Source organism: Microcaecilia unicolor, chromosome 7, assembly GCF_901765095.1.
Source record: "Microcaecilia unicolor chromosome 7, aMicUni1.1, whole genome shotgun sequence".
Lineage (NCBI taxonomy): Eukaryota > Metazoa > Chordata > Amphibia > Gymnophiona > Siphonopidae > Microcaecilia > Microcaecilia unicolor.
In genome coordinates, this window is record NC_044037.1 from 107,238,487 (window position 1) to 107,382,665 (window position 144,179).

At 46.3% G+C, this 144,179-nt stretch overlaps 1 protein-coding gene across 1 annotated transcript; it reads left to right on the top strand.

Annotated features, from left to right (window-relative positions):
* The first annotated feature begins 21,977 nt into the window (after positions 1–21,977).
* Positions 21,978–102,748, top strand: LOC115474059 (serine/threonine-protein kinase NLK2-like). The gene is made up of 11 exons (XM_030209358.1): positions 21,978–22,771; positions 25,056–25,185; positions 51,599–51,654; positions 52,096–52,202; positions 52,532–52,617; positions 52,744–52,953; positions 53,795–53,896; positions 76,887–76,973; positions 99,494–99,692; positions 100,280–100,373; positions 100,635–102,748. Exons 1-11 carry the CDS (start codon positions 22,494–22,496, stop codon positions 100,681–100,683), a joined length of 1,398 nt encoding a protein of 465 aa, XP_030065218.1. The 5' UTR covers positions 21,978–22,493; the 3' UTR covers positions 100,684–102,748.
* Positions 102,749–144,179: the final 41,431 nt, after the last annotated feature.

A 144,179-nucleotide genomic window follows, 5' to 3' on the forward strand; every position in this document is an offset into this window, starting at 1 on the left:
AACATTTCTTCATCTGTCTGTTCGTTCTGTCTTGGCAGACGGTAGTACAGCCCTACCAGTATACTCCTTTCCTTCACACATGGAATTTCTATCCACAAGGATTCCATGCTGCTATGTGTTTCATGTATTTTGTTTGACTGAATTCCCTCTTTAACAGATAGCACAACCCCCCCCCCCCTCCAATTTGATCCACTCTATCATTTCAGGGGGAATTCTATAAAATCGGAGCTGGAAAAAAATCAGCGCTAAGCACTATTCTATAAAGGGTGTTCTGGATTGAGTGCCCTTTATAAAACAGAGCTTAGAGACGATTCCCGTGCCCAAAGTTGGACACAGGCATTTACACCAGCTGAAACCTAGTGTAAATACTTGCACCCAGCTCTTTAATCGATAAATCATATAGATCTGGACAGTATTGCTTAAGGCAGTGCGGGGATTAACATGACTCAATACCTTCAAACTTTTCCCAAGCACACATCAAATGTTATGATGTATATTAATGTGCTGTGAAGGGTCTTCAGAATTTATGCATCCTGACTGCTAAACTCACAGTATTCTGGCAGTCAGGTGCAAATCATCATTGATCCTTTGGTGCATGTTTGATTTAGTGTATGTTTTTTTAATCAATTTTGTACTTTTAGTGCTCTGTTCTTCAAAAGTCTCATATTTCATTTCACAACTCGTTTATTATTTGCCACAATACAGTGTTAGACGTATTCATATGCTTAACTGGCAGCAAAGTGCAAGACATCAGGAACCTCAACCGACTTGGCCATGTTTTGTGGCTTCATCAGGGCGGAGGTTCTCTGCAAACAACAGTAATCACATTAGATTGTAAGCTCCTTCAGCAGGGACTGTCCTTCTATGTTAAATTGTACAGCGCTGCTTAACCCTGGTAGTGCTTTAGAAATGTCAAGTAGTAGTAGTACTTACAGTTCGTACTGCGTGCATCTCTAAAAATGCTCTTATGTAAATTTCTTTACAGTAGTTTCCCTTCACAACATATTTTGTTTTGTTTTTATTTGTACCCTGTGCTTTCCCACTCATGGCAGTCTCAATGTGGCTTAGGTACTTATTTGTACCTGGGGCAATGGAGGGTTAAGTGACTTGCCCAGAGTCACAAGGAGCTGCCTGTGCCTGTAGTGGGAATTGAACCCAGTTCCCCAGGACCAAAGTCCACCACGCTAACCACTAGGCCACTCCTCTTCTCCACTCCACTTTCCTGCTACTGTCTTCTTATTACACAAAATGGCTGCAGCGTCTTGCCGATGCGCTAACCTTTAAATCTGCATTAGCTGATTGAAACCCAAGGATTCTGATAGGCGAATGGCATGGCTGGCTCTGACCAATTAGATCACGGACCACCAGTCCAGTTCAGTGTTCAGCCCCGCAGGGTACAATGTATTTAGAGTGAAAATCCATTTTTGCTCTTTATAATTAAGATAGTGTTCCAGCTCTTGGCACTTGGGTGTGGAAATGGCACTGTTCTATAAAACTGCACACAACATTTCAGAATGCTCCTGGCAGTGCCTTCTTTTGAATTCTACGCTAAGGATTTAAGTGTCTGGTCTTATAGAATATTGCACAGACAGATGCACACACAAATCCTAATTATTGCCAATTAACTGCAATAATTAACATCAATTAATTGCTAATTAAGGAGAAATTAGACCTTACCTGCTAATTTGCTTTCCTTTAGTCCCTCCGGACCGGCCCAGGAATGGACTGATGGGTTGTGCACGCCTACCAGCAGGTGAGACTGAGAAAAAATCTCTGACTCCAGAGAGCCAATAAGAACCCTGGTCATGTGACCTTAGCCTCAGTATTTGAATAACAAAGCAGGAAGGAAAGGAAAAGACCTATATTCTGTGTCATAAGGAATTCAAGCAGCCAGAAAGCACAATATAAACAGGCTTAACTACAGCATCGCCGTGACAGTGGGCTCACCAACAACTCGGAACAGAGCTGAGGTATGGCCAAATATGTACAACATTATGTATATACCTGTATGCAGTTGAGTAATTGCTCCAACTGTTTTTAATTCAATTGGGGTTTTTTTTTTTTTTAAACATCATAAACCCAACAAACTGTTTAAGCACTTAGCTTACAGAAGCTTCAAAATCTCCTTAAACTGTCTAACTTGCAGAACAGCTCTGTAGCAGACAGAAGAATATATATACACTGTAAAGCTGGAATATAGAACATGGGAGGGTCCTGGGCCGGTCCGGAGGGACTAAAGGAAAGCAAATTAGCAGGTAAGGTCTAATTTCTCCTTCCTTAGCGTCTCTCCGGACCGGCCCAGGAATGGACTGATGGGACGTAACAAAGCAGTAGTCCTAAGGGTGGGACCCCAGCAGACCCGCTGTGAGTACTCGTGAAGCAAAGATTGCCTCCTGACGACACTGGACATCCAGCCTGTAATGCTTAGAGAAAGAGTGAAGCGAAGACCAAGTCGCCGCCTTACAGATCTCTGCTGGAGGCACCAAAGAGCACTCCGCCCACGAGGCTGCCTGCCCTCTTGTAGAATGAGCTTTAAGCGCTTCCGGAACTGGTCTGCTTGCCAAAAGATAAGCAGACGCTATCATCTGTTTAATCCAGCGTGACAACGTGGGCTTAGAGGCTGCCAAACCCTTGCGATGACCCGCAAAAAGTAGAAAAAGATGATCAGAACGACGGACATCTTCCGTAACCGTGAGATATCGCTTAAGAACTCTCCTAACATCCAGAGTACACAACTTGCACTGTTCTGGTGTTCCCGAGGCCGATCCAAGAACTGGAAGAAAAACTGACTGGGCCATATGAAAACGAGATAGTACCTTAGGCAAAAAGGAAGGAACCGGCCGAAGGACCACTCGCTCTTTTGAAAATTCCAGAAATGGAGATCTGCAGGAAAAAGCTTGCAACTCCGAAACTCTTCTAGCTGATGCAATAGCCACAAGAAACACTGTTTTAAGCGTCAAATCTTTCAATGAACAGTCTTGTAATGGCTCAAAAGGAGATTTTGTTAGAGACGATAGAACCAGATTAAGATCCCAAGAGGGAAATACCGATCTAACCGGTGGACGAAGAAGGCTAACCCCCTTCAAGAAACGGGCTACCTCGGGAAGACTAGCCAAAGACTTCCCCCGTATCTTACCTCTGAAACAGGAAAGAGCTGCCGCCTGAACCTTCAGGGAAGAAAGAGACAGCCCTTTATCAAAACCTCGCTGGAGAAAATCCAAAATCTGAGCCACTGTCGCCCTAAAAGGCACCACCTCCGTATCTGCACACCAATCCTCAAAATTCTCCAAGTACGAATATAGTTTAGAGACGTGGAGCGCCGTCTAGACCGCAGCATAGTGGAAATCACTGGCCCCGAAAAACCTCGCTTAGCTAAACGGGCCCGTTCAAGAGCCATGCCGTAAGACAAAATCGAGCTGGGTCTGGATGTGCCACTGGTCCTTGAATCAACAAATCCTTGTGTACTGGAAGACGAAGAGGTGGCGCCAGTGCTAGACGTTGAAGATCCGCGTACCAAGGACGTCGAGGCCAATCTGGAGCCACCAAAATGACCGGCCCCTCGTGCTCCTCGATCCTCTGTAGAAGACGACCTATTAGTGGCCATGGAGGAAACGCGTAAAGAAGGTCGGAGGGCCACTGCTGCAACAGGGCGTCTACTCCTGCCGCTTTTACATCTCTTCGGCGACTGAAGAAGCGAGGAACTTTTGAGTTGAGCCCGGAGGCAAAAAGATCTATGGCTGGCGGACCCCACCGTTGTACTATCAATTGGAACGCCCAATCGCTGAGGGACCATTCCCTGGGATCGAGAGTGTGACGGCTGAGGAAGTCTGCTTGTACGTTGTCTACGCCTGCAACATGCGCGGCTGAGATGGCCGTGAGGTGAAGTTCCGCCCACGCGAAGAGACTCTCCGCTTCTCGAGACAGGAGACGGCACCTCGTTCCTCCCTGCCGATTGATGTAAGCCACCGCCGAGGCATTGTCCGAGAGAACTCGAACCGCTTTGCCCTCCAACAGAGGACTGAAGTGCAGCAGAGCTAACCGAATTGCCCTGGTCTCCAGAAAGTTGATGGATTGAACTGCTTCCGACGGAGACCAGAGTCCTTGCGTCCATTTGTCTAAACAATGAGCCCCCCATCCTCGGAGACTGGCATCCGTCGTTAATGGTATCCACCGAGGAGGTTCCAATGGCATCCCTGCCGTGAGGTTCTTCATTCGTAGCCACCAGAAAAGAGAGCTGCGTTCCCGGTTGCGCAGGGCCAACTTCATCAGCAGAGAATCTGATTGAGCCGACCATCGAGACAGAAGAGACCACTGAAGCGGTCTCATGTGGGCCCTGGCCCAGGGAACTACATCGATCGTGGCCGCCATGGAACCGAGAACCTGCAGATAATCCCGAGCACACGGTATCTTCTGATGCATCAAATTCCGCAGCTGAGACCGGAGCTTTAGGATCCTCTCCTGTGGTAGAAATACGTGACCCCTCGCAGTATCGAAGGTGACCCCCAAATACTCTAGAGACTGAGAGGGGACCAACCGGCTCTTGGCTATGTTTACCACCCAACCTAGGGACTGCAAGAACTTTACCACTCGCTCCGTTACTTGACAACTCTCTTGATACGACTTCGCCCTTATCAGCCAGTCATCTAGGTAAGGATGAACGAGAATCCCTTCTTTTCTGAGAGCTGCTGCCACTACGACCATAACCTTGGTAAACGTGCGAGGAGCCGTCGCGAGACCGAAAGGCAGGGCGCAAAACTGATAATGCTGGCCTAGAATCGCAAAACGTAAAAACTTGTGGTGAGCTGGATGGATAGGAATATGTAAATAAGCCTCTGTCAGATCTAGAGCTGTTAGGTACTCTCCCTTGCGAACTGCCACTATGACTGAACGAAGGGTCTCCATTCGAAAACTGGTAACTTTGAGAGCGTGATTGACCGGTTTGAGATCCAAAATAGGGCGAAAGGCGTCTTCCTTTTTGGGAACCACAAAATAGATGGAATACCGGCCTTGCCTGTACTCGGAAGGAGGAACTGGAGCAATAGCCTGCAGATCTAAGAGCCTCTGTAGAGTCTCCCGAACCGCCCGCACTTTGAGAGGAGAGCGTCAGGGAGACTCCAGAAAGGCGTCTGAAATAGGCCTTGCGAATTCTAAGGCATAACCGTCTCGAACAACTTCCAACACCCACTGATCTGAGGTAATGTGGGCCCACCTCCGATAGAACTGAGAAAGACGAGCTCCTACCGGAATCAGAGGTGAGGCCCTCGCACCTTCATTGTGAAGCACATGATGTGGAGCGGGCACCCCCACCTGAGAATCTTCCTGCTCTGCGGTAACCCCGAAAGGACTGAGTTCTGTTAAAAAATCGGGACTTCTGAGGATGAGGAGCTCTATCAGAATGAAAACTCCGGAAAGGTCTGGACCTACCCCGACCAAAGAAAGCCCCCCGCCTAGAGAAACGAGGCCTATCTTCCGGGAGACGAGGTACTTTAGAGTCTCCTAGAGAGTGGACCAACTTATCTAAATCCTCTCCAAACAAAAAAGAACCCCGAAAAGGAAACTTACTTAACTTAGACTTAGAGGCCGCATCCGCCGACCAACCCTTTAAACAAAGCGAGCGGCGAGCTGCAACCCCCAAAGCCAAAGACTTAGAGGACGCCCTCAACAGATCGTACAGAGCATCGGCGAGGAAGGCAGAGCCTGTCTCAATCTTTGCCACTTCCATATCTATAGAAGCAAGGTCATCAGACGATCTATCCAGGACTCTCTCCGACCAACGAAAACAGGCCCTGGCCACTAAGGAACCACAAATGGCCGCCTGCACTGCCAGAGAAGAGACCTCAAAACTATGCTTCAAAAGAGAATCTAAACGCCTGTCTTGAGCATCCCTAAGCGCCGTTCCTCCGTCCACGGGGACAGTGTTTCGCTTAGTAACCGCCGAAACCACAGCATCCACTACCGGAAGCTTAAGACGCTCTTTGTCCACCTCTGGAACAGGATAAAGACAATTCATAGATCTCGTTGGGCGAAAGGTAGCATCCGGGACCTGCCACTGAGCTTTAATGACATCCCAAATGTCCTCATGCATGGGAAAGGATTTAGTGGCAGCTCTAGAGCCCTTAATTAACAAGTCAACCTTACGAACTTGAGAAGGAGTAGGCTGATCATCAAAATGTAAAGTGGAGGAGACCATGGCAATAAGCTCCTGCAAGTCTTCCTTATGAAATATCCTAGCCACCGAGGGATCTTCCCCTTGGGTCCCTAGAATAGAGTCAGGGTCCAAAGGAGAAAGGTCCTCCTCACCTAGCTCAGCCAGCTGTTCCTCCTCCTCTAACAGAGGCAGTTCTAGAGCCTGCTCAGGAGATAGATCCGATGGCAACTCACCTACTCTAGCTCTTTTTGAGGGGGGAACAGAACTGACAGGAACCCCTGACATTCCCAGTCCTGAACCTTCTCGCTGCATCACAAAAGCCTGGTACATTTGAAGAACGAACTCAGGGGGAAACCCCCCTACCTGAGTGGTTTCTGAATGTACCAGAGCCTCCGCACCCGATTGTGCTAAAATCGCCGAACTGACAGGCCCCGATGTGCCTGCCGACGTAGAAGGAGCCGGAGGCAAAATGGCCGCCGTTCGTGCCTCTTTCGTTGCAGCCGCATCTTGAGCTTCCCGAGAGACCTCCGCACCAGTAACAAAAGAACGCGACGGCGAAACAGGCAGTAAAGCCGGCGGAGGAAGGGGACTTGCGGAAGCGTCAATCGCCGTACAAAACTTGCAAACACCGGAGGAGTTAACTCCCCTTCGCTGACAGACTCCACAACGTTTCAGTTTTTCTGCCATAGTGCACGCGCGTGCTAGCACCAACGCGGTTCGCGCCTTTTTTTATTTTTTTTTTTACAATCAAGCCGGCCGACGCTCTATAAAAGTCTAAGAAATATCCCAAGCAAATAATAGCGCTGACTTAGCAAGAGTTCCCTTTCTTTCTTCTTGTTTTTGTTTTGTTTTGTTTTTTTTTTTAAATAGCTGAGGAAGAAAAACAAAGCAGAGCTGCTTGCTCGTTAGGGCAGCGGGGAACAACACTTGCTAGCTTTCTTGCTTCTCTGTTTTGTTTTTTTTTTTGTTGTTTTTTTTTTTTAAACTACTGGCTGCCTCTCCCAAAGGCAATACACCTTCACTTAGAAAGGGTAGCCCTTCCCTTAATTATTAATCTTAGATTGAGAAGCATACAGAAGGGAGATGGGGAGGAATAAGGGGGGTAGGGACTCGGGGCACCCGAGTGTAACACCCCAGAGGCTGCTAAGCACAGCGTCTAATAACAGTAGTTTCAACAGAAAATTCCTTAGCACAGAATAAAGAATAAAGAATATAGACAAAAGCTATCCCACAAAGAGAGACTAATGGCTCACGTCCTACCTGCTGGGAGACTGAGAAAATACTGAGGCTAAGGTCACATGACCAGGGTTCTTATTGGCTCTCTGGAGTCAGAGTTTTTTTCTCAGTCTCACCTGCTGGTAGGCGTGCACAACCCATCAGTCCATTCCTGGGCCGGTCCGGAGGGACGCTAAGGAATAGCACATTAAACAATGTATTTGCGCCCACATCTTCGCTCCATGCTGAAATTTCAGCATCCAAATATGGGCGCCATATATACAATCCAGGGGTTAGTGATTTAAATAGCCCAATTTTATCCATATATTTGTGGGTCAACATATAACTCCATCTCAATATCAACACAAGCGTTTGCAGACTATTCAGAACTGGGCACTTCGCTTGATTTACTTTCTGAAAAAATCTGATAGAATATCTCAATTCTATATAAAGAGTCACTGGTTGCCGATCTTTGTAAAAGTACAATTAAAATTTTACTGTATCATTTATAAAGTTTTATATGGTGTAGCACCATTATATTTACTAGATCATTTTATTTTTATAAGAAAACTAAAATTACAAGATCATTAACCTTATTTAGTTTTCCTGTTCTTAAAAATATTGCAAAAGTAAAAGACTGATTTTGCATCGTAGCCAGTTTTGCAGCCCCAAGAGAAGGGAGCATTATGTATTTCTCAAGAGCATTTTACTGAATTTTTGCATTGTCCTATTCAGTGAATAAAATATTTTGAACAGTAGAGAAACATACAACCTCATACAGAGACAGATAGATCTGGGTGTGTGTGTGACCCAGCTTCTCATTCTCCAGCTGGCATTCACATTCCTTACAGGACCGACATATTTGCCACCTGTGCCTGACATATACTCTGGAGTGGAGATAAGATGAGAGAGACGTCACAGGGTGACATATTCCGGGGTGAGGCAGAGGGGTGGAGGTTGGCAAGGGGTGAGGAAGATATAGAAAACAAACAGACAGCCCAAGTTTGTATTTCTAATGTCATAGAGACATGCGGGAGGAGGGCAAAAGACCATGCTATGTTCCCAAGATAGCAAGCAGGACTGAAGAAGAGTCGAAAATGAAATAGATTACAATAAGTAAATAAACTGGACAAATTATAAACTTTAATACTTTATTAAAATGCTTATTATCATTAACTTAGTTGAAAATAACATGGACATTTCCATCTTAGTTCTTAGGGTTTTGTTTTGTTTTTACATCATCATGTTGTTTTAATTTTCCTATCCATTTCCCCCCTCTCTTCCCTCACTCCCCTATTGACTATTCCCCATTTCTGTCCTTTTCCCTCATCTTTCTTTTCCTCATTGTCCTATGCCAGTCATCCTCACTTCTCTGGCACTCTCCATCTCCCTCTCCCTCTCCCATCTCTCTATCCCCCTCTTCCTCTCCCATTTGTTTCTTTCTATCTTTCCCACATTGTTTCTTTTCCATCATTTTTCTTTCACCATCACTTAACCTCCAGTTCTCCTTGTCTCAATACTTCACCTCCCCACCTCTCCCTTCCATTATCCCTTCTCAGCCCTTCATCTCCTCCTTGCTTTATTATTCCCTATATGTAAAAGTTTCCTGTTCTATGGTTCCTTTCTTTCACAAAATCCACCCCCTCTGACTCTCTCATCTCTTCCCATGATCCCCACACAGACTCTCTCTACCTAAATTATGTACTTACTCTCACTTCACTCACCTGCTCTCACATTTTCTAAGCCTATCCAGTCTGATTCCATCACCCCACCATCCCTGCTCCAACTCACTCACTCCCAATTTTCCCATCTCATGCTCTCTCACTCCCCATCCACCTCATCTGATTCAACTCCTAATCATCAGATCCAATACTCTCTTCATCACTATCTGATTCATTCCCCCTCCCATTCATCCCTTTGCATATTCTGTCCTTATTCTCCTCTGAACCCTCTCTGCCTCTCTCTCATAACCCTATCCCACCAACCCTTCTCTCACCTACCCATATCCCATCACCCCTATGTGTCTTTCTCTCTCACTCTCAAATCTTCCTGGCCTCCAGCTCTCTCTCCATCACACCTTTGGCTTTCATTCCCCTCAATGACCACTTCTGACTTTGTTACCCTCTCTCCTCCACTTCACCACTCCTGAGTTTCTGTTACTCATTTCCCCCTCCTTTCACCACTTCTAGGCTTGACCAAGAAGAGGTTTTGTGAAGGAGAACAGAAGAAGTGGAAGAGAGCCGTGAGGGATCTGGGCTGAAAATACAGTCAATAGGAAATCCACAGAGAAGAAGAAATCATAGACTCAGCCAGTGGCGTAGCTACAGGGGGCCACTGCCCCCCAAATTGGCTCTAGGGCCCCCATTTTGGCTGGCGGAGGTCCGCAACCCCCGCCAGCTAAGGCGTTTGTCCCGCGCAGGTCTTACATTGCCTGGCGCCATGTCATGTTTTCAGCACCGTGCACACTCGTTTTAATGAAACTGAGCATGCTCAGTTTAATTAAAACGAGAATGCATGGCACTGAAAACAGGCCAGGGCACCAGGCAATGAGGGACCAGCGTGGGACAAACACTTTGTCTGGCAGGGGTTGGGGACCTCGACAGCCAAGGTACCTTCCAGCAACAGTGGGGGGGGGGGGGGGGGCAGCGGCGGCAGGCGGGAGACAGTAGCGGCAGGGGGCAGAAGTTGCAGGAGGGAAGCAGCAGGAAGGCAGGCACATGCCCCCACACCTTAGGCTCTGGCCCCCCCCCCTCCTGTTGAGATCTGGCTACGCCCCTGGACTCAGCACAGGAGTGCCAGTAGGACCTTCTACCCTAGGAGCTGGTTTTCCTTAGTAAGGTGAATGGGACTGAAAAGGTGCATCCCATCTTTACCTCTGAGTTGCAAGGGATGCATAGGAACAATCATCCTCCATGAATCCCAAACAGCCAAATAAGTGATGATTTTGATATTGGGATTTTGCTGGAAAGGAACTTCAAAATTTTCTATCGGGGGTGGGGGTGTGAATTTTTCTATTTTGTGTCTCTACCAGGAAATTCTTCTAAATGAAGCTTTGAGCTAAGTGTTTTGGGAGGCCAGGATGCTGGGATGCTGACAATATTTCATTTATAGATTGACCGAAACCAGGCTTTTCAGTTTCAGTAAAGCGAAATCTGCAGCCATAATTCACCATTCAGTTTTGGCCAAAACCAAAGCCAAAAATGAAACTGGCCAGACCCTGACCCTCCGAGAAAAATAGTACCCGCACCCCTCCTCCCCAGGCCTACCTTAAACCCTGGTGGTCTAGTGGCTTAACTGCGACAGGAGCGAATCCCAGTCACCTCTGCTCCTATCATCTGTGCTGTCACGACAGCCATTTTGAGATTAGAGCTGGCATAGATCATTAGACCACTAGCAGGCTCATTTTCGAAAGAGAAGGACGCCCATCTTTCGACACAAATCAGAAGATGGGCGTCCTTCTCACAGGGTCGTCCAAACTGGTATAATTGAAAGCCGATTTTCGATGTCCCCAACTGCTTTCCGTCACAGGGACGGCCAAAGTTCAAGGGGGCGTATTGGAGGCATAGCGAAGGCGGGACTTGGGCTTGCCTAACACATGGACGTCCTCGACCCATAATGTAAAAAAAAGGGCGTCCCTGACGAGCACTTGGATGACTCTACCTGGTCCTGTTTTTCTTACAACCAAGGCACAAAAAGGTGGCCGAAATGACCAGATGACCACTGGAGGAAATCAGGGATGACCTCCCCTTACTCCTTCAGTGGGCACGAACCCCCTCCCACCCTCAAAAAACATCTTTCAAGATATTTTTTGCCAGCCTCAGATGTCATACTCAGGTCCATGACAGCAGTATGCAGGTCCCTGGAGCAGATTTAGTGGGTGTAGTGCACTTAAGGCAGGCGGACCCAGGCCCATCCCCCTCCCTACCTGTTACGTTTGTGGAGAAAACAGCGAGCCCTCCAAAACCCACTGTACTCACATCTAGGTGCCCCCCTTCACCCGTAAGTGCTATGGTAGTGGTGTACAGTTATGGGTAGTGGGTTTTAGGGGGGGTTTGGGGGGATCAGCACACAAAGAAAAGGGAGCTATGTTCCTGGGAGCATTTTATGAAGTCCACTGCAGTGCCCCCTAGGGTGCCCTGTTGGTGTCCTGGCACGTCAGGGGGCCCAGTGCACTAGAAATGCTGGCTCCTCTCACGACCAAAGGGCTTGCATTTGGCCGTTTCTGAGATGGGCGTCCTTGGTTTCCATTATCGTCGAAAATCAGAAATGACCAAGTCTAGGGATGATCATCTCTAAGGATGACCTAAATTTCAAGAATTGGGTGTCCCCGACCATATTATTGAAACGAAAGATGGACGGGTTTCCCTGCCCCTCCATCGGGACATTTTGCGAGGACGTCCTCAACAAAACTTGGGCGTCCCTTTCGATTATGCCCCTCCAAGGCTCCTAAACTAGGGCTTAGTGTAGGTGGGAGAGTGGTGGTGGTTTTGATTGGGGGGGGGGGGGGGGCGGGCAACAAAGAATGGGTGGCAGTTTTGTTTGGAAAGGGAGGTAACTTTGGTTTCCACTGAAAATGCTACAGAAACATGGCCAAATCTGAATTTCGGGCTGGTTTTAACACTGAAACCGAAACTGAGAACAAAAATTTGGTCGGCCTCTAATTTAATTCAAGTGACGGGGAATTTTCGATATGACATCTAAGTCTGACTTTGGACGTTTTGCAAAAAACGTCCAAAATCCGAATAGGAAAGAAGGTAATTTTCAAAAAAGAAAAACGTCTATCTTTTGTTTTCGAAAATACTGTTTCGAACGTTTTGTGACTTCGACGTTTTGGTTTTTTGATCCATTTTTGAAAAAAAAAACGTCCATGTGCAAAAAGCACAAAATTAAGCCATTGGGATGTAGGAGGAGCCAGCATTTTTAGTAGACTGGTCCCCCTGACATCCCAAGACAGCAATAGGGCACCTTAGGGGGCACTGCAGTGGACTTCATAAATGCTCCCAGGTACAAATCTCACCATTGCTCCCTTACCTTGTGTGCTGAGCCCCCCAAAACCCACTACCCCCAATTGAACACCACTACTATAGCCCTTACGGGTGAAGGGGGCATCTATATGTGGCTACAGTGGATTTCTGATGAGTTTTGGAGGTCTCACAGTTTCCTCCACAAGTGTAACAGGTAGGGGAAGGTAGGAGCCTGGGTCCACATGTCTGCACTGTACTGCACCCACCACTAGAATACTCCAGGGACCTGCATGCTGTTCTATTGGACCTGAGTATAACATCTGAGGCTGGCATAGAGGTTGGCAAGTAATGTTTTTCATCACATTTTTTGGGGAGGTGGGAGGGGGTTAGTGACCACTGAGGGAATAATGGGAGGTCGTTCCTGATTCCCTCCAGTGGTAATCTGGTTATTTAGGGCACCTTTTGTGACTTATTCGTAATAAAAACAGGTCTAGCTTAAAACGTCTACGTTTTAGTCCTGGACAGTTTTGTTTTGTTCCATTATGGCTGAAAAACATCTAAGTCTTAGGAACACTCAAATTCCGCCCTGAACACGCCCCTGGAACTCCCCCTTGAGATTTGGGTGCACTTCTGGCGGACTTCAGGGAAAAATGTCTAAAAATAGGTTTTGAAAATGCTGATTTGGACGTTTTTGTGAGAAAAATGTCCAAATGCAGGCATGCCACTTTTTCGATGTTTTTCTCTTTTGAAAATGAGCCCAAAAGTCACCCCCAGAAAATAACATGATGGCAGAAGGAAAGGTCATGTAAATAATGAAAACCATTTAGCAGATGTAAATTCCAAAAATCAACATATTCAAATCATTAAACTGAAAATAATTTTTCTATCTTTATTGTCTGGCCATTTTATTTTTCTAAACATTTTCTGCTTTCCTCTGGGGGGCTCACTTTGAACAGTTCCATACTCAGGGGATATGGACCACTCAGGAGAGCAAACAGTCAGTCAATTTCCTGGAAATCAGAGCAATTCACCTTGCTTTTCAAGTGTTTTCAAAACATCTCAGCCAGCGCGTAGTCCATATTCGTATGGACAATCAGGTAGCAAAGTACTACATTAGCAAGCAAGGAGGAATTTCCTGTGCAAAGAAGTCCTGCAACTTTGTGGCCTGGTCCTTCATCACAAATAGCATCTAGTGACATATTATCTTCCAGGCAAGCAGAATGTGATAACGGACACAATGAGCTGACATTTTCAACCTCATGAATTGACCTCTTTGGAACCCCACAGAACACCAAGTGTGACAGATTCTGTTCAAGGTATCCGTTGTCAAGAAGAGAAAGAGAGGATGCTTTCCAACTGTCCTGGCACAATCATCTCCTTTATGAATTCCCTCCAATTCCCTTGATCTCAAAGACATTACAAAAGGCAAAAAGATAAGCAACAACAATGATCTTAATTGCACCTCACTGGCCACGTCAGCCATGGTTTCTCATATTAACCAGCATGGCTTCTCATTCACCAATACTTTTGCCTCAGCAGTCAGATCTGCTCAGTCAGAATCATGGCCAAATCCTCCATCCAAACTTGTGGCTGTTGAACCTAACAGCCTGGCTGATTAAGCCAGGAAGCAGATGTTTTCTCCCAATGAATGCTGAACATTTTATTTGCACCCAGAAAGGATTCCACTAAAAATTCATATAGTTCCAAATAGAGACCTTTTCAGCACTTGTGTCACCAAAAGCGTCTAGACTGGTGTCCTGTTCACTTTCTAGTCTTTTAGACTATCTTAGCCAATCAAGATTTTTATATGCTTCTGTAACAGAATATGTAGCGGTGTTGTGTGCCTTCCACAATGTCATAGACAACCTCACTACCTTTAAATATGCAATAGCAGGAGTGGACTGACCATACGGGCAACTGGGCAGTGCCAGAGGGCTCAGAGGGTCCCAGTGCATTCTCCCTCTCCCCCCAGCACACTACAGCCCCCCGAGCCTCATTGAGCCATCCCCGGGCCTACTTTGAAGGGCCCTGGTGGTCTAATGGCCTTTTCTGGAGCAGGAAAGAACCCCATTCTTTCCTGCCTGCTGTGTTGCTCTACCCGGTGCCACTACTTCTAGCACTCCCTGATGTAACATTTATCCAGTCAATATTGGGGTAATTTAAATCAATCAAAAGAAATTACTTCTACACCTATATCACTTGTATCTGGGGGTATGTCTTGTATCATTTAATGAAAAATTGTAGTGGAGAAAAAAAGACCTCAGTATGAATCAGAGACACCCCAAATTGAAGGATACACCTTCATAAAACAAGAGGGCTCCTTTTAATCATCAGTCTTCAAAAAACCTCCACTTTCAAATACACACAATTCATGAAACAAAAAACAAGACCACCTCTCCACAATAAAAAAATGAGAAGAGACTTGAATATATTGTAGATTCCTTCCTATGCTAGGCCTGTTACAAAAGCCTTTACATTGCTCTGTTTGGTTCTCACAAGTTAGCCTAATAAGTTAGCATCTTTGTAACATACAGTGCTTTCTCAGGAACTGAGGAATGACACTTCAAGGATGCACATTTGGCTGGAGCTGAGACCATGCCTTTCATATAAGGTGGATATAACCTTGGGAGGTGGTGAGAGACTGAGGATACAGTGAACCTAAGATGTCCAGAATGTTTCAGTTTTGGGGAGAGAGGACACAAGGGGATTGTAATATTGGCCATCGAGTGTGCATGTGCACATATATCAGGAGAGACTGATATAATACAGGAACATCCATATATGGCACAGGCTACTTTATGATTTTAGTTTAGGAGAAATCACATGATTTGGAAGAAAACGAAACTTACAAATGGTATATATGTGATGGCTAAGAAAGGTGTTAGTGAGCAGACTTTGTTATTCAGTCTTTGCATCTGGCTTGCTGTGTGACAACTTGCTCTAGAGAGAACAATTATTTTGTATGTGGCTTAGTGATATACCAATAAAGATTTTTACTGGTTGCGCCTACAACTAAGTCTAATTGTCTCTCTTATTTTTTTCAGCCCACAGGGCTGAAGTGTTTTCCCTCCCTAGGGACAAGGGACAGGAATTACACAATATTTATAACTGGTATTAGGTAGAATTATGTACTTATCTTGGATGAAACTGTCATTATTTCTGCAATTCTTTAAAGTAGTATTATCAAGATCCCAATAGTAGTAAATGTAAAACAAATTGGAGAAAATGTTTCTTCACTCAACAAGTAATTAAACTCTGGAATTTGTTGCCAGAGAATGTGGTAAAGGTGGATAGCTTAGCAGGGTTTAAAAAAGGTTTGGACGGCTTCCTAAAAGAAAAGTCCCTAGACCATTATTAAAATGGACTTGGGGAAAATCCACTGCTTATTGCTGGGATAAGCAGCATAAAATGTTTTGTACTTTCTTGGGATCTTGCCAGGTATTTGTGACCTGGATTGGCCACTGTTAGAAACAGGATGATGGGCTTTATGGACCTTTGGTCTGTCCCAGTATGGCAATACTTATGTCTGTCTCTTGTCTCAGCTCCTGCGAAACTGCAAGAGAGAAGTCGCCAGAGCAATGGTGAATTGGAGACAAGCAAGATGTTGCCAAGTTTAAGATCCAGAAATAAATAGATTTTTACATGCTTATAATGTTTTTAGTTTGAGTTAAATAGAGGTATCTACCAAAACCAGGTGGGGAATGTCTGCCCCCATGTTCATGGAGGCAGAGTATATTGTGATGTATATTTAATATGGGCATTGTCTGTACTTGATTTCATTGTTGTGTATAATTAGCACTATGTTTTACGGCTGCTTTTCCTATGGTTTGCAGTATCCTCTGATTGACTCCTTGTGAGCTTTCCCTATTGGCTGTTGGCTCTGGGCTAGAGCCAGCCCTCCCTCTCTCCCCCTGCTGGCATACGTGATCAGCAGCTGTTCTGGAGCTGATCGCTCCTTAATCTACTGTAATTCCATCAAGAATTTTCACCATTTCCCCAAATCATTCTCCATTTATTTTCACTGAGTTTCTCCCCCTTATTCTCCTTTGAGTGTTATAGCTTTTCCTCTCAGCTGTGCTGAGGTTCTGGCCATCTTCTTGCCTCTGGGATGGCTAGATACAGATTCTATATGCAAAAGGCAACAATTCTCTTCTAAGCAACTGAACTATAAGTTGGATTTTGTTTTATTATGAGTTCTACAATAAAGAAGATTTGCTTAAGAATTGAGAGTCTACTGATAAAGCTTCTACTTGAGGATGGTCTAGTTGGCTGTTTACCTACATTATGCTTTGCCTAGAACAGTACACCAGCCAAAAGCAGACCCTTGTAGACCAATATCAGAAAGCATTTGCAATAGAATATGATGATCCACAAGACTGAAAGCGGACAAAAGCTCTGGTGATATCAACAATAGAGCACTCCCGGTGTCTGAGTCTTAGGAGGGACATTATCAATGTGAGCTACCATTAATATGTGCTATTTTACTGTTAACTCATAAGAACATAGTAGCCAGAATGATGGCAAAAATCAAGCAGACCAAATGAGAAAGTCAAACCAGATGTTTATTAAAATAATATAAATTCAAACTGCCAGACACAGGCTGTGTTTTGCCCAGATCGGGGCTGCGTCAGGAGCTCTATGTGGTGGCTGCAAAAAATGTATCACCACAACGGTTTGGCAAAAATCTCCAGAAGATGGCAGCATCACCTCATTAAACCATCAAAAACTCCAAAGACAGCGTCTCCACAAGCAGCTTCACAAATAGCATTATAAGAATAGCCATACTGGGCCAGACCAGTGATCTATCTAGCCCAGTATCCTGCTTCCAATAGTGGCCAATCCAGGTCACAAATACCTGGTAGAAATCCAATTAATAGCAAACATTCCATGCTACAAATCTCAGTGCAAGCAGTGGCTTCCCTCATGTCCAACTCAATAACAGACTATGGACTTTTCCTCCGGGAATTTGTCCAAACCTTTTTTTAAACCAGATAAGCTAACCACTGTTACCACATCCTCCGGTAACGAGTTCCAGAGCTTAACTATACTTTGAGTGAAAAAATATTTCTTCCTATTTGTTTTAAAAGTATTTCCATGTAATTTCATTGAGTATGCCCTGGTCTTTATACTTTTTTAAAGCGTGAAAAACTGATTCACTTTTACTTGTTCTACTCCACTCAGGGTTTTGTAGTACTCAATCATATCCCCCCTCAGCTGTCTCTTTTCCAAGCTGAAGAGGCCTAACCTCTTTGGTCTTTCCTCATATGGTTGAAGTTCAATCCCCTTTATCATTTTGGTCGCTCTTCTTTGAACATTTTTTGACAAACATTAGACCAGAATTGAACACAATAGTCAGGGTAAGGTTGCAATATGGAGCAATACAGAGCCATTATAATATTCTTGATTTTATTTTGCTTCCCTTTCTTAATATTTCCTAAACTCCTGTTTGCTTTTTTGGTTGTCGCCGCACACTGGCCAGAATATTTCAGCATATTATCTACAATGACACCTAGATCTTTTTCTTTAGTGCTGACTGCTAAGGTGGACCCCAGCATCAAGTAACTATGATTTGGATTATTCTTTCTAATGTGCATCACTTTGCATTTGTCCACATTATATTTAATCTGCCATTTGGTTGCCCAGTTTTCCAGTTTCCTAAGGTCTTCCTGCAATGTTTCACAATTCGCATGCGTTTTGACAACTTTGAATAGTTTTGTGTCAGCTATAAATTTAATCACCTCATTCGTTGTTCTGATTTCCAGATAATTTATTAATATATTAAATAGCACCGTCCCAGTACAGATCCCTGCAGCACTCCACTATTCACTCTCCTCCATTGAGAAAAATGGCCATTTAACCCTACCCTCTGTTTTCTGTTCAATAACCAATTCCTAATCTACAACAGAAAATTGCCTCCTATCCCATGACTCTTTAATTTTCACAGGAGTCTCTCATGAGGAACTTTGTCTAAAGCTTTCCGAAAATTTAGATGCATTGCATCAATCAGCTCATCTTTATCCACATGTTTATTCACACCTTTAGGCAAGACTTCCCTTAGCTGAACCCATGCTGACTCTGTCCCATTAAACCATATTTATGTATGTGTTCCATAATTTTATTCTTCTTCTATTTTGCCCAGCACTTACATCAGTCTTACCAGTCTGTAATTTCCCTTTTTAAAAATCAGCGTTACATTGGCCACCCTCCAATCTTCGGTTACTATAGACAATTTTATTGACAGGAAACAGATTACTAACAGCAGATCAGCAATTTCATGTTTGCGTTCCTTCTGTACCCTGGGATGTATGCCATCCAGTCTAGGTAATTTATCACTTTTTGACTTGTTGATTTGGCTCAGTACATTTTCCAGGCTCACCAAGATTTCTTTCAGTTCCTCCCCATCTTCATCTCTACTCTGGCACTCCTGGTTTTTTACCCACTGCCTTGCTGTATAGTGTTTATCCGTGGGACTTCATTGAGTTCTCCAAGTCTGTGGATTCTCTTCTGACAGGTAGATCTCTTACATTTTATGCCTTGTCCTCCCTGAGTGCCCCTTTTGCTCTTTCATGATTTAACAGTGCCACGGATTCTCTCACAGGCTTTCTGCTTCTGATGTACCTAAGAAAAATGTTACTATGAGTTTTTGTCTCCGTGCCAAGTTTTTCTTCACATTCTCTTTTAGCTTTCTTTTTCAATGCTTTACATGTAGCTTGACAGTGCTTATGTTGCTTCTTATTTTCTAGTAGTAGTAGTATCTAGATGCCTAATAATCAAATCACCAACAGCTGTCCTAGCCCTTCCCTCCAGGGCAGACGCTCCTGGAGACACATCCTCAGTCCTTTGGGAAGCCTGGTGTTTTAAAGATGGAATAGACCAGTGGTGTAGCCACAGGTGGGCTTGGGTGGGCCAGGGCCCACCCATTTATGGCTCTGGCCCACCCAACAGTAGCACTTGTTTAGTGGTAACTGGTGGGAATTCCAAGCTCCGCCAGCTGAAGATTTCCCCCTGATGGTAACGAAAACACTACTCTCCACAACACCGGCACCTGCTCATGCTCAGTTTTCAGTGCATTCCTGCTGCCAAGATGGAAAGAAGCGTTTTCCCACCAGCTGAGATTTTTTTTTTGGGGGGGGGGGGAGGGGGGGAGAACACTTGGTGCCCACCCAATTCTTGCCTAGGCCCACCCAAAATCTGTTGTCTGGCTACGCCCCTGGAATAGACTGAAATTAAATGGAAGTAAAATTAAACTCTCCTTTTATTGGGGCACATGGAATCAAATCTTCATCTGTTTTGTAGAAGTTTACACTGTAGATACACAAATGAATTATTCTATTTTTTGAACATGTTTCAGGGACAAATGATTTTATAAGTCAAAATAAAAATAAATATTTTGTTTCAAGCAGATCTCTTTTGTTTAAACATAACTAAATGAGCTATAAACCCCTAACACAGTCCGTTGGTTTTCTTATATATAACACATGCTAAGATGCCCCTATAACCAGCCCCTCCAAATTACGATTTATAACAAATTGCTACAATAGCTATGAAAGTTATTTTGTGATTATACTTCCTCTGGTACATCCTATGCTGCACAAGCCAGTATGTTTAAAAATATAAGTGGGATCAAATAAAAATTCAGCAATAAAGAACGAAAACATGGATGCAGCAGTCAACTAGGTTTGCTTTTGTTTTGAGTGTACTGGGATGACAGCTGCATGAGGAGGTGGAAAGCGAGACAAACCTAATTGCCTTCAACTTTTTGACATCATCCCATCTCCTGTTTTCATCCATCTCCTTGCTCTCTAAGTGTGGTGTATTACTTTCATTGGCCACTATAAAAGGCTGAACCAAGGAGGTTTGATGAGAAACAGGGAGGGGTATGAGGCTATCTAGCCCATCATATGGGTTGAAGACAGTAGGCGGAGCTTGCTGGCAGTAGGTGGAGTCACTGGTTCACCCAAAAGAATAGCAAACGCTATTGAAGGCAATAAAGATAATTAGAAATAACGGACTGCCTATGCATGATCCATCTATAAAAAGTCAAAAGCTGTTCCAGTTGGATAGGCAGTGCCTTAAAAGGTGGAGGACAAAAGATTGTTTTAAACGTATCTGACAGCTTTTTAATTTATTTGAAAGGTTCCCATATGTAAATATCATTAAATCAAAACTGAATATCACAAAACAGCTTAAAAATTATTATAGCTGAGGCTGTATTTTGTGCTCATAACAAGGGTTGGATTATGGGTACATGTGAACCCTGCAAAATTTGTGTGATTTAAAAATGTATGTGGATGTTTATGTGTTGGGATATTAAAAAGTTTGTATATTTATAATTGGAGTGCATTTGGGGTATAGCTAAACAATACATGGCCAAATTTCAGTGAGGATATCCTGATGGGTTTTTCTTAACTGTTGTTGTAATCTGCCTTGGGAAGCCTGGTGTTATAAAGATTGGGGCACATGGAATCACATCTTCACCTCATCTCTTTTGTAAAAATGGGTTATTCTGTTTTGAGCATGTGGTTTTCATAAGTCAAAATAATAAAAATAAATATTTTCTTTCATGCAGATCTCTCATTTGTTTAAACATAACTAAATGGGCTATAAGCCCCTAATGCAGACCATTGGTTTTCTTATATTTTGTCCTTGTGATGACGTGTTACTGTGCCAAAACTGGAAGTACAGTGAGACAGAATAATAGAATTCAGTAACATCCAAAACTTATTAATTAACATTATAATTGTGTTCGCATTTGGGTAATAACTGAGAAAATGCTATTGAAAAATGAGTTGAAGAAGAAATAAGTATATATCACATAACTGAAAAATGTTGGCACATTATTTCGTATATTTCTTTTAAATAATAGTAATAAACAATATTAAGTGCATTTTTATAATATACTGCATTCCACAAAACAAAAGAAGCAAGTTCCCACAAACCATCTTTTGATCTAGGCAAAGGAAAAAAAGATTTTAAATGTTCCCAGGGTTCAACCTAATTCATGTTTGATGTGGGAAGTGGGATATAAATGTCATAAATAAGAACATAAATAAATTGATAGAAATTCTAATGTTGAATACCTGATTCTCATAACATGATGTCTGTTTTAGTGGTGCTTTACCAAGAGAAAAGAATGTCTTCACTCTGCACGAATCCAACACGTGCTAGGAGTTCTTATACCCAGCCCCTCCAAATGACACCTCTTCAATGTTGCTTTCGGCACCTAACCTTTATACCTTTCAGGAAATCTAGACTGGCCCTATTTGACTGACTGTACATACAACAAATTACTACTGTACCCATGAAAAGTTATTCCGTTATTATACTTCCTCTGTGTATATCCGTATGCTGCACAAGCTGTCATGTTTGAAAATATAAATGAGATTAAATAAAAATGCTTACCAACAATAAAGAACGACAACGTGGATGCAGCAGCTCATAGGTTTGCTTCTTTTTGAGTGTACAGAAAGACGGCTGATTGAAGAAGGGGAAACAGAGATTAAACTAAGTGGCTTCGACGTTTTGACGTCATCCCGACTCCTGTTCTCAATCAAACCTGCTTGGGCTGAAGACAATGTTCGCTCCCCTTTAAGCCACTCTCCCCTCCCCTTTAAGAATCCTCTTGCAGTGCATGCTGGGAACTGCTGCTGTATTGTTCCCCAGCTGATGCAGCAGCGTCTGGCGGACATTGCTGTATCGTTTTATTTGCATATATTCCTTTCCTCTTAGCTTCTCCAGTTCTTCTCTGCTACCTATTTAGCTACTAGTATCTCAGGCTCCTCGTATTCGGCCTTTTATATGCTTGGAAACACCTTTCCCCGGCTTGGCTTTTGCAAGATAACAAGAGCAATAATCATAGTAACCCCCAATGCTCCCTCTTCCCCCCTCCCCTGCAAACGCTGGGGGTTGGGGGGAAGGGCTGGAAATGCGGGTTTAAAGGGACACCCCTTCTTCTGCACTGCTCCCCCCTTTTCGTAGAGGTACAGTACTTTACATTTTGTTGGAACATTTTTATTCTCCCTTCTCCCCCCCACCCCAAAAAACTCCATTGTTTTAGCATTTTATTGTATTTATAGTAACAGAAATTAGCCTCTCTATACTTTTTAAACACCCCCCCTTCTACCCCTACTTCTCTCTTTCACCATTTCTCTCTTTGGGTTCTTCTCATGGCCTTTCCGGGCCCGAATCGGGCCCTTCAGAATCAGTTGTGTGGGACTGTCTTAGGAGGTCTTGGGGGTCTCATACAGCCTCCTCTTACTGCTGCTGGGTTGGGGCAGAAGTTTTACTGTCCCACTGGTGGGGCTGTGGCCTCATCCCCTCCCTCCCAGCAGCAGCCAGTGCCAGTCCAGAACCAGAGTGTGCCAGCCCGACCTGGAGAAACCAGCAGCACAGGAGAGCCAGAGCCGGACCGGCCCATTGGTTATGGAGCTTTTGGTGTTGTGTGGTAGGTGACTTTCATATTTGCTTATGTGAGTCTCTGCTATGTATGAATGCATGTAATGTGTGCATATGCTATGTACATTGTGGGTGGGGTGCACATGTAATAAGTTTACAGTATATATAATCTTGTATCTGTGTATGTAATGAATTTTATGGCTCAGGAATGTGTCTGATAGAAGAGTATGAGGCATATTTTCAAAGCACTTAGCCTTCCAAAGTTCCATAGGTTTCTATGGAACTTTGGAAGGCTAAGTGCTTTGAAAATATGCCTCTATGTGTTTCAAGTGCATATGTGCTTTATGTGAGTGCAGCATATAAGTACTAGTATGTGTATTGTGTGTGTGGACATGTGAAAGTGTATATATTAGGATTTACTCCTTTTTGAAGGAATTCACTCAAGGTGGTGTACATTAAGAATAAATCAAACATAAGCAATACACAATTACAGCAGTAAAAATATTGAAATAGCAATACAAAATATGGCATAGTATACTACTTACATTGTCAGCGCAATATATGCAATGTGTGCCACTTCATGCTTACATTGGGCTAACTTGTGTGTGGATACAGTATGCACATTGTGCATACTGTAACATACAGGAACACATACATTGTGAATATTTCAAACACATACGACAGCAAGCAGTCATGAATATGTAGCTTAAAGAACTTCACAAAGACTCCCACTTTTTATTCCTTTAAGGGTAATTCTAAAGCCACATTTGCACCCCGCTTGCACACATAAGTATATAAAATACCAGCACTCTTGGAGGTAAGTAGTGGCAGCAAACCCATTAGGGCATGCATAAGTGGCATAGCATCGAAGGGGGGATGTTGCATGGGTGGGCAATAGATGGTACTCCACTTACTGTGCAGTTTACAGAATAGTATGTTTTTTTGTTTGTTTGTTACATTTGTACCCCGCGCTTTCCCACTCATGGCAGGCTCAATGCGGCTTACATATACAGGTACTTATTTGTACCTGGGGCAATGAAGGGTTAAGTGACTTGCCCAGAGTCACAAGGAGCTGCCTGTGCCTGAAGTGGGAATTGAACTCAGTTCCCCAGTTCCCTAGGACCAGAGTCCACCACCCTAAGCACTAGGCCACTCCTCCACTCCAAGTTGAGCTCGCCCATGCAGCATTTATGTGACTGCAGTTATAACGGAGTGGAGGAGTAGCCTTATGGTTAGTGCAGCAAGCTTTGATCCTGGCGACCTGGGTTCGATTCCCATTGCAGCTCCTTGTGGTCTTGAGCAAGTCACTTAACCCTCCATTGCCGCAGGTACAAAACTTAGATTGTGAGCCCTCTAGGGACAGAGAGAAGTACCTGTATCCTGCATATAATGTGTACAGTAGTATCTATGGCTGGTGAAACAGTGTTAGATGCATCAATGCTAGGTTACAGAAGTATTCTATAAGGAATCTGGGTGCCTAGATGCTGTTCTAGAATAGGCTCCCACCACACTGCATCGAGTTACCTCTTCACCTTAAAAACCGACCCTCTGTGCACACATTTTAAAACCTGCACAAAACCGTCTTTTCTCTGAGCCCTTTGGTCACTCTCCAACTAATGCCTCCTTTACCATAAACCCAACCTTCCCTTCTCCCCATTCTGAATACCTCTCCCACTTCTGTTTCCTTTCCTTCTCTCTTTTTTTTTTTTTTATCATGATGTGAACAGCATAGATTGATTTTATGGACATTATATCCCACATTAGCACGAAAGGGATTCAGGTTCAATGTGGCTTACATGACAATTAGAAAAACAGTAACTATGTTCAAATAGGACATCTAACTAGGGGCCCCTTGCAGTATATCAAATGTAGCAAGTAAAAAAAAAAAACATTACTGAGATTCTGTTGATCAGTAGAAGATTTATCACAAATTACGTTTTTCTTTCTCACTTTCTTCCTCTCTACACACAAATATCACAGAAGGAGGCATATTTTTCAAAGCACTTGGACTTACAATGTGATAAAACACCACACCGTGTAATATAACTCTTTACAAGGTTGTGAGGGGAGTTAAATTCCTACTGTACCTGAAGATAAACTGCCTTCAATAGATTTTGGGCTTGCAGGTGGTTTATGAGAAAAAACTTATATAACTGCATGGAGTGGCAGGTACAACTCCAAATAAACAAGTTCATTGCAGGTACAATTCTAGCCATTTTACTGGGCAGACTAGATAGACCACACTGGTCTTTATCTGTCATACTTATGTTGTTACTAAGTTTAAAAAAAAAAAAGACCTAATTGAGCCAATGAAATGTTTCTTGCATTTGCAGGTCAGTGACAGATCCTCGGGATGGAAGACGCGTGGCCCTGAAGAAAATGCCCAATGTCTTCCAGAACCTGGTCTCCTGCAAGCGGGTCTTTCGGGAACTCAAGATGCTCTGCTACTTCAAACATGACAACGTGAGTAATGGTGGGCCACAGCCGATGGGAAGGGAACTCATGGGGTTTGGATGGCAAGTATATGAGTGTAGAATGTGACAATAAATGACATCTATCAAGGCCATGTTTCTCGTTAAGACAATTAGAGGTGCCTGACTGAAAATGGAGCCTCCATGCTGGGAAGTGTGACTCTAACTGTAGAGGCGTTCCTTCCCCACAGCTGGCCTGACACTCCTGCACAGCTAACTGGTTCAGCTCACCCAGGCTGTACCAAGAAATAGCATTAGGTTTCAACTCACCTGGTCTGTACCAGGAAACAGCATTAGGTTTCCTGGCTCCCTCCTTGTTGCAACTTGTTACCCCAAAACCTTACTAGAAACCTCCATTGGAAATTCAAGGCCTGTTTTTTTTCATTTAGCATTCAGGCCTTAGTGCTTCTGTTGATGGTGGGAGGGAGGACGGAGGCATGTGCAGGCACGTGCTATACATTCTTTTCTTTGTAGCCCCTAGTTGGTGTGTATTGTAAATTGCTCCTTTTTATGCTTGAAAAGCAGTACAGCAAATAGTCAAAAATATTCATAAAGCAAGACTGCAGAGCCCTAAATCCTCATCCCCAAGTCACCCCAAACCAGATAGCTGTGCTTGCAGCAGGAGCAGTGGGTGGGTCCTACCACTTCCAGCTGCTCTACCCCACTTGGGCTGTGGTAGCACTTCTTGCTTGCTAATCTCATGATTCAGAAAATGAGCCAGCCCATGAGTTTTGAATGTGCTCATCAGTGTTGTCGACCTCACTTTATTTCCCTGGAGTTTGGGGTTTTTCTGAATTCACTGGTAGCTTGTTTTGGGCTTGGTGGTGCTGGTAGCATATGTGAGCAGAATGACTTCTACGCTGCCAACAGCCGGAGCCTCAATTCTGGCATCTCAAGAATGGCTGAGCTGTGGTCTCCTGGGGCAGGACACCAGGCGCCAACAGTGCAGAGCCAGTGTGCAGAAGAGGGTCACAGTAAGCACTGGTTCCGGTTTCACTAATGCCCGGGTAGTTGGAAGGGAAGTAACTGGGTGAGTGTTTTAGCGTATAATTAAACTTCACAGTATGTTAAAAAAATTGGGCTTATTTTGGCGCTTGTTTTGAATAGATATCACTTGTTTTGGGCTTATTTTTTAGGGAAAAACAAGCTTGTTTTTCCACAACTACCTGGTAACACTAGTGCTCATAGTGCTGACACAGATGGGATAAAGCAGTCAGCAGTATGGGACCTCCTTTCACTGTTCAGCTAAGCTAACTGAGGAAGAAAGGAGGCAGTGGAGATGGATGCTGGGGAAGAGTGTGAAAGAGAGGAAAAGGGTGGGGATAAAAGGAAATTGGCTTCCTCCTGCTCCACCCTTCCACCTACACAGGTTCTGATCCTCCCCTCCCCCAGTATGGATGCCAGTTCATTGTTGGTTATGCACAATGGTGTGCTGGAGCTGGCTCGCGCCGGGTTGTTAATTTTTATGACATCTTGCGAGCCGGTTTGCAGCGCCTCCCCCCACCCCCCCCCCCCCCCCCCCCCCCGAGCTGCGGGTCCCAGCACATACCTAAAACTTTTTTTTTTTTATTATTATTATTATTATTTATTTAAACTTTTCACATTACAATCTCAAGAAATAACACTTGATCAGGAATAGCATCAATATTCCATTAGAAATTATAAAGAAAAATATTATAAATCTCATAAAGATACTCAAGTCCACATAGTAGTGGATTCCAAGATTACGAAGATGAGGAGATATCAACCAAAATTTTTTCAGGAAATTTATACGTAAACTAAGAACAGACTATTATTTATATTTGAGCAGTTACAACCCGTTTAGAGGCAACAAATGATGTCAGTTGTGAGGGCTCAAGGAATACATATTTAAGTGAATTGTATCGAATGATACATTTACAAGGGTATCTAAGATAAAATACACCCCCATCTGAAGAACAGCATACCTAAAACCTTTAAGGCAGCCACGCTGGTGGTCTAATGGATTCTTCGGGGCCGGGCAGGAAGGATCCCCAGTCTTTCCTGCCCGCTGCCGGCGCCGACCCTCCATTGCCTCATCTCTTTAAAAATGGCTGCCGAGACTTCAGGTCTCACGAGGCCTCCCTTGTAAGTCTTGGCAGCCATTTTAAAGACGATCTGTCATGAGCGGAGGGTCAGCGCCGGCAGCGGACAGGAAAGACTGGGGATTTTTCCTGCCCGGGCCCCGAAGAATAGATTAGACAACCAGGGTGGCTGCCTGCGTTTAGGTACGTGCTGGGACAGTGCGGCTCAGGGGATGGGGGTAGCGGGGGAGGAGGCCTGGAGTAGGTGGGGTGGGGAACGTAGGGAGAATTCTCAAAAAAAATATTTCAAACATGCCAGCTTGTGCATACGGATGTGTACAGAGGAAGTATAATGAATAAATTTTCACTGGGGGAGCGGGGAGGAGGTCTGGAAGAGGTGAGGACCGTGGACTGGATACTGTTAAAAAAAAAAAAATTCAAACATACCGGCTTGTGCGTACACGCACAGAAGAAGCGTAATAAGGGAATAACTATCATAGGTAGGGTAGTAATTTGTTATATATCGTAATCGGTTGTGTCATATGGAGGGACTGGTTATAGGGGACACCCTAACCCTGTTATTTTGGTGCAGAGATTTTTTTTTCTCCTGGTAAAGGGTTTATAAAACAGACATCATGTTATGAAACTCAGGTGCTCAATGTTAAGAGTTTCTATCTATTTATTTACTTATTATTTATGGCATTTTATCCCACATTAAAAATGAATTAGATTGGAACCCGGGAGCATTTCATTTTTTTTTCTTGGAGAGAGTAATGTATTGCCCCTCCCCCACCCAGGCTCTCTCCCAGGTATAGCCCTCTCTGCAATTTTTTTTGGAGGGGGGGCCGCAGAGGTGGACTGGGGAGAGAGCCTGTTAAAAATTTACCAGTACACCACTGGTTGTGCAGCTAGGGGCCCTCTTTGCTTATCCTTGCTTTCTTCAGTTTGGTTACTGTTTTTGCCTTCAAAACAATTACAAGTTTACTTCAGATAACATTTGAAGAAATTGGGACATATTACATTAAGTACAATTTGAATTACTCTAAGAGAAACTGCCTAAAAAGATAAGTCTTCAAACCTTTCCTAAATTGCCTATAATCCTTTACCTTCCTAATGGAAATAGGCATAGAACTCCAAATAAATGGGGCTTGATTAAATAGAGAGGACAGCCATTGCCTAAATATTCTGAAAGGCTATTCCCCTACATCCACTGCAATTTTCCATGAAGAAATATGTTCGTATTTTTAGCTGAGTCACCTGATACTGTGATGTCATGTTCTAGAAAGGTGGTAGTCACATCTGGTCCTCGAGGTCCACAGAAAGGTTTGAGTTTGGGGTATCCCTAGTGAATGTGCCTGTGAGCAAGCAGGAGTGGAAGTGTCCTAGTGCTCAGAGCAGTGGGCTGAGAAATTAGCCAGGTTCAAATCCTGTTTTCTGCCACCTGGGCATGTTCTCTCCTATTGCCTGAGATACCCACTTATTTTATAAGCTGTTTTGGATCGAGTCATCTTGTACCTAAATACTTATCACTACTAGACAGCATTGCACACTTTCAATAGCTTTGTAAAAATGAGTATTATGATACTATTATTATTTTGCAAATTATTGAAGACACATCTGTTTGTGAAAGCACGGGCTTGAAATTTTGTGTTACTGATTGATGTAAAATGAGTACTATTTGTGTATGTTTTTTATTGTGATCTACTTAGTAGATGAATAGAAATGTTGAAATTATTATAAGATAGCTTTGAATCCAATCTCATGCATATTCATTAATGATGTCTTGAAGTTTGTGGCGTTCAAGGACCGGAAATGACTATCTCTGTTCTAGAGGTTTCTTTCCACTTGTTTGTTTCATGTGCATTTAAGATTGAATTGGTGCCTAAATTTGGGCGTTCTGGGATTGGCACCTTTTTATACAACAGCGTAATATGCTCCTAAATTACGAGTGTAATCTATGCTCTGAAATAGCTTATGTTCGTAATTTAGGAGTGTAAATTTAGAAGGATAAACTTCATAGAGTAAGGCTCGTAGAGCTGATTCTCATGCCCACAATTTGGTGCTAGGACTTAGGTACACTGAAACAAGGCGTTATTCCTGGTGCCTAATTTGGGAGCACCTTCATCGTATTCTGTTAACATCACACACAGATTCCGTAATGCCCCTGACCTGTAACATGCTCCTCCATGGCCACGTTCCCTTTTGGATTGTGCACAGTGTATAGAATAGCACGTAGAAGCTGCGCATACAAATCCAGATTGGTGCCAATGAAGACCAATAATGTGGCGCCCAATTATTGATTAATTGGCTCACTACAATGCAGTATGCGTGCATATCTCAGGATTGTGCCCAATTTGACCGGCCTTTTTAGAATCTGGGGTTAGTGCCTCTAACACTATCTCACCCCCCCCCCCCCCCCCCCCCCCCCCCCCCCCCCCCCCCCCCCCCCCCCGCTAGAATACACATTTACGCCTCAAATGTCATTTCATAGTGCTTTTGGTGCAGATTAAACGCAGTTTTGATAGCTCTTCTCTGGACCACTTCTTGGTCTATTTCCTTTCCATAATACAGCTTCTAGAACTGGATACAGTACTCTTTTACAGTCATAGCATCATACACTGAATGAGGAGTTTGGATGACATCAGTATGAGTTTTTAATTAACACTTTCTAATAAGCAATACAATAGTTGGGCCGATGATGGAAACTGGGAGGGAGCGGGTTCTATTCCTATGTGCTACATGGTGTTTAGGAGTGAAAAAAACGCAGAAAAAACACTATTCTATAAGCTGAATTTAAAGTTAGGCGCGGTTTATAGAATAACATTTAAGCCTGGGATTCACGCCTACCATTTGCACTAGCTAAAATGTGGCACAAATGTACATGCCTACATTAGGCACGTATCCCCCCTCGTTCTATAACAACATGTGTGAATGTTAGGAACGCCCCCGTTCTGTCCATAACCCTCCCTTTTCCTTGCCTCCTTCAACTCACGCATAAAATTCAGGCAACACTATGCCAATTAAATGTAATCAGTGCCAATAATTGCTGGTTAAAAAGCCAATTATTGGTACTAATTAGCTCATTTAAATTGCACACGCAAATTGGGTGCATGCTCAATTTTTGGTGACTTTTATAGAAATAGGGGGTTTGTGTGCACTGTTAGTGCACCTTAGTGAAAGGACCCCTGAGTAAGGTACAGGATTAAATTATAGTAGCTTTGTTCTCTTCTGATAGTCCTAATATTTTTTGACATAGTTATGTTGATTTGTGATTTTGCATATGTGAGTTTTGATGGGTTTATGTTTTGATACCTGTTCGCATTTAGGTAGATATTAGTGTTTTATAAAGGCAACATAGATAGATGCCTTTGTGCCTTTTATAAAATAAGCTCTGTAGTGATGCCACATAAATCCTCTCACACAAATTTACACCTGCTCTAAAGAAGCTGTGAATGTGTTCATGTAATATCAGTGTGATATTTACATACGTACATTGCAACTCCACTCAAGCAACTTGTAGACCACACAAAACTGTTTGATCGTTTTCTATGTGTAAAACCTACTTTACACCCAGAAAATACTTTACAAAATTATCTGTGCTCTTTTTTGCATTGAAACTTTTAGGTTGCTCCTTATTGTGTCTGTTGTGATGCAGATCTTAGTGTCATCTACATCCAGGGGTGGACTGACCATTCCAGCAACCGGGCAGTTCCTGAGGGCCCAGAGGCTCCCCTGCCACCACCGCTGTGCACTACAGCCCCCTGAACCTCAGTGGTCCTCCCCGGTCCCACCTTGGACAACACTTTCCTGCCTGCTTCTGCTATTCTGCTCGGCACTGCGTTGCTGTGTTTTAAAAATGGCTGCCGAGACTCCCTGCGTCAGTCTCACAAGACTTCTGCTTGATGTCTCAGCACCCAGTTTGAAACATAGCAGCACCAGGCAGAATAGTAATAGTGGGCATGAAACAGTTTGGTTCTTTCCTGCCCCTGAAGAAGCCACTAAACCACCAGGCCCCTTCAGGAGAAGGCCGGGAAGGGCCCACTGTGGCTCAGGGGACTGTAATGTGTGAGAGAGGGGCAGCAGCTGTGGTGGTGGGGCTGTAGGGTGTGGGAGCAGTGGGAGTGCTGCGGCAACAGCTGGAGGAGCCCAATGACCTTTACTGCCCGGGGTCCCAGATCACTGTCAGTCCGCCCCTGTCTACATCAAAAGAATGTTCTTAGTAATCTTACTTCAAGTTGATTCAGAAAGATATTGAATAGAACTGACTCCAAGACAGATCCCTGAGGTACTCCGCTAATCACCTTTCTTTCCTCTGAGTGAATGCCATTTATCACTACTCAAGCTGTACACAGGCAAAACATTTTCAGCTTGTTTTAGGAAAATTTGACTCCCCCCCCCCCCAAATTTTATTTTTTACTTTTTTCACATATTTTTTAATAAAAACAATTTAACTCATATTAAATCAGTTTGCATGCGCTAAAGTTATGCTAACAAACTGAGGGGGGCCTTTTACTAAGCTTAGTAGTGTTTTTAGCTCATGCTAATCACATGCGCTAAACACTAGAGATGCCCATAGGACTATATAGCCGTCTCTATAGTTTAGTGCACACTTATATCGTATGCCAAAAACACTACTGCAGCTTGGTAAAAGGCCCACTGAATGCAGCCACTACCCTTCGTTGTCTCTCACACAACTAGTTTAGGACTTAACTCCTTGTCTGCTCATTTTATGGGGGTCTTTTAGGCAGCATGATATCACAGGGTTTGCTGAAATTCCAGTTTACTTTATCCACCACATTTTCCTGATCTATTTCTTTGGTCACATGGTCAAAGAAACTAATCAGAATTCATTTTGCAACAATCTTGCATTAGTATAATTCTGCTGCCTCATATTCTACAATCTGCTTGATTCAAGAGACTAGAGAGCTGCAAGGGAATGGGGATCGTGGGAATTCCAAGGAGCCTACAGGATTCTTGTGGGGATGGAAGAAGTTGCCACAGTATTCCTGCGGGGATGGAAGACGTTTCCATGGTATTCCTGCAGGAGTGTAGTCAAAATGTCTCTTGTGACATCAGAACGATGCTTGAAATGCACTGAGTGAGACAAGTGGAGCACAAGAGTGAGGCTTGGAAGGCTCAGAGAGGCGGCCGGAACACCAGATTGAGGCTTGAAACGCTTATTGGTTGAATAGTGAATATCATCCAAAAACCCATGGGAAGCTGTTGGGGTCAAGAGGAAATGGAGGGCTGCGAGCAGAAGTAATAGCATTGACTCCTGCTGGTATGGGGGGGATGGAGGAGATTAATTGTGAGGATGGGAGGGAATGGAACGGATCTTAGTGGGTTTGGGTTAGATTCCATTGGAGATGGGTGAAATTTCTTTACCACCTAAGCTATCATTTCTTTCACATCATGGTTTGTTTTCCCGACCCCTTCCCTGCCTATTCCAGCTCTTCTAGATCATAGTAACATAGTAAATGACGGTAGATAAAGACCTGTACGGTCCATCCAGTCTGCCCAACAAGATAAACTCATTTTACATGGTATGCGATACTTGAGTTAGATTTGTCCTTGCCATTCTCAGGGCACTGACCGTAGAAGTTTACCCAGCACTGTTCTTGTACTAAAAGTTCTGAAGCTAACATCAAAGCCCCTTAAAATTTACACTTCAGCCCATCCATATCTATTCAGTCATGATCGGCTGTAGAAGTCTGCCCAGCACTGGTTTTGCTTCCCAATTACCAGTGTTGCCATGAGGCGTGCCAATACCGGGTTACACTTGTATTCTATAATGGAATCCGGGCTTCTCTATCTTTTCTTTTCTGAGATTCATTGTATCTTTTGAGTTCAGATCTTTTTGCCTTTCCTTTTCTAGCCACCTCCTTTGTAAACCATTCTAGTCTTTTTTTTTTTTTTTTTTTTTTTTCCTCTAGCTTTTATTTTGGTTTGCCAACATAAGGTTTTGTTTACTATCAAGCGTCTTAATTTAGCCCACTGTTCTTCTACTTTGAGAAGATATCCCAACCCTTCTAGCACTGCTCTTAAGGTGGTCCCCCATTTTAATCATACCAGTTATCTTGAAGACCAGGATTTTATTCTGCATGTCCCCTTTCTGTGTTCTTAACATGTTGGATTTTCACTGTAACTTGGGGAGCTACCTACATAGACAATTGGGGGGGGGGGGGTTTACAAGTCTATAAGTGGCCACCACTTTTTAGGTGCCCTGATGCCATGTGATGAAAGGCTATTCTATAATGGCATCTGGAAGCCTGGATTCCATTATAGAATACAAGTGTGACCCGATATCGGCACACCTTACATATAAATGCTCACAGTTACCCAGTCATTGACCTGGCGTAAGTGTGGGTGCCTTAATGCATCAAGGGTAATTTAAGAGTATTCTGTAAGATGTACACATAAGTGGCAGCACTGCCCGTGTACTACCCATGTGTACGTCCTATTGCACTTAAAACGTGCTATGCCATTTATGCGTATCCGCTTTGCACTTACACGAGAAAGAGTACACTTATCTGCAAAAGTGCCAGTATTCTAGAAACATAGAAAAATGTAGGCAGATAAAGACGATATGGCCTATCCATCCAGTCTGCCCATCCATGCCATCTGCTGTCATTATCACTTCCTTAGAGATCTATGGACTTATCCCAAGCTCTCTTGAATTCAGCTACCGTTTTCATCTCTACCAGTTCCACTGGGAGGCTGTTCCGTGAATTCACCACCCTTTCCATGAAGAAGTATTTCTCAGGTTACTTCTGAGTCTATCCCCTTTCACTTTCATCCTATGACCCCTCGTTCCAGAGCTTCCTTTCAATTGAAAGAGATTCACCTCCTGTGCATTTATGCTACATAGGTATTTAAATGTCTCTATCATATCTCTCTTCTCGCCTTTCTTCCAAAAATATACATATTGAGATCTTTGTCCCCATACGGTTTGATGAAGATCAGTGACCATTTTAGTAGTCTCCCTCTGTGTGTAAATGTGGATGCCTAGTTATAGAATCGTCCTTCACTAATGTTTGCTCTGATTTTAATTACCAACGTCACTATCTCCTCTTCCCTCATGGATCCCATGAGCAGCTTGAACAGAGTCTATAATCTCTGTACCTCTGATTCTGCAGCTTGGACGCACCAATCAATATCCGACAGATTAAAATCTCCAGCCTGTAACACTTCTTTTTCTTGCAGCCATACTTCCGGATCCTATATAGGTCACCAAAATTTGTGCGCCCAAATTTTGCATGGATCCCAGATCTGTGCACAAACAAATTAGTATGTGACCTGTTAATAATTGGTGTTAATTGGCACTCATTTTGGTTTGCACATGGAGCTGCCCTGCACCCTATTCTATAACATGCATGCCTAAATTTTATGGCATGCAACTCATTGAGGCGTGGCCACAGGAGGGGCATGAGCAAATCAAGGGGTGTTCCCAGAAGTAGGGCATGCAATTTGAGGCCCTGTTTCCTTTTTGGGCAGTTAATGTCTGGAATGCATTCCCTTTGTGTATTCCAGTAGAGGTGAATTATATGCAATTGCGTAGGAAACTACAAATTTTTTATTTGATACATTTTAGGATGTCTTTTTGAAATGTTGTAATTCCTCATGTTTTGAGTCTCTTGTTTTGTGAACCGCCTTGAACCTCATGCTGGGATTAGCGCAGTGTACAAATTTCAGATTAGGGAAGGGAAATGGGACTTGATATACCACCTTTCTGAGTTTTTTTTGCAACTACATCCAAAGTGGTTTACATATATTCAGGTACTTAGTACCAGGGGCAGTGGAGGGTTAAGTGACTTGCCCAGAGTCACAAGGAGCTTATAGTACAAGGAGATTTAAACATCATGCCTAACTGCCATAAATTGGATGCCAACATTTACATGGGGTTTTGGCAGGCATAAATTCTTCTGCAAAGTATAAAAAACAAGAGGTGCAAAATGCTGCAATCCAAATGTGTCACAAGCACGAAACAGCAACGGTGAGCCAGTAGATATTTCTTAAAATCCTTTAATAAATCCTATAGTAAGTGGAAATACTAAGTCCAAAATACATTTTCTATTAGCCCTCCATGTTTTGGCATATACTGCCTGCTTCAGGGACAAAGTTTGAAAGGTAAAATGGACACACACTCCTTCAGCCCCTAATATAGAGCTAAAAATAGGTCCCCAAAGATACCGAAAGTGCAAATTTGAGTGAAAAACTCAAATTTTGCCCCTGAAGCAGGCAGTATGTGCCGAAACATGTTGGGCTAATGGACTGAGGGAAAAAGTATTTTGGACTTAGTATATCCACTCGCTATAAGGTTGTTTCGGATTTATTAAAGGGTTTTAAGAAATAGCTACTGACTCATCATTGCTGTTTTGTGCATGTAAATGCTAGTGCATCAAAGCTAGGCATGAGATCCTTGCTAAACTTGTATTCTGCAAAAGGTGCATGCTCTTTACAGAATACTAGCTTAGTACGGCTCTTCCCAGCATCTAATTTTGGTGCACCATTCGTAGAATTCTTCCTGTATTGACTAATATAGTAGATGATGGCAGATAAAGACCTGTACTGTCCATCCAGTCTGCCCAATAAGATACCATATGTAATGAGTTTATGATGTTATACTTCATATGTATACCTGATCTTGCCATTTTCAGGGCTTAGACCACAGAAGTCTGCCTGGCACTGTCCTTGTTCTAAATTTCTAAAGTTGTCAAAGCCCCTGAAAAGCTCCACTCCAGCTCATCCAAATCTATTCAGCCACAGTCAGGGCACAGACCTTAGAAGTCTTGCCCAGTTACTGGTGTGCTTTCCAATTAGTGGTGGTGTTACCTAATCTCCGCTAAGCTTTTTTGGATCCATTCCTTCCAATCAGGATTTCTTTTGTGTTGATCCACGCATTACCGTTTTCATCTGTACCACTTCCAGTGGGAGAGCATTCCAGGTACCCACCACCCTCTCAGTGAAGAAATACTTCCTGACATTATTCCTGAGTTGGCCCTCTTTCAACCTCAATTTGTGTCCTTTAGTTCTACCACCTTCCCGTCTCTGGAAAATGTCTGCAGATTTATACATTTTCAAATATTTGAACGTCTGTAATCACCACGATTTCTCCTTTCCTCCATGCTATACGTGTTCAGGTCACCAAGTCTGTCCTCGTACATCTCGCTATGTCAACCACATACCATTTTCATCGCTTTTCTCTGAACTGCTTCAACTCTTTTTATATCCTTATCAAATTACAGCCTCCAAAACTGGATACAATACTCCCAATTGGGGCCTCACCAATTACTTGTATAGGGGCTGTTCTGCTGTGCTGGATATCTATAGATGGTTCAGTGTAGTTAATTCACCACCTCCTTTCTCCATTTTCCTTGATTTCAGTTGCTTTATTTTTTTTTTCCAATAAAGTACTATTCTTGCCTTTTTTTTGTGTGTTTTCCTTGGCTGTAACCTGGTATGTCTATATGCTAGTTGTGAGATTCTTTAAACCATGATTTTGTGATGGCAACAATAGGACTTACAAATCTGGAATTGTGTAATTTTAATATTTATTTGGTTTTCAACAAAATATCGTGTAGTGCCTTCAGCTGTACTGTGCCAAATTTTCAAATAACAATGGTGCAGAATATGATCACCCTCAGCAAGTCAGGAAATTAATTTCATGGACATAAGTATTTATGTTCTTAAAAGCAGAGAAAGCTTTAAACCCATGATAGTTGGTTAACAAGCCAGAAGCTGTAATCACCCAATGAAAAACCCTAGCTAAAGGAGTTCTTGGCTAGTTTGGTCTTTTTGCCTTCCTTCCTGGAAACTGATCATCCAGTGGCCCCTTGACTCCCGGGGGGTAATTCTCCACTGTATTAGGGAAGCTCACGCTTTTTTCGGTAGTAGCTCAAGGTGAGTTGCAATCAGGTACAGCAGGTATTTTCCTGTCTCTGGAGGGCTCACAATCTGTTTGTACCTGGGGCAATGTAGGGCACAAGGATCTTGTAAAGATGACGACAGAGTGGTGATATTGCTTCCCTTCTGTAATGATATGAGAGAAGAGATGATATCATATCTTGCTAGCACAAAATAATACTAGCATAGTAAATGATGGCAGATGAAGACCAGTATGGCCCATCAAGTTTGCCCAGGAAGGTTACTCCCACTTTGTCTTTGAGGTTATAACTGTCATCTGATGCAGTTTATCTCTCTCTGTTCCTCTTTTTTTTTTTTCTTTTTCTTTAAAGTAAGTGGAAACACTGTATACTTTAATTTCATCTTCAAACCATATAGGGTATCTCTGTGTTTATCCCATGCCTTTTTGCATTCCATCACTGTTTTTGACGTCACTGCTTCCCTTGGAAAGGCATTCCAGGCATCCATCGTCCTCTCTTTGAAAAAGTACACTAGCAGCTACAATATAATTTTTGAAGCTGTTTTAGTGATATTCAGTTTTTATTTCATGATATTTATGTCTACATATGGGAAGCTTTCAAATAAATTAAAAAGCTGTCAAGTTAAAAAAAAAAAAAAAAAAGTCTTTTATCCTCCACCTTGTAAAGCACTGCCCATCCAACTGGAACAGTTTTAGACTTTTTACAGATGGGCCAAGCATTGGTAGTCCGTTATTTCTCATAATCTTTTGCTATTGTTGTGGGTGAACCAGTGTGGTGGCAATCTCCGTCTACTGACTTCAACCCATAGAATGGGCTAGGTAGCCTCATACTGTCTCTTTTCTTAATCTAACCTACTTACCATCTTTTTTCCCTCCCACCCATGTATGCACAAATGACTGCATCCATCCACCTCCCCTTCCAACCCTGTTTGCCCTCCCATCACATACCTCAAGGCACCCTAGTGGTCTAGTGGCTTCTTCGGGGCAGGAAAGATCTCTACTCTTTCCTGCCATTTTAAAGAAGCGTCGGCGACAGACAGGAAAGAGTGGGGATCTTTCCTGTCTTGAAGAAGCCACTAGACCACCAGGGTGCCTTGAAGTATGTGCGTGGAGGGCACCTTGCGGCTCCAGGAGGGAAAGCAAAGCTCAGTTTGCCGTTCTGTTGCGCGGGAACCCCGCAGGACCTGAGTCCATCCCCGTGGGATTCCCTCTATCCCCGTTCCTGTGTAGCTCTCTACTTCAGACAGCTCTGTCCATCCTGTTCTGGTGTTAACTTTCTGTCTAGCACAACTGGCTGCCAGCGTGCTTGTACAGGTTTCAGTCTCCACTCTTGTGCAGCACAAGTGGGAACAACATACATGATTCTAAACAAACTTGTGCTGGTCCAGACGTTAGTCTAGTGCAAAGCAGCACACATGAAGAAAAATTAGCTACTTCTAAACAGACTTAGCTGATTCACACTTCTGTGTAATGCAGCAAAAAACAGAAAACACACAGATGCTTTAAACAAGCTTGAAGTTTGTGAGGAAGGTTTAAGCCTAGCTCATCTCTGCCCCAATATTTCTTCACACTTTTGGGGGTCAGAGAAAGAGGGAGGTTTGTACTTTCTCCGAGGACAAGCAGGCTGCTTGTTCTCACGACTGGGGTGACGTCCGCGGCAGCCCCCACCAACCGGAAATAAGCTTCGCGGGACGGTCGGCACGCAGGGCACGCCCACCGCGCATGCGCGGCCGTCTTCCCCGCCCGTGCGCGACCGCTCCCGCCAGTTACTTTTTTCCGCGACTGAGAGAGTTGTGTTTTCCCCTCTCTCTCGTTTCAGCCGCCGGATTTTTTCGACCGCGTTTACGCGGATCGTCGCTTTTGGCCTGTTCGGCCTCTTCTTCTTCTTCTTTTATTAAAAAAAAAAAAAAAAAAAAAAAGAATTTTGCGCGTGTGGAGCACGCGCTCCTTCTTTTCCCTCGCTTTCTAGCGGGGACGCCTCGTTGCGGCCTAGTGGCCGCTCGGTCGGTTACAATTTTCGTGGTGTGATTTTAGCCACCATTGCCGACTTTGACTTCGCCGACGCGATTTTTCCGTCGATGTCCTCGAAGGTCCCGAGTGGATTTAAAAAGTGTGGTCGCTGCGGCCGGCCGATCTCGCAGACCGACACCCACGCTTGGTGCCTCCAGTGCCTCGGGCCGGAGCACAATCTCAAGTCGTGCGTTTTGTGTCTCGGTCTCCGGAAACGGACTCAGGTTGCGAGGCAAGTTCTGCGGGACCGTCTTTTGGAACTTGCGCCGGCCCCTCGACGTCGACCTCGGACGGCATCGGTAGCGAAGGCCGGTTCTTCGGTACCGGTATCGATGCCCGAGACATCGGCACCGATGGCAGCGACCCCAGGAGAACAGGTCCCGTCGGCCCGCCGGTCCGCCGGCGAGAGTGGGGTAGAGAGACCGCGTGGGCAGTCGGCCCCGGTCACTCCCTCAACTCGTGAGCCACGGGACCGAACCCTGTCGGACCCGGTACCCCGAGACCGAGGGGGATCGACCTCCTCCTCCTCCATGCCCTCCGGCACCGGTGACGTGCACCGGAAAAAAGACAAAAAGCGCCGTCACCGGGAGCCCTCGGTGCACCCTGAAGAGGAGTCGACGCCGAAGCGTCATCGCAGAGAGGAGAGATCTCCGTCGGTGGTGGAGGTACCGACACGTCGGGGTTCCGGCACCTCGGTGCCGTCTCCTGGCCCCCAGCAGCTTCCGGCACCGACACCCTTACCGGCCCCACCGCCTTTCCCGGCAGCGGGCCTGGACGAGTGCCTCAGAGCCATCCTTCCGGGGATCCTGGAAGGGCTGATGCGCCAGGCTGTGCGATGACTGTGGCGCCGGCGAGCTCTAGCCCGGCGCCGGGGCAGTCGACACCGCCGCCGCTTGCGGTGCCGGTCTCGACAGCCACGCAGGTGGAGTCCCCGTCGACGTCGATGGAGGGAGCTCCGTCCCCGCCGGCGCGGGAGTCCACCGCTCGACGACACCGAGACCTCGGTGCCTCGACGTCGAGCCGGGCCCGGTACCGGACGCAGCTACATGAGCTAATGTCCGATACCGAGGATGAGGACTCGTGGGGGGAAGAGGAGGACCCGAGATATTTCTCCTCAGAGGAGTCTACGGGCCTTCCCTCGGACCCCACGCCGTCACCGGAGAGGAAGCTCTCACCTCCTGAGAGTCTCTCCTTTGCCTCCTTTGTGCGGGATATGTCTATAAGCATTCCCTTTCCCGTGGTCTCTGTGGAAGAGCCGAGGGCCGAGATGCTCGAGGTCCTCGACTATCCATCACCACCTAGAGAGTCCTCCACGGTACCGCTGCACAATGTCCTGAAGGAGACGCTGCTCCGGAACTGGGTGCGACCACTAACTAATCCCACCATTCCCAAGAAAGCAGAGTCCCAGTACAGGATCCACTCTGACCCAGAGCTCATGCGGCCCCAGTTGCCCCATGACTCAGCGGTCGTGGATTCTGCTCTCAAGAGGGCACAGAGTTCGAGGGATACCGCCTCGGCGCCCCCGGGGCGGGAGTCTCGCACTCTGGACTCATTTGGGAGGAAGGCCTACCAATCCTCCATGCTCGTGACCCGCATCCAATCTTACCTGCTCTATATGAGCATCCACATGCGGACCAATGTGCAACAGCTGGCGGACCTGGTCGATAAGCTCCCGCCGGAGCAGTCCAGGCCTTATCAGGAGGTGGTCAGGCAGCTGAAGGCGTGCAGAAAGTTCCTGTCCAGGGGGATTTTTGACACCTGTGACGTGGCATCTCGTGCTGCGGCCCAAGGTATAGTGATGCGCAGGCTCTCATGGCTGCGTGCCTCTGACCTGGACAACCGCACCCAGCAGAGACTGGCTGACGTCCCTTGCCGGGGGGATAACATTTTCGGTGAGAAGGTCGAGCAGATGGTGGACCAACTGCATCAGCGGGAAACCGCTCTCGACAAGCTCTCCCACCGGGCGCCTTCAGCACCCGCCCCCACGGGTGGGCGTTTTTCCCGGGCACGGCAGGCTGCACCCTATTCTTTTGCAAAGCGTAGGTACAACCAGCCGGCCCGAAGGCCTCGTCAGGCACAGGGACAGCCCCAGCGCGCTCGTTCTCGTCAACAGCGTGCGCCTAAGCAGCCCCCTGCGCCTCCACAGCAAAAGCCGGGGACGGGCTTTTGACTGGATCCACGGGAACATAGCCGCCCTACAAGTGTCCGTACCGGACGATCTGCCGGTCGGAGGGAGGTTAAAATTTTTTCACCAAAGGTGGCCTCTCATAACCTCCGATCAGTGGGTTCTCCAAATAGTGCGGTGCGGATACGCCCTGAATTTGGCCTCCCTGCCTCCAAATTGTCCTCCGGGAGCTCAGTCTTTCAGCTCCCATCACAAGCAGGTACTTGCAGAGGAACTCTCCGCCCTTCTCAGCGCCAATGCGGTCGAGCCCGTACCACCCGGGCAGGAAGGGCAGGGATTCTATTCCAGGTACTTCCTTGTGGAAAGAAAACAGGGGGGATGCGTCCCATCCTAGACCTGAGAGGCCTGAACAAATTCCTGGTCAAAGAAAAGTTCAGGATGCTTTCCTTGGGCACCCTTCTGCCAATGATTCAGAAAAACGATTGGCTATGTTCCCTGGATTTAAAGGACGCATATACTCACATACCGATACTGCCAGCTCACAGACAGTATCTCAGATTCCGTCTGGGCGCACGCCACTTTCAGTATTGTGTGCTGCCCTTTGGGCTCGCCTCTGCCCCACGAGTGTTTACCAAGTGCCTCGTGGTGGTAGCGGCCTATCTACGCAAGCTGGGAGTGCACGTGTTCCCATATCTCGACGATTGGCTGGTCAAGAACACCTCGGAGGCAGGAGCCCTCCGGTCCATGCAGTGCACTATTCAACTTCTGGAGCTGCTGGGGTTTGTGATAAATTACCCAAAGTCCCATCTCCAGCCAACTCAGTCTCTGGAATTCATAGGAGCGCTGCTGAATTCCCAGACAGCTCAGGCCTACCTTCCCGAAGCGAGGGCCACCAATCTCTTGACCCTGGCTTCGCAGACCAGAGCGTCTCAGCAGATCACAGCTCGGCAGATGTTGAGACTTCTGGGTCATATGGCCTCCACAGTTCATGTGACTCCCATGGCTCGTCTTCACATGAGATCTGCTCAATGGACCCTAGCTTCCCAGTGGTTCCAAGCCACCGGGAATCTAGAAGATGTCATCCGCCTCTCCACCAGTTGCCGCACTTCACTGCTCTGGTGGACCATCCGGACCAATTTGACCCTGGGACGCCCATTCCAAATTCCGCAGCCCACGAAAGTGCTGACGACGGATGCATCTCGCCTGGGGTGGGGAGCCCATGTCGATGGGCTCCACACTCAGGGTCTGTGGTCCCTCCAGGAAAAGGATCTGCAGATCAACCTCCTGGAGCTCCGAGCGATCTGGAACGCACTGAAGGCTTTCAGAGATCGGCTGTCCTGTCAAATTATCCAAATTCGGACAGACAATCAGGTTGCAATGTATTACGTCAACAAGCAGGGGGGCACCGGATCTCGCCCCCTGTGCCAGGAGGCCGTCGGGATGTGGCGTTGGGCGTGTCGGTTCGGCATGCTCCTCCAAGCCACGTACCTGGCAGGCGTAAACAACAGTCTGGCCGACAGACTGAGCAGAGTCATGCAACCGCACGAGTGGTCGCTCCATGCCAGAGTGGTACGCAAGATCTTCCGAGCGTGGGGCACCCCCTCGGTGGACCTTTTCGCCTCTCAGACCAACCACAAGCTGCCTCTGTTCTGTTCCAGACTTCAGGCACACGGCAGGCTAGCGTCGGATGCCTTTCTCCTCCATTGGGGGACCGGCCTCCTGTATGCTTATCCTCCCATACCTTTGGTGGGGAAGACCTTACTGAAGCTCAAGCAAGACCGCGGCACCATGATTCTGATCGCGCCCTTTTGGCCCCGTCAGATCTGGTTCCCTCTTCTTCTGGAGTTGTCCTCCGAAAAACCGTGGAGATTGGAGTGTTTTCCGACTCTCATTTCGCAGAACGACGGAGCGTTGCTGCACCCCAACCTTCAGTCTCTGGCTCTCACGGCCTGGATGTTGAGGGCGTAGACTTCACTGCGTTGGGTCTGTCTGAGGGTGTCTCCCGGGTCTTGCTTGCCTCTAGGAAGGATTCCACTAAAAAGAGTTACTTTTTCAAGTGGAGGAGGTTTGTCGTGTGGTGTGAGAGCATGGCCCTAGAACCTCGTTCTTGCCCTGCACAGAACCTGCTTGAATACCTTCTGCACTTATCAGAGTCTGGCCTCAAGACCAACTCAGTAAGGAATCACCTTAGTGCGATTAGTGCTTACCATTATCGTGTGGAAGGCAAAGCCATCTCTGGAGAGCCTTTAGTCGTTCGATTCATGAGAGGCTTGCTTTTGTCAAAGCCCCCTATCAAGCCTCCTGCTGTGTCATGGGATCTCAACGTCGTCCTCACCCAGCTGATGAAACCTCCTTTTGAGCCACTGAATACCTGCCATCTGAAGTACTTGACCTGGAAGGTCATTTTCTTGGTGGCAGTTACTTCAGCTCGTAGGGTCAGTGAGCTTCAAGCCCTAGTAGCTCATGCTCCATATACCAAATTTCATCACAACAGAGTAGTGCTCCGCACCCACCCAAAGTTCCTGCCGAAGGTGGTGTCGGAGTTCCATCTTAACCAGTCAATGTCTTGCCAACATTCTTCCCCAGGCCGCATACCCGCCCTGCTGAACGTCAGTTGCACACATTGGACTGCAAGAGAGCATTGGCCTTCTACTTGGAGCGGACACAGCCCAACAGACAGTCCGCCCAATTGTTTGTTTCTTTCGACCCTAACAGGCTAGGGGTCGCTGTCGGGAAACGCACCATCTCTAATTGGCTAGCAGATTGCATTTCCTTCACTTACGCCCAGGCTGGGCTGACTCTTGAGGGTCATGTCACGGCTCATAGTGTCAGAGCCATGGCAGCGTCAGTGGCCCACTTGAAGTCAGCCACTATTGAAGAGATCTGCAAGGCTGCGACGTGGTCATCTGTCCACACATTCACATCTCATTACTGCCTCCAGCAGGATACCCGACGCGACAGTCGGTTCGGGCAGTCGGTGCTGCAGAATCTGTTTGGGGTGTAAATCCAACTCCACCCTCCAGGACCCGAATTTATTCTGGTCAGGCTGCACTCTCAGTTAGTTGTTCTTCGTAGGTCAATTTCTGTTATACCCTCGCCGTTGCGAGGTTCAATTGACCTGGGTTCTTGTTTTGAGTGAGCCTGAGAGCTAGGGATACCCCAGTCGTGAGAACAAGCAGCCTGCTTGTCCTCGGAGAAAGGGTATGATACATACCTGTAGCAGTTGTTCTCCGAGGACAGCAGGCTGATTGTTCTCACCTTCCCTCCCTCCTCCCCTTTGGAGTTGTGTGTTTCATATTTTTTGCTAGTCATTCAACTGGCGGGAGCGGTCGCGCACGGGCGGGAAGACGGCCGCGCATGCGCGGTGGGCGTGCCCTGCGTGCCGACCGTCCCGCGAAGCTTATTTCCGGTTGGTGGGGGCTGCCGCGGACGTCACCCCAGTCGTGAGAACAATCAGCCTGCTGTCCTCGGAGAACAACTGCTACAGGTATGTATCATACCCTTTATGCCTTCAGAGCAGCACCATTCCACCCCACCAGTAGGAAAAATCCATATTTCTCTCACTGCTAATACTTAATGCTTTCAGCTTCAAAAAAACCTGTTTTTTCTCTACCTCATTCATATCAGGGAGCATAACTTCTGGATCAGTTTCCCTGCTTTCTTTTCCAGTCTGAGAAGTTACCCACTCGCCAGCTTGTCATGGCTTGTGTCTGAATTCTTTCCCTGGTTCCTTAATTGTTCAACGAAATAGTTTCTTGCCACCGTAATCATTATTGCTAGTGGATTCACCTGGGCTCTGTTTAGCCCCATTCTGCTTCTTTCCTTTCCACAACCTCATGGGGATTACAATTTCATATTCTTTAATGTAGTTCCACGTATCAGCATTATGCTTCCTCAAAGTCTTCTATCTTGCTAAGGAGGTTTATTCCTCTAAATGATGTTTTGCCTTGATTCCTAATTTCCTAATACCTCCACCATCACAGTTTAAACGTGATGTCACTTGGAGTGATGGCTGCAATCTGTTAGAGCTTTTGGCTGATTGGAGTGAATAATTGGAGCCTCACGTTCTAAATCTGTGAAACAGTGCTCCCCCATTTATCCAGAGGTGGTGGGAAGAGCTGAGTGCATCAAGCATAAATGCCGGAAGAACCATCGATCTGCAAGCATATGGTTACCTAGGCCCGATGAGGTAGCAGAAAACAGCTGGCAAAATAGCAGAGGCAAGAGAAGTGAGCCATGTGGAGGAGAACAAGGTGCAACACAGGCTCTGAGCACTGAGATCACTCACTTGGAAATGCAGGGTTTGTTTCTGACCTAAAGAAGGACTTCTGTATTTAAAGGTGAGTTTACTGCTTTGATGAGTGATACATGAAGACATCAGCCATGTTGGTAAAATACTCAAGGAGGTTGGGAAGAACTGGAGGAACAAGGTAGCAGGGGGACTGCAAGAACAAATTGGCACAGTTAGCAGGCTAATCGTGAGCTACAAAATAAACTGATTTAGAGACCAGGGCTTGGCATAGTAATCTTCAGTGGAGAGGTATCCCAGAGTCAGCCAATTATGCAGACTGTGTGGAGGTGGTAAAGCAACTGAGCAGAGTCATTCTGGCTTCTTGGGGGAGGGGGAAGAGACTCTGATTTGAGAAATAGAGATTGAAAGGGCCCACCGCACATTGAGAAAGCCAAAGGGAGGCCTCCTGAGGAACATCGTATCTTATCACCAGTACCTGGTGACAGAAAAGATCTCGGCAGCAGTCAGGAAGACGACACTGTTCTGTAGAAGGATCATACAGTTTCAGGAGGTCTTTGCTGACCCAGCCCCTGCTACATTCAAGAGCCAGTACAAGTTTCTAGAGGTGAAACTAAAATATTGCTGGCTTTTCCTTGTGAGCCTCAACTTTATGATCAATGGTTCCCCTTTCAGGTTGACAACACCAAAAGAAGCAGCAATAGTGCTCAGAGAGGCAGGTGTCAAAGGTTTCTGAAGAGTTCAACATTGCTGTCGGCAAACTCATTAAGAAATATACTCAAGTGGCAGAGGGTGAATAAAGGCATTTATTTATCACGCCATGTTCATTTTAACGCCACAACTTTTTTTTTTAAATGCATTCCCCCACCCCTGTGTTTAACCTTATAGCTGAGCTCCGGATTTTTCTCCTTCCTTGCTGCCTCAAAGTCTTTGTCTTCCCCTGCACAGCCGGGCTCAAGTATTTGCAGAGCCTGACCATGCAGAGGAAGACACAGACTTTGAGGCAGCGAGGAAGGAGGAAAATCCGGAGCTTAGCTATAAGGTGTAGCTTAGAGGAAACAGCTGGACCAGCAATTAGTGCACTAACTGTATCAAATAAAGCTGAGCTATGAACTTAAGAGCACTATAAGCTGAAGAAATAGGGATAATGAGAGCAGTCTCCAATAAACAAATTTGAACGGTTAAAATTTGGGGTGGGCAATTTAACGCATTTATTTATCACGCCATGTTCATTTTAACGCCACTATTTTTTTAACGCATTCCCCCACCCCTGTGTTTAACCTTATAGCTGAGCTCCGGAATTTTCTCCTTCCTTGCTGCCTCAAAGTCTTTTTCTTCCCGTGCACGACCAGGCTCTGCAGATACTTGAGCCGTGCCGTGCAGGAAGTCAGGAAAGTCTCGTGGAACTTGAAATTGCTAGACTTCCCTAACTTCCTGCACGGCTCAAGTATAATATAATTGCTGATTAAAAGGGAATCAAAATTAAGCAGTGGTTGGTGGAGGTGGATGCAACAACATGTTCAAATTTGCAATCTTACCCTTATATGTTAAGGGGTTTAACTCCTCCCTCAAGAGAAGTATGCTGGAGAAAGAAGTTAAGTGTCTAAGTTGATGTTATGCTGATATAGGAAACACATCTAAGCAAGATGAAAATAAGCTGTTCTACAAGGGGTTCCCAGATATTTTTTTATGTCTTAAATCTGAAAGAGCTTGGTAAGAGAAGAGAAGGAATTCTGGTTGCTCAGGGCCTTAATACAGAGGTCTTGGGGTGTAAGAGAGACCAAATAGAGACATTTATCTTCCTGAAAATGTGTATTTGGCGGAAAACATTCACTTTGGCCAATGTGTAAGTGTCAAATGAGGGCCAAGCAATTTTCTTTTGGGAATTATCAGACCATCTTTTTGGCTTCCAAGAGGGAGTGATTATACTGGAGTGAGGTTTTGCCCTTACCATACACCTCAAATTGGATAATTTGTCAGGGTAAGTGTCTTCCTCCAAGGCAGCTAGAGCTAGATTAAAAGAAATCTGCACAATGCATGAACTCTTTTACATGGAGGCACCAGCATGGCAAGGAGAAGGATTATACCAATAGTTCCCAAACCTGGTCCTGGAGGCACTGCAGCCAGTCAGGTTTTCAGGATATCCACAATGAATATTCATGAGAAATTTGCATGTACTGCCTCCTTGGTTTGCAAATCTCTGTCATGAATATTCATTGTGGATATCCTGAAACCCTGACTGGCTGGTTGCCTCTAGGACCAGATTTGGGAACTACTGGATTATATGTTTTTTCTCAAGTCACGCAAGATATGCTCTTAACTTCCAAGTTTGTAGACCTGTTTGAGTCCTCCTGGATAGATGTAATATTGTGGTTTGATCAGGCTCTGGTCTCTACTGTTCTGAAGCCAAGTTAGACAGGTCAGGGTGGCCAATGGAGGCTTAATAACACCTACTTGACCATAAGAAGATCAGTGAGGTATTAGATCAAGTGACTGTAGAGTACATGGTTAAGGGGCCCAGTTTCACACATTGGCTTCCTTCCTACTCCCTGGTGGTCTCCGTACGAGTCTGACATTGCCTCACCTGTCTCTCCTCTCCTTTGTTCCCTCCGGCATGTCTGGCATCTCCTCTTCCATTTCCTCTATCTCCTCCCCCCACGGGCCCTACAAACTTGCATATTTGCCGGCACTCTTACATCAGGCCCACCTGCTGGACACCTGGGAGAGGGAGGGGGTAGAGGAAAAAGAGAGGGAGATGCTGGCTTTGGAAGGGGGAAGACAGGAGGGAAGGAAGAGAGAGGGAGAGATGCCGGCACTTGGTTAGGGGGGGGGGGGCATAGGGGCACAGAAGAGTTATGTTGTGTAGGGCAAGAATGGGGACACAGAGATGCTCATTATGGTAGGAAGATAGGGGCAAGGACACAGGGGTGATGCTGGGTAGGATAGATAGGGATACAAAGAGGAGACGGATGGTGGACATGGAGATAAAAGAAGTTCCAAATGGACAAGGAGACTCTGACAAGATAGTTAAGAGAAGACAGAGGAAAGCAGAAACCAGAGACTGGCACCAACACCATTAGGAAAATAATGACCAGACGACAAAAGTAGAAAACAGAAATGCATTTTCTACTTATTAGAATAGTGGAGGAGTGGCCTAGTGGTTAGGGTGGTGGACTTTGGTCCTGAGGAACTGAGTTTGAGTCCCACTTCAGGCACAGGCAGCTCTTTGTGACTCTGGGCAGGTCACTTAACCCTCCATTGCCCCATGTAAGCCGCATTGAGCCTGCCATGAGTGGGAAAGTGCGGGGTACAAATGTAACAAAACAAAAATGTCAGTTTTTGGAATATAGTTCTGCCAGAACTGGTTTTAGACCTGGCTGGGGCCTGTGAGAAAAACCTCAGTCTGCAGCACTGCAGAGGTAAACCTCCAGCTTTCGGATGGACCACCCTTGATGTCTCTGTAATGCATATATACTGTACTGATATGAGCATTTACACGTGTTCTTGGCACCTAAATTGATGATCCAGTGCATTGCTTCTAAGCTTCGAGGAACTGAAGGAGGAATTCGAGTTAGCAAGAGGGGGATCCTTTTGGCTATGTGCAACTCTGGCTCTTCTTTATGAAGACTGGGAGGGTACGGTCTGAGCTCATTTTTGCACTGTGATGTAGTATTTTGTGGTTGGTGTTCCCTTTATGTGTATAACCTTCTTTCATTTTCTTTTCACCTTATTCTTTTCTGTTTGATTTTGTAGTTCTTTTCCTCTTTCTCCTTAAATTGTACACCACTATGATTTTGTGAAAAAGTGGTTAAGCAAATGCTCAATAAACTAAACTGATTAAAGAGAAAACTAATTTGAGCTGGAGCCAGAGATGTGAAAGGACTTATTTCAAAACTATATAAGATGTTATTCTCCCAAACAGTCTTCAAAGCATCACTGATTAGGGCTTGAGGTTAGAACATAAGGAATGGGGTGACATTTGCTCTGAAATAGATAAATTATTTATCTTTACCAACTTGCTGAAAATGGTTATAAGATGTTATATTATTGTACATGACCCTCAACTTGCTGAAAAATGGTTATTCTAGACAGAATAGAATATTTTCAGGGGTGACTGGAGAGTGTTGCAGGGAGTGTGTGCAAGAGGAAAATTTACCCTATATGGTGGACATTCCCTAAAGGTATATAGGTAATGGGATGAGGAGCAGAAGTATATAGGGGGATTTGAATAGATAAAGTTTGCAGTTTAAGGGGACATTTTATGTTGCATAGTGTGGAACTGGAAATAGAATTAGGGATAGCTATGTTTGTGACAATTATGCAGGTAGCAGCTCGCATGAAGATAACTATAGCATGGTGGAGACACTCTTATCATGAGTGATCAATGTGGTGCAATGACCACAGAAAGTTTGTTTTGAAGGAGGGATACTCTTGAATTGTTTGAGAAGATCTGGGAACTCTTTGACAAATGGGTTAACTTTAAGGGGGGAGGGGAGCAAGTACTTATATGACACATTTACTACCTAGGTAGGCTGTGCCAATGATCTGCTTCCTTTCCTCAATGAGCTGATTCCTCTACTAAAGGAAGATTGGGAGGGAGATATATCAAAAGGCTGGAAGAGTGCTCTACAACCACCATAACATCTCCAGATGTGGAAGTGTAGTAAGAAGAAATAAGGGGTGAGCATAGGCGCCGACTCCGTGGGTGCTGTGAGTGCTTGAGCACCCCCAATATTTTAACTCGCCTGCCCTCTTCTCCCTCAACAGTCCTTCGTCCTCACCTTCCTGCCGCCCCGAATTTAAAACTCATCTTACCTTGTGTCCCGGCAGCAGTGAAAGGTGAGCAGACTCGGTGCTTCAGCCTTCCCTTCTCTCGCAGCTCTGGTCCCGCCCTACTACTACTACTACTACTACTACTTAACATTTCTAGAGCGCTACTAGGGTTACGCAGCGCTGTACAATTTAACAAAGAGAGACAGTCCCTGCTCAAAGAGCTTACAATCTAATAGACAAGTGAACGGTCGGTCCGATAGGGGCAGTCAAATTGGGGCAGTCTGGATTCACTGAACGGTAAGGGTTAGGTGCCGAACGCAGCATTGAAGAGGTGCCCTCATTTCTGGAACTTGGAGGAGAGGGTGGGGGGCTGAAAAGGGGCAGGTGGTGTTTGGGGTGAGTTACTGGACATGGAGGGGAGGGGAGAGAGGAGAAATCGCTGGATATGGAAGAGAGGGCAAGGGAGAGATGAGACTTGTTGGACATGGATGGATGGAGGAAAGGGAGGGCAGGGGACAGAGAAGAATTCGCTGGACATGGATGAGGGGAGGGTAGGGGAGAGAGGAGAATTCGCTGGACATGGATGAGGGGAGGGGAGAGAGGAGAATTGCTGGATATGAATGAAGGGGGGGCAGGGGGAATGCACCACCCGTAAAAAAAAAAAAAGATTTCAGCACCCCAAATCATTTTGAAAAGTTGAGGGTGAGGATTCTCTTTTGAAACTTATGGATCTGTATCTCAATGCTGATAATTGCTTTGTATGTTTTAAAATTGATCCAATAAGAAATTTGAATGGAAATAAGTAAAAGTCAAAAGAGGGGCAAGCATGTTACTGCTGCTGGAAGCAGCCCACGGGTAGAGATGACAGTAGAACTATGGTCCGAAAAGCTACTGACTCCATGATTGAAGGAGCGCGTTTGTTTATCAGAGTATCTCTGCCTAATCTTGTGCGAAGGAACAACACCACATTGCAGCATACTGCGTTCAACAATTGTATTGAGTTTTACAACACTGCCGCATGTTCTCTACTATACTTTGTGACCCCTGACGCAGGTACTGTGTGTCGAAACACAGACCGTGTCAGGTCCATTTAAGGATTGTTTCACCAACACACATGATTAAAGGTTTTATGTCCCCTTTTTTTTGAAGGCTTCTGGTACTTTTTGTTTTGCTTTTTGGACTTTTGTTTGTACTTTGCTCCCTCTCTTCGCTATACAGTAGAACTATGGTGTCACTTCCAGGTGGTGTTAAGAGCAGTCTCTTGGTGTTACTATCAAGAAATCTGCAGTGGACGTTTCCCCCATCTTTTTTCTGTTTCCACAGGTGCTGTCAGCTTTGGATATCCTGCAGCCTCCCCAGATTGACTGCTTTGAAGAAATGTATCCTTTACTTTTCTCCCACATCCTCTTCCTCTCTCCACTCGGAGAATGCAAGTGTGTGAAATTTGAATGTATGTTTCAAAACAGAGAATGGAATGAACAACAGACAGATCAATCATGTGGCTGCACTCTGCTATTCAAATTTCTTTAATGACAGTGCAAATAAAACCCAGCAATACCTAGCAGTAGCTAATCCAGGATTTGCGGCAATTCCTTCTGGCATAATTATCCCCAAATGTGGGCAGCTAAAAATAGAGGTTTTCAACCAGAGAAATGCAGAGCTAGTTCAGCACTGCGCTGCTTGTGTTAGTACATATACATCAGCCAGATCTTTCATTGAGAGATCCAGTTCCCTCAATCCTTGGCATCTTGCCTCCCTTTCCCCGCTCTTCTTTTTTTGCATGACTTTTTGGTTACCCTTGACCTGCCATCTCTGCTCAGATATGTTATCACAGAGTTGATGCAAAGTGACCTTCACAAGGTCATCGTGTCTCCACAGCCTCTTAGCTCTGACCACATCAAGGTCTTTCTCTATCAGATCCTTCGAGGTAAGTTACTGGTTTTCTTTTGGGATAGGCTTGTTAATCAACTGTGCTATTGCAGGTGGCACTTTGCCATATTACACTGAGCTGTGCAAACTTAAATCACTTGGTTGCAAGGTTCCTGGACTGAAAATATTAAGCAGGAGGGTAAAGCTGATGGCAGCAGTTAGACTGGAAGCTAAATTTGCAAGCATGACAGCTGCATGATTTGAAGGCTGCAGTTCACACAGTGAGATTAATGGTGTAGGTGGTTTGAGGCCGCAGTTCACACAGTGAGAATAATGGTGTAGGTAGAGCTGGAAGATTGGTCTGAACTGCTGCCTCTGTCTTACCAGGGTTGAAGTATCTACACTCGGCAGGTGTTCTTCATCGAGACATCAAGCCCGGAAATCTCCTAGTCAACAGTAACTGCGTTTTAAAGGTAAACTTTGGCTGGCTACTTGGATCAACGAAGAAACCTACATCCCTCTGTCCACCAGCACTTTCAGCCCCTACATTATGCATTTTGCTGCTCTACAATGCTCCCAGTCTGCTTCTCTTCCCTCAGATCTGTGATTTTGGATTGGCCCGAGTGGAGGAGCCGGACGAGTCTCAGCACATGACCCAAGAGGTGGTGACGCAGTATTACCGAGCTCCAGAGATCCTAATGGGAAGTAGACACTACACAAGCTCCATTGATATCTGGTCTGTGGGCTGCATCTTTGCTGAGCTCTTGGGGAGGAGAATCTTGTTCCAGGCCCAAAGCCCCATCCAACAGGTACAAGTGTTCCAACAGGAGTTGCATTAACAATAATCCTATGAACAAAGGGGTGTAGCAGAGACTACATTACCCATAATACTGTACGCAGATGTTCCAAGAGACTTCTGCATTCCCGTAATGCAGTGGTTGCTAGATCATCCTGCTGTCCCTATATCCAGTTGATCTTTGAAATTAAGTTATTAACTGAAGGAGTGCGTACATAAAGAAGGTACAATGCAAAGTTGGTGGACCAATAACTTGTACTCAAAAGATGAATAGATCCTAATCTATATGGATAGGAGAGAAAGCACCACTGAATAAATAGCTCAGCCACAAAGAATGTTTTGATACCTTTATTCAATAAAAGATTCAACAATAAGTATCCATGTGTGAAAAAGTATGTCTCTTCAGTCAGTAACTGGTGGCACCTCCTTGAGCAGTAATAACTTCAGCTAAACATTTCAAGTAATTGTTGATCACTCCCTCGGACAATTTCAATTCTGTGATATTTGAGGGATTTTTTTTCCAAGAACAGCCCTCTTCGGGTCTTGCTATAATATTTCACTAGTTTTTATTTTAGGATTTGGACTTGGCCAGTCCAAAAACCAGAAATCTTGTGATCTTCAGCTATGTATAGTAGATTTACTTGAATGTTTAGTGTTGTTACCATGCTGCATGACCCCTCTTAGCTCATTGTAGGGACAGTAGGATAGGCTACTATAATCCCTCTCTACAATATTCTCAGTACTTCAAGCAACTTTTGCTCAATACTGAAAATACCATGGGGAAAGGCGTCCTCAGTCTCACCTTTTTCCTCCTCTTCCTCTCTCCCTCTTTTCTGTCTCTGGGAATAAAACAGCTGGACCTTATCACAGATCTGCTGGGCACCCCACCTCTCCATGCCATGCGGACAGCCTGTGAGGGAGCCCGGGCTCACATTCTACGGGGACCACATAAGCCGGTAAGAGTGGGGTCCTGGGTTCCACTTAAGCTTATGAAAATGGCAGTTCAGCTTTATAACTGTGTCTCGTACTATGAGTAATGTATAAAAGTGTTACCAGTATTGGAATAGTAGGAGTTGCTGTAGGGTAAGATTGAAGCACATTGGGAGAGGGTTGTAGCAGTCTTGAAACAAAAATCATAGAGTGGTGCATATTCTCATCAGAGGTCAGCTAGGCTGCTCCACTCCTGGTTGTGCCCCATTGCATTAAACTTCTTTGTTTGAGAGCCTGTTTTATCTGTACTTTTATTGACTATTGTTTTAAATATTAAAGTTGAAGTGTTTTCCTGTATATGGGTGAGTATTGAAATGCATTTGGCATCAGTATTGAATGCATAAGGGTTTTAAAAATTCAGGGCAGCTGAACTTATAATTTTGGACATGGATTGAGTTTGCAGAGTGGTAGACCTTGGAGTAACATCAGGAATAAGTTTTCATAGAGAGGGTTGTGGAAACCTGGAATACACTCCTGGGGAAGGTGTTGGGACAAAAACAGCAGTGACAGAATTCAAAGACAAATGGGATAAACACAGAAGATCCTTGTATGGAAAAAGCATAGAATGAAAGCAAGATTAAATGACCTACACTCAGAGTGGCAGGTACAACTATGGCCACCTTGTTGGGCAGACTGGATGGACCATCTGGTTTGTTTTAAATTTACTACTTAGTAGCTTCATACCCACTAGTCCTAGTATTTTTTGAAAAAGGTATACAAGCTCCTCTCAGCTGTCTCTTCTCCCAGTTGACAAGCCCTAGCCGCTTTAGTCTTTCCTCATAAGGAAGTTGTCCCATCCCCTTTATCATTTTCGTCACCTTTCTCTGTATCTTTTCTAATTCTGCTATATCTTTTTTTGAGATGTGATCAGAATTGTACACAGTATTGAAGGTGCAGTCACACCATGGAGCGATAGAAAGACGTTATAACATTCCCATTTTTGTTTTCCATTCCTTTCCTAATAATTCCTAACATTCTATTGTTTTCTTAGTTGCCGTTGCATGCTGAGCAGAGGGTTTCAACGTATCATCATCGACGACACCTAGATCCTTTTCTTGTTAGGTGACTCCTAATGTGGAACCTTGCATCACTTAACTATAATTTGGGATTCCCTTTCCCACATGCATCACTTTGCATTCATATTAAACATCTGCCATTTGGATTCCCAGTTTTGTAAGTCCTCTTGCAATTATTCATAATCCTCTTGCGATTTAACAATTTTGAATAACTTTTTATGACAGCAAATGTAATTACCTCACAAGTTATTCCTATCTCTAGATCATTTATAAATATGTTGAGTACCAGCACAGACCCCTGGGGAACCTCACTATCTATCGTTCTCCATTGAGAATACTGACCATTTAACCCTACTCTCCTTTCTCTCTCTTTTATCCAGTTCTTAATCCGCAATAGGACATTACCTCCTATCCCATTACTTTCTAGTTTCTTTAGGAGTCATTCATGAGGTGCTTTTTCAAATGCCTTTTGAAAATCCAGATACACAATATTGACCGCTCACCCTTATCCAAATATTTATTCACCCTTTCAAAAAATGTGGTGAGGCAAGATTTCCCTTGACTTAAATCCATGTTGGCTTTGTCTCATTAATCCATGCCTTTGTATATGCTCAGTTATTTGGTTCTTTATGTCTCTACTATTTGCCTGGCACCGATGTCGGGCTCACTGGTCTACAATTTCCCGGATCACTTCCTGGAAATTGGTGTTACGTTGGCCACTCTCCAATCTTCAGGATTTTAAAGATAAATTACATATTGCTAACAATAGCTCTGCAAGTTCATTTTTCATTTCTGTCAGTACTCTGGGATGTATAACATCCAGTTCAGGTGATTTGCTACCCTTCAGTTTGTTAAATTGCCCCATTACATCTCGGTTTACAGAGATTTGTTTTAGTTTCTCTGACTCATCAGCATTGATTACCGTTTCTGGCACTGGTAGCGCCCCCACATCTTTCTTAGTGAAGACCGAATGAAAGAATTCATTTAATCTCTCCGCTATGGCCTTGTCTTTCCTGAGTGCCTCTTTTACCCCCTTGGTCATTTTTTTCTGTTGCTGTGTTATACATCTAGAATTATATGGCAGAAAAAGGCAATACAAGTTACATATATTCCTCCAGTTTCTTTAAACGGCGACTAAAGTTGCCACGCAAATCAGCACGCGTAGTTGATCTGTGCATGCAACTTAATTGCTTGACAAGTTAATCAGCGCTGATAAGCTAATCAGCTTGTGTTTTTTAGGCACAATTTGTAGAATCTAGTTATATATATATGTGTGTGTATAAGTGGCAATATTTGGCTGCTAAACATGTATATCATGGGAGTAATTTTATAACGGAGCTCTTTGGTTAGTAGGTCAGGAAGGCACCTAGGTTTTGCATGTTTTATAAAGACATATGGTGAGTGTTCCATAGAGAGAAATTGCAGAAACTGATCTCCTGAAGCGCAGTTTTGTTGTTTCAGCCCTAGCAGTCCAAACGGCTATTTGTGGGGGCCATTTGGCTAGGGCATATTTTTTCATTAGTCTGAAAGGTTTTGGAGAGAGAAGTTGTCAAATTGAAGATGTGCTCAGCGTTGTTAGCGTATACTTTTTAGGATTTGCTGAGGATTTCAGCAAAATCAGTAGCCTTAAGAGTGGCAGCCAGAAGAGCTATGTGGCTTTGTTGATGGTCAACAAACGCAACCTCTAAATCCAAGTTGAGCAAACTTCCTTTTAAGGACTCCTTGTTATTTGGTGAGGTGTCTCGGGGAGACAAAGGTTCCTCATGTGCCAGAGCATTGCCTCAGATTGAGGGGGGAAGGGGGTTTGAGGAGCTTCATTGATGAGAGGTCATTTTCGGGATGTCAGACATTTTAGGCCAGGCAGAATTGGAGGAGGTCAAAGGTTTTCTCAGTAGTCCCAGTCCTTTCAGGGAGATCATCACAGAGGCAAAAAGTCAGATTCTAGCCCCTAGCAGAAACGGGGGCCCCAATAAAGTTGTGGGGGCCAGCCTCCAGTAGCAGTGGGATCTCACTTGCAGGATTTCTTTTGGAGGTGGGCCCAGATCACCTCTGACTAGTGGGTCCTGGAGGTTATGCTCTGGAGTTTCCGTGACCCCTATCGGATGCCTTTCTGGAGTTTCCCTGTCAGCCTTAAAGCAAGGCCGAGGCTGTTGGAGATATGCTGGTCCCCCACTCCATCGAGAAGAAATCAGGACGGGTCACTACACCATTTTCTTTGTATTACCAGAGAAGGAAGGTACCTTTCAGCCCATCCTCAACCTGAAGGGGGTAAATTGTGCCCTCAAGGTCCCAAGCTGTTCGCTCTGTGATTGTGGCAGTACGGTCAGAGGAATTCCTTACTTCTCTGGACTTGAGGCGTACCTGCATATTCCAATTTGTCCCGCACATCACTTCAGTTTGCTATTTTGGGGTGACATCAGTTTTGTGTGCTCCTTTTTGTCCTCATGATGGCTCCTCATGGTAGTAGTGGCAGCCACACTGCGAAAAAAGGTCATCCTGGTGCATCCCTATCTAGAGGACTGGTTGATTTGAGCCAAGTCACAACAGCAGAGCAGTCATCACTGAGCAAGTGGTATAGTTCTTGGAGTCACTGAGCTGAGTTGTGAAGCCGGTCATCTGGTGCCAGCTCAGTCCTTGGAATACCTGGGAGTTCTTTTCGACACTGTGCAGGGCAGAGTTTTCCTGCTGGAAATGAGAATGTGAAAGTTGCAGGACCAGATTCAATCTCTTCTGAGGATGAAGTGTTCTTGGGTCTGGGATACTCTCTCCTTTCAAGGTGGTGTCCTTGGACTTGCAGTTGCTCCTCAGGAGCTGGGAGTGATGCAGTCTCAGTTGGTGATTGAATTCTGATTAACTCAGGACATTGTGATCTATCATCAATTCTTGCTACTTTGCACTGGTTACCCTTTGAGCATTGCTTGTTTAAATTGTTGGTCTTTGGATTTAAAGTTTTTCATGAGATGGCTCCTGAGTATTTTTTGAATAGGATCTCTTAAATATGTTTCAAAATGCATGTTGTGGTCCCAAGAAGAAAGATTCTTTGTGGAGGAGTAGCCTAATGGTTAGTGCATTGGACTTTGATCCTGGGGAACTGGATTCAATTCCCACTGCAGCTCCTGTTGAGACTGGGCAAGTCACTTTACCCTTTATTGCCCCAGGTACAAAATAAGTACCTGTTTATAATGTGTAAGCCACTTTGATTGTAACCACAGAAAGGTGGTATATCAAGTCCCATCCATCCAGCTAAGGCTTTTTTTCTGCGTATATTCAGTTGCCTTTTCTTGGAATAGGCTTCCTCCCTTCTGTAGTTTAATTGACAATTTATTAGGGTTTAGGAAAGTTGCTAAAACTATAATTAAGGGTTATAGATTTTTAGGAAAATTAGGTGATACTGTACTTTAATGATGCGATTTCTGTGAAAATTGTTTAATTTTATCAAATTGTTTTTTATTTTTTATTTTTAGCATTTTATGTTTTGTATGGATTTGGGTTTTTTGTTTGTTTTTGTTATTTGATTATGTATGTTTTTCTTGTAACCTGTTCTGGGCTCTGTTGGGAGGACAGGCTAAATAATGATATAAATAAATAGATTTCCTCCAACCTGATAAAAAGGGTGTCAGCCTGGACTCGCTGGAGTGAACAATAGTGACTACCAATGCCAGTCTTAGGGGCTGGGGGCCCATTGTTCATGTCGGCTAGTCCAGTGACTGGTCGGCAGAAGATGCCCTTCAGGTGTTCCAAAGTCTGATCCAAGGCAGAGCAGTGAGGGTTCTGTCTGACAATTCTACATTGGTGGCATATGTGAACCATCAGGGTGGCACCAAGATGGCGGAAGAGATGACTCTTCTCATGGACTGGGCAGAGAGCTATCTGTTGGACCTATCAGCCTTTCACGTGGCTGTAGTGGAAAATGTTCAGGTGGATTTTCTGAGCAGGAATAGACTAGATCGGGGGGAATGGAGCCTGGGACAAGCGGCATTCCAAGCAATGGTAGACCGCAGGAGTCTTCCAATGCTGGATCTCAGGGCAATTTACAAAAATGGAAAGGTGGCTTTGTTTCTTTAGTCGAAGGAAAGGCCAAAACTCAGAAGGCATAGATGGTCTACTGCAACTGTGGCCTCTGAGTCTTCTTTGTGTTTGCCCCTGGCCTCTGTTGGGTCGAATCATTCAGATGCTCGAGACCATGATGGGCCGGTAGTGTTAGTGGCTCCCGACTGGCCAAGATGGCCATGTTATGCAGACTTACTGCGTCTGGTGGCAGAGGATTCCCTTCATCTTCTGGTGTCGGAGGTGCTTCTGATTCACGGTCCGGTGAGAATGCGGATGAGATCTACCTCTTTGGCCTTTGTTCGGGTCTAGTGTATGTTCGAGAACAAGTGTGATGACCACCGTGTGGTACCTCTGAAATCGTCGGTTTCTCAGATTTTGGATTTTCTGCAAGACAGTCTGGAAAAGGGCCTAGCCCTTTTTCTCTCGAGTTGCAAGTCGCTGCCCTAGCCTGTTTTCGAGGTCAAGTTCAGGGCTAGTGGTTCACCCTGGCACCGTCTTGTTTTCTTAAAGGAAGTTCAGTCTTTTCTGGCATCCTCATCGTTTTATTTGTTCTGCCTTGGGACCTCATCCTGGTTTTGTTTGCTCTGGTTAGTCCTCCATTTGAGCCAGTTTCACATTGTATAATTACAGATCTTACTCTGAAGACAGTGTTTCTGGTTGCAATTTCCTCAGCCAGACATGTTTCTGAATTGCAGACTGTTGTTCATGGGAGTCCTTGGTTTTCTCTGAGGAGAAGGTGGTGGTGTGCCCAGTACCATTGCTTCTGCCCATCTCGGTCCTCCTTTTCATCTCGGTCAGCCTGTGTCTTTGCCTGTCCTAGGGGGCCCATAAGGGTTGAGAGGATCAATGATGCTTGTGGAAGCTGGATGTTAGGAGAGTGTTGAAGAAGTATCTGCACTGGACGAAGGAGTTCTGTCAGTCTGATAGACTCTGTCCTCCTGGGAGATCCTTGTAAAGGGGGCACAGCTTCCAAACAATCTATAGCTCACTGGATTAAAGAAACCATTGCTTCCTCATTTCTTCTCAATGGCAAGCCAGTCTCTAAGGCCCTGAAGTCTCATTCCACTAGTTGTCAAGTGACATCTTGGGCTAAGAGCTTGCTAGTTCCTCCTTTGGAAATGTGTAAGGTAGCAGTCTGGTCATCTTTGCATTTCTTCATCAAACATTATAGAGTGGATATTCAAGCTCGTCAGGATGTGGATTTTGGAGCTAAAGTGTTGTCTGCGGGCTTTCATAGGTTCCACCCATAAATTTCACTGCTTTGGTATTTTCATTAGTCCTTTCTGGGCCGGTTTGGAGGGACGCTAAGGAAGAGAAATTAGGCCTTACGTGCTAATTTGCTTTCCTTCAGTCCCTCCAAGCTGGCCCAGATCCCACCCAGGATTTGAAGTCGGTGTTTACAGGATATTTTTCGATAGTTTGGAGAATTGGTCCCATGTTGGGTCACAAGGAGATCTGCGAGGAGTTTGAATGTGTGTTGTGATATTTTTGGTATTTGAAAAAAGCACACATGCATACAATGATAGGCTATTTAGTCCTCAGTCCTTGGTGGTCAGGAAGATTCTTCTGAGGCTTATGTGTGGCCATGGTGCATTCGAAGCACCTGCGTTTATACGTGTGCCGAGGTGAGCATAGAGGAAAACAGGATTATATGTGTGTAGTTTCTTCTGCTTTGGTACATGAGGAACTGCCCAGGATAGTTATATAGCTATGTGGCCAAGTGGTTCTGGGCAGGAAAATATCCCCAGTAAAAAGCTGTGGATACTTTACTGTGACTTTTGGGCCCTAACACAATGTGTGGTGTATCTCTACAAGTCACATTAGGGTATTTGCATAGTAATGAGATGCAAACTACGCATTTGCATATTTTGCATCTCGGTGCTAACTAACCCACGGCAACTTAAATATGATTGCTGTATGTTAAGTCAAGAGGCACGGCCCTTTAGGTTGCATTAACGGCTAAGTAATGTGAGTTAAGGTCCTAATGGCGCTTGATGAATTTCCCCTCCCCCCATAGCCCAATGTACCACCTTCTTCATGGATCATTATTAATGTTTTTCAATTATATATCAATTCTCCAGTTCTCCATTTGTATTTATAATTCTCAGTATTAAAGTATTAATATTTAATATTGAACACTAAATACATGTGGAGAATTGACATATCAAGTGGAAAAAATCTTTTAAAAAATGTTTTAATGATCCTGTGAAGAGGGTGGTTCATGGGGCAGAATTAAAGTTATGGTTAAGTCCACAGTCTGAGGATCCAATTTAAGTAAAAATACTTAGGGTTTATGTTATAAAATAGATATGACACCTACCCACACTGTGCAGCTGCACGCTGGCGCCGCTACTGCAGTCCGTCTCTCACAGCCTTACTCCCCATCCGGTTCTGTGCTACTTTTCCTTACTCTCTGTCCCCCACCTCCCCAGTTTGCATCACAGCGCCACAGTTGAACTGCGTGGAGAAATCTGCTGTGCCAGCTGCTGTCAGTGTCGCTATCGTGGTTCTTCTATTCTGTGCCCTGCAGTTCAGTCTCCCCCCCCAGGCCTAGTCAGCACTCCCACGTGGCCCCACAAACAACACACATGACACAGCACAGTGAGTGCTGAGCTCTCTGCACCACCTGCCACCACTGAAGCCCAGCTGCCAGGTAAAAAAAAACAAAAACATTTTTTTTTTTTTTTTAATTTTAACATGTACAGTCAGTGTAATGCTGACTGGTGGTGCTGGTGGGTTTTTCACTGCATATTGCAAAAAAAAAAAAAAAAGGTATATTTAATCACTCAATATACTTTTTTTTTCCCCCTTAGGCAGTGAAGAACAGACCTCCACCCAGAAACCCACCACCAATAAATTTTATTATGCCCAAATTAAAATTTTAAAAAAGGTTTTACTATATTTGTCACGGTTGGTTTTTGGGTGGGGATGGTTTCTGCAGTGTCTGGGTTAAAATAAAAAAAAAAAAAAAAATTTAAATTTCTTATAGGTGAGTTTCTGGTTGGAGGTGGGCTCTGCAGTGCCCAGAACATTAAAAAAAAAAAAAAAAAAGTCCATCTCTATATAAAGCACTGGTGAAGCGAGCCCCGTCAAAAAACCTTCGGCATATTATACAAAAATGGGAAAAGGAATCGGGAAGGTCATTGGTGGGGTGGGATATTGGGGCAACACTGAACAGTATACCGACTGTCACTGTAGATGAGAGACTGCGAGAATGTGGGCATGGGGTGGTTATGCGGGCATATATGTCAGGTCAGCAGTGGGGGGCATATGGGAGCTGCGGGGGAGGCAAAGTGTGTCAGATGTGATCATACGCCTCACACTTTGTATCACACCTTTTGGGGCTGTCCGGGAGTACGCCCCTTTTGGGGGCAGATTCAGAGATACATGACTAAAACCCTAAGAATGCCAGTGGGCGGGACTTGGGATCATTTTGTGCTAGACACACAGCATTCAAGACACAGGCCAAGGAGTCTAGGATTTAGTGTCGTAAGGTCTGCCTGGTGGCTCGAAAGAGTATCTTACAGAACTGGATATCCTCAGAACCTCCTGCGTACTGGCAATGGAGGAATCAGGTGCATGTACTGGCAACATGGGAAGCCAGGGAGGCGAAGGGGGCCCCGAAACAGAAAAAATGTTTTATGCAAGTTTGGAATCAATACCTGCAGGGACTGAGTCCTCGCGGGCGAAGCTTACTGCTTAACCTGTTTTCTCCGAGGACAAGCAGGCTGCTTGTTCTCACTGATGGGTGATGTCCACGTCAGCCCCTCCAATCGGAAACTTCACTAGCAAAGGCCTTTGCTAGCTCTCGCGCGCCCATGCGCGGCCGTCTTCCCGCCCGAACCGGCTCGTGTTCGTCAGTCTTCTTTTGTCCGCGCTCGGGACGGTCGTGTTTTGCCGCCGTTTCGTGCCCCTCAAGTTGACCCTCGCGCGTCTTCGCGATTTCGCTAAAAAAAAAAAAAGAGAGAGACCTTTCGGTCTTGTCCCTTCCCGTGTGTCCAGTTTTTCCCCCAGCGTAAGTTTCCTTTCGCTTTCGGGATCGGCCTTTTTTTGGCCTCGGTACGGGTTTTCTCTCCCTTATTTTTGGTGCCTTTCGTCATCATCACGAATTTTGATTTCGCTGGCGTGATTTTTCCACCCATGTCATCGAAGTCTCCCAGCGGCTTCAAAAAGTGCACCCAGTGCGCCCGGGTAATCTCGCTCACTGATAAGCACGCTTCGTGTCTTCAGTGTCTGGGGGCTGGGCACCGCCCGCAGGCCTGCAGTCTTTGTGCTCTTTTACAAAAGAGGACTCAGGTAGCGAGATTGGCCCAGTGGAACGTGTTGTTCTCGGGCTCTTCGTCGACAACAGCACGGGACGTATTGAGTGCATCGACGTCGACAGCATCAAAGTCTTCGACCTCGGCATCGACTGCATCGAGGCTTCGACCCTCTGCATCGTCGATACCGAGACATCGGAAGGCTGCGTCGACGTCGGTGGTACCGGGACCTCCGCTGTTGCTGATGTCATCGGACGGTGGTGCTTCGACTGGAGTGCAGGTGAGGGCTGTCCATTCCCTTGCTGGTGGCGGTGAGCCTTCGGGTGGGTCTCCTCCTGCCCTGAGGGCTCCTGCGGTACAGCCCCCCCCCCCCCCCCCCCCCCCGAGACCGACCTTCTTCGGCCTCGGCCCCGAGGAAGAGACGTTAGATTCTACGTCCTCCTCGTCGGTACCGGGAAGCTCCGGTGACATGCTTCGTTTGACGAAATCGAAGAAGCATCGACACCGGTCTCCTTCCCGCCTCGGTACCGAGAGCTCTGGGTCGCCGAGGGAGTCGGCACCCAGTAGGCGCATCGGCACCGGGAGGACCGCTCACCCTCTGTTCAGGAGGTGTCGATGCGCTCCCCCTTGGACAGCCCGGAACCGCCTCCACGCCCGGAACAGACCCTGACCTCGACGCCTGCATCGGCTTCCCAGTCTTTCTCCACAGCCGCTCTGCACGAGAGTTTCCGGGCCATTCTTCCAGAGATTCTGGGAGAGCTGTTGCGCCCTTCTCCTCCTGTACCGGGGGTGCTTGCGACACCGGTACCGTCGAGCGAGGCGCCGGCTGGCCCTTTGCCCGGGGTGAGGTCTCCGACATCGGTACCGCTTGCAGTACCGGCTGCGGCTGCCTCCCCGGAAGACTCCCCGACAACGTCGGTGGAGGGAGCTTCGCCGGTGCTGGCGAAGGAGTCTACCTCTCGGCGCTCTCACCGTGGCCGTGTTTCCACGGAGTCGAGTCGGGCACGGCTTCAGACACAGGTTCATGAACTTGTCTGACACCGATGGTGAGGCCTCGTGGGAGGAGGAGGAGGACATCAGATATTTCTCTGACGAGGAGTCTGATGGCCTTCCTTCTGATCCCACTCCCTCCCCTGAAAGGCAGCTTTCTCCTCCCGAGAGTCTGTCTTTCGCGGCCTTTGTCCGGGAGATGTCTATGGCCATCCCCTTCCCGGTGGTTGTGGAGGATGAGCCCAGGGCTGAAATGTTTGAGCTCTTGGACTATCCTTCTCCACCTAAGGAAGCGTCCACAGTACCCATGCATCATGTCCTAAAAAAGACATTGCTGGCGAACTGGACCAAGCCTCTAACTAATCCCCACATTCCCAAGAAGATCGAATCCCAGTACTGGATCCATGGGGACCCAGAGCTGATGCGCACTCAGTTGCCTCACGACTCTGGTGTGGTGGATCTGGCCCTAAAGAAGGCTAAGAGTTCTAGGGAGCATGCTTCGGCGCCCCCGGGCAAGGACTCTAGAACCTTAGACTCCTTTGGGAGGAAGGCCTACCATTCTTCTATGCTCGTGGCCAAGATTCAGTCCTACCAGCTCTACACGAGCATCCACATGCGGAACAATGTGCGGGCTTGGTGGACATGCTCCCTCTTGAGCAAGCCAAGCCATTTCAGGAGGTGGTCAGGCAGCTGAAGGCGTGCAGAAAATTCCTGGCCAGAGGGGTATATGATACCTTTGATGTTGCGTCCAGGGCCGCTGCTCAAGGTGTGGTGATGTGCAGACTCTCATGGCTGTGTGCCTCCGAATAGGATCCAGCAGCGGATTGCGGACTCCCCTTGCCGAGCGGACATTTTTGGAGAAAAAGTCGAACAGGTGGTAGAACAGCTCCACCAGCGGGATAACGCTTTCGACAAATTCTCCCGCCGGCAGCCTTCAGCATCTACCTCTTCAGGTAGACGTTTTTATGGGGGAAGGAGGACTGTTCCCTACTCTTCTGGTAAGCGTAGGTACAGTCCTCCCTCCCGACAGCCTATGGCCCAGGCTAAGCCCCAGCGCGCTCGCTCTCGTCAGTAGCATGCGCCTCAGCAAGGCCCCACAGCTCCCCAGCAAAAGCAGGGGGCGAGCTTTTGACTGGCTCCAGCAGAGCATAGCCGAGGTCAAAGTGTCCGTGCCGGACGATCTGTCGGTCGGGGGGAGGTTGAAAGTTTTTCACCAAAGGTGGCCTCTCATAACCTCCGATCAGTGGGTTCTCCAAATAGTCCGGCAAGGATACACCCTCAATTTGGCCGCCATGCCTCCAAATTGTCCACCGGGAGCTCAGTCCTTCAGCTTCCAGCACAAGCAGGTACTTGCAGAGGAACTCTCCGCCCTTCTCAGCGCCAATGCGGTCGAGCCCGTGCCACCGGGGCAAGAAGGGCTGGGATTCTATTCCAGGTACTTCCTTGTGGAAAAGAAAACAGGGGGGATGCGTCCCATCCTAGACCTAAGGGCCCTGAACAAATATCTGGTCAAGGAAAAGTTCAGGATGCTTTCCCTGGGCACCCTTCTTCCCATGATTCAGCAAAATGATTGGCTATGCTCTCTGGACTTAAAGGATGCTTATACACACATCCCGATACTGCCAGCTCACAGACAGTATCTTCGATTTCGTCTGGGATCACGTCACTTCCAGTACTGTGTGCTACCCTTTGGGCTCGCCTCTGCGCCCAGAGTGTTCACGAAGTGCTTAGCTATGGTAGCGGCAGCGCTTCGCAGGCTCGGAGTGCACGTGTTCCCTTATCTCGACGATTGGCTGGTGAAGAACACTTCCGAGGCAGGAGCTCTACAGTCCATGCAGATGACTATTCGACTCCTGGAGCTACTAGGGTTTGTGATAAATTACCCAAAGTCCCACCTTCTCCCAGTACAGAGACTCGAATTCATAGGAGCTCTGCTGGATTCTCGGACGGCTCGTGCCTACCTCCCGGAGACGAGGGCCAGCAATCTACTGTCCCTCGTCTCCCGGGTACGAGCGTCCCAGCAGATCACAGCTTGGCAGATGTTGAGATTGCTTGGCCACATGGCCTCCACAGTCTATGTGACTCCCATGGCTCGTCTTCACATGCGATCTGCTCAATGGACCCTAGCTTCCCAGTGGTTTCAGGCTGCTGGGGATCTAGAGGACGTGATCCACCTGTCCACGAGTTTTCTCAAATCCCTGTACTGGTGGATGATTTGGGCCAATTTGACTCTGGGACGCCCCTTCCAAATTCCTCAGCCACAAAAGGTGCTGACTACGGATGCGTGTCTCTTGGGGTGGGGAGCTCATGTTGATGGACTTCACACCCAAGGAAGCTGGTCCCTTCAGGAACGCGATCTGCAGATCAATCTCCTGGAGTTATGAGCGGTCTGGAACGCTCTGAAGGCTTTCAGAGATCGGCTGTCCCACCAAATTATCCAAATTCAGACAGACAACCAGGTTGCCATGTATTACATCAACAAGCAGGGGGACACCGGATCTCGCCCCCTGTGTCAGGAAGCAGTCAGCATGTGGCTCTGGGCTCGCCGTTACGGCATGTGGCTCCAAGCCACATCTGGCAGGCGTAAACAACAGTCTGGCCGACAGGTTGAGCAGGATTATGCAACCTCACGAGTGGTTGCTCAATTCCGGAGTAGTGCGCCAGATCTTCCAAGTGTGAGGCACCCCCTTGGTAGATCTCTTCGCATCTCGAGCCAACCACAAGGTCCCTCAGTTCTGTTCCAGACTTCAGGCCCACGGTCGACTGGCATCTGATGCCTTCCTCCTGGATTGGGGGGAAGGTCTGCTGTATGCTTATCCTCCCATACCTCTGGTTGGGAAGACTTTGTTGAAACTCAAACAAGACCGGGGCACCATGATTCTGATTGCTCCCTTTTGGCCGCGTCAGATCTGGTTCCCTCTTCTTCTGGAGTTGTCCTCCGAAGAACCGTGGAGATTGGAGTGTTTTCCGACCCTCATCACACAGGACGAAGGGGCGCTTCTGCATCCCAACCTCCAGTCTCTGGCTCTCACGGCCTGGATGTTGAGAGCGTAGACTTTGCCTCTTTGGGTCTGTCAGAGGGTGTCTCCCGTGTCTTGCTTGCTTCCAGAAAAGATTCCACTAAGAGGAGTTACTTCTTTTTATGGAGGAGGTTTGCCGTCTGGTGTGACAGCAAGGCCTTAGATCCTCGCTCTTGTCCTACACAGACCCTGCTTGACTATCTTCTGCACTTGTCTGAGTCTGGTCTCAAGACCAACTCTGTAAGGGTTTACCTTAGTGCAATCAGTGCATACCATTACTGTGTGGAAGGTAAGCCGATCTCAGGACAGCCTTTAGTTGTTCGCTTCATGAGAGGTTTGCTTTTGTCAAAGCCCCCCGTCAAACCTCCTACAGTGTCATGGGATCTCAATGTCGTTCTCACCCAGCTGATGAAACCTCCTTTTGAGTCACTGAACTCCTGCCATCTGAAGTACTTGACCTGGAAGGTCATTTTCTTGGTGGCAGTTACTTCAGCTCGTAGAGTCAGTGAGCTTCAGGCCCTGGTAGCCCAGGCCCCTTACACCAAATTTCATCATAATAGAGTAGTCCTCCGCACTCACCCTAAGTTCTTGCCGAAGGTAGTGTCGGAGTTCCATCTGAACCAGTGAATTGTCTTGCCAATATTTTTTCCCCGTCCTCATTCCTGCCCTGCTGAACGTCAGCTGCACACATTGGACTGCAAAAGAGCATTGGCCTTCTATCTGGAGCGGACACAGCCCAACAGACAGTCCGCCCAATTGTTTGTTTCTTTTGATCCCAACAGGAGGGGAGTGGCTGTGGGGAAACGCACCATATCCAATTGGCTAGCAGATTGCATTTCCTTCACTTACGCCCAGGCTGGGCTGGCTCTTGAGGGTCATGTCACGGCTCACAATGTCAGAGCCATGGCTGCGTCAGTGGCCCACTTGAAGTCAGCCACTATTGAAGAGATCTGCAAAGCTGCGACGTGGTCATCTGTCCACACATTCACATATCATTACTGCCTGAAGCAGGATACCCGACGGTCGGTTCGGGCAGTCAGTGCTTCAGAATCTGTTCGGGGTTTAGAATCCAACTCCACCCCCCAGGCCCATGTTTTATTCTGTTCCAGGCTACACTCTGTTAGTTGGATAAGTTTTTAGGTCAATCTCAGTTATGTCCTCGCCGTTGCGAGGCCCAATTGACCATGTTTGTTGTTTTGAGTGAGCCTGGGGGCTAGGGATACCCCATCAGTGAGAACAAGCAGCCTGCTAGTCCTCGGAGAAAGCGAATGCTACATACCTGTAGAAGGTATTCTCCGAGGACAGCAGGCTGATTGTTCTCACAAACCCGCCCGCCTCCCCTTTGGAGTTGTGTCTTCCCTTGTCTTTGTCTTGCTACATACGGGACTGACGAACACGAGCCGGTTCGGGCGGGAAGATGGCCGCGCGAGAGCTAGCAAAGGCCTTTGCTAGTGAAGTTTCCGATTGGAGGGGCTGCCGTGGACGTCACCCATCAGTGAGAACAATCAGCCTGCTGCCCTCAGAGAATACCTTCTACAGGTATGTAGCATTCGCTGTAACCTAAAACTGAGGTTGGGCCGCTAATCTCTCGGGGTTATGGTTGGTTCCGGGGGTGGGGGGGGGAGCCCGCCGGGACTTTAAGAGCTCAACAGCGGAGAGTAGAGATGAGGTGAGGTCTCGAGGGAGGGGGAGGATTTGAGAGGGGGTTGGGGAGATTAGAGGGAGGGATGGAGTGTTTAAGGTAAAGAGGGGAACTAGAAGTTATTTTAATTGGTAGAATTAGGCTTTGAAGAAGCGTTATCAGACAAGGTCTGATAAAATATGTAAACTGGACAATAAGTTGTTAAAAGTAAGGGTGATTTACTTGCTGATTATAATGTTGGGGAGGGGAGGGGGGGCTAAAAGTTAAAAGATTGATGATGGTATATCTTGGAGTGTATTTGATGAAAGTAGTGGACTCTGTTTGGAGGTTAATGTACTTACATTGCATATGTGCAGTTCCCTTTCTTTATGCTGTCAGTAATAAAATTGTTGAAACATTAAAAAAAAAGTCTTATTTAATGCTGGTGTCCTTCAGGGTGGGGGAACCAGAGTCAGAGATGCCAGACCACGGTGGGGGGGGGGGGGGGGGGGGGGGGTAAGGACAGAGCTGACGTTAGACTACAGGGAAGGGTGGGGAGTAGGGTAGGGAGAAGTGAAGGGCTGATACCGGGCTATGGGGATTTATTAGGGGGGGTAAGGTAAAGAAAGGAAGGGTTGATGCTGGACTACAGGAATGGATTGAGGGGGTAGGGAAGGGAAAATCTGATACTGGGCTACAGGGATGGATGGATAGGGGTGTTTAGGGAAGGGCTAATGTCGGGTTACAGGCTATACAAATGCTAATAATAATTTATAATTTTTGGTCCTTTATTCTGTAATTGATGAGGGTTGGTCTGTTTTCTGCATGTGACTGAGTATGTTGGTATGTGGTTTGTGTGGGGATCTAGGAGTCTGACTTGTCTGGCTTTTCCCATGGGATGCTGTTGTGTATATTCACTGCTGCCTTTGTAAAGGTTGTACTGTCAATCTCCCAAACACATATTGATTAATTATATAAATCAGTCCCTTAAAACAGTTTCCGTATTAGTGATGGATCCATACATATATTTTAATGTGTCCGGGGATCTTCAGATTTCTTAAAGGTTTCCACCATATGGGAACTGAGTCCCAAATCATTAATGGTGTTCCTTATATCCTCATTGATCCAACCGTGAATCACACTTCTATTTATGTTCTTTTATTTTATCTTTATGGTAAAATTATGTATAATCATACCTGATAATTTTCTTTCCATTAATCATAGCTGATCAATCCATAGACTGGTGGTTGTGTCCATCTACCAGCAGGTGGAGATAGAGAGCAAACTTTTGCCTCCCTATATGTGGTCATGTGCTGCCGGAAACTCCTCAGTATGTCGATATCAAAGCTCCATCCGCAGGACTCAGCACTTAGAGAATTACACCCACGAAGGGACACTCTGCCCAGCTCACCACCGCCGAAACGGGGGAGGGGAATTAACCCAGCTCATCCCCACACAAGTGGGGGAGGGGAATCCGTCCAGCTCATCCCCGCGGAGCGGGGGAGGGACACCACACCCGCCGATGCGGGGGGATCTGGCTTATCCTGCAACCGCAACCGCGGGAGGAGCTGACTGACCCTAACACCGCCGAAGCGGGAGGGGTACAAAACTGCCCTACAGCCGCACGAAGCGGGAGGGAGTGCCGGCAGAATTTTAAGTCTCAATCCAGCCCCGTAACACGGAGGGGAGAGGAATGCAGCAGCTCACTGTAACACAAACTCGTCTTAACTCTTGAAGAATCCAAGTGAAAAAACTTGAACACGAAGTCTTTCTGAAGTAACTGAAGACTGAACTTGAACCTGAAATGCAACCAGAATAAAAACAGTACAGATATCTGGGAGGGGCTATGGATTGATCAGCTATGATTAATGGAAAGAAAATTATCAGGTATGATTATACATAATTTTACCTTCCATATCATCAAGCTGATCAATCCATAGACTGGTGGGATGTACCGAAGCAGTACTCACCCAGGGCGGGACATAGAAATCCCTGACCGCAACACTGAAGCTCCAAACTGGGCCTCCGCCCGAGCAGCCACAGTCAAGCGGTAATGCTTGGAGAATGTATGGGCCGAAGCCCAAGTTGCCGCCTTGCATATCTCTTCCAAGGAGACGGAACCGGCCTCTGCCATCGAGGCCGCCTGAGCTCTTGTGGAGTGAGCCTTCAGCTGGATAGGCGGCACCTTCCCCGCGGCCACATAAGCCGCTGCAATGGCTTCCTTGACCCATCTTGCCACTGTAGGCTTAGCAGCCTGCAGACCCCTACGAGGACCTGCATACAGGACAAACAGATGATCCGATTTCCGGAAATCATTGGTCACTTCCAAGTATCTGATGATGACTCGTCTCACATCCAGATATTTAAGAGCAGAGTACTCCTCTGGGTAGTCCTCCCTACGAAAGGAAGGGAGACAGAGCTGCTGATTCACATGGAAGCGAGAAACAATCTTGGGCAGAAAGGAAGGCACTGTGCGAATAGTCACTCCTGCCTCAGTGAACTGCAGAAAAGGCTCTCGACATGAGAGCGCCTGGAGCTCGGAAACTCTTCTGGCTGAAGTGATAGCCACCAAAAAGACTGCTTTCAACGTCAGGTTTTTCAGAGATGCCCTTGACAAGGGTTCAAACGGCGGCTTCTGCAATGCTCTTAGCACCAGGTTGAGATTCCACGCAGGCACCACTGAGTGCAGAGGAGGGCGCAGGTGATTAACTCCCTTGAGAAAGCGCACCACATCTGGCTGCGAAGCCAAGGAAGCACCCTTCAGGCGGCCCCTGAAGCAAGCCAGAGCCGCTACCTGGACTTTAAGGGAACTGAGCGACAGGCCTTTGTCCAGACCTTCTTGCAGGAACGCCAACACTGAAGAAATTGGAGCAGTGAAAGGAGAAAGTGAGCCTGCTTCACACCACGCTGCAAAGATACGCCAAACCCTGGCGTAAGCAGTAGAAGTAGAGCGCTTCCTCGCTCTCAGCATAGTGGCGATGACCTTGTCTGAGAAGCCCTTCTTCCTCAGACGCTGCCGCTCAATAGCCAGGCCGTAAGACCAAAGGGGGAGGGATCCTCCATCACCACGGGACCCTGATGTAACAGGCCCTGCTCCACTGGCAGCCGCAGAGGATCGTCGACTGAGAGCCTGATCAAGTCCGCATACCAGGGACGTCTGGGCCAATCCGGACCCACCAGGATTACCCTGCCGGGATGCTTTGCCACCCGGTCTAGCACCCTGCCCAACATGGGCCAGGGCGGGAACACATAGAGAAGCTCTTGTGTCGGCCACTGTTGGAGAAGAGCATCTACTCCCAGGGATCGAGGGTCCCGTCCTCTGCTGAAAAAGCGCGGCACTTGGCAATTGGCCGATGACGCCATCAGATCTAGGCTCGGCTGGCCCCAGCGCTTCGTGATGTCCAAGAACGCCTGAGCAGATAGCTGCCACTCTCCGGGCTCCAAGGTATGGCGACTGAGAAAGTCCGCCTTGACATTCATGACTCCGGCAATGTGGGCCGCTGACAGCTGTTCCAGGTTCGCTTCTGCCCACTGGCATAGACTCATAGCCTCCTTGGCTAGAGGGGCGCTCTTGGTACCTCCCTGGCGGTTGACATAGGCCACAGCCGTGGCATTGTCCGACAGGACCCGTACAGGCTTCAACACCAGTACCGGGATGAACTCCAAAAGCGCCAACCGAATGGCTCTGAGTTCCAGGAGGTTGATAGACCACTTTGCCTCTGCAGGAGACCAGAGCCCCTGCGCTGTCCTTCCCAAACAGTGGGCTCCCCAGCCCGACAAAGAGGCGTCCGTCGTGACGACAATCCACTCTGGGGTCACCAGAGGCATTCCCGCAGACAACTTGTCTGTCTGCATCCACCAGCTCAGCGCCTTGCGCACTGCTGGATCCAAGGGAAGGCGCACAGCATAATCCTCCGACATCGGAGTCCAGCGCTGCAGCAGAGAGTGTTGAAGTGGTCTCATATGAGCCCTGGCCCAGGGCACTACTTCCATCGTGGCCGTCATAGAGCCCAACAGCTGCACATAGTCCCAAGCCCGAAGAGGAGAGGCTACTAGGAACTGGTCCACCTGAGCCTGAAGTTTGACAATCCGATTGTCTGGCAGGAACACTCTGCCCACTTGGGTGTCGAATCGAACTCCCAGATACTCCAGGGACTGAGTCGGGCGCAGCTGGCTCTTCTCCCAGTTGATGATCCATCCCAGGGAGCTCAAAAGAGCAACTACCCGGTCCACAGCTTTGCCGCACTCTGCATAAGAGGGGGCTCGGATCAACCAGTCGTCCAGATAAGGATGGACTTGTACTCCTTCCTTTCGCAGGAAGGCCGCTATGACCACCATTACTTTGGAAAAGGTCCGCGGAGCAGTAGCCAACCCGAAAGGGAGGGCTCTGAACTGGAAGTGTCGGCCCAGGACTGCAAAACGCAGAAAGCGTTGATGAGGAGGCCAGATGGGAATATGCAAGTATGCTTCCTTGATGTCCAAGGATGCCAGGTACTCCCCTGCCTTCACTGCCGCTATAACAGAGCGGAGAGTCTCCATGCGAAAGTGCCGCACTTTCAAGGCCCGATTGACCCCTTTGAGGTCGAGGATAGGCCGGACAGAACCTCCTTTCTTTGGTACCACAAAGTAAATGGAGTAACGCCCCTTGCCAAGCTGACTTTCTGGCACCGGAACGACCGCACCCAGGCGGATCAGATTGTCCAAAGTCTGCTGCACTGCCACAGCTTTGACCGGAGACTTGCAGGGAGAGAGTACAAACCCGTCTCTTAAGGGTCGGCAGAACTCTAGCTTGTAGCCGTCTCTGATGACTTCCAGCACCCAAGCGTCTGAAGTTATTGTGGTCCACTCGCCCAGAAACGAGGACAGCCGTCCTCCAATCTGCACTGGGGCGTGGACCAAGACCCCGTCATTGGGTACGAGACCCTGGGGGAGGACCGGAGGGAGCACCTCCGGGACGGCGGTCTCTGCGAAAGGAATGCTGCTTGGGGGAGAAATTCCTCTTAAAGGAAGAGGGGGCAGAAGAACCCGACCTGCCCGGGCGGTACCGACGGGCTTCCTGAAACCGTCCTCTGGAGGTACCGGGACGAGCACTAGCCCGAGCCCTGACCTCTGGTAACTTCTTGCCCTTAGACGTGCCGAGATCGGTCACGATTTTGTCCAGCTCGACCCCAAAGAGCAGCTTGCCTTTAAAAAGCAATCTAGCCAGGCGGGATTTAGAGGCGTGGTCAGCAGACCAATGTTTCAGCCAAAGCCACCGCCGCGCAGAGACTGTCTGAGCCATGCCTTTAGCTGAGGCTCTCAAGACATCATACAGCAAGTCTGCCAAATAGGCTAAGCCCGATTCCAGGGCCGGCCAATCAGCCCTCAAGGAATGATCCGAGGGGGAAGCCCGCTGCACCATAGTCAGGCACGCCCTGGCCACATAGGAGCCGCAAACTGAGGCCTGCAAACTTAAAGCAGCCGCCTCAAAGGACGACCTTAAGGCCGCCTCCAATCTTCTGTCTTGGGCGTCCTTTAGGGCCGTGCCACCTTCCACCGGCAACGCCGTTTTCTTAGTCACCGCAGTGATTAAAGAATCCACGGTAGGCCACAGATAGGCCTCACGCTCACTCACAGCCAAAGGATAGAGGCGGGACATAGCCCTAGCCACTTTAAGGCTCGCTTCTGGGGCATCCCATTGAGCCGAAATTAAGGTGTGCATGGCATCATGCACGTGGAAGGTTCTAGGCGGGCGCTTCGTCCCCAGCATAATGGCAGAGCCAACAGGGGCTGAGGGAGAGACGTCCTCCGGAGAGGAAATCTTCAAAGTGTCCATGGCCTGTAACAACAGGTTGGGCAAATCCTCTGGGCTAAAAAGCCGCGCTGCAGAGGGGTCATCCGCTCCAACCGAGCGGGGATCCGTCTCCTCCAAGGAATCCGCAAAGGACCGTTGGGAGACCTCAGACACGCTGCCCTCATCTACATCGGAGGAGACAAATTCCTCCAAGGCCTGGGAATCAACCCGAGGGCGTTTGCCTCTGGGAACCTCAACCTCTTTACCAGACGAGGGAGCAGGGGCAGCGTTGTGCATGAGGAAGGCCTGATGCAGCAGCAAAACAAACTCGGGGGAGAAACCCCCCAGACTGTGCACTTCCGCAGCCTGGGCAACAGCCCTAGACGCACTCTCAACCGGCGCTCGAAATAGCGGGGGAGAGACATGCTGCGCATCCAAAATGGCGTCCGGCGCGAAACTCCGCGAAGGAGCCGCGCGGGAAGAACGGCTCTTAACATTAGCCGGTTTTGTGCCGTCGCCCAAATTAAGGGCGTTCATGGCATTAATGTCTCCAACCTCAAGGGCGGCCCCCGAAGAAGCCGTCCGAGCCGCGTGGCCGGCCAAGATGGCGGAGGCGAGGAGCGGGGGATGGGCGTTTATGGCGGGAAAAACCGCCACGCCGGAGGAAGGACCGGGACATTCATCGGTCACTAAACTGTCACCCATCAAGGGCGAATCAGGCTGTAAAACCCCCGCATCCCCTCTAGAAGCGCTCCAGCGATCCGGGGAGCGACCCTTTGCGCCCTCGCCCTCCGACGCCATATGCCACGAGGAGAAGAATCGGGGAACCCCCTGCCCGCTATAAAAAGGTAAAATTACCTGCTTGCCGCTCCGAGCTGTAACGAACTGGTGTCCCAGTGAGTAGCTGCAATGAACGTTTAAATAAACGTCAAAATAAACGCCTTTAAAGACGTTTAAAATTTTTTTTTTTTTTTTTTTTTTTTTTTAAACGGAGCCAGCGGGAGGGGGGAGAAAAGGAGGGACCTGGCACCACCAGGTTTGCACTTGCTCAAAAGAGCCCTCAACCCCAGGCCTCAACAAAACCTAAGGATTAGGCTTGGAGGCCTAGCCAGAGCTGCTGCTGTGTGTGACCACCACCTGCTGAGATAGAGAACATACTGAGGAGTTTCCGGCAGCACATGACCACATATAGGGAGGCAAAAGTTTGCTCTCTATCTCCACCTGCTGGTAGATGGACACAACCACCAGTCTATGGATTGATCAGCTTGATGATATGGAAATGACCGTTATTTCCCCCCCCCAAAATTTTTCAAAATCTTTCAAAACTTTACAAAACCTTTTTTTAAGTAGAAATAGATTTATTTTAAAAAAATATAAATAGTACTTAGGTTGGCTTAAATCATTTAGCAGCAATGATTATTCATCCAGCCAAACCTCTGCCAACATGGTTTCGTTAAACTTCTTCAGGGAAGAGGCTAGCTGTAACGAAAAGCAAAGGTTGAGCAATTCCAAAGAGTGAGATTTTTTCAGATAGTATATGGGTTATAAATCTAGAAAGATTTGTGTCCTATTACTTTGCAAATGGAAAAAAAAGGAGCATAAAATGTTTTCTTTGTTCCCTGTTAAAGGATATAGACAGAGAGGAGACAATATAAGACAATTTTCAAAGGAATTTGACCAGGTAACTAAGCAGTTACTAGACACATTTTCTGGACTAGGAAGTGCCCCCCACTTTGTGGTTAAAAGTATATGCATATATTTTAGAGCACATGTACATATAGATAGAGGGAAATGGCAGGAGGGGGCAAAGTACACAGGAAGAGGACTAGAGGCTGCTACAGAGCAGGATTGAGGGGCATTTTCAGTGCTCTGTGTGTAGGTGGTGAGGTGGCACTGTCTTCAATACTAAGCAGAGGAGAGGAATTCGATGGTGCAACACGATCACCATGGTAAGAGAAAAAAAACACATAGACCTCAAGAATTGGTATAGGTCTTTGAATATCTTCACACCAATTCTTGAGACCTACATGTTTCTTTTTCTCTTGCAGTTTCTTCAGTACTGAAATAAAAAGTAGGACTGAGGTACATTAGAGCCATGTCTATGTCTCAATACTATTATAACCAGGGATGCTAGAGGGCAGGATTGAGATGGCTTATAGCCAGGTATGTGTATGTCAGTCTTGGAACAGCAGAAGTAGAATTAACATTTTTGATCTTTCTCTCACAGCCTTCACTGTCCGTGCTCTATATGTTATCAGGAGAAGCCACACATGAGGCTGTTCACCTCCTCTGCCGAATGCTGGTCTTCGATCCAGTGAGTCTTGCTCGTTATCATTATTTATACCATCCTTAGCTCAGCACCAAGGATGTTGCATGAAAAGGAAATGAAGTGACCCTATCTAGTCTATTATATGAGCTGAAGCAAGTAGGTGGAGCTTCCAAGCAGTAGGCGGTGCTTGACACCATTTTAGTTCTTCCAAATGAATAGCAAATGCTACTGAAAACAATAGCCAAAGATTATTAGAAATAAGGGACTTACCTATACGTGGTCCATCTGTATAAAGTCTAACTGTTCCAGTTGGATAGGTAGTGCCTTAAAAGATGGAGGACAGAAGTTTTTTTTTTTTTTTTTTGGAAAGCTTCCCACATCTAGCTATTCATTGAATATCACTAACTCCCCTGTTTACAAAGCCGCGCAGCAATGTCAACACAGTCCATTCAAAGTGAATGGACTGTGTTGGCATTACCGCACCAACAGTGGCTAGCATGGCTTTGTAAACGGGGGTAAAACAGCTTTAAAATGATTGTAGCTGGTAGCAAAAGCAGTTATAAACGCTGTATTTTGTGCTCATTTTTGTACACTGTTCTGTACAATACACATGGCCAAACTTCAGTGAGGATATCCTGTTTCATGATGGGTTCATCTTAACTGTTGTTGTAATCTGCTTTGGGAAGCCTGGTGTTATAAAGATGATGGAATATATTGAAATTAAATGGAAGTAAAACTAAACTCTCCTTTCCATATCATCATGCTGATCAATCCATAGACTGGTGGGTTGTGTCCATCTACCAGCAGGTGGAGATAGAGAGCAAACTTTGCCTCCCTATATGTGGTCATGTGCTGCCGGAAACTCCTCAGTATGTTCTCTATCTCAGCAGGTGGTGGTCACACACAGCAGCAGCTCTGGCTAGGCCTCCAAGCCTAATTTTTAGGTTTTGTTGAGTGCCTGGAGTTGAGGGCTCTTCTTGAGCAAGTGCAAACCTGGTGGCGCCAGGTCCCTCCTTTTCTCCCCCCTCCCGCTGGCTCCGTTTAAAAAAAAAAAAAAAAAAAATTTGGAACGTCCTTAAAGGCGTTTATTTCGACGTTTATTTAAACGTTTATTGCAGCTTCTCACTGGGACACCAGGTCGTTACAGCTCGGAGCGGACAGCAGGTAATTTTTACCTTTTATAGCGGGCAGGGGGTTCCCCGATTGGTCTCCACGTGGCCTATGGCGTCGGAGGGCGAGGGCGCAAAGAGTCGCTCCCCGGATCGCGTGTGCGCTTCCAGAGGGGATGCGGGGGTCTTAAAGTCTGATTCGCCCTTGTTGGGTGACAGTTTCGTGACCGATGAGTGTTCCGGTCCTTCCTCCGGTGTGGTGGTTTTTTCCCGCCATAAACGCCCATCCCCCGCGGCTCGCCTCCGCCATATTGGCCAGCCACGCGGCTCGGACGGCTTCTTCTTGGGCCGCCCTTGAGGTGGGAGACATTGATGCCATGAACGCCCTTAATTTGGGCGACGGCACAAAAGCGGCTAAAGTTAAGCGCCGTTCTTCCCGCGCGGCTCCTTCGCGGAGTGTCGCGCCGGACGCCATCTTGGATGCGCAGCATGACTCTCCCCCGCTCTTGCGAGCGCCGGTTGAGGGTGCGTCTAGGGCTGTAGCCCAGGCTGCGGAAGTGCACAGTATGCGGGGTTTCTCCCCCGAGTTTGTTTTGCTGCTGCATCAGGCCTTCCTTATGCAAAACGCTGCCCCTGCTCCCTCGTCTGGTAAAGAGGTTGAGGCCCCCGGAGGTAAACGCCCTCAGGTTAATTCCCAGGCCTTGGAGGACTTTGTCTCCTCCGATGTAGATGAGGGCAGCGTATCTGAGTTCTCCCAACGGTCCTTTGCGGATTCCTTGGAGGAGACGGATCCCCGCTCGGATGGAGCGGATGACCCCTCTGCAGCGCGGCTCTTTAGCTCAGAGGATTTGCCCAACCTGTTAATGCAGGCCATGGGCATTTTGAAGATTTCCTCTCCGGAGGACGTCTCTCCCTCAGCCCCTGTTGGCTTTGCCATTATGCTGGGGACGAAGCGCCCGCATAGAACCTTCCACGTGCATGATGCCATGCACACCTTAATTTCGGCTCAGTGGGATGTCCCGGAAGCGAGCCTTAAAGTGGTTAGGGCTATGTCCCGCCTCTATCCTTTGCCTGAAAGTGAACGTGAGGCCTATCTGTGGCCTACCGTGGTTTCTTTAATCACTGCGGTGACTAAGAAAACGGCGTTGCCGGTGGAAGGTGGCACGGCCCTATAGGACGCCCAAGACGGAAGATTGGAGGCGGCCTTAAGGTCGTCCTTTGAGGCGGCTGCTTTAAGTTTGCAGGCCTCAGTTTGCGGCTCCTATGTGGCCAGGGCGTGCCTGACTATGGTGCAGCGGGCTTCCCCCTCGGATCATTCCTTGAGGGCTGATTGGCCGGCCCTGGAATCGGGCTTAGCCTATTTGGCAGACTTGCTGTATGATGTCTTGAGGGCCTCAGCTAAAGGCATGGCTCAGACAATCTCTGCGCGGCGGTGGCTTTGGCTGAAGCATAGGTCTGCTGACCACGCCTCTAAATCCCGCCTGGCTAGATTGCCTTTTAAAGGCAAGCTGCTCTTTGGGGTCGAGCTGGACAAAATCGTGACTGATCTCGGCACGTCTAAGGGCAAGAGGTTACCAGAGGTCAGGGCTCGGGCTAGTGCTCGCCCCGGTACCTCCAGAGGACGGTTTCAGGAAGCCCGTCGGTACCGCCCGGGCAGGTCGGGCTCCTCTGCCCCCTCTTCCTTCAAGAGGAAATTCTCCCCCAAGCAGCATTCCTTTCGCAGAGACCGGCGTCCCGGAGGTGCTCCCTCCGGTCCTCCCCTAGGGTCTCGTACCCAATGACGGGGCCTTGGTCCACGCCCCAGTGCAGATTGGAGGACGGCTGTCCTCGTTTCTGGGCGAGTGGATCACAATAACTTCAGACGCTTGAGTGCTGGAAGTCATCAGAGACGGCTACAAGCTAGAGTTCTGCCGACCCTTAAGAGACGGGTTTGTACTCTCTCCCTGCAAGTCTCCGGTCAAAGCTGTGGCAGTGCAGCAGACCTTGGACAATCTGATCCGCCTGGGTGCGGTCGTTCCGGTGCCAGAAAATCAGCTTGGCAAGGGACGTTACTCCATTTACTTTGTGGTACCAAAGAAAGGAGGTTCTGTACGGCCTATCCTCGACCTCAAGGGGTCAATCAGGCTCTTTCGCATGGAGACCCTCCGCTCTGTTATAGCGGCAGTGCAGGCAGGAGAGTTCCTGGCATCCTTGGTCATCAAGGAAGCGTACTTGCATATTCCCATCTGGCCTCCTCATCAACGCTTTCTGCGTTTTGCAGTACTGGGCCGACACTTCCAGTTCAGAGCCCTCCCGTTCGGGTTGGCTACTGCTCCGCGGACCTTCTCCAAAGTAATGGTGGTCATCGCGGCCTTCCTGAGGAAGGAAGGAGTACAAGTCCATCCTTATCTGGACGACTGGTTGATCCGAGCCCCCTCTTATGCAGAGTGCGGCAAAGCTGTGAACCGGGTGGTTGCTCTTTTGAGCTCCCTGGGGTGGATCATCAACTGGGAGGAAAGCCAGCTGCGCCCAACTCAGTCCCTGGAGTATCTGGGAGTTCGATTCGACACCCAAGTGGGCAGAGTGTTCCTGCCAGACAATCGGATTGTCAAGCTTCAGGCTCAGATGGACCAGTTCCTAGTAGCCTCTCCTCTTCGGGCTTGGGACTATGTGCAGCTGTTGGGCTCTATGACGGCCACGATGGAAGTAGTGCCCTGGGCCAGGGCTCATATGAGACCACTACTACACTCTCTGCTGCAGCGCTGGACTCCGATGTCGGAGGATTATGCTGTGCACCTTCCCTTGGACCCAGCAGTGCGCAAGGCGCTGAGCTGGTGGACGCAGACAGACAAGTTGTCTGCAGGAATGCCTCTGGTGACCCCGGAGTGGATTGTCGTCACGACGGACGCCTCTTTGTCAGGCTGGGGAGCCCACTGCTTGGGAAGGACAGTGCAGGGGCTCTGGTCTCCTGCAGAGGTAAAGTGGTCTATCAACTTCCTGGAACTCAGAGCCATTCGGTTGGCGCTTTTGGAGTTCATCCCGGTACTGGCGTTGAAGCCTGTACGGGTCCTGTCGGACAATGCCACGGCTGTGGCCTATGTCAACTGCCAGGGAGGTACCAAGAGCGCCCCTCTAGCCAAGGAGGCCATGAATCTATGCCAGTGGGCGGAAGCGAACCTGGAACAGCTGTCAGCGGCCCACATTGCCGGAGTCATGAATGTCAAGGCGGACTTTCTCAGTCGCCATACCTTGGAGCCCGGAGAGTGGCAGCTATCTGTTCAGGCGTTCTTGGACATCACGAAGCGCTGGGGCCAGCCGAGCCTAGATCTGATGGCGTCATCGGCCAATTGCCAAGTGCCGCGCTTTTTCAGCAGAGGACGGGACCCTCGATCCCTGGGAGTAGATGCTCTTCTCCAACAGTGGCCGACACAAGAGCTTCTCTATGTGTTCCCGCCCTGGCCCATGTTGGGCAGGGTGCTAGACCGGGTGGCAAAGCATCCGGGCCGGATAATCCTGGTGGGTCCGGATTGGCCCAGACGTCCCTGGTATGTGGACTTGATCAGGCTCTCAGTGGACGAACCTCTGCGACTGCCAGTGGAGCAGGGCCTGTTACATCAGGGTCCCGTGGTGATGGAGGATCCCTCCCCCTTTGGTCTTACGGCCTGGCTATTGAGCGGCAGAGTCTGAGGAAGAAGGGCTTCTCAGACAAGGTCACCGCCACTCTGCTGAGAGCGAGGAAGCGCTCTTTCTACTGCTTACGCCAGGGTTTGGCGCACCTTTGCAGCGTGGTGTGAAGCAGGGTCACTTTCTCCATTTACTGCTCCAATTTCTTCAGTGCTGGCGTTCCTGCAAGAAGGTCTGGAGAAAGGCCTGTCGCTCAGTTCCCTGAAAGTCCAGGTAGCGGCCCTGGCTTGCTTCAGGGGCCGCCTGAAGGGTGCTTCCCTGGCTTTGCAGCCGGATGTGGTGCGTTTCCTCAAGGGAGTTAATCACCTGCGCCCTCCTCTGCACTCAGTGGTGCCTGTGTGGAATCTCAACCTGGTGCTAAGAGCCTTACAAAGCCGCCTTTTGAACCCTTGTCGAGGGCATCTCTGAAAGACCTGACGTTGAAAGCAGTCTTTTTGGTGGCTATCACTTCAGCCAGAAGAGTTTCCGAGCTCCAGGCACTCTCTTGTCGAGAGTTTTTTCTGCAGTTCACTGAGGCAGGAGTGACTATTCGCACAGTGCCTTCCTTCCTACCCAAGATTGTTTCTCGCTTCCATGTGAGTCAGCAGCTCTGTCTCCCTTCCTTTCGTAGGGAGGACTACCCAGAAGAGTATTCTGCTCTCAAATATCTGGATGTGAGACGGGTCATCATCAGATACTTGGAAGTGACCAATGATTTCCGGAAGTCGGATCATCTGTTTGTCCTGTTTGCAGGTCCTCGTAAGGGTCTGCAGGCTGCTAAGCCTACAGTGGCAAGATGGGTCAAGGAAGCCATTGCAGCGGCTTATGTGGCCGCGGGGAAGGTGCCGCCTATTCAGTTGAAGGCCCACTCCACTAGAGCTCAGGCGGCCTCGATGGCAGAGGCCGGGTCCGTCTCCTTGGAAGAGATTTGCAAGGCGGCAACTTGGGCGTCGGCCCATACCTTCTCCAGACATTACCGCTTGACTGTGGCTGCTCGGGCGGAGGCCCGGTTTGGAGCTTCAGTGTTGCGGTCAGGGATTTCAATGTCCCGCCCTGGGTGAGTACTGCTTCGGTACATCCCACCAGTCTATGGATTGATCAGCATGATGATATGGAAGGTAAAATTATGTATCATACCTGATAATTTTCTTTCCATTAATCATAGCTGATCAATCCATAGCCCCTCCCAGATATCTGTACTGTTTATATTCTGGTTGAATTTTAGGTTCAAGTTTAGTCTTCAGTTACTTCAGGAGGACTTCGTGTTCAAGTTTTTTCACTTGGATTCTTCAAGAGTTGAGACGAATTTGTGTTACAGTGAGCTGCTGCATTCCTCTCCCCTCCGTTTTACGGGGCTGGATTGAGACTTAAATTCTGCCGGCACTCCCTCCCGCTTCGTGCAGCTGTAGGGCAGCTTTGTACCCCTCCCGCTTCGGCGGTGTTAGGGTCAGTCAGCTCCTCCCGCGGTTGCGGTTGCAGGATAAGCCAGATCCCCCCGCATCGGCGGGGTGGTGTCCCTCCCCCGCTCCGCGGGGATGAGCTGGACGGATTCCCCTCCCCCACTTGTGTGGGGATGAGCTGGGTTAATTCCCCTCCCCCGTTTCGGCGGTGGTGAGCTGGGCAGAGTGTCCCTTTGTGGGTGTAATTCTCTAAGTGCTGAGTCCTGCGGATGGAGCTTTGATATCGACATACTGAGGAGTTTCCGGCAGCACATGACCACATATAGGGAGGCAAAGTTTGCTCTCTATCTCCACCTGCTGGTAGATGGACACAACCCACCAGTCTATGGATTGATCAGCTATGATTAATGGAAAGAAAATGATCAGGTATGATACATAATTTTACTTTCATTGGGGCACATGGAATCACATCTTCATCTACTTAAGTACATAAGTACTGCCATACTGGGAAAGACCAAAGGTCCATCAAGCCCAGCATCCTGTTTCCAACAGTGGCCAATCCAGGTCACAAATACCTGGCAAGATCTCAAAAAAGTACAAAACATTTCATACTGCCCTTCCCAGAAATAGTGAATTTTCCCCGTCCATTTAATAACGGTAGCCGTCCAAACCCTTTTTAAACTCTGCTAAGCTAACCGCCTTTACCACATTCTCTGGCAATGAATTCCAGAGTTTAATTACATGTTGAGTGAAGAAAAAAATCTGTTTTATAGAAGTTTATATTTTAGATACACAAATGGATTCTTCTGTTTTTAGGCATGTTTCAGGGACAAGTGGTTATTTTGTTTCATGCGGATCTCTTTTGTTTAAACATAACTAAATGGGCTATAAGCCCCTAATGCAGTCCATTGGTTTTCTTATATTTTGTTCTTGTGATGACTTATACTGTGCCAAAACTGAAAACTCTTATCTATTTGGTCGATAATAAAATGAGCTCATTGTGAACACTATCCACCCAAAAAAGGTTGCTTTCTGTCTGTAAATGAGGGCAAGATGAAAGGGAAATGGGACTTGATATACCGCCTTTCTGAGGTTTTTTGCAACTACATTCAAAGCGGTTTACATATATTCAGGTACTTATTTTGTACCAGGGGCAGTGGAGGGTTAAGTGGCTTGCCGAGAGTCACAAGGAGCTGCAGTGGGAATCGAACTGAGTTCCCCAGGATCAAAGTCCACTGCACTAACCACTAGGCTACTCCTCCTGAATAAATAAATGTATGTTTGTGTCCATAGTCATGCATCCAAAGGTTATATAATCCTTTCAAGATAGCCAGTTAATCATTTAACTTATTAGTGGAATATAACCACAGAGTCATGCGATAGTCGCATTTTCAATATGATAATACTAGGGCCCATCTAAGGAACAGGTTATTTTGAGTTATTCAGTGGACCAAACTTGCTTTCATTGTTCTATCACCATCCAGCTGTATAGGCAATGTCTTAAAAGGTGGAGGATAAAAGATTTTCTTTTTATATTTTGTCCCACATCCCAAGCAATCTCTGGTTCAATGTGGCTTACTTTTGAAAATACAGTGAGACAGAATAATAGAATTCAGTTGTATCATAGGAGCAAGTACATGGATATGTCTGAAACATTTAACAAAGAGATTACCATATATACCCAGCTGAGCATTTAAAAGTCTGTCCTTCAGTGATGCCACATGTTCTGAAATCATAGCCATAAGTATAGACAGTTATTCAAATATTATCACATGCACACACCAGAACAGGCATCCATACACATATTGCAAAAGTAAGCAGAGTACATCCAAAATTTAATTTTTATTTTCTCATATTCATCTTCCAAAATTTCAGACAGCAGATGTACAGATCAGCAGGACCCAAAGCAGTCCAAAACAAGTAAAGTAAAAAAAAAAAAAACCCCACAGTTTATACCTAATTGTTATTTTAAACCCAAAGAGTGGTTGAACAATTAGGTATAAACTGTGGGGTTTTTTTTTTTTACTTTACTTGTAAAGTAATGCCCTTAATATGTAATACTTGGTATCAATTATGAAACTGACAGAATATTCACATAGCAAGCAGCCTGAGCCAACAGATTTGTTTTCCATTTAACTTAATTAACTTTGTATGAACTTGGTGGCTAATAGTGTGCTGAACTGGACAACGTTGGCAAATTTAGACTGCCTCTGGATAGCACTACTGCATGAAGGAAGCTTCTACCTCATTATTCAATACGTATCTCTGAAATAGTAGTAATTAAAAAACTGATTTTCATAACATGTCTGTTTTGGTGGCCCTTTACTTGGAGAAAACAACTCTGCACGAATACAGGTAGTTCCTATAGCCAGGCCCTCCAAATGACACAATGATTTAAAATGTAGAACAAATTAGTACCCTAACCAATGAAACCAATACTTCATCTGTGTACGTTCGTATTCTGCACAAGCCAGCATATTTGAAAATATAAGTGAGATTAAATAAAAATGCTACCAACAATATTAACGGCAACGAGGATGCAGTAGCTCATAGGTTTGCTTGCTTTATTTTGAGTGCAATAGATGACGGCTGCACAGGGAAGGGGAAACATAGACAAACCTGATTGGCTTCAACTTTTTGATGTCATCCTGTCTCCTGTTTTCTTCAACCACCTTGGGTCAGCACTAGCTGCTTTCTGGTGCTTGCATTATGTGAATGGCTTCATAAACTCGGTTAATAAATCCCAATAAATAAAATTGTGTCTGCACCATGTGGTTTAAGGAGGGAGTGTGTGTCAATGCAGGGAAGCGTGGGGACAAAGGCAAGCTGTGCACAAACATATCGTGAGAAAGAAAGTAATTACCATATTCTCCGAGGACAAGCAGGCTGCTTGTTCTCACATATGGGTGACGTCCACGGCAGCCCCTCCGATTGGAGATCTTCACTAGCAAAAGCGTTTGCTAGCCCTCGCGTGCGCATGCGCGACCGTCTTCCCACCCGAATTCGAGCGTGCTCGTCAGTCGTCTTTTTTCCACGGCTCAGGTCAGCTGTTTTTCGGTCGTTTTGTGCCCTGAGGAGACCCTTGCGCCTTTTGCCGCGTTCTTCCCTTCAGAAGTCTTTGCAATTTTTACCATCGCGTTTGTGTATTTTTCAAAAAAAACAAAAAAACCTTATTTTCAAGTTTTTCCCATTAAGTTTCCTTTCGCTTTCGAGAGCGGCCCCTTTGGCCACCCATACGGGGTTTTTTCCCTACTTTTTGGTGCCCATTGCCATCATTGCGAATTTTGACTTCGCCAGCGTGACTTTTCTGCCCATGTCATCGAAGCCTCCCAGCGGCTTCAAAAAGTGCACCCAGTGCAGCCGGGCTATCTCACTCACTGATAGGCACGTTTCGTGCCTTCAGTGTCTGGGGGCTGGGCATCGTCCTCAGGCCTGCACTCTCTGTCTTCTGTTGAAGACGAGAACTCAGGTAGCGAGATTGGCCCAGTGGAACATTTTGTTTGGGGCCTCATCCAGTGTATCGAGGTCATCGACCGGTGCATCGACGTCTGCGGTACCGAGGTCAACGACCGGTGCTTCAACGTCTACGGTACCGGGATCATCGTTGGTTCTGATGTCGTCGGAGGGTGCCTCTTCTTCAGGAGCGCAGGTGAGGGCTGTCCATTCCCCTGCTGGTGGCAGTGAGTCCTCGAGTAGGTCTCCACCTGCCTCGAGGGCTCCTGCGGTACAGGCCCCCCGGGATCGACCTTCTTTGGACCCAGCCCGAGGAGGTGTTTGGATTCGACGTCCCCCTCTTCGGTAACGGGAGGTTCCAGTGACCTGCTTCATGCAAAGGCAAAGAAGCATCGGCACTGGTCATCTTCCAGACGTGGTACAGAGAGCTCTGGGTCGGGAATCGGCACCCACTAAGCGTCGACGCCGGGAGGACTACTCAACCTTCATTCAGGAGGTGTCGCTGCGCTGTACTATGGAGAGCCCGGTACCGCCTCCACGCCCCGGACAGATTTTGAGCTCGTCGCCTGTGCCGGATTCCTTGCCTTCCTCGGCAGCCGCTCTGAACGAGAGCCTCCGGGCTATACTTCCAGGGATCCTGGAGGAGCTGTTGCGCCCTTCTCCGGTACCGGGGGTGCTTGCGCCTCCGGTACTGTTGATTGAGGTGACGGCTGGCCCCTTGCCCGTGGTGAGGTCTCCAGTACCGGTACCGCTTGCGGTACCCGCATCGGCTGCCTCCTAGGCTGACTCCCCGACGACATCGATGGAGGGAGCTTCATCGCTGCCAGCACGGGAGTCTTCCTCTCGACGTTCCCACCGTGGCCATGTTTCCATGTAGTTGAGGCGGGCACGGCTTCGGACAGAAGTTCATGAACTGGTGTCCGATACCGATGGTGAGGCCTTGTGGGAGGCAGAGGAAGACACTAGATATTTCTCTGACGAGGAGTCTGGCGGTCTTCCTTCTGATCCCACTCCCTCTCCTGAGAGACAGCTTTCTCGTCCCAAGAGTCTATCTTTCACTGCCTTTGTCCGGGAAATATCTACTGCCATTCCCTTCCCTGTGGTTACAGAGGATGAGCCAAGGGCTGAAATGTTTAAGCCACCTAAGGAATCGTCCACAGTACCCATGCATCATGTCCTCAAAAAGACAATGCTGGTGAACTGGGCGAAGCCGCTAACTAATCCCCACATTCCCAAGAAGATCGAGTCCCAGTACCGGATCCATGGGGACCCAGTTGATGCGGACTCAGTTGCCTCACAACTCTGGGGTGGTGGATCTGGCCCTTAAGAAGGTCAAGAGTTCTAGGCAGTATGCTTCGGCGCCCCCGGGCAGAGACCCTAAAACCTTGGATTCTTTTGGGAGGAAGGCCTACCATTCTTCAATGCTCATCTCCAAAATCCAATTGTACCAGCTCTACATGAGCATTCATATGCGGAACAATGTACGAGTTGGTGGACTTGGTGGACAAGCTCCCTCCTGAGCAAGCCAAGCCTTTTCAGCAGGTGGTCAGGCAGCTGAAGGCGTGTCGTAAATTCCTGGCCAGGGTTGCTTACGATACTTTTGATGTCAAGTCCAGGGCCGCTGCTCAAGGTGTGGTGATGCGCAGACTCTCATGGCTGCGTGCCTCCGACCTGGAGAATAGAGTCCAGCAGCGGATTGCGGATTCTCCTTGCCTTGGGGATAATATTTTTGGAGAAAAGGTCGAACAGGTGGTAGAGCAACTCCACCAGCAGGACACTGCTTTCGACAAATTCTCCCCCCGGACGCCTTCAGCGTCTACCTCAACTGGTAGACGTTTTTATGGGGGAAGGAGGACTGTTCCCTATTCGAGTAAGCGTAGGTACTATCCTCCCTCTCGCCAGCCTGCTGTCCAGGCAAAACCCCAGCTTGCTCATTCCCGTCAACAGCGTGCGCCTCAACAGGCCCCTGCAGCTCCCCAGCAAAAGCAAGGGACGGGCTTTTGACTGGCTCCAGCAGAGCATAGCCGAAATCAAAGTGTCCCTGCCGGACGATCTACCGATCGGGGTGAGGTTAAAATTTTTTCACCAAAGGTGGCCTCTCATAACCTCCGACCAGTGGGTTCTTCAACTAGTCTGGCTAGGATACTCCTTCAATTTGGTCTCAAAGCCTCCAAATTGCCTGCCGGGAGCTCAGTCCTTCAGCTTCCAGCACAAGCAAGTACTTGCAGAGGAACTCTCCGCCCTTCTCAGCGCCAATACGGTCGAGCCCATGCCACCGGGGCAAGAAGGGCTGGGATTCTATTCCAGGTACTTCCTTGTGGAAAAGAAAACGGGGGATGTGTCCCATCATAGGCCTAAGGGCCCTGAACAAATATCTGGTCCGAGAAAAGTTCAGGATGCTTTCCCTGGGCACCCTTCTTCCCATGATTCAGGAAAACGATTGGCTATGCTCTCTAGACTTAAAGGATGCTTACACTCACATCCCGATACTGCCAGCTCACAGACAGTATCTTCGATTCCGTCTGGGAACACGGCACTTTCAGTACTGTGTGCTACCCTTTGGTCTCACCTCCGCGCCCAGGGTGTTCACAAAATGCCTGGCTGTCGTAGCGGCATCTCTACGCAGTTTGTGTTCCCTTATCTCGACGATTAGCTGGTGAAGAACACCTCCATGGCAGGAGCTCTCTACAGTCCATGCAGATGACTATTCGACTCCTGGAGCTGCTAGGGTTTGTGATAAATTATCCAAAGTCCCACCTTCTTCTAGTACAGAGACTTGAATTCATAGGAGCTCTGCTGAACTCTCAGACGGCTCGTGCCTACCTTCCAGAAGCAAGGGCCGACAATCTTCTGTCTCTCGTTTCCTGGGTGCGGGCATCTCAGCAGATCACAGCTCGGCAGATGTTGAGATTGCTCGGCCATATGGCCTCCACAGTGCATGTGACTCCCATGGCTCGCCTTCACATGAGATCAGCTCAGTGGACCCTAGCTTCCCAGTGGTACCAGACTGCTGGGGATCTAGAGGATGTAGTCCGACTGTCCACGAGTTTTCTTCAATCCCTGCATTGGTGGACAATTCCGTCCAATCTGACTCTGGGACGTCCCTTCCAAATTCCTCAGCCACAAAAAGTGATGACCACGGATGCGTCTCTCCTGGGGTGGGGAGCTCATGTCGATGGGCTTCACACCCAAGGGAGTTGGTCCCTTCAGGAACAAGGTCTACAGATCATTCTCCTGGCGTTGCGAGCGGTCTGGAACGCTCTAAAGGCTTTCAGGGATGTGCTGTCCCAACAAATTATTCAAATTCAGACAGACAATCAGGTTGCCATGTATTACATCAACAAGCAGGGGGGCACCGGATCTCGCCCTCTGTGTCAGGAGGCCGTCAGAATGTGGCTTTGGGCTTGCCGGTATGGCATGTTTCTTCAAGCCACATCTCTGGCAGGCGTAAACAACAGTCTGGCCGACAGGTTGAGCAGGATCATGCAACCTCACGAGTGGTCGCTCAATTCCAGAGTGGTACACCAGATCTTCCAAGCGTGGGGCACCCACTTGGTGGATCTTTTCGGTACTCGACCCAATCACAAAGTCCCTCAGTTCTGTTCCAGACTTCAGGCCCACGGCAGACTAGCGTCGGATGCCTTTCTCCTGGATTGGGGGGGAGGGCCTCCTGTATGCTTATCCTCCCATACCTTTGGTGGGGAAGACTGTTGAAACTCAAGCAGGATCGAGGCACCATGATTCTGATTGCTCCCTTTTGGCCGCATCAGATCTGGTTCCCTCTTCTTCTGGAGTTGTCCTCCGAAGAACCATGGAGATTGGAGTGTTTTCCGACCCTCATTACTCAGAACGAGGGGGCGCTTCTGCATCCCAACATCCGGTCCCTGGCTCTCACGGCCTGGATGTTGAGAGCATAGGTTTTGCCTCCTTGGGTCTCTCTGAGGGTGTCTCCCGAGTCTTGCTTGCTTCCAGGAAAGATTCCACTAAGAAGAGTTACTTCTTTTTATGGCGGAGGTTTGCAGTCTGGTGTGACAGCAAGGCCTTAGATCCTCGCTCGTGTCCTACACAGACCCTGCTTGAATACCTTCTGCACTTTTCCGAGTCTGGGCTTAAAACCAACTCTGTAAGGGTTCATCTTAGTGCGATTAGTGCATATCATTACCGTGTGGAAGGTAAGCCGATCTCGGGACAGCCTTTAGTTTGCTTCATGAGAGGTTTGCTTTTGGCAAAGCCCCCCCCCCCCCCCCCCCCCCCCCCATCTAACCTCCTATATCATGGGATCTCATCGTCGTTCTCACCCAGCTGATGAAACCTCCTTTTGAGCCACTGGATTCCTGCCATCTGAAGTACTTGACCTGGAAGGTCATTTTCTTGGTGGCTGTTACTTCAGCTGGCAGAGTCAGTGAGCTGCAAGCCTTGGTAGCTCATGCTCCTTATACTAAATTTCATCATAACAGAGTATTCCTCCACACTCACCCTAAGTTCTTGCCGAAGGTGGTGTCGGAGTTCCATCTGAACCAGTCAGTTGTCTTGCCAACATTCTTTCCCCGTCCTCATACTGGCCCTGCTGCACACATAACATAGTAACATAGTAGATGACGGCAGAAAAAGACCTTCACGGTCCATCCAGTCTGCCCAACAAGATAAACTCGTACATTGGACTGCAAGCGAGCATTGGCCTTCTACTTGGAGCGGACACAGCCCCACAGACAGTCCGCCTAAATGTTTGTTTCTTTTGATCCCAACAGAAGGGGAGTGGCTGTCGGGGAAACGCACCATCTCAAATTGGCTAGCAGATTGCATCTCCTTCGCTTACGCCCAGGCTGGGCTGACTCTTTAGGGTCATGTCACGGCTCATAGTGTTAGAGCCATGGCAGCGTCAGTGGCCCGCTTGAAGTCAGCCACTATCGAAGAGATTTGCAAGGCTGCGACGTGGTCATCTGTCCACACATTCACATCGCATTACTGCCTTCAGCAGGATACCTGACACGACAGTTGGTTCGGGCAGTCCGTGCTACAGAATCTGTTCGGGGTTTAGAATCCAACTCCACCCCCCTAGGCCCCTTTTTATTCTGTTCCAGGCTGCACTCTCAGTTAGTTGGAGAAGTTTAGGTCAATCTCAGTTATGTCCTTGCCGTTGCGAGGCCCAATTGACCATGTTTGTTGTTTTGAGTGAGCCTGGGGGCTAGGGATACCCATATGTGAGAACAAGCAGCCTGCTTCTCCTCGGAGAAAGCAAAAGCTACATACCTGTAGAAGGTATTCTCCGAGGACAGCAGGCTGATTGTTCTCACCAACCCGCCCGCCTCCCCTTTGGAGTTGTGTCTTCCCTTGTCTTTGTCTTTGCTATTTACTGGACTGATGAGCACGCTCACGTTCGGGAGGGAAGACGGTCGCGCATGCGCACGCGAGGGCTAGCAAACGCTTTTCCTAGTGAAGATCTCCAATCAGATGGGCTGATGTGGACGTCACCCATATGTGAGAACAATCAGCCTGCTGTCCTCGGAGAATACCTTCTGCAGGTATGTAGCTTTCGCTTTGCAGCTGCTTGTAGTTGTTTATAGGGCAGGGAGGACACATTGTTCCCTTTTGTAACATTCATTTGTACAAGGTGGCAGGAATTGGTAGCCTGAGGCAGGATGGGACCTTTACAAGACATCATCTCTGGTGATGAGGGTTTAGATAAATTGGCTGCTTTAGTAGAATCATCATCTTCTTTCTAAATAAACAGAGTCCTCTCTAAAGTTGCCTTTATTTAGGCGGAGTATAAAGGTAATCTGCAAAGATCCTCAGCTGCAGTAGCTTCTGTTCACGGACTCCAGACTACCTTGTGACCTCCAGAAGAGTTTAAAGTTTACTAAATGGAGCCAGGAAGCTCTCTGACTTCTTGTTATATCCAAAGAAGGATATTTCTGTATGGTTTGCAAACATCCTCGTCTGCCTTTTTAATCTCTTCGGGGTACAGATAGGCCTCCGTGCCAGCAGCACAAGCCTCCATCTCCCAGTATTTCGGCTTCTCCCCGCACCTGTAGGTGGCATTAGGAGGGTAGTTTTATAAAGGGATGCCTATTTGGAGCCTATTCTATAAAGTAGGCATCTACCTTTCTTTTATAGAATATTAGTGTAACAAGTCAAAAACATGTCCATATTTTATGCCTGATCACAGACACCAGTCTTAGAGCTGTGTAAGAATGCTATAATTTGTGCACCTCACTCAGACTTTCCCCATATGTATGCCTACCTTCAAACTCAACATGCCATTGCACTTAGGCAGGCACCATTGCATAGAATGATGCATAGTTGGAATTTGTGTGTATGTGCACACATAAGAACATAAGAATAACCATACTGGGTCAGACCAATGGTCCATCTAGCCCACTATCCTGCTTCCAACAGTGGACAATCCATAGTAACATAGTAAATGACGACAGATAAAGACCTGAACGGTCCATCCAGTCTGCCCAACAAGATAAACTCATTTTACATGGTATGTGGTACTTTATATGTATACCTGAATTGACTTGTCCCTGCCATTCTCAGGGCACAGACCGTAGAAGTCTGCCCAGCACTGTTCTTGTACTAAAAGTTCTGAAGCTAACGTCAAAGCCCCTTAAAATTTACACTCCAGCCCATCCATATCTATTCAGTTACGATCAGGGCGTAGACTATAGAAGTCTGCCCAGCAGTGGTTTTGCTTCCCAATTACTGGTGTTGCTACCCAATCTCCGCTAAGATTCTGTGGATCCATTCCTTCTAAACAGGATTCCTTTGTGTTTACCCCACGCATGTTTTAATTCCATTACTGTTTTTATCTCCACCACCTCCTGCAGGAGGTTATTCCATGTATCTAGCACCCTTTCCGTGAAAAAAATACTTCCTGACATTACTCCATAATCCAGATCACAAGTACCTAGCAGAAATACTTTTAAAACAAATTGGAGGAAATGTTTTACACTCAAAGAATAGTTAAGCTCTGGATCTTGTTGCTGAAGGATGTGGTAACAGTGGTTAGCGTATCTGGTTTAAAAAAAAAAGGTTTGGACAAATTCCTGGAGGAAAAGTCCATAGTCTGTTATTGAGACAGACATGGGGAAGCCACTGCTTCCCCTTTGGTAACATGGAATGGTGCTACTAATTGGGTTTCTGCAAAGAACTTGTGACTTGGATTGGCCACTGCTGGAAGCAGGATACTGGGCTAGATGGGCCATTGGTTTGACCTAGTGTGGCTATTCTTATGTTCTTAATTCAAATATTCTGGTTTTGCACCATATAATAAATTTTTTTTAACAATGAAGTACACAACTTAAGAAAATTCCTCTAGCCTCCAAAGGAAGCTACTGCAACTCAGTATAAAGTGGGATCACTCTCTCATATTTAGTTTTAGAGAGAATCAAACTGGCTGCTATATTTTGAACAGTTTGCAATCTTTTCCATACCATAGCGGAACAACCCACATATAAAACATTACAATAATTGATTTATAATAAAACCAATTTTTATGTTTCACATATATTTTGATATTGTCATCTTTTGTTTATTTCTGACTTGAAGAAAAGGTATTGCCTTTGAAAGCTAGTCAAAAAATTATTAAATTAGTCCAATAAAAAAGTATCTTATTTTCTATTTTTTATTCTGTTCTATTCTATTTTCAGTATTTATATCCTGCTTGTATCAGCAAAGAATCTAAGCGGGTAACAATAAGAAATTAAATATACAAAGATCCCAATATAAAACCATTACATCACATATTAAAATATTTGAAAAAAAAAATACATTTTTAAAGCTTTTCGAAAAGGCAAATCTGGTAATGTACTTATTGGAATGGAATTTCAGATTTTATTAGATTTGAAGTATAAATGAATTATGAAAACTTTTATATCGAATATTTCTAATAGATAGTAACCCCAGTATCACTAGAATGAAAACATGAAGATTTTCGTTGGGCTGGAAAAGTTTTAAGCTGGATGTGGGAGAATGGACAAAGCCATTTAAAATTTTAAACACCAAATAGGCACCTTTGAACTCGACTCGTGCACGAACTGGTAACCAATGTAAATCCCTTAGCAGTGGGGGTCACATGACCAAATTTCCGTTGTACAAATATCAGTTTCACGGCAGTATTCTGCAGCAATTGAAACCTATTATAGAGTTTCAGATGTAGGCTTACATGCAAAGAATTGCAATAATCAATTTGAGATATGATTATTGCGTGAACTAGTATTTGAAAGTGTTCAGGAAGAAAAGTAGATCTAATTGCTCTTAGAAGACGCAGTTTTAAGAAAAATCCTTTATGATTTATCTGAGGTTCCAAAGTCAGTTGGGTATCCATAGTGAAACTTAATACCCTAGAGGGGTTCTGTGTACCTTGTCCTGTTATAGATCCTTGTTTAAAATACATGCCTAACTTATTCTTTCACTATCTCTCTTCCTGGATCTGGCAGACTGCCTTTTTTTATTTGAATTCACACTCCTCTTACTGTCCACATGTTGAGCAGGCTTCCTCCCATTTCTGTGCTCTCTTAGCATCTTTCCTTTGGAATAGACTTCCACCTAATGACCCCAGCAGGCCACCATCCTGATAGTCTTTAGAAGAAAAGCACAAAATTCAACTGTCTAAGTTGGTTTCTTTGATATCTAATTCCCTCAGTTTGTACTTTGTTCAGATGCGCTTATTGATATTAACTCTCACAAGGCACCCTGACTAAGGCACTGTGTATTAAAAAAAAAAAAAAAAAGTCCTGGTATTTTTAAACTCTGCCATTGGTGTTGCTTTAAAATAGTGACCATGCTGAATTATCCAGGTGCTGCCGCTATTCGGTGCCATTACATGGATAACTGTCTGGACAAGTTAGGGCAGCTCTACTGCATACCAGTCTGGTACTATTTGGGTAGTGCCAGGGCAGTCAAAGATTTTAATGGCATTATCTGGAAAATTCTTCTGAAAATCAGTGGCTTGCCCCAGTAATTGGCACTCTTATCCGCATACAGTAAGTGCTGTTGAATATCAACCCATAAAATCATATTTTGTATACCCTATCTTTTAATGGATCATATATTCTGTATCTTCCTTATTCAGGTTCTGTGCAGGTAGTAATAAAAAGAACTTGATGATTACCAAGGAAGTACAGCCATACAGTGGTGGAAATAAGTATTTGATCCCTTGCTGATTTTGTAAGTTTGCCCACTGACAAAGACATGAGCAGCCCATAATTGAAGGGTAGGTTATTGGTAACAGTGAGAGATAGCACATCACAAATTAAATCCGGAAAATCACATTGTGGAAAGTATATGAATTTATTTGCATTCTGCAGAGGGAAATAAGTATTTAATCCCTCTGGCAAACAAGACCTAATACTTGGTGGCAAAACCCTTGTTGGCAAGCACAGCGGTCAGACGTCTTCTGTAGTTGATGATGAGGTTTGCACACATGTCAGGAGGAATTTTGGTCCACTCCTCTTTGCAGATCATCTCTAAATCATTAAGAGTTCTGGGCTGTCGCTTGGCAACTCGCAGCTTCAGCTCCCTCCATAAGTTTTCAATGGGATTAAGGTCTGGTGACTGGCTAGGCCACTCCATGACGCTAATGTGCTTCTTCCTGAGCCACTCCTTTGTTGCCTTGGCTGTATGTTTTGGGTCATTGTCGTGCTGGAAGACCCAGCCACGACCCATTTTTAAGGCCCTGGCAGAGGGAAGGAGGTTGTCACTCAGAATTGTACGGTACATGGCCCCATCCATTCTCCCATTGATGCGGTGAAGTAGTCCTGTGCCCTTAGCAGAGAAACACCCCCAAAACATAACATTTCCACCTCCATGCTTGACAGTGGGGACGGTGTTCTTTGGGTCATAGGCAGCATTTCTCTTCCTCCAAACACGGCGAGTTGAGTTCATGCCAAAGAGCTCAATTTTTGTCTCATCTGACCACAGCACCTTCTCCCAATCACTCTCGGCATCATCCAGGTGTTCACTGGCAAACTTCAGACGGGCCGTCACATGTGCCTTCCGGAACAGGGGGACCTTGCGGGCACTGCAGGATTGCAATCCGTTATGTCGTAATGTGTTACCAATGGTTTTCGTGGTGACAGTGGTCCCAGCTGCCTTGAGATCATTGACAAGTTCCCCCCTTGTAGTTGTAGGCTGATTTCTAACCTTCCTCATGATCAAGGATACCCCACGAGGTGAGATTTTGCGTGGAGCCCCAGATCTTTGTCGATTGACAGTCATTTTGTACTTCTTCCATTTTCTTACTATGGCACCAACAGTTGTCTCCTTCTCGCCCAGCGTCTTACTGATGGTTTTGTAGCCCATTCCAGCCTTGTGCAGGTGTATGATCTTGTCCCTGACATCCTTAGACAGCTCCTTGCTCTTGGCCATTTTGTAGAGGTTAGAGTCTGACTGATTCACTGAGTCTGTGGACAGGTGTCTTTCATACAGGTGACCATTGCCGACAGCTGTCTGTCATGCAGGTAACGAGTTGATTTGGAGCATCTACCTGGTCTGTAGGGGCCAGATCTCTTACTGGTTGGTGGGGGATCAAATACTTATTTCCCTCTGCAGAATGCAAATAAATTCATATACTTTCCACAATGTGATTTTCCGGATTTAATTTGTGATGTGCTATCTCTCACTGTTACCAATAACCTACCCTTCAATTATGGGCTGCTCATGTCTTTGTCAGTGGGCAAACTTACAAAATCAGCAAGGGATCAAATACTTATTTCCACCACTGTATGTTACTAATAGAGCTGCACGCTAATCACGATTAAAAAATGTAATCACACTTAATGATTAGCTGCCTGCCTGCGCACACACACACACGCATGCACGGTCAGTCCGGCATCTCTCACTCCCTTTCACGGACTACCAGCGGTTCTCTCTCCCCTACCGGTTTACCCTTTTCATTTTCAGTAAATCTTCGCCCTGTAGCAGTAGTTGTATTGAAGCTCTGCTTTAGCCTGCACCGGGCCTATCCCTCTGACCTATCCCGCCCCTTCTGACACAACTTCTCGTTTTCAGAAGGGGGCGGGACGAGTCAGAAAGAAAAGGCCTGGTGCAGGCTGAGGCAGCATTTCAGTATGGCTGCCGCTGCAGGGCGAACACTTTCTGAAAATGAAAAGGTAAACCGGGAGGAGAGATTTGCCAGCGGGGGGGGGGGGGGGAAGGAGAGATGCCGGATCAACCGTGCATGCAAGGGAAGGAATTGAGAGAGAACCATGGGGGGGGGGGAGAGGAAACAGAGAGAGAACCGTGGCTGGGGGGGGGGAGGGAGGAGAGGTAATCGTGGGCAGGGCCAAAACTGAAGGAAGATAATGCTGGACTGTGCACAAGGGGAGGGGGAAATAGGGAGAGATACAAATTGAGGGAGAGCAGCTGGCCTTACGGAATTTAAAGGGGGTTTGGACAGATTTCGGAGGGAAAAGTCCATTGAACATTATTTAAAAAAAATTTTTTTTTTTTGGGGGGGGGGGGGGGGGTTGCTGGGTTCTTCAAGCATGGATTGGCTGCTGTCGGAGACAGGATGCTGGGCTTGATGGACCCTTGGTCTTTTCCCAGTATGGCGGTGCTTATGTGGAGTGGGGAAAGTGGAGGGAGAAGAGAGAGGAAGAGATGTTGGGCTCAGAGAGAGGGAGAGAGACAGCGATAATAGACATGGGGTGGAGAGGGTGAAAAGAAGAGAGGTGGTGGAGGGGGGGGGGGGGTTTGGGAGAGAGGAAAGAGAGAGAACGGACCTGGGGGTAGAGGGTAGGAAGGGCGAGAGAGTTGGACCTGGAGGTGGGAGAAAGGAAGATATTGGTCCTTTAATCAGTGGCATAGCCACAGGGGAGGGGCCTTGGAGACCTAGGCCCCTTCCTTGGCACCTGTTCAATGGCTGGTGGGGTAGCTGATCCGCTTCCTGAGTCACCCCCTTCCTCCTCGTACTGCTTCAGGAGTGAGAAAGTCAGCGGGGTGCCTCCAGCCACCAACACTTGCACTCTCCAAGCATGCACTGAGCATGCTTGGAGAGTGCAAGTGTTGGTGGCTGGAGGCACTCCACTGACTTTCTCGCTCCTGAGGTAGCACGAGGAGGAAGGGGGTGACTCAGGCAGCGGATTTCTTCAACTGGCAGGGCTTTGGCATTCCCACCAGGAAAAGTATGATATCTAATGTGGGGAGGGAGAGGAAATGGGTGCCCCCATCCCCTCCCATGCCGCTCCCCCTCCCCCTCCCCCATGGACTGCTGGCTATGTCCAACCTTTGATCGCACAATTAAATATTTTTATTGAAATGCAGCCCTCGTTACTAAATAATAATTATTTTAGTCTCATAAAAACAAAAGGACTAACAAACAGTTCATGTTCCTGATAACAAACATTTTTGAAATAAAAATGCCATAATGCAATGGCATATTATTCTTACCTCAGATGGCAATGAATTCCACACTACAACTGCTTGAAACGAGAATGAAGATGGCAAAAATATCTTGAACTTGACTTTACATATTGGTGGGAAACATAATTTGATTTCAGCGACAATATCTATCACCACCTGATAATAGCTGAACTGAAGGGATCAGATAAAAAGGAGAATGACCATATAAAATCTTAAATATAAACATACAGACTTTATTTTTTTTTTTTAAATTACATTTGTACCCCGCGCTTTCCCACTCATGGCAGGCTCAATGTGGCTTACATGGGGCAATGGAGGGTTAAGTGACTTGCCCCGAGTCACAAGGAGCTGCCTGTGCCTGAAGTGGGAATCGAACTCAGTTCCTCAGTTCCCCAGGACCAAAGTCCACCACCCTAACCACTAGGCCACTCCTCCACCCTGGCATCTATTGGTAACCAATGTAAACTAATAAGCAATGGGGTAACTATATCATATTTCCACTCTGAAAAGATTAATCTGGCCGCCATATTCTGAATTTTCTCTATATGTCTATTTATAAATGTAAGGTGTTTTAATTCTGGAATTTTTGGCGCAGCTGAAGCGGATTTCGGCAAAGGATGCACTCACTCACCCGTACTTGGATGAAGGACGACTGCGCTACCACACTTGCATGTGCACCTGCTGCTTCTCTGTTGCCGCTGGTCGCGTCTACACTGCTGAGTTTGAGCCTAGTGCCGGCCCCAAGTTTGATGATTCCTATGAGAAGAACTTGGTCTCTGTCTGGCAGGTCAAAGGTGAGTGCGCCCTAAGAAAGAAATTATAGAGGCTGGGGAGAATGAGGTCAGAGCTGCAGCCAAGAAGACTTATACAGTTCCTGTTTTGCACGCACATCCTGTAGTGTCCAGAGGTCAGAACTGTAGTCTGGAATTTATGTTGAAGGCCCCTCGTGGCTGGGGAGTGGGCTTCCCCTTTCCCAGCCTCAGGTTTTTAAGAGGAAGAGAGCAGTATAACACTAGGGTTATCAATATTCACATGCCACCTCCTGGAAACTTTCTTCAGTTAAATTACTTAAGTCTGCCCTGCAGCTGAAAAAGCACTAAAGCACCTCATATCCTGCGACTGGGCTGAAGTTGCACAATAACAGTCAAGTCATTTCAACTCTGTGGCAAGAAATGAGCTGCTTAAGTGCTCTTCCAGCTGCCAAAGGGACTCAAGTAATTTAAAACAAAACTGCTGGGAGATGGCACAGCAACTTGGTTAAAAGTTAGCAGTGTTTGCTACACTCTGCTTTTGTCCCCACAGTATGTAGTTGCTGCGCGCCCTCCCCCTCTCCCAGCTTTGCACTGAAAAATTGTATTATTCTTGCTTTCTTGTCTTCTAGAACTAGTACATCATTTTATAACTGATCATCAACAGGGGAAACGAGCACCGCTCTGCATTAATCCTCAATCTGCAGCCTTCAAAACTTTCATTCGGTAAGTGGAACCCCAAAGCTAGTGCTATTCCTTTCCCTGCTGTCTGCTGGGAGAGCCTGGATCTGCAAGGATTGAGAACCCTTCCATATTATTGACTTTGTAGGGAGTAGCCTTTAGCACCATGCTCAGTCATTGGTTATCAAATTTTACCACCCTTTGCTAAGTCTGCTTTCTGTCAGTAGGCGTGAATGCCATTGAGTATTTCCTTCTTCCTGATTCGTATCCCTGTTTGTTCTGTATTTTTTTCTGTATTATGCACAGATCCACTGCTTGGCATTCCTCCAAGGTATCGAAGAAAGAAGAAAGATGAAAGTTGCTTATGCAGGAGCCAAAACAAAACCACAAAAAGAAGAAAACGAGGGAATATTTTCTTAAAATCTAGAAAAATGGAAGGATTTCAGCAGAGGGCACTGAAGGGAGTTCAATACAGTCTTGGGACAGAGCCAAAACCTCTAATGGCAACAGTAGAGGTCCCTCACACTGTCTGCTGATTTATTAAGCCCTTACACTGAATGTGCTTGGTAATTTTTTTTTTTTTTAATGTTTGAGTTTCTGTTTTTAACTCTTTGCTCTGGCAGTTCCAAATGTCTTTGTTTTTCCCTCCTGTCTTGCCTGCAGTGTCTTTTCCCTTTCTTCTGTTGAAAGTTGGATGCGGGAATACTCCACAATCCCTGTTGTTTTCGGGCATGTGTTTTGTAAAGCAGATCCACTGTAAATAATTAAGTCTTGCCTGTGCAGCATACTAGGGGTCATGAAGTGATCATTATGTGGCATGTAAGTCCACTTCAAGTATTCATCGACCCCTCCCAGAAACTCATGTTGTTTAAAGTGGGTCCACTTTTTTTTTTTTATAAATGTGCTACTACTTTGTAGAGCTTCTCTGTTGATACTGATGAGAAGTCTTGCTTTGAACACTCAGCCCTTCAGTACAGCCTCCGATACTGATTTAATAGAAAATACTACCAGACACTCCCCTGTCTATACAATCCTGGAGTACTGGCACCAAGGCTACCGTCTTGACACCCCTCTTCCATTCCACTTCCCCCGCCCCCACCGCCGCCTCCTCGTGGTGCTTTTCATATCCTTTTTCAAATGCTGCTTTTAAGGGGGCAGGGATGGAAATGATGGAGAAAGGATGGAGGTGATGGAGCCACATATCCTACCCCCAGGACAAAACAGTTGATTTCTACACTCAGAAGAAGTAGTGTCTGCTTGATATATATATATATATATATATATATATATATATATATATATATATATTTCTCTGGATTTATCACACCTCAGGTGCCGTGTGTGTTTATCTGGGTTTAAGCCACCTACTACCTTGACAAATGCTATGCTTGTCACAGAATCTCAGTATATGCTTCACTCTCCTGGAAATGACAAACTTGTGCAGTATGTCAGTGGGCTGGAAGAGTCCAAGCCTTAAAGCTTTTAGCAAGTTTATTGGGGGTTTGGGGGGGTGGGGGAGTGAGGGAAGTCATTCATTCATTTTTATTTTATTTTTTAAACAAGAGCCTTAATTACAGAAGGGTGATAACCTTCTAATGGGGTTGTAATCATAGTAAAGAAAACCCTGTAGAGGGGGAATAGTATGCCTAAAATGAGAGAGAAATTATACCAGGCAGTGTTGCAACAGAAAAAACGTAGGTAAGAGGGCAGTGCACTTCTAACGGTGTGTAAAGGAGGTCAGTGTGTTGTAACAGAGCAACCATATATAGCGGTAATAGTGCACTTTCTTATAAGAAAAGGAGAATAAGAGACAAGATCAAAGCAGATTTATGCTAGTGAGAAAAAGGAACTGAAGTCGGGCCTTAGGATCTCTCTCCACAGTTGGTTTTCATGATCTCCCTAATAAATATGCATGATATATTACTTTAGCTCTTAAACCCACTGGACACAAATGGATCTTGTACTCCCTGGGAATAGTCTGGAAATGGTCAGGGGAGCCCAAACAGCACTGTTATACCGCAGTGAGTAAGAAAATGGGCAGAAATTGTCCCAATTTTATTAGATGGCGTCAGCCTGATTAAAAAGATGCAAGTGCATCTTGATGATGTTCTTGTGCATTTGACGATCAGTGAACTTTGTACTGTAAGCATTGAGATGACCATTAACAGCAGATACGAGAGCTTGCCGTTATCTCCAATGTACCCTGGCAGAGAGACGAGGTTCATTCCTGTCATACGTTCAAAATTAATACAATACACTAATAAACAATCACCAGAATTGACTAAAAGAGAACTGTGTAATTATTTGATGGACACACACTACAAACTCCAATATGACTTGGAGAAAAAGGACCTCAGCATATACCCTTAGCACTCAAGCTTAGCAATGTAGCGCTGAATCATATGTCCTAAAAAAAAAAATCTCCCAATTATAGTTCAGAGTTCAAAAGTAATTGCTTTCCTTTCTGTAGAAATCCTGTAGATATCGATAAAACCTATTGCTCATCTTAGACCCGTAGAGCCATATGTTAACTTGCCATGATCGTTCCATGACTAAGCCTGAGTGCTATGGGTATGTGCTGAGATCCTTTTTATCCCAGTCAGATTGGGGTTTGTAGAATATGTGTGCTGAATAATTACACAGTTCTCTTTTAGGGACCATTTTACTAAAGCTTAGCGCTGTGGGCTTCTTAGCATTTAGCACGCGCTAATTCTGTTGGCACGCGCTAAGCTTTAGTAAAAGGCTCCCATAGTCAGTTCTGGTAACTGCTTATTAATGCAATAGCTTTTTGCTTTATTCACCAGCCACTCTTGTTAGATTCATTCTGATCACCAGTAACTCTATTTGGATACCTTGTCCTGAGTCTTATTCAGAGAGTAGGAGTAGTTCAGTTTACATTGGAAGGGTACAGTGGAGCTGGGAATCCTATGCCCAGAGAATTGACCCCTGCTTCTGCCCCACCCAAGGAAGTGCTAATGGGACATTATAGATATAGATATTATTGCTGTAGAGCTGAACCAGTGAGCCCAGTTCCTGGAGGTTCTCTGAATTTTCCTTTCTTACAGGCCCTTTTACTAAGCTGCGTTAGGCGCACAGGATGTGCTCAAGCATCCTGCGGTAACTGCCAAATCAACACATGCTAATCATATGCTAAACATATTCTAAATTATTTTTGAGGGGGTGTGTCAGGAGGCGGAGAGTGGGCATTCCTGCGCTAATCAGTTAATACAGCTGCATTACCACGCATTAACTGGTTAGCGCAGGAAATAATGTGCGAGCCCCTTACTGCCTACATAGTTGGTGATGGTAAGCGCTTGCTTGTTAATATTTTTTTAATAGCTGCGCGCTAATTTCGACAGTGCTTAGCCATTCAGTACAAAAAGGCCATTTTAACGACTGGTAAAAACTGCTTTAGCATGCAGGAAACTCAATAAGGCCACTGTTTGCTGCAGCTTAATAAAAGGATCCCTTAGTGCAATGTGGGGCTTGTAGTCCTGTTTAGAAGCAACTATCAAAATACAAGTGGGGAGAGGGGAGGAAGGCCAAAACACTCATTGTTGACCTTAGGTCTCCCTCCAGTCCCCTTCTGCCTTGAATAGAGGGCCTCCTGTCAGAGGGGCTTATTGAAGGTGGGAGACCAACCCCATATTTTCTTAGTTTGTTCCTATCCGTCCTTTCCACGCTCTATCCCCTGTAATGATCTGACGTGAATGGATCAATAGGGAAATCCCAGGCCTACCCAGTTCCTCAACATCCTCACTCCCAAAAGAGCTTCTGAAGTGTTAGTTTTATTTCATGAGCCCTATCCTCCAGAGTTTTAACCGTTTTTGTTTCTTAGCCCCCACGCTGAGTTCTGCATATTTATACTGTGGTACATGTGGGTGTCTGACCTAGAATGTGTGTTTGTGTGTTTTTAGGGGGAGGGAAACAGAGAGGATAACTTTTTTTTTTCCTTTAATTTTTGTTACTGTGCTTTCAATTCCACTCAGAAAATCTACCTCTTATTCTGTGAAGTCTTGACATTTTATACTTTATATTTTGTTGCTGTAAAATGTCTTGTTTTGAGTTTTATGATAGTGAAAGAAGACAAATGTTTCCTAAACTCTTGAGCCTCCTTGAGTTGTAATTTTGCTGTAATTATTATAAAAAAAGAAACCTTTTTGGTTGTATCCGATGTCTCCAATAAATTTGTGTTGTACATTTTTGTATTGCATCTCTGTTTGCTTATGGTCTCCATTTCACTGTAAAATTCAGAGAACATCTCTCTTCAAAAGATTAATAGTCTCTCAGAAGTGAGCATTCACCTGCTCCCCCTTCCAAAATGAGCAGTTGTCATGTTCAGTGCTTTCAGTATTATTCCTACATTATAAAGTGTTACTGTACTATTTATCATCAGCAACCTGAGCCAACACTACTCTGAAACATTGGTGGGGTATGTTCGAAAAGGCATCCAAGTCAGAATTGGCATGTCCTGTTCATAATGTTCAAAAAAGGTCCATCTCTCAGCCATTTACAAAGAGGAAAAACATCAGGGTTTCCTGTTTGAAAATACATGAGAACATCCAAAATGAACAGCCATTTCCCAAAATGTCCAAATTATGAACGCCAAAAAAACCAGGGACAAGGGCATCAGGCAACATTTGTTGACAGCAAATTTAATTACCTCACTAGTTACTCCCATCTCTAGATCATTTATAAATATTTTAAAAAGCAGTGGTCCCAGTACAGACCCCTTGGGAACCCCACTATCTACTCTTCTCCACTGATAATACTGACCATTTAACCCTACTCTCTGTTTTCTATCTTTTAACCAGTTTTTAATCCACAATAAAACACTACCTCCTATCCCACGACTCTCCAATTTCTTCTGGAGTCTTTCTTGAGATAATTTGTCAAATGCCTTTTGAAAATCCAAATACACAATATCAACAGGCTCACCTTTCAGAGAAATGAACTAGATTGGTGAGGCAAGATTTCCCTTCACTAAATCCATGTTGGCTTTGTCTCATTAATCCATGCTTTTGAATATGATCTGTAATTTTATTCTTTATACTAGTCTGTACCATTTTGCTCGACACCAACTTGAGGCTCACCAGTCTATAATTTCCTGGATCACCTCTGGAACCTTTTTTAAAAATCGGCATTACATTGGCCACCCTCCAACCTTCCAGTAATACGCTTGATTTTAAAGATAATTTACATATTAATAACAATAGTTCTGTAAGTTCATTTTTTAGTTCTATCAGTACTCTTGAGATGAATACCATCCGGTCCAGGTGAGTTGCTACTCTTCAGTTTGTTAAATTGCACCATTACATCTTCCAGATTTATAGAGATTTCATTCAGTTTCTATGGCTCGTCAGCTTTGAATACCTTTTCTGGCACCGGTATCTCTCCCAAATCTTCTTCGGTGAAGACCAAAGCAAAGAATTCATTTAATCTCTCCACTAAGGCTTTATCATCCCTGAGTGCCCCTTTTACCCCTTGGTTATCTAGCGGTCCAACTGATTCTTTTGCTGGCTTCTTGCTTTTAATATACCTAAATAAAATTTTTACTATGTGTTTTTGCATCCAATGCAATCTTTTTTTTCAAAGTCTCTGTTTGCATTCCTTATCAGTGCTTTGCATTTGACTTGCCATTCCTTATGCTGTTTCTTATTATTTTCAGTTGGATCCTTCTTCCATTTTCTGAAGGATTTTCTTTTAGCTCTAATAGCTTCCTTCACCTCACTTTTTAACCATGCCAGTTGTCATTTGGTCTTCCTTCCTCCTTTTGTAATACACGGAATATATTTGGCCTGGGCTTCCAGGGTGGTATTTTTGAACAGCATCCACGCCTGATGTAAATTTTTGACCTTTACAGCTGTACCACTAAGTTGTTTTTGTTTTTTTTTTTGTTTTTTTTACTGGTCTTCTCATTTTATCATAGTCTCCTTTTTGAAAGTTAAATGCTAACATATTGGATTTCCTGTGTGTGCTTACTTGAAAGCTGATATCAAATCTGATCAAATTATGATCACTGTTATCAAGCGGCCCCATCACCATTACCTCCTGCACCAGATCATGCGCTCCACTAAGGACTAGGTCTACAATTTTTCCTCCTCTTGTTGCCTCCTGTACCAATTGCTCCATAAAGCAGTCCTTGATTTCGTCAAGGAATTTTACCTCCCTAGCATGCCCTGATGTTACATTTACCCATTCAATATTGGAGTAATTGAAATAAAAAAAACAAACAAACAAGTTCTACATAAATATATTCTGTATCCCAAGAACTGTCTTATATATTATTCTATATATAACACAGTGGAGAAAAAAAGACTTCCGAAGGAACAAGAGGTAACACCGTTTGAATGATAAACCTTCATTTACATAGGGGACTCTTCATAAAAAAAAAAAAAAAACTCCACATGCATATATCCTATCTTTCATGGATACAGAATAAACTGGAAAAAAGCTACAAAATCATTGCCAACAATTATAAACTTGATACTTATACTTATCTTGGATGCCTATCTCTGTAATGTCATACAGTTAAATTTCAATCGAGCTTCTTGATATCTCAAATTTTGAATATCAAGAAGCTCGCCTCATCCATGTCCGGAGTTCTGCCTTTCTCTTGGAATGAGGAGCACTTCAGAAAATGCAACCCTGGAGGTTTCTGGATTTGAGCTTTCTACCTAAATTTGGTTTCCAGAACCTCTCTCCCACATTTTACTTTGTAACTGGTACCAACTTGTACCAATACAGTCGGCTCCTCCCCAGCACTATCTAAAATCCTATCTAGGTGGCCCGTGAGGTTTATCACCATTGCACCAGGCAGGCAAGTAACCAGGTGATCCTCATGTCCAACAGCCACCCAGCTATCTACATGCCTAATAATCGAATCACCAACTACAACAACTGTCCTAATCCTTCCCTCCTGAACAGTAGCTCCTGGAGAGACATCCTCCATGTAAGATGATATTGCATCCCCTGGTGGGCTGGTCCTGGCTACAGGTTTACTTTCAGCTGCACCAGGGTGATGCTCTCCTTTTAGAAGACCTCCCTTCTCCAAGGCAGCACAGGGGTTGCCAGACTGGAGGTGGGACTTCTCTACAACTACTACTATTTAACATTTCTAGAGCGCTACAAAGTGTACGCAGCGCTGTACAAACACAGAAGAAAGACAGTCCCTGCTCAAAGAGCTTACAATCTAATAGACAAAAAGTAAAGCATTTAAATTTAAAATATTTAAGCAGTCAAGCACAAGAGAACAGTCACAGAAGGACAGAAGATGTTGAAGGGTGGTCAGTGTGATTAGGTGTAACTCTGGTTGGAGTAGTGCGAGAAGGTGATAGAAGAATAGAAATGGGTGAGGTAAAGTAATGAGTGGGTTGATAGGGAGGTTATATAAGACATGTCACTCTAGGGGTGGGTGGGTAGAGGGGTAGGGTGGGTAGGATTAAGTCTAAAGCAGGAGAAGGTATTCTCTGCAGCCTATCTGTGAGATGGAAAATGCTCTCTGAAGCTGCTGCTATAAGTTGTTAGTTTTCTCTCCCTGAAAGAGATCCAAGCCACACCCACGAAGTTCAAACTGTCAGTGGGGAGGGTGAGGGGAGGAAATGGCAGTGCTTGATGAAAAAGAGAGCTCAGTTTGATAGGAGATATACTATAGGATGTCATTCTGAGGCCAGGCTAAGTCTAAAGCAGGAGAAGGTATTCTCTGCAGCCTATCTGTGAGATGGAAAATGCTCTCTGAAGCTGCTGCTATAAGTTGTTAGTTTTCTCTCCCTGAAAGAGATCCAAGCCACACCCACGAAGTTCAAACTGTCAGTGGGGACGGTGAGGGGAGGAAATGGCAGTGCTTGATGAAAAAGAGAGCTCAGTTTGATAGGAGATATACTATAGGATGTCATTCTGAGGCCAGGCTAAGTCTAAAGCAGGAGAAGGTATTCTCTGCAGCCTATCTGTGAGATGGAAAATGCTCTTCTCTACAACGTCCCTGTAGGCCTCCACTATGTACTTCTCTGTCTTCCTCAGCTCCTCCAAGTCTGCTACTCTAGCCGCAATAGAACAGACTCGTTCTCTGAGAGCTAGGAGCTCTTTGCATCGAGCACACATATATAACCTCTCACCAACTGGGACATAATCATATATGTAACATTCCATGCAAAAGATTGGATAGCACCCCTCTTGTATACAGCTAATATCCCCTTTCCAGGGGTCAGTGCGGTTTACGTTCTAGGTGAACAAAAGCCGATAATGTTAGTGTGAGGTATGAGAATAATCAGAGACCATTGGTGTAATGCATGAGACAAAAACATTATAGGAAAGGATAATGGATGATACTAGGAGGTAGAAGTCAATGGATTATGAAGCAGTCATTGGGAAGAGAAAGGTTTTTAGCCTCTTCCTGAAGCTAAGGTAGCTGTTTTCTGTTCTGATGGCAATAGAAAGAGGGTTCCATATTTTAACTCCAAGTACAGGAACTAGAGAGCTGAAAATCTTCTTGTTTTGAATTGTCTTTTGAAAAGGTGACACTTGCATCAGTTGTTCTTTCAGTCTGTTAGACTGGACCAAATGTAGTGAAGTGGTCTTAGCAGTTCAGAGGTGAAACCCTATAAGATTTGAAAAGCTAAACAAGCAGCTTTGAACCTGAGTCTTTCTGCTATGGGAAGCCAGTGCAGTTTGTTAAGATGAGTTGAAACACTAGTATATCTATTCAATCTGTATTAGTCTAGCAGCTGTATTCTGTTTGATTTGCATTTTTTCTGATATTGACACTTAATATCAAGAAATAGAACATTACAGTAATCCCTATCCAAGTGAGGTAGGACTAGCATTTGAACTAGTAGTGCAAAGGCTTTTTGGTCAAAGAATGATCTGACTAGATGTAGCTGTCTTATTTTGAATAGTGTTTTCCTCCATAGCTGGTTAATATGAGAAGCGAAGATGAGTGAAGAATCAAGCAAGACCCCTAGTACTCTGGTTTCAGACTCAACTGTAAAGCTTTGACCATTGGACAAAGGTATTGATGATGAGACCTCAACTCCCTGATTTTGGAACCATAGAACATTGGTTTTTTTTGCACATTCAATTTCAGTTTATTGAGCAAAGCCCAGGTGCTAACAGCAGTCATGCCATTCACTACAGACTGAGTTGTATTTTTGTTTGATGCTGTTGGAGAAGCAGGATGTCATCCGCGTAGGATAATAGTAATTCATTAAGACCCAGGTTTATTGAGGCAAAGAATGACATAAAGAAATTGAACAGGATAGGTGAGAGGGGAGATCCCTGCGGAACCCCATAGTTAGGAGGCCAGTAGTTGGAAAGTTGGTTGTTTTGCTTGACAGAATAGTTTTGATTTGAAAGGAATTCACTGAACCATTTGATCACAGTCCCTGTTATTCCTATCTGGTCCAGGCATTCGAGTAGCCGATATATCAAATTGGAGAAGAATTACTTGGTCGCTTTTGTATAGGTGGTGTTTGACATATGTAGTTAGAACTAGCAGCAATGTTTCCGTACTACGTGATGATCTGAAGCCAAATTGTGACCAATGTAATATAGAAAATGTTTCCAGATATAGAGTTGTTTACTGATGTAGGTTTCTAATAATTTAGTAAAAATGGGTATGCTTGCCACGGGACTGTAGTTTGCAGTCGATGTTACATCTAGCCCAGATCCCTTCAACCGCGGAGTGAGAACAGTTTTGCCCATATCTGGAGGAAGACAGACAGTTTTTAACAGCTCATTGAGATCATCGAGTAACCAGTTTACTGCTTCCATAGGGATAGATTTTAGAAGGTATTTTGGGCATTGACCCAGGGAGCAGTTGACTCGGAATCATTTCAACAGCAGTGATCTTACGTCCTCAACTATTAGTGGTCAAAAAGATTCCCCGTTTTGATCAATTTTGAGTCCTTGGATTGTAGGATCTCCAGCGATTGAGGCTGAACTATGGATTGGACTACTTTCCTGTGTTGGAGTAGCTTTAGATAGTTCAGGCATAATTTGGAGAATTTTATTGGCAAAATGATTAGCTAGGTCTTGGGTGGTGGGCACTTTTTTTGGAATGTAATTGATTACAAGCTTTCTGTCCTATTTTGTTGGTGATAGTGAAGAAGAAGCATCAGCATCAGATCCATGAGCAACATCAGCTGACACTTGCGATGGGCTGAGGCCAGACCTACAAATGAGGAGAAATTCCAACGAGTGTTTTCACCTTTCATATGCTAGAGGTGTTCAAGCCAATGGGGACATACATGTGTGAGCAGAAGCATTTGAATAGTAATTCAGGAAAAAAGAGGGGCCATCCTCAAATAGAAGAGCAGGGTGACAACACTACCTTTAATCATCATTTTAATGTGGAGATGCTAGAAGATATTTCAGGTCCATGTCCCTATGTGGTGTACTGGCAGAACTGTGTCCTTATAGTTCCAAAACCAAAATAGCAGGTTGTATTGCAGGGTTACATTCAGATGCAAAGTTGTGTGGGAAGGTCTCAGTACTAAATTAATCAAGGTTGCTTCAGGGCATGATTGATGTGTATCGGCAGAGTGGGAGGTATCTCAGTACTAGAACAGCAGAGAAGTACTTACTTTAGGGCAGGATTGAGGTGCACTGACAAAGATGTGAATGACTATTCCCTAAAGAGACATTTGCCATTTTTTCTTTCCAAGGTTCAGTACTCACCAAAATGGGTTTGGTGGACTAAGAGTGTTATGCTAGGTTTGCCATAACATGGGTAGGACCTGCTACTGTTACTCCAACATCACTTTGGAGAGCAACAGCCAAGTTCAGAGGGGACCCTGCTGGCCCATATGATTCCCAGAATCTTGCATCTGTATGTTGGATAGCTTTCTCTATGGAGGAAGTCTTGGAGTGCACAGCTAGAGAACAGCTGGAAAAGTGGCATGGTAAAGGGTCTAATGTTAGCATTTATGTACAGATAAGATGTTTGTTCTGTTGCTTTATCATTAATTCAGCCCTTATTTCAAAATGCAGAATATAATGATAGATAAAGCCACCCAGGCCCACACATTCCCTACCACTCTCCCCAACTTCCATGACATTGTTCAGGCTTCAGCTTCACCCTTATGTTTCCTGCCTACTGAAGATCCTATGTGCTTGTCTCATTGATCTGCAAGAAGCTGTATGATCCATCACCACTTCTGTGAAGAGAGGCTTCATTACTACACTACCTGGATCTATGCCCCCCTGCAGGCTCCTCATTCTATAACTTCCTGTCCACCAAATGCTTCCCATTGAGCATAATTATACATTGGGGTCTCTGAGTATTTGTCATAGTCCCATTTTCTTCTTTGGAGCATGCATGTTCAGATCCTTATGTTTCCCCTTGGAGGGCACATAAGGCATGGTGAAAGTTGCCTCTGGATTATCTTTGCTCCCTGTGTCCTTACAGAGATGCGCTTTGCAGAACGAGCAAGGTAAACGCAAGAATATTTGGCACCCTATGTGATCCTTCAGCCTTATGCCTTTCTTCAATTACCTTTAAGGCTCCTTGGTCTCCCCTTGAGGTTTTATTTATTTATTTTTTATTTTGCTCACACCTTTTTTCAGTAGTAGCTCAAGATGAGTTACATTCAGGTGCATTGGCTATTTCTCTGTCGCAGGAGGGCTCACAATCTAAGTTTGTACCTGAGGCAATGAAGGGTTAAGTGACTTGCCCAAGATCACAAGGAGCAGCAGCAGGATTTGAACTGGCCACCTCTGGATTGCAAGACCAGTGCTTTAACCACTAGGCCACTCCTGAATGGTGCAACTAATTGGGTTTTTGTCAGGTATTTGTGACCTGGACTGGCCACTGCTGGAAGCAGGACACTGGGCTAGATGGACCATTTGTCTAACCCAGTATGGCTATTCTTATGTTCTTATGATACCTGCCCCCTAGGTCCTGCACTTGAACATGAAAGGGAAAAGTCTTTTATGGATTAAGGTTGCTACCCCTCACTGTCTAGAGGAACAAGAAAAGTAGCCTATGTACAGCACCTAAGATTGCTTCAGTTTAGTATGTGCATATTAAAGGTATGCACCTTCCTTTGGCAAATAAGATAATATCTTTTTCCGTTTGATAAGACGAGGGTATGCTATCAACATTGAGTGTTACAATGGTTAAATTAGCCATACAAAGGAATTGGGGATTATTTCAGGGAGAAAAAAATAATATCACAAACCAGGGAATCAGGACCTCCCAGAAGGATCCCTCCCAACTGGCATCCCAGAAGAGTAGGAGTGCCCACGAGGAACACCTGGTTCCCAGAACAGGTCAACTCATCCATGGGCCAAGCACCAACATACAAACAGCACCCCATCCCTAAATCCAAGCACGCAAACAACCACAACCAACCCCTTTCCTCCTCCCATATTAAGCAGTCTACCAAGAGAAACATAATACCAGCTCTGGGACCCAGTTAATACATACACCAGGTTGTAAACCCCCACGTCATTTTAAATTTTGAGAAAGTCAGTCACTGGATTAATACATAAAAGTCCAGCATCTCTCTCAGTAGAAGGCAGCAGAAAATTGCACCCCAGATGCCCACTCTGTAGGACAGCCTGCAAGGATGACGCTCCAAGATGGATACCGGAGGTGACCACAGAGATGGTGAAGCTGGGAAGCAACAATGGCCACACAACACCTCATGCAGTGTAACAAAAAGCAAGAGAAGCCCGTGTGACCACCAAGCAGTAGAGGGCCTAGAATGGACAGAGGCTACAGCGGCAAGCAAAGTTCCAGCAAAGACTAATATTCTCAGCCAAGTCATCAACTGTGGAAGTAGAAATTGGATGTGCCGGTTTTGGATCCTTTTTGTTCCAGTTCCAGCAATTAGGAATCCAAGGTTGCAGGTGGCGGTGGCGGTGGCAAATTGTGTAGAAACAGCTGGAGCTCCATAGCCATGTCAATATAGACAATCTTGTTGGCATGTTGGATGTGGCACAAGCTGAGTAAATCATGTTCATCACAAAATGCATACATGGACATCATACAAAGCAAAGTTTAAAATTTAAAAGTGCAGTTTCCAAAAGTCCATTAACCCTGATAAACAGACTATTTGAAAATTGTCCATCCTTCTGCAGGTAAAAGGATGTGCTGGTTCTTTGAGTTTATGTGACTGTCTGGTTGTATTGATTTGCTTTGACTGCAGCTGTTCTATGCCACCCGTCATAAGCTGCTCCCCTAGGCAGCAGTCTAGTCACTGCCTATTCTAGCTTAATGGTTAAGCCCGCCCTGACAACTGAAACTTCTTATATAATAAAACTCACCCTCAACGTTCTGAAGACACTGGCGTCACTTCCTTCAAGACGGGTTCAAAGGGTTCATGGTGGTGAAGCCACCGAAATCACCAAGTCTTGGGGCCCCGCCCTCGCGTCAAACGTGATGATGTCAAGGGCGGAGCAATGGCGTCACACACCGAGGGCGGAGCAATGGCGTACGGTGCGTTCAGGAGGTGCGGAGCAATGGCGTCAGAAGGACAAAAGGGATCGGTAGATAGGGAGGGAGGGAGAAGGGGGGGGGGTGTTGGGGAGGAAAACCTTGCTAGCGCCCGTTTCATTTGCTCCAGAAACGGGCCTCTTTCACTAGTTATACCATAAAAGGTCTCATCAATGAGCTGTCCATAGGTATTATTGCCTCTTCTTGCTTCTGAAAGGGCCTCTGGTAGCCTGCATTACCTTTTGCTGCCTCAAGAGGTTAGCAAATCCTACAGCAAACTTTTATGATTCTGCTGCAATTGTGTGCCAGGTTTGCATGCTTATTCATAAGGCTTAATGTTACTAATGGCTAGATTTATAAAAAGACACTGCTATGTTGCTGCATACAACATACATTAATGTGCATTTTATGAAATGGGACCTATCTACTATAATAAAACGCACCCTCAACGTTCTGAGGACACTGACGTCACTGCAGGCACTCACACACCGGTTCGTAAGTTCATGGTGGTGAAGCCACAACACTCACCATGTCTTCATGCCCCGCCCTCGCGTCACACATGATGACGTCGAGGGCGGAACAAGAAAACAAGGCAAATGAATGCACGGGGAGCAGTACTCCTCCCCTTCCAAGAAATCCCAGCCGCCGCCGATGTGCCCATCACCCTGGCCCCTTTCTCCCCATCGCCCCGCCCCCGGTAGCACACTCTTCCCCCCCCCCCCTGTCACCTCCCCTACCCTTACGCCACTATCCCTGGTGGTCTAGCGGTACCTGTTCGCTCGGGCAGGAACGAAGGAACCCTCGCTTTCCTGCCCGGAGCGCTGCTGCTAGCTGCCCGGCTGCATCGTGTCTGAGTCCGGCTCTTGGCGATTCAAAATGGCCGCCGAGAGTTGAAGCTGCCTCGCGAGACTTCAACTCTCGGCGGCCATTTTGAAATGCCGAGAGCCGGACTCCCACACGATGCAGCAAGGCAGCTAGCAGCGCCGCTACGGGCAGGAAAGAGGGGGCTCTTTCTTTCCTGCCCCGACCGAACAGGTACCTCTAGACCACCAGGGACACTAGCAAAAGGGGAGGGGAAGGGACTCCCGTGCCCACTAGCGCCTGTTTCATCAGAGGCAGAAACGGGCCTTTTTTACTAGTTTACTAATAATGCTTGTTAATATGATAGCCATCTTTAGTAAATCTAGCCCTAAATATGTACAATAAAATCCTCATTTTATTGAAAATCTTTCAGTGACCCTAAATAATTTAAACTATACCCAAAAGGTGTCATGTCCATAACTATTTTCCAAACAAAAAACTGCAACTGGTTACACACTAACCCCTGGATTCTATATAGCATGACTGAAATTGCGCATGCAAATCTGGTCATATTCTGGATTTGCATGCGTAACTTGCCTGCTTATTTTCAAAGGAGAAGGGCGCCCATCTTCCGACAAAAATTGGGAGATGGGCGCCTTCTCTCAGGTGCAGCCAAATTGGCATAATCGAAAGCTGATTTTGGCCGCCCTCAACTGCAGGAGCGGCGAAAGTTTAAGGGGGCATGTCGGAAGCGTAGCAAAGGCGGGATAGGGGTGTGATTAACACATGGGCGTTCTCGGCCTATAATGGAAAAAAGAATGGCGGCCCTGACGTGCATTTGGCCGACTTTACTTGGTCCATTTATTTTCAGGACCAAGCCTCAAAAAGGTGTCTGAACTGACCAGATGACCACCGGAAGGAATCAGGGTTGACCTCCCCTTACTCCCCCAGTGGTCACTAACCCCCTCCCACCCTCAAAAAACATCTTTAAAAATATTTTGTGCCAGCCTGTAATGTCATACCCAGCTCCATGACAGCAGTATGCACGTCCCTGGAGCAGTTTTAGTGGGTACAGTGCAGTTCAGGTAGGCGGAGCCAGGCCCATCCCCCCTACCTGTTACATTTGTGGTGGTAAATATGAGCCCTCCAAAACCCACCCGAAACCCACTGTACCCACATGTAGGTGCCCCCCTTCATCCATAAGGGCTATGGTAGTGGAGTACAATTGTGGGGGGGGGGGATTTGGGGGGCTCAGCACCCAAGGGAAGGGAGCTATGTACCTGGGAGCAATTAATGAAGTCCACTGCAGTGCCCCCTAGGCTGCCCGGTTGGTGTCCTGGCATGTGAGGGGGACCAGTGCACTACAAATGCTGGCTCTTCCCACGACCAAAGGGCTTGGATTTGGCCGGTTTTGAGATGGATAGCCTCGGTTTCCATTATCGGCGAAAACCGAGGCTGGCCATCTCTAAGTCCGGCGATCTCAACATTTAGGTCCACCATCTCTAAGGTTGACCTAAATGTTGAGATTTGGCCGGCCCTGACTGTATTATCAAAACGAAAGATGGACGCCCATCTTGTTTGATAATACGGTTGGCTCCGCCCCTTCCCAGGGCCGTCCCCAGAGATGGGCGCCCCCGTTCGATTATGCCCCACCAAATTACTTAACAAGCCAGTCAGTGCTGATAATTGCCACTTAAGCAATTATTGACACTAATTGGCATTAATTAGAATTTACGCGCATAACTTGCTAGGCATTTTCTGTAAAGTGGTGCACGTAAATTCTAATGCGCACTGCCAAAAAGGGTGTGTGGCCACGGGCATTCTGAAAATTTACATGCAGGTTGTAGAATACACCTGCTGTGTCTAACTTAGGCACTGGTATTTACACCAAGTTTTATACTGACATTTATTTTTATTATTTATTCAGATTTTGCTCACACCTTTTTCAGTAGTAGCTCAAGGTGAGTTACATTCAGGTACACTGGCTATTTCTCTGTTGCAGGAGGGCTCACAATCTAAGTTTGTACCTGAGGCAATGGAGGGTTAAGTGACTTGCCCAAGTTCACAAGGAGCAGCAGTGGGATTTGAGCTGGCCACATCTGGATTGCAAGACCAGTGCGCTAACCACTAGGCCACTCTTCCACTCCATTGTCTGTAGTGTGACCTGTATGTTTGGGGTACTTTAAGAATAAGCATATTGTGACCAAAATTCAAAGTGATTTAGGCCCAGATGCATTAAAGACATTGGTAACTCCCGTTCCCTACCGATTCCATAGCGAATCGGTAGGGAACGGGAATGCATCAACGATAGGGAATGCAAATGAGCTACTCGTTGTAGCTCACTTGCATTCTCTAGTCCTTCGGTACCTGAGTCGGAGAATCAGGACGTCCCTTTAGATTAGGCTCCTCTTCCTGGTCCCTTCAGCCAATCAAAGCGGGCTTAGCTGGCTGTTGTCAGCGAAACGCGCTCTGATTGGCTGAAGAGACCAGGAAGAGGAGCCTAATCTAAAGGGACGTCCCGATTCTCCGGCAACCAGGAAAACTACTACTTAACATTTCTAAAGCGCTACTAGGGTTACGCAGCGCTGTACAATTTAACATAAAAGGACAGGCCCTGCTCAAAGAGCTTACAATCCAAAGGACAAGTGAGTAGACGATACGATGGGGGCAGTCAATTTGGGGCAGTCCGGATATCCTGAAGGTAAGAGTTAGGTGCCGAAGGCAGCATTGAAGAGGTGGGCTTTAAGCAGAGACTTGAAGATGGGCAGGGAGGGGGCTTGACGTAGGGGCTCAGGAAAGTTGTTCCAGGCATAGGGTGAGGCGAGGCAGAATGGGCGGAGCCTGGAGTTGGCAGTGGTGGAGAAGGGTACTGAGAGGAGGGATTTGTCTTGTGAACGGAGGTTTCGGGTGGGAACATAAGGGGAGATGAGGGTAGAGAGGTAGTGAGGGGCAGCAGAATGAGAACATTTGTAGGTAAGAAGGAGGAGCTTGAACTGAATGCGGTATCGGATTGGAAGCCAGTGAAGTGACCTGAGAAGAGGGGTGATATGAGTATATCGGTTCTGGCGGAATATAAGACGTGCAGCAGAGTTCTGAACAGATTGAAGGGGGGATAGATGGCTAAGTGGGAGTCCGGTGAGGAGTAAGTTGCAGTAGTCAAGTCGGGAGGTAATGAGAGCGTGGACGAGAGTTCGGGTGGTGTGTTCAGAGAGGAAAGGGCGAATTTTGCTGATGTTGAAGAGGAAGAAGCGACAGGTCTTGGCTATCTGCTGGATGTGTGCTGAGAAGGAGAGGGAGGAGTCGAAGATGACTCCGAGGTTGCGGGCAGATGAGACGGGGAGGATGAGGGTGTTATCCACTGAGATAAAAAGTGGAGGAAGAGGAGAAGTGGGTTTTGGTGGAAAGACGATGAGCTCAGTCTTGGACATGTTCAGTTTCAGGTGACGGTTGGACATCCATGTAGCAATGTCGGTTAAGCAGGCCGATACCTTTGCCTGGGTCTCCGCGGTGATGTCTGGTGTGGAGAGATACAGCTGGGTGTCGTCCGCATAGAGATGATACTGGAAGCCATGAGATGAGATGAGGGAGCCCAGGGAAGAGGTGTAGATTGAGAAGAGAAGGGGTCCAAGGACAGATCCCTGGGGAACACCAACAGATAGCGGGATGGGGGTGGAGGAGGATCCATGGGAGTGAACTCTGAAGGTGCGATGGGAGAGATAGGAGGAGAACCAGGAGAGGACAGAGCCCTGGAACCCGAATGAGGACAGTGTGGCAAGGAGTAGATCATGATTGACAGTGTCAAAAGCAGCGGATAGATCGAGGAGGATGAGGATGGAGTAGTGGCCTCTGGATTTGGCAAGGAACAGGTCATTACAGACTTTAGAGAGTGCTGTTTCTGTCGAGTGTAGAGGGCGAAAACCGGATTGAAGTGGATCGAGGATGGCATGAGAGGAGAGAAAATCAAGGCAGCGGCTGTGAACGGCACGCTCAAGTATTTTGGAGAGGAACGTTAGGAGGGAAATGGGGCGGTAGTTGGAGGGACAGGTAGGGTCAAGTGATGGTTTTTTGAGGAGAGGTGTGACTACGGCGTGCTTGAAGGTGTCAGGGACAGTTGCAGTGGAGAGAGAGAGAGAGGTTGAGGATATGACAGATGGAGGGGGTGACAGTATGAGAGATGGTGTTAAGTAAGTTGGTGGGGATGGGATCAGAGGAACAGGTGGTACTTTTCGAGCAGGAAAGAAGGCGAGCGGTTTCCTCCTCGGTGATGTCTGGAAAGGAGGAGAAAGAGGCCTGGGTTGGTTGGTCGAGGGTTGAAGGGTGGAAAGGAGGAGATGGTTTGGTAGTGAACTCAAGGTTGATCTTGTGCACCTTGTCGCGGAAGTAATCGGCCAGTGATTGAGGGGAGAGTGAGGGGGGGGGGGGGGTTAGGAGCGGAGGGCACTTTGAGGAGGGAGTTAAGGGTGGCGAAGAGACGGCGGGGGTGGAGCAGAGAGAATTGGTCAGTTGGGTGTAATAGTCCTGTTTGGTAAGGAATAGGGAGGAGTGGAGGGAGGATAGCATGAATTTGTAGTGAAGGAAATCTGAATGGGTGCGAGATTTCCTCCAGAGGCATTCGGCAGAACGGGTGCAGGAACGAAGGTAGCAGATGCAAGGGGTCAGCCAAGGCTGGGGATTAGTACGCTTTGTGGGACGGGAGGTGGATGGAGCGAGGGTGTCCAGAGCAGAGGAGAGAGTGGCGTTGTATGCGGAGACAGCCTTGTTGACAGACTCGGAGGACAAGATGGAGGGGAGGAGATTGGAGATACAAGAGGATAAGGTGGGAGGGTCAATAGCCTGGAGATTCCTGGAGGTAGTGGTTAGAGTTGGACGGGGATGAGGTGGGGTGTGAAGAAGTGTGAAGGTGATCAGGTGATGATCCGAGATAGGGAGAGCTGAAGTGTGGAAATTGGAGGGGGAGCCGGAGGAGGAGAGGACGAGGTCAAGACAGTGGCCGTTTCGGTGAGTCGAGGCGGTGGAGCATAGCTGGAGGTTGAAGGAGGATGTTAGAGTGAGGAACTGAGACGCGTGAGGGTCGGATTGGTCATCAATGTGTATGTTAAAGTCTCCGAGAATGAGTGACGGAGATGAGGGTTCAAGAAAAACGGAAAGCCACTCATCAAAATGGTCACTGTCTTGATCTCATCTTCTCCTCCAACTGTTCACCCTCTAGTTTCCTTGCCTCCGCTCTTCCCCTCTCTGATCACCATCTTATAACTTTCACACTTAAATCTCCTCCCTCCCAGTCCCGTCCTATCCTATCTAATTTATCTAGGAATCTTCACGACATTGACCCTTCATCTCTATCCTCCCATGTTTCAAACCTCCTCTCTACTGTGGCACCATCCACGTCTGTCAACGAGGCTGTTTCTTCTTACAACAATACTCTATCCTCTGCCTTAGACACTCTTGCACCTTTGATGACCCGCCCTGTAAGGCGTACAAAACCCCAACCTTGGCTGACTTCTAATATCCGCTACCTACGTTCCTGTACCCGCTCCGCCGAACGCCTCTGGCGGAAATCTCGGGCCCTTGCTGATTTCTTACACTTTAAGTTCATGCTGACCTCCTTCCAATCTGCTCTTTACGTGCCAAACAGGATTATTATATCCAACTGACCAACTCTCTTGGCTCTAATCCTCGACTTCTCTTCACCACATTGAACTCTCTCCTCAAGGTGCCCCCTCCCCCAACTCCCCCTTCATTATCTCCTCAGACCCTTGCTGAATTCTTTCACAACAAGGTTCAAAAGATAAACCTTGCTTTCTCTACCTCACCAGCTCTCCCTCCACTAGTCCGTTCCCCTCTCTCTCCTTCCCCTCATTCCCTTTCCTCCTTTCCTGAAGTTACTATTGAGGAAACTACACTTCTCCTTTCTTCCTCAAAATGTACCACCTGTTCCTCTGATCCCATTCCCACCCACCTTCTTAATGCCATCTCTCCTACTCTTATTCCTTTTATCTGTCACATTCTCAACCTCTCACTTTCCACTGCGACTGTCCCTGCTTCCTTTAAACATGCTGTGGTCACACCTCTCCTTAAGAAGCCTTCACTTGACCCTACTTGTCCCTCTAATTACCGACCCATCTCCCTCCTTCCTTTTCTCTCCAAATTACTTGAGCGCGCTGTTCACCGCCGCTGCCTTGATTTTCTCTCCTCACATGCTATTCTTGACCCATTACAATCTGGTTTTCGCCCTCTCCACTCAACTGAAACTGCGCTTACTAAAGTCTCCAATGACCTATTACTGGCTAAATCCAGAGGTCAATATTCCATCCTCATTCTTCTTGATCTTTCCGCTGCTTTTGACACTGTCGATCACAGCATACTTCTCGATACCCTGTCCTCACTTGGATTCCAGGGCTCTGTCCTTTCCTGGTTCTCTTCCTACCTCTCCCTCCGCACCTTTAGTGTTCACTCTGGTGGATCCTCTTCTACTTCTATCCCTCTGCCTGTCGGTGTACCTCAGGGTTCTGTTCTTGGTCCCCTCCTCTTTTCTATCTACACTTCTTCCCTTGGTTCATTAATCTCATCCCATGGCTTTTCCTACCACCTCTATGCTGATGACTCCCAAATCTACCTTTCTACCCCTGATATCTCACCTTGCATCCAAACCAAAGTTTCAGCGTGCTTGTCTGACATTGCTGCCTGGATGTCTCAACGCCACCTGAAATTAAATATGACCAAAACCGAGCTTCTCATTTTCCCCCCCAAACCCACCTCCCCGCTCCCCCCGTTTTCTATTTCTGTTGATGGCTCTTTCATTCTCCCTGTCTCCTCAGCTCGAAACCTTGGGGTCATCTTTGACTCTTCTCTCTCCTTCTCTGCTCATATCCAGCAGACCGCCAAGACCTGTCGTTTCTTTCTTTACAACATCCGTAAAATCCGCCCCTTTCTTTCCGAGCACTCTACCAAAACCCTCATCCACACCCTTGTCACCTCTCGTTTAGACTACTGCAATCTGCTTCTTGCTGGCCTCCCACTTAGTCACCTCTCCCCTCTCCAGTCGGTTCAAAACTCTGCTGCCCGTCTCATCTTCCGCCAGGGTCGCTTTACTCATACTACCCCTCTCCTCAAGACCCTTCACTGGCTCCCTATCCGTTTTCGCATCCTGTTCAAACTTCTTCTACTAACCTATAAATGTATTCACTCTGCTGCTCCCCAGTATCTCTCCACACTCGGTCCTTCCCTACACCCCTTCCCGTGCACTCCGCTCCATGGATAAATCCTTCTTATCTGTTCCCTTCTCCACTACTGCCAACTCCAGACTTCGCGCCTTCTATCTCGCTGCACCCTACGCCTGGAATAAACTTCCTGAGCCCCTACGTCTTGCCCCATCCTTGGCCACCTTTAAATCTAGACTGAAAACCCACCTCTTTAACATTGCTTTTGACTCGTAACCACTTGTAACCACTCGCCTCCACCTACCCTCCTCTCTTCCTTCCCGTTCACATTAATTGATTTGATTTGCTTACTTTATTTATTTTTTGTCTATTAGATTGTAAGCTCTTTGAGCAGGGACTGTCTTTCTTCTATGTTTGTACAGCGCTGCGTATGCCTTGTAGCGCTATAGAAATGCTAAATAGTAGTAGTAGTAGTAGCATCGAAATCGGTGAGGAAGGAAGAGAGGGATTTATTAGGGGGGGCGGTAAATGACTGCCACTCTGAGTGGCAATGGGTAGAATAGCCGGATGGAGTGTGCTTTAAAGGATGAGAAGCAGTGAGACTGCGGTAGGAGGAGGGGTTGGAAACTACAGGAAGGCGAAAGTGTGGGAGAAGAGATAGCCTCCATGGCAAAGGGCCGCGACTGAGGCCGAGTCGTCCGGGGAGAGCCAGGTTTCAGTTAGGGTGAGCAGTTGAAGGGAACGAGAGATGAAGAGATCGTGGTTGAAGGGCAGTTTGTTGCAGACCGAGTGGGCATTCCAGAGGGCACAAGAGAAGGGGAGGGAAGAGGGGGGGAGGAGGGGGATAGAGACGAGATTGGAGACATTACGGAATCGTTTGCATGGATAGGAGGAGGACAGGTGAGGGGGGCCTGGATTAGGATTAATGTCTCCAGCGGATAGCAAGAGGAGGAGCAAGAGAGTACGGAGGAGGGTGGGGGAGGTTGGGCGACGAAGACAGGGTGCACTTAGGAGGAACGGTGGTGGGTTAATGGCAGGAAGGAGGTGATGAAGGTTAAGAGCTAGGAGGGAGGAGGGGGACAAGAGAGATGGTGAGGTGGTGGGGGAAGGGGGTGAGTAGGGTATTGCTGTAGCGGGCAGGATGGGAGGGGACCTGGGTGGGCAATGAGTTCCAGCGGTAGGCAGCGGTGGGGGGTGAGGAAAAAGATTAGGAAGGGACAGGGCAAGGAAGAGAAGGTGGACAGGGGCCATAAGTAGAGATTGAGGTGTAACAGGTGTATGTGTAGTGACTGAGAAGTGGAGCAGATAGAAGGAGCTGAAAAGCTGGAGGCTTGGAGTTGATGGAGTTGATGGACTGGAGAGCGGGTAAGTCAGTGGTTGACAAGCTGGCAGGCAAGTACGTCAATGGCTGAGAAGCTGGCAGGCAGGTTGGTGGGTTAGCAGGGGAGCAGGCAGGCAGGAGCAGGACTTGAGTCAGCAGGACAAGTTGGCAGGCAAGTAAGCCAATGGCTGACAAGCTAGCAAGCAGGCAGGCAGGTTGGTGGGTTAACAGGGAGGCAGGCAGGCAGGAGCAGGACTGGAGTCAGCTGGAGCTGGAGTCAGCTGGAGCAGGACTGGAGTCAGCTGGAGCAGACGGAATGAAGTAAACTGGAACGGATGGGCTGGAACATGAGCAGGCGACAGGACTGGAGCAGGCTGTTGCACTTTGGAGGTTGGTTTGATTGGCTAGCAGGCAAGCAGGCAGGCAGGAACAAGCTGGAGCAGACGCACTGATTAGGCGGATGAGACAGGCAGGATCAACGGGCTGGAGAAGCTGGTGAAGCTGGATCAGATGGGCAGGAGAAGCTGGATCAGGCGGGCTGGAGAAGCCGGATCGGAGCAGATGGACTGGAGCAGACAGGGAGAAGCTGGATCGGTGGACTGGAACATGCAGGGAGAAGCCGGATCAGCGGACTGGACTGGAGGAACAGGCTGGAATCGGCAGACAGGAACAAGCTGGAGAAGCTGGATCAGGAACAGGCTGGAGTCGGCTGACAGGAACAAGCTGGAAAAGCTGGATCAGGCGGGCTGGTACATGCTGGAGCAGATGGACTGGTGCAATCTGGAGTAGATGGACTGGTGCAATCTGGAGCAGATGGACTGGAACAGACAGGGAGAAGCTGGATTGGTTGAGTGAAACATGCAGGGAGAAGCTGGATCAGCGGACTGGAACATGCAGGGAGTCGGCTGACAGGAACAAGCTGGAAAAGCTGGATCAGGCGGGCTGGTACACACTGGAGCAGATGGATTGGTGCAATCTGGAGCAGATGGACTGGAACAGACAGGGAGAAGCCGGATCAGCGGACTGGAACATGCAGGGAGAAGCCGGATCAGCAGACTGGACTGGAGGAACAGGCTGGAGTCGGCAGACAGGAACAAGCTGGAGAAGCTGGATCAGGAACAGGCTGGGATTGGCTGGCAGGAACAAGCTGGAGAGTTGGAACAGGCGGGCTGGTACACGCTGGAGCAGATGGACTGGTATAGTCTGGAGCAGATGGACTGGAACAAAGAGGGAGAAGCTGGATCGGCGGACTGGAACATGCAGGGAGAGCCGGATCAGCGGACTGGACTGGAGGAACAGGCTAGACTAGAATCGGCAGGCGGGCACAAGCTGGGGAAGCTGGATTAGGCAGGCTGGAACAAGCTGGAGCTGATAGACTGCAGAAGCTGGAACACACCAGGGCAAGCCGGGTCAAGCAGACTGGGACAATCTGGGTCAGGTGGACCAGAGCAGCCAGGGCAGGGAAGAGCAGCCAGGCAGCAGGACTGGGACAATCTGGGGCACACAGGAACTGCGGCGCAGACACGGGCTGCGAGGCCAGGAGGGCCCAGCGACAGACCCGAGGCCAGGAGGGCCCAACGACAGACCCTCAGGCCCTGGACGCCGCTGCAACGTGGCCGGGTCCGGTCAGACGAAGCGATCTGCCACGCCACAGGAGTCAGCCTGTGGGCGCGGAAGATGCCACCGCGGCTCACCTCGATCTGGTCCGGTCCCACAGGCAATCCTCCCGCGACGGTGCACCCCCGGTCCGTGTGCAGTGAGTCCGCGCCCGGGCCGTTCCAGCCGGGGAGTGCAGCGGTAGCACACTGAGACGCGCCGGATCTCCGTCCGCCCGGGACTGGGGGTTGCCCGAGGGATCAGATCACGGCGGAGAGGTAGCTAGGGATGCAGTGCGACCACGAGGTAGGCCCACTGCCGTGAACAACCCTGGTCGGCCCCGCGATCAGACCCGGCCCACCGCCGTGTAGCGCCGAGTCAGCCAGGCCGCCACGACCTGCGGTTCCCCACCCAGCAGCAGCCGGCCCGACCGGAGACAGCGCGGCGCGGTCCAGGCAAACCCCTTTTTATCTGGTCGGGGATGCCTCGTGGTGCCACAGGCAGATCGCCTCGGCCGGTCTAGGGCTCAGTTAGGCTGCCCCGCAGTTCTCTAGTCGGTTCCGGATCAGCTCCGGTCCGATTCTGTTCGGTAGTGGGCGTCGTTGGATGGTCCAGGTAGGTCTGCTTCTTTTTGACCTGAGTTTACTTCACTCCTTACCTGGGCTCCTTACCTGTCGGCCATCTTAGGTGTCAATCATAAAACATAAAAGTTTTGCTGTGGAGGGGCGGCGAAGACAAAATAGAAGGGGGAAAAACACTAGCGCCGGCAGAGCTAAAAAAAAAAATGCGAAAAAAAGACGTCTCTCAGAAGCGCAGGGAGAGTACGTCCTTAAACTACGCCCCTCACATGCGCTCCCTGCTTTTTTTTTTTTTCTTTTTTACCTTTTTTGGGGGCCCTTTTCCTTTCCGATTCCCTCACAGGAGCCCTAACAAGAGGTCAGACATCTCGTTAGGGTTCCTACGGTAAGGGAATTGGAAAAACGGTAGTGCATCTCATTATAATGGGCTGCAACGGTAGTGCAGCTCATTATAATAGCTTTTCAATCATTTGCATTCCATTTTCGTTGCCTGCTACTGTGGCAGGGAAAATGCCCTTAGTGCATGCCCGGGGTGAACTACTTGCGTTTTAAACTGGCTGGAACCAGTTTAAAACGCAAGTTGTGGGCTCATTAGGTTTTGTGCATCTGGGCCTTAAGCGGGCTGGTGAGGCGCTGTCCCACTTAAATCATCTGTCCCTGTCTAACCTCCAATATTCAGTGGCACTAAACTGGGCAGTACTGCTGAAAATCATCTCTGATTGGCCCAAAAAACATGGGCTGGTCAGGGGCAGAGCTGGGGCTTATGTGGGTGCCAGCTATATTCAGTTGACGCCTGCATAAGCTTAAGCGGTTGAATTTAGGACAGTTTCACCCACTTAAAATTATGCAGGTCCTGGCTGAATATCAGGCCGCTCCTGGACCTGCATAAGCTGTCTTTTTAAAAATTGGAGCCCCCTCAGCCCCCGATGCGTCGCATCCCCTCCTTCTCTCCTCCAAACCCGCAGTCACAAGCTACTCCCCTCCCCCACAAATGCCACCTGTCCCCATCCCAACCCCTCCGTAGTTCATGTAGGCCTTCCCAGACCTACCTTAATTCCTGGTGGTTCAGTGGTGGTCATTGGGGACAGGAGCAAGTGGGCTCTGCTCCTGTCCCCAACGACCACCACTGGATCACCAGGGATTAAGTAGGCCCGGGGTGGCCTACAGAAACTATGGAGGGGTTGGGAATGAGGGGTTGGGGTGGGGACGAGTGGCATTTGCATGGGGAGTAGCTTCTGGTCGTGGATTGGAAGGGGGAGAGAGAAGGGATGTGATGTGATGTGATGTGTGTCAGGGGCTGGGGGGCTTCAATTTAAAAAAAACAAACTTATGCAGGTCTCAGCCTGATATTCAGCTGTGGCCCACCTAACTCTTATGCGAGTCCAGGCTGAATATTGTCTGGGCCTGTATAAGCTCCGCTGCCAAGCCCACCTATATATAGCCCCCAATATTCAGTGGACATAGCTCGGCACTGTATATTGGGGCTAATTTAAATAAAATGCTGACTGTTGCCAGCTTAATATTGGGGGGGGGGGGGGGGGGGTATCTGTTTTTCAATTGAGCTGCATGTTTATATGTTGTTGTAGATTCATTAATTTCATACAGGACCCCTGATGAAGGCTATCGTGACGAAACACGCCATATTGGGTTATTCCTGTTATTTTGTTAATGAATAGTTTGGAACACTAAAATTGAATGTCCTTGGAATTTGTGATCTTTGGACTTGTGGCATTGGTGACTTGCACTCCTTTTTTGTTTTGTTTTGTTTTTTTGGTTTGTGATTGCATAATATAATACTTTTTCAGTAAAAAGTAAAAGTATTGCAATTACAATGAATGCAACTATTGTTAACGTTTTTATCCCAACAACTTTATTACTCCACAAGTCAATCCACTTTGCTTTTAGTAAAATTAAATTTTTGAAAATGTCTGTCACTCATGCGAGTGTGCTTGTAAGTCATTAATCCAGCACAGTTTAAAAGGTACAACAACTGCACTAGCAGACAGTGGACTGTTCAGTTTGATAAAAAGTTAATTCAGTTCAGGCCAGGCTGCAATATTACTGATGTCTTCTGACTAGGTCTGTGGGTTATGATCAAGGGAATTTCTAAAACATTTGACTTCCATATAACAAGGAATATTTTATCAACATTATTGTCATTATCATCATCATTAGATGTAGTGCTGTCTGATTCATCATGTGCATCTTCATCTTTACCTTCATTATCATTGACATACTATCCAATTACAAAGAAGGCTTTCACAAAGTTGGAATCATTGTCTGTTGTTGTCCTAACAATTTTTCATCTGATGGCAAACTCTTGTTTGAATATTTTGAGAATTGATGCAACAATGTCAAATGTGTAGGAACTCTTCAGTCTTAAGGCCAGACAAGCAGACTTCCTCCCTAAAGACTCTTATTTTTTTATTTGTTACATTTGTATCCCGCATTTTCCCACCTATTTGCAGGCTCAATGTGACTTACATAGTACCGGAGATGCGTTTGCAGACTCCGGTGTGAACAAATACAAAGTGATGTTGTGGTAATAAAAGGTTCATGTGGAACAGTCAGCGGAAAAGTTGTGTTATAACCATTACGTACTTTACTTTTGTTGTGTTGCAGAGATCAGGCATTTAGGTTGGATCGGTAGGGTATGCCTTTTCAAACAGGTTAGTCTTTAGTAATTTCCGGAAGTTTCGGTGGTACAGATTTTGAAGGCAATACATTCTTTGATTGGGAGCCAATGTAGTTTTTCACGGAGGGGTTTTGCGCTTTCAAATCGCGTTTTTCCAAATATAAGTCTGGCTGCTGTGTTTTGGGCTATCTGAAGCTTCTTTAAAATTTGTTCTTTGCATCCCGCAAAAAATTCCATTACAGTAGTCTACGTGGCTTAGTGCCATTGATTGTATCAGGTTGTATCAATCCAGTGGACAGTTACCCCAATATAAAATTTACCTTGGGATGACATGCAGTCTGTTGTGGTACAGACATATGTCTGTTCACCAAGAATTGCAACCAGCTTCAGCTTCATCTCCATTTTAAAGTGACCCATCTCATCTCTGTTCTCTTTGACTGGAGACCAGTAACTAGTTCAACAAGCATAGGCAATTCCACTGTTCTTATCGGTTATATTCACTGAACAGCAAAACTTAAGATGAGATGATCCACTGTTTGCGTAATGAGGTTTACAATAGTAAAATCCTGTGCTCAGTTTTGCTGCTTCATTCGGTTTACTGAGGAATTGTAATTTATATCTCCCTTCTGGTTTTACTTTGTACTTTTAACTGCAAGCAACAGATGTAACTGAGTAAAAGTAGGAAAAATTGGCAAAATAATTACTTCAATAAAAGTAACAAATGTTATCCTGTACTTCTTTACAAGTAAAAAAGTAAAACTTTTACTTAAGTTCAGTAACTAGTTACATTTACTTAGTTACTATACAACACTGTGCTTTATTGACAGGAGTTCTAAATGGTTTACAATATGGGGTAATTGTATAAGACGCTACCTAGTGTTAGGTGACAGGAAAGCACATAAATGTCAGTAATCTAGTTACCCACAAGAGCCAGACTTCCACAAAATCAAGAGCAGATCGAATAAAAAACCATACAGTCAGGGGCGTAGACAGACTTCAGCAGGAGGGGGGTCCAGAGTCCGAGGTAAGGGGCACATTTTAGCCCCCCCCCCCGGCGCCGCCAACCCCCTGCCACTTTTGACCCCTCCCCATCGTTGCCACCCCTCCCCTGTCCCTTTGGAACCCCTCCTGTTGCCGCCAAGTTCCAACCCTCCACCGCCAGGTACCTTTGCTGGCAGGGGTCCCCAACCCCAGCCAGCCGAAGTCCCCTTCAGTGCCGGTCTCCAAGTCCGGCGTGTTCGCAGCTCTGAATTCTGTTTCTGAGAGTCCTGACTCACAGAAACAAAATCCAATCAGCAACATGCCGGAGACCGGCGCTGAAGAGGACTTCGGCTGGCGGGGGTTGGGGACCGCCGCCAGCAAAGGTACCTGACGGAGGTGGTGGGGGAGGGTTGGCGGCGGGAGGAGGGGGGATCGAATGTGGCGGGGAGGGTCAGCGATGGGGGGGATGAAAGCAGGGGGCAAGGGCTAAATCTGTAGGGGCCCATGCCTAGCTATGCCCCTGGTCCAGTAGGCAAGATCCAATCAACTTCTGATGGTACTTTTATTAGTAACAGACGTAGATTGAAATTCCATGTGTAAAGGGGAAAAGGATAATGATAGGAGTGTACTACCGTCTGCCTGGCCAGGATGAACAGACGGATGCAGAAATGTTAAAGGAAATTAGGGACGCAAACAAACTGAACAACACAATAATAATGGGTGATTTCAATTACCCTGATATTAACTGGGTAAATGTAACATCGGGACACGCTAGGGAGGTAAAATTCCTTGATGAAATCAAGGACAGCTTTATGGAGCAGCTGGTACAGGAACCGACAAGAGAAGGAAACATTCTAGACCTAGTCCTTAGTGGAGCGCATGATCTGGTGTGGGAGGTAATGGTGCTGGGGCCGCTTGATAACAGTGATCATAATATGATCGGATTTGATATTAGCTTTGAAGTAAGTATACATAGGAAATCAAATACGTTAGCGTTTAACTTTAAAAAAGGAGACTATGATAAAATGAGAAGAACGGTGAAAAGAAAACTTAGAGGAGCGACTGCGAGGGTCAAAAATTTACATCAGGCATGGTTGCTGCTCAAAAACACCATCCTGGAAGCCCAGGCCAAATATATTCCGCGTATTAAAAAAGGAGGACGGAAGACCAAACTACAGCCGGCGTGGTTAAATAGTGAGGTGAAGGAAGAAAATGGAAGAAGGAACCGACTGAAAATAATAAGAAATGGCATAAGGAATGTCAAGTCAAATGCAAAGCGCTGATAAGGAAAGCAAAGAGGGACTTCGAAAAAAAGATTGCGTTGGAGGCAAAAACACATAGTAAAATTTTTTTAGGTATATTAAAAGCAGGAAGCCGGCAAAAGAATCAGTTGGACCGCTAGCTGACTGAGGATTAAAAGGGGCGATCAGGGAAGACAAAGCCATAGCGGAGAGATTAAATGAATTCTTTGCTTCGGTCTTCTCCGAGGAAGATTTGGGTGGGATACCGGTGCCAGAAATGGTATTTGAAGCTGACGAGTCGGAGAAACTTAATGAATTCTCTGTAAACCTGGAGGATGTAATGGGGCAGTTCTACAAAGTGAAGAGTAGCAAATCTCCTGGACCGGATGGTATTCATCCCAGAGTACTGATAGAACTGAAAAATGAGCTTACGGAGCTATTGTTAGACCTCCAGCATATTAGTGGTCGGTGTTATCCATCATTACACAAGTCCCAAGTCCACAATATTTCAAAAAGCTTTTGATAACCACATCTCATGTGGATTCAAGAATAAAATCACTTATCTTCATTATAAGATCAATTCCAATTCTTAGGGTCTTCAGATCTCCAAATCTCTGTTCTTTCCTTCAAGTGTGAGTAGTAACAGTGTTTATATTTTCCAGCTCAGATCCAAGTTTCACCATCACGGCTTCATCAGGGGATACAGAAGCAGAAATGCTGCTGGTTCTCTGTTTTGGTGCCTCAATAAAGAATTCGTTTCTGCATCCTCCTGGCTTGAGAGTCTTGTGTCACCCTCTGCGCCTTGGTTTTTCACTGTTTTTTTGTAGAAAACATCATCCTGTTCCCTTCATGGATTTTTTTTATTCTTTAATGTACATTAAGATGTGGTTATCAAAAGCTTTTTGAAATATTGTGGACTTGAGACTTATGTGATGATACATAACAGTGACCACTAATATGGCAGAGGTCACAATTTGTTTTCTGAGCACAAAACTTTATTTAATTATATATATATATATATATATATATATATATATATATATATATATATATATATATATATATATATATATATAATATAAGAAGATATTAGGTGTGGTTGATATAGTGAAAAAATAAAAAAAATCATCTTATATGCTGTTGTTTAGATGTGTTAAATCAGGGTCTAAAGAAATATATATATATTCATGATTATAATCTCAATAATTTCAGTATTGGTCTTCCAGCACTAGCCAGGAGTATGTGAGAAGGTGTAACATTTTTTTGCCAGCTCTGATGCAAGTTTGCCTTTTACATCTTATTGGAATTGAGGGTCTCTGATGCAGCCCTTTGTTTGCCCAAAACTTGGCCAAGCTGGGCACAACTTTCTACCCCTCTAGATCTGTTGCTAATAAAACTTCCATTGGAATTTGATTGGATCTTTCTAATGGACTATCTGTTTTTTAAAATTCAATCTGCTTTTGATTTTGTGCCAGTCATCTAGTTATTACACCTGTAAGTGACCATTTATTTACATAAAATACCTCTTATAGAATACTAACTAACAGAAAAGTAGGTGTCATGTTGTGATGATATGTATTTTTCTGGTGAGCATGCACATGGGTAGAGTTTGGGCAGAGCTGAGAGGTACATGCATAAATTTAACTGTCATTTAAGTTAATACATGCTAACATGTAGGTATGAGTATTTATACCAGCTATAGGACTGGTATAAGTGATCACACCCGAACACACATGCATATTTTTTAACCATTTGCGCTAGATGACTACTTTTCTTTATAGAATATGCTTAAAGTAGGCACAATAACCAGCAACAATAGGAGGTCTTTACTAAGCCACAGTAGCATTTTTAGCTCATGGTAGAAATCAGCTGGCAGTAAATGCCGAGACGCCCATTATATTCCTATGAGTATCTCAGCATTTACTGCCAGCTGATTTTTACCCCAAACTAAAAACGTTAGCGCTGCTTTGTAAAAGGCCCCCATAGTGAGCACCTTGTCAAAACATTACCCACTATCCCCTAAATTCTATAAAAGTTGCTAAAAATTGTGCATGCCAATTTGGGCACGCACCTAATTTGTACGTGCAATTTAATTGAATAAGCTAATTAGCACTGATTATTGAGACCTCAACAAGCATTTATTAGTGCCAATTGGATTGAATTAAAATTTTCACCTGTAAATTTAGGCATAGGATCCACGCGTAAATTTCATGTGCAGGTCCAAAAAGGGGGCACGGCCATGAATGGTTCAGGGGAGTTCCTCTAATTTATAAACTTTGTTATAGAATAATTTTATTGTTTTGTCTTTTTACTTTGTATGTGCTTTGTTTCCTGCTTAGACTATTTTAGATATAGCGGGTTATAAATAAAGTTTTATTAGTTATTATTATTATTACACCAAGGTTTCGTTGGTGTAAACTGTCATGCCTTAATGTATTTGTGGTTTCCGGCGCTAAGTGCTAGTCTACAAATGGCACTTAACTTTAAATGCTGTTTATAAAATAGTGCTAAGCACTATTTTTTTTGAGCTGATTTGTAGGCACCATTTATAGAATTTAGTCCCATATGACTAATATGTTAAAGATAATATATAATATATATTAAATATAATATATAATAATGCAGATAGACAAAGCACAAGGCTGTGAAACCATAAAATAATAGGTATTTTATATAAGTTGAAAAAATATATCTATCTCTATAGCTGAGGGTTAAATGAAAAGTAATGTATCTACCTCCATAATTCATCAACAGATGGCACCACTGAAGCACTATATGTGATCACTTATTATTTGAAATCTCTTCTTCCACCTCAGTTAAAGGCAGATAATCAAAAGCCCCGCGCTGTTCCAAATAGTGCTCTAAAAATAGCGCTGGAACAGCGCAGGGCTTTACCACACCTATGATGCACAGGCACAATCCTCCCGCACTTGTTTGACAGGTCTGGGCTGTCAAAAGCCCAGACCTGTCAAACACAGGGGCTGCAGCTCCATGGGACCACCAGACCCCAACTACCCCCGCCCCGAGCCAAGCAAAACGTGTCTGTGTGAAGAGGTTCTTTTGGTTTTGCTTGGAAGCATTCAGTGAGCGCTTATTGGTGCAATTTAAGCAATATGCTATGATAGAATTTCAGACTGTTGGAGTCCCTCTAACTGACCCACCGGATCTCCAGCCCTCCCTGAACCTGGGGGGGGGGGATCGTCGGAGGGACCGAAGGTCCACCGGACCTCCAGCCCCCTGTCGCTGGCAGGTTTGCTGTTGGGGGGAATGGGGGCCTGCCAGCATGCAAATGCATGCTGGACAGGGCTCACCATTCCTCCCCAATGATCTGCAAACCCTAACGCCAGCTCGGAGCTGGCGTAGGGTTTGCCACAGCCAGCGACCCAATCTTTGGCGCGCTGGCTGCTGATCATTGAGGATGAATATGTTTAGCCCTGTTTAGCATGCATTTGCATGCTAGTTGCGTTCAGAGCCCTCGAGTGCGTTGTTTGACGCGCTTGAGGGCTCTGATCATGGGGCGTTAGCAAACACCAGTGCTAGTATGGCGCTAACAGCCTCTAGCGCCGGCATTTGCTTCTGATCATCCCCCTGTGAGTGAATCTGCAGCACTGCCAATGAAAATTTGTAGTTCTCTCTAGGGCCACTAGATGTCAGCAGCAATACTGGCAATGTGGCCAGTCAGAAAGCCCTCTCTAAGGGGGCCTTCTACAAAGCCATGCTAGCATTTATTTCTTGCAGTAAAAGTCATCTAGCGGTAAACACTGAGGTGCCCATAGGAATATAATGGATGCCTCAGCATTTACCGCCAGCTGATTTTTACTATGAGCTAAATATGCTAGAGTGGCTTTGTGAAAGACCCTCTAAAGTATTTAGGGTTAGATTCTATATGTCACACCAAAAAATTTGTTTTGATAAATTCGGCATTTACGCCAGTAAAACCTGGTGTAAATGCCGACATCTAAATTAGGCACAGACTGGGTGTATTCTATAACAATGCGCATAGATTTTAGAAACACCTGTGACCCATTCATTCCACGCACATGGCCATGCCTCATTTCAACTATGTAAATTAGAATTTACACGCAGGACATATAGAATGCGCCTAGACAGTTCTGCATGTAAATTCTAATGAATGCCAATTAGTGTCCATTGCTTGTTAATTGGCAAATAGCATTGATTGGCTTGTTAATTAAGTTATGGCATTGTTATGAAATACGCTTTGATTTCTGTGCAGAAATCTGGGCAAGATATATAGAATTCAGGGGTTACTATCTTACATTGAATGCCCACCTTCCTTCTTCCTCAAACTCCTCCCCCCCCCACCCCATTCTGATTGGCTCTCTTTCTTAATGGTGGGAATCTATTGGATGAGAAGGGGAGAGTCATAGTATTGTTGTGGAATGGGGAAGGAGGTTTTAAGTCAATCTCTGTAGATTTGGATTCAGATACTTTTATTGGCATGATATTTTACATGTGTTGCCAAAGTAATTCAGTTCTGGGTAAAGTAAAAAAAAAAAAAAGAGAGAGAAAACAAGACACAATAATTTACAAAGTAATAGTAACAATGAAAAAAAATAAATCACAGCATACAGAGGGATGAAAAACACTTTCCTGGTTCTGGTCTGCATTGTCCCTGGTCACATTTCTTGCCTGGTGACAGGATATAATGCTTTGCTGTTATACAGTTTTACATGTGTTGCCAGAGTAATGTAATTAGCAGTTAAGGTTGAAAAACCCCCAAAAAGAAGTAGTAGATAATTTACAATTGTAACATTGTGAAAATTTCAGCAGCAGAGTGTACTGTATGAATTCTCTATGCTGTGCACAGTTCATAGCCAATAGGAAGAGGTAGGGTTACCATATTTTGTCCCCCCAAAAGGAGGACACATGTCCCGCCCCCTTTCATGTCCTCACTCCACCCCTTCCACGCCCTGCCCTGCCCCTTTCATGCCCTCGCTCCACCCCCTTTCACACCCTCACTCCGCCCCCTGTCACACTTTCCCCTCCTCCCTGTCACACACTCCATCACGCCCCCTCCCCGTCACCCCCCTCCCCTTACCTTACTACTGTGCCCTGGTGGTCTAGAGACCTCTTCGGGGCAGGAAAGAGCCCCCTCTATCCTGCCCGGAGCGCTGCCCTGCATGCATCCTTCCTGTTTGTGATCTTGGCACCGATTCAAAATGGCCACCGAGAGTTGAAGTCTCGCGAGGTCACTTCAACTCTCGGCGGCCATTTTGAATTGGCGCCGAGATCACGAACAGGATGGATGCATGCAGGGCAGTGCGCCGGGCAGGAAAGAGGGGGCTCTTTCCTACCCCGAAGGTGGAAGAGGTCACTAGACCACCAGGGCAGTAGTAAGTAAGGGGAGGGGAGGCTAGCAATCTGCCCGTTTGTCCGGATTTCTGGACAAACGGGCAGATTGGCAAAACCCGCCTGGTTGCCCGGACATGCCCTCAAAAAGAGGACATGTCCGGGTAAATCCAGACATATGGTAACCCTAGGAAGAGGCTGCCTGCATTCTGTTCCAGCACTCATTTCTAGGCTTCTGTCCCTGATCAGATAGACAGCTTGGAGCCAGTTTCTGTTGTGGCCTTTCTGTAAACTTGCTGTTTGCACCTGTCAGAAAAATCACATGCTCCCCAGAAGTCTCCAGAGGTAGAGAACTAAGGAGAATAGGGTAGAAGCCTCTGGAAACTGAAGGAAGGGTAAGAGGGTTTATGATAATTTGGAGAAGGGTCTGGTGGAAGCAGTGACCTCCCCCTATGTGTTATAAGCTCCTTTCTTGCCAGCCAGCCAGATTTGTCTTGGGTTCTATCTTTGACCCACGCTAAGAGGGAGATTCTTTCTGTCCAGCTTGATACAGTAATCCTGAATGCAGAATTAGCCTGTCATACTCCCACAAGTTGTCACTATAAGGCACTTGTTAAAAAAGCAAGGATTCAAGGACCACAGATTCGAAACCTGGTTGCTGGCTTGTTTTAGTGAGAAGGTGTGGGGAACCTTTTCACCTCTATGTAGACCAGGGAAAGAGACAGAGGATACATTCAGGGTACCTATTTTCTCATCCAGGCATCCTGCCATCTCACTCATCCATCACAGACAGGAGAAGAAAAGAACTATTTACCATCTGATAATTTCATCACTGCAGAGCCACAGTGTCTATCACCTAGCCACTCAGGAACCTGTCAGTGTTCACCAACTGACTAAATCTTGATCACAGTTAACATCTGCTTAAGTGTACCAGCAAGTGAACCGTGCAAAGCCAAGCCAAAGCCCGCACCAAACCAGTGTGTGGTCTGAGTAACAAGGAGAATAAGGAGAAGCTGTTTGTAATTTCTGTGCTTGATTGGAGGAGAGGAAAAGCTATTGTAAATAGTTGACCATCTGTGTTAAATTTGGAAGCTGTATCCTCATCAATTGAAAGATAGTAAATGTTCTGGTTTCAGCAAAAGAACTGGTGTGGTCTCCATCATTGTGTGAAGTGTGAAGTCTGGGGCAAAGCTTGCTTGGCCTCCTAGATAAATCCTAGTCCCACCCTGGTCTTAATAAATAAATAATAGTGTGCACCCCTGTGGTCTACCTATCCTGGGCATAGTTTAGGCAGCTGCCTAGACCAGCTTAAACAAGTGGTTACCTAGAATAGTAGTAATGTTTATTTTATGATCATTTGTGATGCCACAGTTGCATAATCAGCATGGGAGGGTAGAAGTTAAAGTTCTACTTCTGTATATGGCAGATATTTTTGCTGTTTTTCAAGCAGGGGTCAGTTTGTCAAAAATACTCAATGTGAGAACCAAGACCATCACCAGACAGTGACAGATGCAATGCCAACTTCCATCATCCTGTCTCCCCCCCCCCCCCCCCCCCCCCCCCCCCCCTTTCAAGCTGTAGATTTTAATCTCCCATGCTTTCTCTGAAGGCTTGTTTGTGGTGCTACCTTTTGAACGGCTATTCTGTTTTCTTCCAGCACCACATAGGTAACAGTAAGCTCCAGCTGCACTGTGGGAACTGGGCAGCACATAGCTCAAATTCACTGATAGCTGCATGGTGCAGATAGTAGACAGAATAACTCTTATGGTGGTATGCCAGTAGCAAGTCTGAGGAAAAAGTGGGAAGGAAACGAAAACACCAATATGTCACACCTTCAAAGAATCCCCAGTTAGCTGGAAAATAAACACCCAAATTTACAATTTATGAATCCCTAAGAATAGAAGCCCTTTGTATAATTAGCATGGGAGAAGGAGGGTTATGGTTCTACTTCTGCATAATTAGCATAAAATGGGAATTATGGTTCCACTTTTCTCTTTTCACCCAGTCATCCTACTGACTCCCCCTGCTTCCTTGCTGCACTGTTTGCAAACTTGAGATCATCTTATGAGCTCATCCTCAGATCCCTTTCCTGTATAGTGATGTTTTTCACTTATTTTAGTTTCCAGTCATCTTAACTTTAACTCATTGCAGTCGGTGCTTTCTTTTTTAGCTGTGCAGTGCTCAGTGATATAATGAAGAGGGACATTAAGACACTCTTTGGCTTCTTAAAATCTCAGACAGGTAATCTAATATATTTAATGATTACATTATCTCTTTTTCTTCTTTTCTCTCAGATTCTCATCCTATTTTTATCTGATTTTTTTTCATTTCCCTATCTCTTCATTGTTCTCTTTCTCTCTCCATAAATTCCCCTTTCAGACTAACGGTTCCTTATTTGTTCTTTCTCTCCCTTACGTTCCTCTGTCCTTCTCTTATACTTTTTTTTCTTGTGCTCTTTTCTTCTGTAGTTCTTTTTCCTATCTTAATTTTGTCACCCCATTTATTCAGACTCACTCTAGAGATTATGTTCGATGTGGAGTATCCTTGGATACTATTGAAACAGGACATTTAGGGAATTCCAATACAGAGACTTCAATGATGGTGAAAGAAAGCCAGGAGTGTTTAATGGGAGAACAGAATAAAGGATGCAAATTATCCCCATCAACTTGAAAGCAGATTGTAGATTCTAGGAACAAACACAATTCGAAGTGTCTATGTACAAATGCTAGAAGCCTAAAAAATAAGATGGGAGATTTGGAGTATATAGCACTAAATGAAGAGGTAGGTATAATCAGTGCTTTTTTTGTAGGAAAATAGGTACTGATACTCATTATGGGTGGGGTCACCATCTATTGCTCCACCCCTATGGTAGCCACACCCACAGTAGCCACACCCCTTATACCAGTCGTGGCGCTTATAAGCAGTATCATTGAAAATACTGTACCAGTATAGGAGAAAAAAATAACTTGTGATTTTTTTCTTTATAAATAATTTCTGTAAGTTGTTACAGTTCCAGTATACCCAGTGCAAGATAAGACAGCAGATATAAATTCTCAAATTGGACATTTTCCAAACACTTAAATGAAAATAAAATGATTTTTTTCTACCTTTGTTGTCTGGTGACTTTGTTTTTCTGATCACGTTGATCCCAGTCTGATTCTGCTGCTCTCTGTTCCCTTAACTCCGTTTCCAGGGCTTCCTTCCATACTACACAATCATCATAGATTGACCAGATACACCACACCTCACCAAACTGACAACAACTTAAGCAATAGAAGAACATTAACATGCAGACAATCACAACAGAAGGGTAAGAAAGGTCCAAACAAACTCACCTTAATAAAGAAACGGCAACTAACAAAAGTCCAGATATCACCTAGCACAGCAGACCTATTCCAAACAATCCAAGTGGGCTACATCAATGCCAGATCCGCTGTAAATAAAACAGCAACAATAACAGACTGGATCATGGCTAAAGACCTTGACCTACTCTTCATTAATGAAATCTGGATCCATGACCAAAAAGACCCTATAATCCTAGACCTATGCCCCCCAGGAAACAAAATCACACACTGGACCAGAAAAGACAAAAGAGGCGGAGGCATAGCACTAATCTACCGATCCCATTTCACCACCAAAACCACTGCCGAGTCCATAACACCTCAAATTGAAATTGCCTCAATCAGAATTCATAATATAGCCCTATGTGATCATTTGAATTGCATCCTGTTTTACAGACCTCCAGGTAACTGGAACAAAGCCCAGACTAACTTCATGGATTTCATCTCAAACACATGTGTAACCAACTCCAATATACTAGTATTAGGAGACATCAACCTTCACATGGAAGACCCAAACTCCATCAACGCACGAGAATGCAAGGAATTCCTCCGCTTATGGGATCTTAAATGGCCACAAATGCAAGCAACCCACATCAAGGGTCACACACGTGATCTCATCTCACACAAACTTTCAACCAACCAGAATTTAATAATAGCAGATATCAAATGGACAGAAACACCCTGGACTGACCACTACAAACTAAATTTGTCCCTACACTGGCGGAAGAAGGGCTTACAATGAATAGAAGAATGCACATCCTACAGCACAAGAGGTCAAGTAGACCCGAAAACATTCTGACAACTGATATACAATAACGAATGGACAGCACAAACAGACTCCATAAGCTACCTCATAGAATGGGACAAAAGATGCAAAGGCATACAAGATGAATTCACACCCTTACAAACAAGAACCCCACGCAAGCACAACTTGATACCATGGTTCAGCAATGAACTGAAAAAACTAAAAACGCATACCAGGAAACTCGAATGAGCTTGGAGGAAAACCAAAGATGAACATACACCAACACATGGAAACAAATACATAGAAAAACTCCTAAACACCAGCTTGGTCACTACAACAAATACAGACATCCCATCTGCAGATAAACTTGCTAAGTATTTCAATGAAAAAATCATAAAACTACGCAGCACTCTACCTCAGGACAACACCGACATCAAAACTTTCCTTAACGAGTTGGACCCAACCACTGGAAAATACCCGGCTGATCGGACTTGGTTAAACTTCACCCTCCTTACCATTGAAACAGACGCCCAAGCGATTAACAGGTTCTCTAACACTCACTGCAAACTAGATACCTGCCACAGCTACCTACTGAAATCCGCCCCTGACCGATTCATAATAGACCTCACATCCCACCTAAATTACATGCTTCAACAGGGTCTCTTCCCCAAGGAAACCGGCAATATCTTACTCACCCCGATACCAAAAGATACCAAGAAAAAAAAACAAATGAAATCACCAACTACCATCCAGTAGCATCGATCCCGCTAGTAGTTAAACTGATGGAAAGCAAGGTAACCAAACAACTTACAGACTATATAAACAAATCCTCAATACTACACGAATCACGGTCAGGTTTCTGCCCCCTCCACAGCACTGAAACAGTACTACTCACCCTCCTATCCAGATTCAAACAGGAAATAGCAGCAGGGAAAAAATCCTTCTCCTCCAATTCGACATGTCTAGTGCATTCGACATGGTAAACCACAATATACTACTAAGACTGCTAGATAAACTTGGGATTGGTGGAAACATACTTAGCTGGACCAAGGGCTTCCTAACCACAAGAACATATCAAGTAAAATCAAACTCCAGCATATCATCACCGTGGAAAGCAGACTGTAGAGTACCACAAGGATCACCGCTATCACCGATCCTCTTCAACCTAATGATGACCCCTCTAGCCAAGACCTTATCCAACCAAGGCCTCAACCCTTTCATATACACAGACGATGTCATAATATACATCCCTTACAAAACCAAACTAACAGAAATCACTAATGAGATCAATCTCAACTTGAACATCATGGACTCATGGGCAAATGCATTTCAACTAAAACTCAATAAAGAAAAAACACATTGTCTCATCCTCTCATTCCAACACAGCATGGACAACCCCACAAGAATTGACACACCAGACTACACCCTTCCTATCTCAGATAGTCTGAAAATCCTCGACATAACAATGGACCATAACCTAACACTGGAGAGCCAAGTGGCATCCACAACAAAGAAAATGTTTCACTCAATGTGGAAACTCAAAGGCTTAAAACAATTCTTCCCGAAGGAAACATTTCGCACCCTGATACAATCAATGGTACTAAGCCACGCAGACTACTGCAATGGAATCTATGCGGGATGCAAAAAGCAAACCTTAAAGAAACTTCAGACCGCACAAAACATGGCAGCTAGGCTTATATTTGGAAAAATGCGATTTGAAAGTGCAAAACCCCTCCGTGAAAAGCTACAGTGGCTCCCAATCAAAGAACGCATTGCTTTCAAAATCTGCACCCTGGTTCACAAAATCATCTACGGTGAAGCCCCGGGATACATGACAGACCTGATCGACTTACCAACCAGAAACATATCCAAATCAACACGAACATTTCTAAATCTTCACTACCCAAGCTGCAAAGGTCTTAAATACAAATCTTCCGTTGTACGACTTCCTAATGTGACAGTGCTACATGAACTCTATCCTATCACAACATTACCTTGTATGTAAGCCACACTGAGCCTACAAATAGGTGGGAAAATGTGGGATACAAATGTAACAAATAAATAAATAAATTTCTTTACTTTCCTCCTTTCTTCTTCATTTCTTGCCCTACATCCATAGGTAAAAGCTGGATCCTCCACGGACTTGATTGTAGGAGGTAGAGTGGATCCAGCTTTTGCCTATTTTACCCATCCATGTGCAGTTTTTCTCCTCTTTTCCCTTTCCCTCATCTCTGTCAGTATGCATCTCCTTCCTCTCTCTTCCCTCTCATCCATCCATGTCCAGCATTTCTCCTTTCCACCCCTCCATCCATGTTCACCTCACTTCCTTTCTCTTCCCTCTCCTCTATCCATGTCCAGCATTTCAACTCTATCCCCTCCCCTCCATCCATGTTCAGAATTTCTCCTCTCTCCCCTAAATCCATGTGCATCTCCTCCTCTGTCTTCCCTCCGCTCCATCCATGTCCAGCATGTCTCCTCTCCCCCTCCACTCCATCCATGTACATCTACTTCCTCTGTCTTCCCTCACCTCCATCCATGTCCAGCATTTCTCCTCTCTCCCTTCCCCTCCAATGGGCTGCATCTCCTTCCTCTGTATTTCCTTCCCGCCAACATTTCTCCTTTCATCCCTGCCCTCCACTCCATCCATGCCCAGCATTTCTCCTCTCTCCCCTGCCCTACACTCCATCCATGTCCAGCATTTCTCACTCCCCTCCACTCCATCCATATGCATCTCCTTCCTGTTTTCCCTCTCCTTCATCCATGTCCAGCATTTATCCTGCCCTCCCCTCCATCCATCCATGTCCAGCAACTCTGCTCTCTCCCCTGCCCTCCCCTCCCATTCACGTCCACCGATTCTCCTGTGCCCTCTCCTCCCATCCATGTCTAGCGATTCTCCTATGCCCCTATCCTCCCCTCCCAACCAGGTCCAGCAATTCTCCTCTCTCCCCTGCCCTTCCCTCCATGTCCAGCGATTTCTCCTGTCTACCCTGCCCTGCCCTTCCCTCCCATCCATGTCCAGCAATTCTCCTCTGCCCTCCCTTCCATCTCCAGCAATTCTCCTTTGTCCCCTATCCTCCCCTCCCATCCATGTCCTGTGACTCGCCCCAGCTTCCACCTGCCCCCCTTTTCAGCCCCCGTTGAGTTCCAGTTCTAACCCCAGCCCCACCTACCGGCACCTTTTTTTCCCAGGACCGGCCCACCTGCCCACCCTTATCTTCCTGACAGCCATGTTTTCTGTTCCTGCCACCCCACGTTTAAATCTTTTATTTTTTTAAGTAGTTGCAGCAGCGGCAGCATTAGTGAAAGCAGCAGGCTCTACTTCAGCCTTCCCTTCCCTCTCAGTGTTCCGCCCTTGCGGAAACCGGAAACTGCATCAGAGGAAGGCGGGACACTGAGTGGGAAGGGAAGGCTGAAGTAGAGCCTGCTGCTTTCACTAACACCATAGCTGCTGTGACTACAGGTAAAAAAAAATAGATTTAAATGTGGGGCGGCAGGAACAGAAAGAAGTGCTGACGGGAAGATAAGGGCGGGCAGGTGGGCCGGTCCTGGGAAAAAAAGGTGCCGGTATGCTGTACCGGCACATACCGGCACAAAAAAAAAGCACTGGATATAATAAGCATCTCAGAGACCTAATGGAAGGAGGGCAATCAATGGGACACTGTGTTATCAGGGTACAAATTATATCGCAATGATAGAGTGGATCAAATTGGGGAGGGGGGGCTCACTATATGTTAAAGGGGGAATTGAGACAATCAAAATAAATATTCTACATAAAACAGATAGCAGCGTGGAATCCTTGTGAATAGAAATTCCATGTGTGAAGAAAAGAGTATATTGGTATGCCTGTACTACCATCCACCAGGACAGAATGAACAGACAGATGAAGAAATGTTTACAGAAATTAGGAAAGCTGGCAAATTGACTGGATAAATGCTACGTCAGGGAGCACTAGGGAGGTAAAATTCTTAGATATAATAAATGGCTGCTTCTTGGAACAACTGGTCCAAGAAACAACAAGAAGGGGAGCTATTTTAGATCTAGTCCTTAATGGAATGCAGGGTATGGTACAAGAGGTAACAGTGTTGGATCCACTGGGAAACAGTGATCATAATATAATCAAATTTGAAGTCACTAAAGAAATCTACTGTGGCAGCATCCAATTTTCGAAAGGGTGACTATGACAAAATGAGAAAAATGGTTAAAAAGAAGCAGAAAGGGTCAGCAGCAAAGGTTAGGACTTTAAGGCCCAGATGCATCAACCAAAATCGTAAAAGTCCTTACCGAAGTTGAAAAAACGAAGAATGCACTAAAAACAGAAGTCCCACATGTTCGGCTCGTTATTTGAAAGTCGAATGCACTACAGAAGTGTAATCCCCATCGTTAATCTGCCCGTAAAGCATGCGCAGAGCAGCCAAGCGTTATGCTGGCTGCTCTGCACATGCCACAAACGTCAAAACCCAAAACAACAAAAAAAACACGTTGAAAATAAAAGGGGCAAAGGCGCTCATCAGGAGCGTCCTGTATGGACACCCTTGCCCTTGCCCTCCCCCGAGGTCGCCGCTGCTCCCCGCTTCCGCATGTATTAAATAAAAAATAAAAACAAAAATCCAGTTTAGCAGTCCCCCTCCCTTTCCTGTCTCTCTCTGTTTCTCCTTCTCCCATAGCTCCGCCTCCTGGCATCCTCTGCCCCCGTGCCCCGCCCCCTGA

Excerpts from the sequence above, each read along its gene's own strand:
- LOC115474059 (XM_030209358.1), top strand. The coding sequence starts at position 22,494 with ATGGCCTTTCCGGGCCCGAATCGGGCCCTTCAGAATCAGTTGTGTGGG. Across the intron at positions 52,618-52,743 it reads ACAGTAACTGCGTTTTAAAG|ATCTGTGATTTTGGATTGGC; the intron begins GTAAACTTTGGC and ends CTCTTCCCTCAG. Across the intron at positions 76,974-99,493 it reads GAATGCTGGTCTTCGATCCA|CTGAAGCGGATTTCGGCAAA; the intron begins GTGAGTCTTGCT and ends TTTTTGGCGCAG.